This window comes from Dermacentor andersoni, chromosome 8 (assembly GCF_023375885.2).
Source record: "Dermacentor andersoni chromosome 8, qqDerAnde1_hic_scaffold, whole genome shotgun sequence".
In the NCBI taxonomy this organism is placed as follows: Eukaryota; Metazoa; Arthropoda; class Arachnida; order Ixodida; family Ixodidae; genus Dermacentor; species Dermacentor andersoni.
The window spans coordinates 65,271,248-65,415,426 of record NC_092821.1 but is presented as its reverse complement, the minus strand read 5'-3'; the positions used below and the strand labels follow the sequence as shown (position 1 = coordinate 65,415,426).

The 144,179-nt window shown below is 45.6% G+C and overlaps 3 protein-coding genes and 1 pseudogene across 7 annotated transcripts; 1 reads left to right on the top strand and 3 right to left on the bottom strand.

The window, feature by feature from the left end:
- Positions 1-31,550: 31,550 nt before the first annotated feature.
- On the bottom strand, positions 31,551-100,382 carry LOC140212838 (uncharacterized). Of its 5 annotated transcripts, none has more exons than XM_072289708.1 (5): positions 99,698-100,374; positions 90,749-90,955; positions 86,682-86,888; positions 53,372-53,839; positions 31,551-33,520 (listed from the first exon to the last, which is right to left on the bottom strand). In XM_072289708.1, exons 2-5 carry the CDS (start codon positions 90,939-90,941, stop codon positions 32,466-32,468), a joined length of 1,923 nt encoding a protein of 640 aa, XP_072145809.1. In that variant the 5' UTR covers positions 90,942-90,955; positions 99,698-100,374; the 3' UTR covers positions 31,551-32,465. The 5 variants fall into 5 exon arrangements, with proteins under 5 accessions (XP_072145809.1, XP_072145810.1, XP_072145812.1 ...); XM_072289709.1 differs by having other exon boundaries at positions 99,822-100,373; XM_072289711.1 differs by lacking the exon at positions 86,682-86,888 and having other exon boundaries at positions 99,698-100,382.
- Positions 60,565-61,526, bottom strand: LOC140219946 (uncharacterized; annotated as a pseudogene).
- LOC140212885 (tigger transposable element-derived protein 6-like) lies at positions 82,728-84,819 on the top strand. The gene has a single exon (XM_072284014.1). It carries the CDS (start codon positions 83,232-83,234, stop codon positions 84,789-84,791), a length of 1,560 nt encoding a protein of 519 aa, XP_072140115.1. The 5' UTR covers positions 82,728-83,231; the 3' UTR covers positions 84,792-84,819.
- Positions 100,383-140,372: 39,990 nt separating the features above from the next.
- LOC140212884 (uncharacterized) lies at positions 140,373-142,904 on the bottom strand. Its single transcript, XM_072284013.1, has one exon. The coding sequence runs from the start codon at positions 142,590-142,592 to the stop codon at positions 141,360-141,362; it is 1,233 nt and encodes a 410-aa protein (XP_072140114.1). The 5' UTR covers positions 142,593-142,904; the 3' UTR covers positions 140,373-141,359.
- Between the last annotated feature and the right edge of the window lie 1,275 nt (positions 142,905-144,179).

The window sequence follows — 144,179 nt, the reverse complement described above, 5'->3', positions numbered from 1 at the left end:
CGGCCCGCCATTACGCTATCTTCAGGATCGACCCACGTATGGGAAGTGCTTAACGCCTGCTTCACCTCCGCCGCGGGTCGGGCCGGTATTGCACTGCCTTCGGTATAGGCCCACATATGGGGCATGCTTAACGCCTGCTTCACCTCCGCCGCGGGTCAGGCCGGAATTGCACAATCTTCGGGATAGGACAACTTATGGGGAGCGCTTAACGCCTCCTTCACCTCCGCCGCGGGTCGGGCCGGTATTGCACTACCTTCGGCATAGGCCCACGTATGGGGAGTGCTTAACGCCTGCTTCACCTCCGCCGCGGGTCAGGCCGGAATTGCACAATCTTCGGGATAGGACAACTTATGGGGAGCGCTTAACGCCTGCCTCACCTCCGCCGCGGGTGGCGCCGGCATAGCACAAACTTCGTGATCGGCCCACGTATGAGTCCTTAACGCCTGCTTCACCTCCGCTGCGGGTCGGCCCGGCATTGCGCTATCTTCAGGATCGACCCACGTATGGGAAGTGCTTAACGCCTGCTGCACCTCCGCCGCGGGTCGGGCCGGTATTGCACTACCTTCGGTATCGACCCACGCATGGGGAGTCCTTAACGTCTGCTTCACCTCCACCGCGGGTCGGGCCGGTATTGCACTACCTTCAGGATCAAGCCGCGTATGGGCAGTTTTTTGCTTACCACAACGACACGAAAATTTCCTTGGATGGTAGAGGATTCAGCTTCGCTGTAAAACAAGTTCATGGCATAAAATAAAAGCGAAATAAACAGACCGGGAAGCGATCCACGTGTTCAGAAACGCGAAAACCCATGCGTTCAAGAAAGTAATCACTTCTAAATGAATCGACTTGGCAGTCGTAAATCCTGCACAAAAAAACAAACAAGAAAAATACATCAGATTTCAGTGTGCTGTTATTCTCTGTGAATTGAAAGTACCGTTGAATACCAGCTGCTGCCTGCAGCTCGAGGAGGTGTTCGAATAGGTTTCCTGCAGGTACGCAGTAGCGAGTCCGCTTTATTCCATCATCAGTGCCTTTCTTAATGAGCGACGCTCGAATTCTACGGCTGACGTCCATTATCCTTGTCTTGAGCTAATATGACGTCCGTCTCGATGATGTAAGCACTGTCTTTCACATAACCCCAACGAAAGAAATCGAATGGAGAGGTCAGGTGACCTAGCCGCCTAATTTACAGGCCTGTGCCTCCCAATTTATTGCGCATGAACAGTCGTATCCAACCAGTTTCATTCTCGGCTCCTGCTGTGTGCTGGTGCTCCATCATGATGATACCACAGAAGTGGAAGGCGCGACAGCAGGACTTCGGTGAGGAACTCATCTACCACTCTTTCGAGGATTCCGTCCACGTAAGCCTGTCCAGTCAGTGTGTGATCAAAGATGGGACTGATTATAGCTACAGGCGTAAATTACACACCTCATTTTGAACGATCAGTGGTACTGGTGCCGATTGCGCTTTACCCAGTCTGTATTATTGTAGTCACTCCAATAATGTGCATTATGAAAATTTACCTGGGCGTTTCTGTGAAAATTGGCTTCATTTGTGCACATGATGTTGTTCAAAAAGTCCGGTGACTCATCGGCTTTTGTGAGGACCGAATTCGATAAATCTATACGATTCTCCAGGTCACTATCTTCCATGCATTGGTGTTGGTTGGGGTGGTACGGGTGAAAGGCCGTTGTTTAGAATCCTCCAAACGGATGACTTGGAAATTGGTGCCTAGGCGGCCACGTCCCGAACGCTAGCATGAGGGTATGAGGCCATCAATTCTAGAAGATTCGTGCGTAGGCAAGGACTCAAAAGATGGAGTCCTACGCCGCTGTTTCGTGAAGCTGCCGGTTTCTTTCAGGTTTTCATCATTTCTTATGATAGCCGACGGGTTTGGTCTACTTCCACACTCCCATGACTGATATATATTTCCGGCCTTCCTGGTGTTGCCATTTGCAGCTCCCAAGGCAAGAATTATTTTTACCTTCTGCTCATAAGAGAAAGACAAGGCGACTGGAACGAAACAAAACGCTCCTTTGAACATTTGCACTGATGTTGTCCATTCGCATTGGTGGTGCTAGTTTTGTGACAAAAAAACCGTGCACTTTATCTTTGGTTATTGACAACAGCTATCACAGCTTCTGTCCAACTAAAACCAAACGCGACACGTTACTTCGGCCGAGGCGCTGCAGATAAGGCGCTAGCCCGACCACGATGTTTTTCAGCGAAGATGTATATGTCTAGTCGATCCATCCGTTTGTCGCCTGTACGCCAAAACCTCTTCCGGCACAACTCCATGCGAATGCACGATAAAAAAAAAGCAAAAAAGAGGCGCGCGATTGAGTGCACCAGTAGTGACGTCGTTGCTCTCCGTCACAGCCGAGTGGGCGCGCAGCTGTTTCTCTCTCGATACGAAATGGGTAGGCCACTCGTCATACGTACTCCTGAGGAGCAGACAGCTTTCGATCAGCAACGCCGCGAGCAGAATCGGGAACTAGCTCGTCTACGCCGTCGAGATGCTGCAGCCCGGGCTCAAGAACAAGCTCGTAGAGCCCAGCGCAAGCAACAACTGCGCACCGATGATCCGGCAGCCTACCAAGTCGTCGCTTAATGAACCGTAGGGATTAACCTAGTGATAAACAACGGGTCTGCACTTTTCAGCTTCGCTGGTTATCCGTCTGTACGAAGCGCTTGTTGGGCGGCGATTTTCTTTCTTCATTTCCTTCATTTCGTTCCGGCTAACTCAGGCGGAACCTTTAGAGGGCGCTGTTTTATGATGCGGGTGGGAGCGCGTGACGTAGTATTCGCCATATTTCGCAGGCGCTTTAAACGGGCGCTTTAAACGGGCGCTTTAAAACCACGGCGCTGCAATTTTGCTTCAGAGACTTTCCTTCCTTCTGCTCCTCCCTTAAACTGGCTCTCTTAACTACTACACGCAGAGACAAAGCAACAGCGCTCGCATTAGATCCCATAGATGAGATGAATATATATATAGAAAATTATCAGTCATAGCTCTCGTAGTATAGCCATCTGGGCCGTTTCTTTTTTTTTCGAAAGTAGTCCTATTAGGGTTATTATCATTACACGAAAGTATTTCGCCCTCGTCAGCAGCAGTCCTTGAGATAGTTACTCTGGCGGCTAGCCTCCCACGCTATGCGTGCCGCGCTCGCACCTGTTTAAGCTTTCCTAGACACTAGAGTTATACTATGTCCGCGCAACCTTGAGCGATCGGAAAGCACGTGTTCTGCTCTTGGCCGGCGGAGAAGGGAGGCTTTGTTCCGGCTGCGAAGCCCTCCATGTCTCAGTAAGGTGCGTGGTGGTTGTCTCGTGCGGAAGCTGCCCTCTCGGTGAGCGCATATTCCCCCTCATCTTTTAAAAGGTTCAATACTTACAAGCATTTGTCTCGCAAACCATACTTATTTCAAGGGAATTTTCCACGTCTCAATAATTTCTCTCGTCGTATTCGAGTGCTGATTGCCGTGTTATCGTTTGTTAACGAAGCTTTCCCTCAAGTCTAAATATTTTAAGGCAGTTTGTCGGATGCGTATCATGGCCACGCACGCTTATATCGCCTTCCGTTTCTCTACCACGGGTGCGCTTTAAAACCACGGCGCTGCAATTTTGCTTCAGAGACTTTCCTTTCCTTCCTTCTGCTCCTCCCTTAAACTGGCTCTCTTAACTACTACATGCAGAGACAAAGCAACAGCGCTCGCATTCGATCACGCGCTCGCCGTGCACGTGATCAAGCTTTTCCTAGTCTCTAAAGCCGCTCGAGTTCGCTCTTCTTTTCGGGCGGCCATTTTTCCAGGAAAGTATGCCTTCCAACCAATCGACTATCGCGGACAACATCAGTCCCTTTGCACGTAAGTATGAGGCTCGGAGCAGGAGCTATGGCGCTTCAAAGTAACCTGGGGCCTGACGAACCAACCGACTGAGCTATCTTTCCGGGCAACATCCAAGGGTCACGAGTTTAAATCACCTGTTCTCTTCCTTTTTCCCCCTTTTTTTAATGACGTTTCTTTTATTTTATCAGTGTACGGGAACCCTCCTAAAAAAATTATATATATCTTCAATTATGTATGGCCACACATGTGCAGGTCATAAATACCAGGTTCTCTGGCCGAGTGCTATCCGTGCGGTATAACCGAGCTCAGATTGGTCCACCTTGACTGATCAAATTGGGCACCACTGTACGTTAAATGAGGCGTACAACTCCTGCGGGACCCACCGTGGTTACTGAGTGGCTATGGTGTTAGACTGCTGAGCACGAGGTCGCGGGATCGAATCCCGGCCACGGCGGCCGCATTTCGATGGGGGCGAAATGTGAAAACACCCGTGTACTTAGATTTAGGTGCACGTTAAAGAACCCCAGGTGGTCGAAATTTCCGGAGTCCTCCACTACGGCGTGCCTCATAATCAGAAAGTGGTTTTGTCACGTAAAACCCCACAATCTTTAATTTAACTCCTGCGGGGACGGTAGAATATCCGCCTCCCGTGCAAGAAGACCGTGGTTCAAATCCAGGTGCAACGCAATTCTCCACCGGAAAATACCAGAAAAAAAAACCGTGTGTTGAGAAAATTTGCACAAACAGACCTGGAGTGCGGCCTGATCCCGGTGACCAGAACCGGTAACGCACCCTCTCACCAGAACAGGATTGGTCACCCTGGTGCAGTACTTGGCCACAACCTCCTATATGAATACAACAATCAAACCTCGGCCCTCAGTCTCCAGCACCCGCGAAGCAACTGACCAAGGCGGCGGTCAGATCTGTGACGCAGCAGAGAGTGCTAAGAATACCTGGCTCCGGACAGGCCGCCATTGGAATCTGAACCTGGCAACGTTTAACGTTAGAACGTTATCTAGTGAGGCGAGTCTAGCAGTGTTATTGGAGGAATTAGAGGGTAGTAAATGGGATATAATAGGGCTCAGTGAGGTTAGGAGGACAAAAGAAGCATAAACAGTGCTAAAAACCGGGCACGTACTGTGCTACCGGGGCTTAGCGGAGAGACGAGAACTAGGAGTCGGATTCCTGATTAATAAGGAAATAGCTGTTAACATACAGGAATTCTATACCATTAACGAGAGGGTGGCAGGTCTTGTTGTGAAACTTAATAAGAGGTACAAATTGAAGGTAGTACAAGCCTACGCCCCTACATCCAGTCATGATGACCAGGAAGTCGAAAGCTTTTATGAAGACGTGGAATCGGCGATTGGTAAAGTCAAAACAAAATACACTATACTGATGGGCGACTTCAATGCCAGGGTAGGCAAGAAGCAGGCTGGAGACAAGTCAGTGGAGAATATGGCATAGGCTCTAGGAATAGCAGAGGAGAGTTATTAGTAGAGTTTGCAGAACAGAATAATATGCGGATAATGAATACCTTTTTCCGCAAGCGGGTTAGCCGAAAGTGGACGTGGAGGAGCCCGAATGGTGAGACTAGAAATGAAATCGACTTTATACTCTGCGCGAACCCTGGCATCATACAAGATGTAGACGTGCTCGGCAAGGTGCGCTGCAGTGACCATAGGATGGTAAGAACTCGAATTAGCCTTTACTTGAGGAGGGAACGGAAGAAACTGGTACATAAGAAGCCGATCAATGAGTTAGCGGTAAGAGGGAAACTAGAGGAATTCCTGATCAAGCTACAGAACAGGTATTCGGCTTTAACTCAGGAAGAGGACCTTAGTGTTGAAGCAATGAACGACAATCTTATGGGCATCATTAACGAGTGCGCAATAGAAGTCGGTGGTAACGCCGTTAGACAGGAAACAAGTAAGCTATCGCAGGAGACGAAAGATCTCATCAAGAAACGCCAATGTATGAAAGCCTCTAACCCTACAGCTAGAATAGAACTGGCAGAACTTTTGAAGTTAATAAACAAGCGTAAGACAGCGGACATAAGGAACTAGAATATGGATAGAATTGAACAGGCTCTCAGGAACGGAGGAAGCCTAAAAGCAGTGAAGAAGAAACTAGGAATAGGCAAGAATCAGATGTGTGCGTTAAGAGACAAAGCCGGCAATATCGTTACTAATATGGATGAGATAGTTCAAGTGGCTGAACGGTTCTATAGAGACTTATACACTACCAGTAACACCCACGACGATAAGGTGAGAGAGAATAGACTAGACGAACTTGAAATCCCACAAGTAACGCCGGAAGAGGTAAAGAACGCCTTGGGAGCTATGCAAAGGGGCAAGGCAGCTGGGGAGGATCAGGTAACAGCATATTTGTTGAAGGATGGTGGGAACACTGTCCTAGAAAGATTGGCCGCCCTATATACACAATGCCTCATGACCCCGAACGTACCGGAATCTTGGAAGAACGCTAACATAATCCTATTCCATAAGAAAGGGGACGCCAAAGACTTGAAAAATTATAGACCGATCAGCTTACTGTCCGTTGCCTACAAATTATTTACTACGGTAATCGCAAATAGAATCAGGAATACCTTAGACTTCTGTCAACCGAAGGACCAGGCAGGATTCCGTAAAGGCTACTCAACAATAGACCATATTCACACTATCAATAAGGTGATAGAGAAATGTGCGGAATGTAACCAACCCTGATATATAGCCTTCATTGATTACGAAAACGCGTTTGATTCAGTCTAAACCTCAGCATTCATGAAGGCATTACGGAATCAGGGTGTAGATGAGCCATATGTAAAGATACTGGAAGATATCTATAGCGCCTCCACAGCCACCGTAGTCCTCCACACAGAAAGCAACAAAATCCCAATAAAGAAAGGCGTCAGACAGGGAGATACGATCTCTCCAATGCTATTCACAGCATGTTTACAGGAGGTATTCAGAGACCTGGAGTGGGAAGAATTGGGGATAAAAGTTGATGGAGAATACCTTAGCAACTTGCGATTCGCTGATGATATTGCCTTGCTTAGTAACTCGGGAGACCAATTGCAATGCATGCTCACTGACCTGGAGAGGCAAAGCAGAAGGGTGGGTCTGAAAATTATTCTGCAGAAAACTAAAGTAATGTTTAACAGTCTCGGAAGAGAACAGCAGTTTACGATAGGTAGCGAGGCACTGGAAGTGGTAAGGGAATACATCTACTTAGGGCAGGTAGTGACCACGGATCCGGATCATGAGACTGAAATAACCAGAAGAATAAGAATGGGCTGGGGTGCGTTTGGCAGGCATTCTCAAATCATGAACAGCAGGTTGCCACTATCCCTCAAGAGGGACGTGTATAACAGCTGCGTGTTACCAGTACTCACGTATGGGGCAGAAACCTGGAGGCTTACGAAAAGGGTTCTGCTGAAATTGAGGACGACGCAACGAGCTATGGAAAGAAGAATGATAGGTGTAACGTTAAGGGATAAGAAAAGAGCAGATTGGGTGAGGGAACAAACGCGGGTAAATGAGATCTTAGTTGAAATCAAGAAAAAGAAATGGGCATGGGCTGGACATGTAATGAGGGAAGATAACCGAAGGTCATTAAGGGTTACGGACTGGATTCCAAGGGAAGGGAAGCGTAGCAGGGGGCGGCAGAAAGTTAGGTGGGAGGATGAGATTAAGAAGTTTGCAGGGACGACATGGCCACAATTAGTACATGACCGGGGTTGTTGGAGAAGTATGGGAGAGGCCTTTGCCCTGCAGTGGGCGTAACTAGGCTGATGATGATGATGATGATTTATCACTAGAAAAACTATTTGTATACAATTAGTACGTGGCAGAAAATACGGCAGTTCGATGTTCCTTGGCTGTGCGTACAAATGCCTCACTGATAGTTTCCAAAATCAAGAAAGGGGCTGACAGATGGAATAGCACACTGTGGTATAAAGTTTGCAAACAGGGATAAGGTGCCTATATTCGTCAAAGGCGGCCTCGTCATCCTCGGCATGTTAGTTTTAAAGTGTTAGTGCAGTGACGTCACCGGGTGTTGTCGATGGCGGTTGGTTATAAAGGGAGAGACTTCAGACGTAATGAGCGCTGTCGCCTGACGTCTGTGACAGTCGTTCCCAAGGCGAGGGGACAAGAGCGGAAGAGTGGGAAGGCGGGCAGAAAAGAAAAGAAAGCAACGGAGAGAAAAAGACGGGGGGACACCAAGAGGGATAAAAGGAGAAAGAACAAGAAAAAAAAGAAGGGGGCACAGGAGGGCGTTGGGGAAGCCAGAGGTTAAGGAGCATTCACGGGTGTCGTTGGCGACATGTTTTTGTGGCATTAGAAGAGCTGGTCAGGCGGTCAGCGCGCGAGTAACACAAAACACACACAAAAAAACATGAGTTGAAAGAGTGACTTGAGTAGCATAGCAGCAATGCGTCGAGAAATCTTGAAGTAGTTAAGGTGGCGACAAGGAGTCTGCGGTGCAACGTATGGGGTAACTCGGCGGCATTGTCTTTCAAGGGACGTTAGTCCCTGTAGCTCAACGTAGGTGTCGTTACGGCGGTATACAGAAGTGGCGATACCCTGTGTGGCTGAGGCGCCGAAAATGGTATACTGACATCTTGAACTTCGGAATGTGTTGGTGAGGGGGTTTCAAAAAACATTAAAAAAACAGACAAAAAAGAAAAGAGAGGGGGGCACCGAAAATGGAATAGCAAATAGGAGGGTGACCTGTGCAAAAGCGGGCGGGGGCAGGTGTACATGGGAATTACACGGGGGTCGTACAGTTCATTTAAACGTAAAAACATGAAAGAGTATATTAAATTGAGTAGTAGGCAGGCAAACATTTTCAAAATAAAGGAATAGGTGAGGTTAAGAATTAAGGTTGGCTGGTGGCATAATGTGTTTTGTGTCTTGGTTGATGATATGAGGATTTCAGATTTAGGTTAGCGCTTTTAAAGATTCTAAGTTGCCACGTGCCAAATTAATTCCCGTCAGGTGTAGGCAATTAAGCTTGTGTATGAGGTATCATTCCGTATATTTCCTTTCGCGAGGTGAACGGAAATTTGCATTATATAGAGCATTGCTTTGTCAAATATATGACCATGTTCATTAAAGTGGCTGGCTACTGCTTTAGGTAAATTGTGTTTTGTGTCCGCACGGTGACCGTTGCGTCTTGTATGAATTTTTTGTCCAGTCTCACCTATGTATTGTTTGCTACACGCGGCACATTGCCGCGTGTAGCAAACTACGTTGAATCACCTGCAAATCAAGACTACGTTGCTTGATTTGCAGGTGAAAGCCGAAGTTACCTTGTGTGCGTAATTCGACGCTGTAATTTTTACTGTAGTAGTAGATTGAATATGTTTGCATGTAGAGCAGCTGGGGCGGCCACAGGGACCGGTTCCCAACTTCTTCTTTGTCCTTAGTTTGGCATGCACAAGATTACCTTTAAAATTATTGTTGCCTCTCTAGGCTACTCTGGGTGGGTAGGGAAAAATCTTTTTTTTCTTCTGGTTGTTGGTGAGAATTGGGTAGTACTTACTGAGGATGTTATTCACATTTGCGATTGCGTTTGATAATTTAGTAGTAAGAAGAGGCGTTGTTGTGATCCTCGGGCGGTGCTTGAGGACTTCGGCTCGATCAAGTTTGGTTCCAGCGGTGTAGGCTTTGAGAAGGTCACTATTTGGGTGGTTCCTGTTTGATAGGGTTTCTTTAAGGTGATCGCGTCTATCGATGTAGTCTTGGTTTTCAACGCAAATGCGACGTAGTCATGTGTCTTGGCCTTTGAAGATGGCTTGTTTGCAATATCTGGGATGGTGGCTCGTATATTCTAGGTACTGTTGCTTGTCGAAAGGTTTCCTATACAGTGTTGTCTTTAGCGCCCCATTGTCAATGTATATTGTTGTGTCCAGAAAGTTTATGCGCTCAGTTGAGGATTATGATGTGACTTTTATTATTGGATGAAAAGAGTAGAAATGCTACATATTTATCTAGACTGTTTTGACCATGTCGCCATATTATGAATATGTCGTCTATGTATAGGAGGTATGTGTAGGGCTTGTCAGTGCAGCGCGATAGTAAATCTGTTTCTAGAATCCCCATAAATATGTTCCCGTAGGTAGGTGCTAAAGGCATACCCATGCTTGTACCATGTATCCGTAGGTAGTAACTCTCCTCAAATTCGAAGTAATGTGTTAGAACTAATGCAAGGAGACAAGTAGACTTTAGTAGACTGTTGTGCATTGTGTTTAGACAGCGTTTGTTTTAGCGAAGATGAACCATCAGGGATTGGAATGTTGGTTTACAGGGCCGTGACGTCTAGTGTTGCGAGAATTGTGTTGTGGGGTAGTGTGCCTTTAGTATTAATGCCCTCTATAATTCTCAGCAGGTGGGGCGTATCTTGTACAAATGACGGAAGTGCTTTGGCAAGTCACCAAGGTAGTGGTTAAGGAATGTGGAGATGCTCTCTGTCGGGGTGTTGTTGTTTGATACTATCGGGCGACCTGGAGTAATAGCGGTGTATAGTTCATTGGATGGAATTTTATGAATTCTGGGAAGGAGGTAAAAACGCCTGGTAGTTTTGTTGCTTGGTTTAAAAATTTTGTATTCTGATGGTGTTATCAATTCATCAGCCAAAAGTGATTTCAGCCTGTTGGTAATTGTCACTGTATAGGATAATGTCGGATCGTTATATGGCTTACGGTAATGTTCTGGCTTGTTTAGTTGTATGTAAGCCTCGTGCTTGTATCTTTTACCGGCCAAATAAATATACTTCCACCCTTACCTGCTTCCTTGATAACAATGCCATTCGGCAACTAAGATTTGAAATGATATGACTCTCCGATGCAGTTATGTTCTTAGGTCGCTTAGATGGATTGGCTTATAATTTCTTTAGTGACAGTTTTAAGGTATATGTTAAGTTCTATGGCTTGTTCTGGTTCGGGAGTCGAAGTGGATTGGCCTCTAAGTGGTGTAGCCCCGGTGTTTGGTGTGTCTGCGAAAAAGTGTCTGATACGCATTCATCGGGAAAATTCTGAGAGGTCCTTGTGAAGCTCGAATTATATTATTGTGTTGTTGGTGGGATAAAAGTTTAGGCTCTTGCTGAGTACGCCAATTTCTCTTTTACTTAATGTTTTTGAAATGTCTACAACAGTGGTTTAATTTTGTGGAAGTTTCCGTCACGTCTGTTACTTCTAAACACGAGGTCCCTCTTGTCGGCGCGTGCTGGCTGTTTGGCTGGAAGGTTGTTTTTTTACTGTTTGCTTTTTCCCTTTGTTTTTGAACCAATTTTCTAGACTGTTTTTCGTCCCGTAATGCTCTAAATCTCTCTTCTCATCTGGTGTCAGAGCTATGTTCAGTAGTCTGTGGCTATAACTTTCGATTCGTTCTTCGCAGTGTTGCGTGATGATATTCGAAATTGAAAGTGAGGCATTGCGCAATGTTGTCTGCCAGTTTGCACGCTGGTGTGGTGGCAGTGTTCCTAGAGCTGGTACAGCCTTCAGTGTTAGACCTTTAGCGATTATATTTTTCTCTGTGCACATTGTGTTGGTTTTCATATGGGAGATGTAGCTCGAATGTTTTTCGGTAAGTTTTCTAGCCTGCAGGAATTCGGTGCCTTGTGGCAGAGAAGATTTATTGATTTGCGACGTTTGTCATTTATTTGTCTTTTTGCGGGTAGATTTGCGTGGGGTGTTTTTATGTTTGGCCGGTTTATTATCGCATGCCTGGCTTAATTCGAGCTCGGTTTCTGTTTGACTTTGTGCGTGTGCAGGCAGGCGTGTGCTGGTCTGTGTGAAAAATTCGCTAGTGGATTTTCTGTTGTGTGTTGCAGTTGTGTCTGTTTCCACTGTGGTTGATGTCATTTTTGGTGTAGTGTGTGTCTTGTGGCTCTTTTCACATTCCGCTGTCTGCGTTCCAAGTGTTCGTGAGGTGACTGTCGCAGTTGTGTGGTACGCGGTGGCCCGCTCCGCCGAGTCGTTGGGGGTACTTGAGGTGGATTTAAAGAGTGTTTTTCCGTACTTGTGCTTAATAAAGGATTTGATGTGTTGGGAAACTAGCTTTATTCCTCTGCGGTTTAAGTGAAAACCGTCCCAAGCTAGGTGTTCGTGCGGTTCTTCGTGTATTTCTGCGTGGTGCATCGTGTCAACGTTCTTGTGGAAGTGTTTTAAGTTGAAAATTAATGAGTTGAGCTTGTTAATTTCCTCATTGTGCTTCACGAGTGCATTAGTTTGGTTGATTAGTGGGCGGTGTTTGTCTTGTAGGCGGTGATCGGCAGTTGTTACGGTCATATGTGCGTTTGAACGAGCGGCTGGAATAGTTCTTATTACGTCGTTCATGGACTCTATCGTTTCCGCGGCGCTTTGTGTACTGAGGTTGCTTGTGCCTACATTGATAATGAAGTGTGTGGTGTCAACTGGCGTATCACAAACTAGCGGGAGAATATCTGATGGTTGCGCCCCACTCAGGTGTCTTATGTATGGCGCGTGTGGGCCTGGTGGAATGTGTTCCTTCAGGTATCTGTACTGACTGTCTCGAAGGACTGCTACATGGGCAAAGGATAACAAGGGGCACATACCCTGTTCCGTCATCTTCAGCTGGCATGGAAGTCCAAAATCAACAAAGGGGCTGACAGATGGAATAGCACACTGTGGTATAAAGTTTGTAAACAAGGATGATGTGCCTCGGAAAGGCTGGCCACGTTTCGATAGGAGGACCTATCTTCGTCAAAGACGGCCTCGTCATCCTCAGCATGTTAGTTTTAAAGAGTTAGTGCAGTCTCGCCCGATTCTGCGCACGTCACTCTCCTATTTGTTCTAACGGCTTCGGTTTTTCCTCTCTTTTCTTTTTTTGTCGGTTTTTACATGTTTTTTGAAATACCGTCACCAACATTCCGAAGTCCAGTCCCAGACGTCAGTATGCCTTTTCCGGCGCCTCTGCCACACAGGGTATCACCATTTCTATATACCGCCATAACGACACCTTCGTTGAGCGACTGGGGCTGACGTCCCTTGAAAGACCGTGTCGCTGCCTTCCAGTTACACCACCGCAGGCTCCTTGTCGCCATCTTAACTGCTTCAAAATTACTCGACGCATTGCTACTATATTACGCAACTCATGTTCTTTTTATGTGTGTGTTGTGTTACTCGCGCACTGCCTGCCTGACCGGCTCGTCTAATGCCACAAAAACATGCCGCCAATGACACCTCTGCATGCTCCCTAACCTCTCGCTTCCCCAACGCCCTCCCATGCCCCCCTTATTTCTTTCTCTTTTTTGTTCTTTCTCCTTTTTTTCCTCTTGATGTCCCCCCATTTTATTTTCTCCTTTTCTTTCTTTTCTTTTCTCCCCGCCTTTCCACTTTCCCGCTCTTGTCCCCTCGTCTTGGGAACGACGCTAGCAGACGTAAGGCGACAGCGCTCAGTACGTCTGAAGTCTCTCACTTTATAACCAACCGCCACCGACAACACCCGCACGTGACGTCACTGCACTATACCTTTAAGAACTAACATGCCGAGGATGACGAGACCGCCTTTGACGAAGATAGGTCCTCCTATCGAAACGTTGGCCAGCCTTTCTGAGGCACCTTATCCCTGTTTACAAACTTTATACGGACGGATTATGCGAATTTAATGTCATGTCATTCGGTCTATGAAGTGTGTCCGCTACTTTCGAGCACATGATGGACAGCATCTTGTGCGGTCTGAAGTGGCACACGTGTTGGTGCTACTTAGATGATGTTGTTGTGTTCTCACCTGATTTCCCGACTCACCTCCAACGACTAAGAGAGGTATTAAGCTGTTTATACTACGGCTGGCTTGCAGCTTAACGTCAAAAAATGCTTCTTTGCTGCCCGTAGAGCTTACCATCTTAGGGCACGTCGTATCCAAAGACGGTGTGCTTCCGGATCCTGCAAAACTCCGTGCAGTAGCGGAGTTCCCCAAACCCACAAACCTGAAGGTACTACGCAGTTTCGTCGGCTTCTGCTCCTATTTTCGCCGCTTTGTGAAGAACTTCGCTATGATCATCGCCCCTCTAAATCAACTGCTGGCTGGAGACAACGCAATATCCGTCTTATCAAAACCATGCGATGACGCGTTCACGACCCTTCGCCATCTGCTCTCCTCTCCTCCTATTTTGCGACATTTTGACCCCACTGCCTCAACTGAGGTCCATACAGATGCTAGCGGAGTCGGCCTTGGGGCGGTTCTTGCCCAACGCAAACGTGGTCTTGAGGAATACGTCGTTCCTTAAGCTAGCCGTACGCAGACAAAGTCGGAGCTAAACTATTCTGTTACAGAAAAGAAGTGTTTAGCCATACTCTGGGCCCTTACGAAATTTCGACCTTACTTATACGGCCGCCAATTTGATGTAGTAACGTACCACCATGCGCTGTGCTGGCTCTCCTCATTGAAAGAACCCTCTGGCCGCCTCGCACGCTGGGCGCTCCGTCTGCAAGAATACGACATCCGGGTCGTGTACCGCTCTGTACGCAAGCATACCGAAGCTGACGCTCTCTCTCGCTAGCCCATTTCACCTGACGCCAACAGTCTTTGCCCACTCAACTTTGTCCTGTCAGCACTTGCCATCGATGACATGCGCTCTGACCAGCGCAAAGACCCATGGATTTCTTCGCTTTTAGAGTTTCTCGCTGATCCTGCCACTGTTACAGAATCTAGGACGCTACGGCGGTAGGCGCATCGCTTTGTTGTTCGCGACCAACTCCTCTATTATGGCAACTGTCTCCGCGAGGGTCGGCAATGGCTCCTCGTAATACCACGTCATCTTCGGGCTGATTTATGCGCATCGTTCCACACTGATCCCCAATGTGCACACGGTGGCGTGTTAAAGACCTACACCCACCTTAGGCTCCGGTATTACTGGCCTAGCATGTAAAAGTTCGTTCGCAACTACGCCCGCTGCTGCCTCGACTGCCAGCGCCGAACGTGGGTCCCTACTGCCCCTGCCCCACCTTTGCAGCCCCTTCCTTGTCCGTCCCGTCCTTTGATCGCGTCGGAATCGACCTTTACGGTCCACTTCCTTGTGCCGGGGCTGGCAACCGCTGTATTATCGTTGCAGTGGATCATCTCACACGCTGTGCAGAAACCGCTGCACTTCCATCTGCCACTGCCCAAGACTTTCGGTCATTCATACTGCGGCATATTGTTCTTCGTCACGGAGCCGCTCGGGAACGTCTTAGTGATCAAAGCCGCTCTTTTCTATCTGAAGTCGTGACGTCGCTTCTGAAGGAGTGTGTCACATCATCCACAGGACCACTAGCGCACAGCATCCGCAAACGAAGGGGTTGACGGAGCGTTTCAACCGTACTCTTGGCGACATGCTCGTCATGTACATCGCGTCCGACCATTACAACTGGGACGCTGTGGTTCTGTTCGTCACGTTCGCCTATAATACTGCCACTCAAGCCGCCACTGGTTTTTCCCCGTTTTTCTCACTGTACAGCCGCGAACCTTCCTGCACCATCGATACCATTCTGCCCTACCAGCCTGATTCATCACAATGCGTTCCTGTCTCTCAAGCTGCGCAGCATGCTGAAGAATGCAGGCAACTTGGCCGCTGTCTTACCACCGATCACACATACCAGAAGCTTCGACGCGGTGGCTCTGACCCCCAAGCTTCCCTTCCGATGCATTGGTTTGGCTGTGGGTTCCACCTGTAGCTCCCGTCCTTTCTTCTAAGCTGCTCCCACGATATCATGTACCTTACCGTGTTATTGCACAAACTTCCCCCGTGAACTATGTCGTCGAGCCTGTGTCGCCGCCTTCTGATCAGCGCCGTCGCGGTCGCGAAACTGCTCACGTAGATCGGCTCAAGCCCTTCTACGATCTCGCTATGCTACCTTATGCTTAGATAGCCAGGATGGCGCCTATTTCTCCGAAGGACAAATGTAATGAAGAAGAAGCGGCGGTTAGCCCAGCGCATCTCCAGCGTACGAAAGGCAACGGAGAAGTGACGGTTAGTCAGGCGCATCACCAGCGCTTTACACACGCGGCCGGTTCTGACTGCTCGAAGGGTTTTGACTACAGCACCGAGTTCGGTGCTGTAGTCACTTCATGCGTACTCTCACTTCATGCGTACCCTGTCAATAAACACCTCGACACATGGCTTTTTTTTTTAAACTCGGTACATGATAGTTCATAGGGGCACTCTATATATACGTATGACCTTGGCATGCAAGTGACAATATTTCCATCCCTAGTAAATGTTATAAATTATTAGAAGTGTTTTTAATGAGTCGTTAGCTTTGCTTACTGGAAAGAGAAGCGATACTGAGGCACATATCATCCACGTGCACTTCACACGCCGTTGATAAAAGACTCTGCCGAAGGGATCACTAAACTCTGTAGGTTTCTTTTTTCAGGGTCAAAAAAGCACGCGAAGAATTTTGATGTGAGTTGACCAGACAGCAACATATTCATTCTCTAGGCATAAGCTATCCACACCTTTAGAAGTAATTGTTATTTGGCTACCTCCTTCTCGTTAAAGATATAATAAACGTTGTCCTGTGTATATATTGAAATATATTGTGTATGCATGCATGGTGTTTACAGTGGGAATTTAAAAAAATGTTGAAGTGAGAAAATGCGGATGAGGCAGCCACAGCTATCGATATATGCTTATAATGCGCTTGTCCTCCTATTGTCAGAATTAGCAGAAATAAAGCTAAAGTATGAATTAAAATCTGCGTACGACCGCGCCAACAAAGATGCAGTAAGCTATTAGCTACAATAAAAATTTTAAGTGAGAAGGTCGAGAGCCAAAAGGAGCCTCAAATGATGTGGCTGACAAAACTCTGACAATGACATGTTCGGTAGGGAGGGCAGGCATCGTCATCGCCGGGCGGGGGTGAGGATCAGCACCCCCTCTCTCGGAATACTGCGGAGGGGGCCCGTGCCCCGGAGCCCTCTCGTAGTCGGCGCCTATGAAACTGTGGCTAACCAGGTGTCCAGTGCGATTTAGGTTGGTCCAGTTTTGCTGTACGGGAGGCTTCAAGCAAGTTGGCCTTCTACAAGCGCCTGCTGCATATGCATTGCATATGCATCGCCCTCCGGCAATGTGCGTTCGATACAATTAACACTGACGTGTTGTGCCGCTCCTGTGGGCACTCGGATGAAACAATCGAGCATCTGGTGCTTCAGTGTCACGAGCTTGGCGGGTCTGTGTCTGACAAAGCGCTAGCAGTAGCGCCCAGCTTCGATGTCTATGAGGGTGATATGCAGACTGTAGCAGCGTCCTGAACTAAGTGATGCCTTGAAAAGTGGAGGGCAGCAACAATGCAAAGCAGGCTGTTGCGAACAGCGTCAGTGGAGGACCTGGGGAGAAGTGTCCGTGGCTATGTGGGTGTGAGTTGAGGGCACGAAGTCGGCCACACTTCCTGGAAAACACTGTTGTAGTTTTTTGTTGTTTTTTGATTCCATATTGCCCGGCCTTGCGGCCACCCGTTTCAAAGGACAGGCACCACTTCATCATCGCATATCCGCTAGTACTGACGAGCACATAAAAACTGGAATTATTCGCGCTTTCTGCGCATGTGTGCGAAGCAGTGGTTGCGAAAGAGAAATCAGATGGGGACTTTCGGTCCTTGAGTTTCTCATCGCCTAGATACTACGGGGGAAAACGTCGTTTGCTCCGTTCATCCCTAGCCGAGCTGGCAGCACAGAATAGACAGAGCGCGTGGTTGGCACGGCGAACAAGCCATGTCCCAGGCGAGTTTGTTGCGACGGTGGCACATTACATTCTGATAGTCGCAGGGCGATACGTTTGCGCGAGCTGACCTTAGAACAGCTTTGCTACAGATTTTTCAGTGTTGTTGCAGCTCATTTAATTATCACCTGCATTCATTGTAATAAGACAAATGGCAACACTGCGCGGAAGGGCGTCTCTTGAAGTTTCCCAACAAGCAGTGCCGCCGTGCCGACTGCATACACGCTTAGCTACATGCTTTCCTGACGCAGTAAAAATGATTAAGACGCGGCATCAGCTGCTACTGCGTGATGCAGGATCACTATGACAAGAAAATCAAAAAACAAAGGAAATTAATGCAGCAACTGTGGTCAAACGTACGTCACGCGTGATAAGCGGACCTACCACCCCAGGAAGCATGCAGCTAGTTAAGAGGGCCATACCTTCATGCTTGATCTAGCTAAGGCCACAGCAAATAGCCGTCTTTCCTAAGCCGTACTCTAGACCTAGACCCCTACAGGCAAGCTGGTAGCTCAGCTAATGCTCCCTCCACTAACGGCTAGTAGCCACGTTGCGAAGCACTGCTGTAGCTGCTGTGTAGGCATTCAATATCCAGGCTTGTTTCAGCTTCGCATGTGCTATAGTTAGCTCTACTAATTACCATGTTTAGGTTCCTGGAAGGTTGTATTCTTACTTTACACGTTGCTGCAAAAGCACAAGAAAGGCAACGACCGCAGTAAACTTTTCATTTCGACTGTGGTCAGTATCTTTTTTGTTCCAAATCCCTATCATGGGAGTTGTCAAGCCCTTGATTTCATGCCACTGTAATATTGCTCAAAACATCAAATTTACAATCATGTAAAGAAGTAATAAGTAGCGTGCAACAAAATACTTTTTCTCAGTACATAGCACCAGCACTGAAATAGTTATCCCAATGTTCACAATGTATTTGTGCTCTGCGTATTGTTGTCCCACTCCTTGTAAACTCAAACACAAGTCTTCGCTTAAGCTAGCGCAAGTATACGCATTCCTAGTGATCAAATGGCATCAGCATTAACCAACCTTAATTTGTATCAAAGTTGGTAACGAAACATTATTGGAAGTTTTCATACAATGTATGGCATCTTCCTCTACGCGTGAGCAGCAGAACAAGTGATTTTACATGCACAATATTATTGACCTTGCGGTTTACATTTGCTCTTTCTGAACCTCCATAACTTCTCTTTCTGAACCGCAACCAACCCAACCTTTACCCCCGCTCTGTTTTCAGAGCCCAAAAATCTATTATACAGTATGACACGCATGCCCTTATCCCCCCGAGTGTCTGCTTCATTCCCCACAATCTTTCTCCAGCGAAACAAGTCTCTGTCGAGAGACTTCAAGCTAGGGTGATCTTTACACCAGCCATCACTTCCGCCCGGGGTCAGCGATACATACACATTGTCCAGTGCCCGCATGCTCTGGTCCTGCATCTGATGCTCGCCATCTACTTCAGACATTCCCTGTGCCCCTGGAACAAAGACAACTCGCGAAAGTGTACTTAAAGGTGTAAACCGAACACTGATAAAGGAGAAGACAATAAAAAAGGATTATAGACAACACATTAAGTATGTTGCAGTGTCTCAATGAAGCGAGCTTGCATGCATAGGCCGGGTGTTTCAGCTAACACTTTCAAAATTTTTGAAGGGTACCTGTGGAGATAGCACAATTGTAGTTCATGAGCTGCTCTACTCAAAGAGGCGGACATCACTTGCACAAGGAATTGAAATGTGTAACAGAAAAATTAACGAAATTTCATTAACTAGGGTTTTAATTATTTTATGGCCCAGTTACATTTGCGCTTGAATGCATACCACGACGTTTTGTTATGAAAATACCTGGATCGACAATGCATTTCTCCGCAAAGTTTGGGAATTCATCATGATCATCATCAGCCTATTTTATGTCCACTGCAGAACAAAAGCCTCTCCCTGCGATCTCCAATTACTCCTGTCCTCCGCCAACCGATTCCAACTAGCACCCGCAAATTTCTTAATTTCATCGCACCACCTTGTTTTCTGCCGTCTTCTACCGCGCTTCCCTTCTCTTGGTATCCATTCTGTCACCCTAATGGTCCAACGGTTATCTAATCTGCGCAATACATGACCTGCCCAGCGCCATTTTTTAATCTTAATGTCTAATAGAATATTGTCTCTACCCGTTTACTCACTTATCCAAACCGCTCTCTCTCTCTGTCTCTTAAAGTTATGCCTAGCATTCTTCATTCCATCGCTTTTTGCGCGGTCCTTATCTTGTTCTCAGGCTTCTTTGTCAGTTTCGAAGTATCTGCCCCATATGTCAGCACCGGTAAAATGCACTGATTGTATACCTTCCTTTTCAATGATAACGGCAAGCTCCCAGTCAGGAGCTCACGATGTCTGCCGTATGCGATCCAACCCATTTTTATTCCTCTCTGACTTTCCTTCTCATGGTCAGGGTTCTCTGTGATTAGTTGACCAAGGTAAACGTACTCCTTCGCAGACTCTAGAGGCTGACTTGCGATCTTGAACTCTTGTTCCCTTGCCCGGTTATTTATCATTATCTTTGCCTTCTGCATATTAATCTTCAATCCCACTCTTACACTCTCCCTGTTAAGTTCCTCAATCATTTGTTGTAACTCGTCGGCAGCGTTGCTGAATAGAACAATGTCACCGGCAAACCGAAGGTTGCTGAGGTATTCGCCGTCGATCCTTAGTCCTAAACATTCCCAGTTTAATAGCTTGAATACGTCTTCCAAGCACGCGGTGAATAGCAGTGGAGAGATTGTGCCTCCTTGTCTGACCCCTTTACAGTTATCTTCCTACTTGTGCAGAATTAAGGTGGCTGTGGAATCTCTGCAGATATTTTCCAAGGTACTTACGTAAGCGGTCTCTAATCCTTGATTAAGGAATGCCTCTATGACTGCTGGTATCTCTACTGAATCAAATGCTTTTTCGTAATCTATGAAAGCCATATGCAGAGGCTTAATTTACTCAGCGGATTTCTCGATAACCTGAATAATGACATGCATGTGATAAATTGTAGAGTATCCGTTCCTGAAGCCAGCGTGTTCCCTTGTTTGACTAAAGTCGAGTGTTGCCCTCATTTTATTGCAGATTATTTTGGTAAATATGTTATATAATACTGGGATTAAGCTAATGGGCCTGTGATTTCGTTCTTTAACATCTCCCTTTTTGTGGATTAGTTTAATGTTCGCATTCTTCCAATTTTCTGGGACACTTGCAGTCGATAGACACTTCGTGCAGAGAGCCGCCAGTTTTCCTAGCATTATGTCTCTTCCATCTTTGATTAAATCGACTGTTATTCCATCCTCTCCTGCCGCTTTTCCCTGTTTCATGCACTGCAAGGGCCTTCTGACCTCATCTCTAGTTATAGGAAACGTTTCTGTATAGTGTTCATTATTGTTTCGAATAGAATACTTCCGAGTCCTCTGGATACTGTGCAGGTCTGTATAGAATTCTTCCGCTGCTTTTACTATATCTTCCAGATTGCTGATGATATTACCCTGTCTATCTTTCAGTGCATACATCCTGGTTTGTCCGATGCCTAGTTTCCTTCTCACAGATTTCAGGCTTCGTCAATTTTTTAGGCTTCTTCAGTCTTTCTCACGTTATAATTTCGAATATCCCTTATTTTCGCTTTATTGATCAATTTTGACAGTTCCGCGAATTCTTCTTATCTGTTGAGTTGGACACTTTCATACTTTCTCGTTTCTTTATTAGGTCCTTTGTTACTTAGGAGAGCTTGCCTACTGGATGCCATGGTGACTTGCCTCCCACTTCATTTGCTGCCTATGAAGCCAGCCTCTTTACAGTTTCATTCATTACCTCTATATCGTTATCGTCATCTCGCTGTTCTAAGGCTGCGTATTTGTTTGCAAGTGCCAGCCTAAATTTGTCAGCTTTTACCCTTACTGCCTCTAAGTTGACCTGTCCTTTCTTGACCAATTTTTCTCTTTCTCTGTTCAAATTGAGGTGAATCCTAGCCCTCACTAACCTATGATCGCAGCACTTTACCTTACTTATCACTTCTACGTCCTGAACTATGCTGGAATAGGCAGAAAGTATGAAATCAATTTCATTTCTTGTTTCACCATTAGGACTTTTCCGGGTCCACTTTCTGTTGTTACGTTTCCTGAAAAAAGGTGTTCATTATTCTCAGCTTATTGATTTCTGCGAACTCTACCAGCATCTCTCCTCTAGCGTTTCTAGAATCGACGCCGTAGTTGCCAATTGTCTGTTCAATCGTCTGCTTTTTCCCCACTTTTGCATTAAAGTCGCCCGTTACTACTGTATACCGAGTTTGTACTTTTCTCATCGCTAATTGAATACCTTTATAAAACTGATCTACTCCCTCATCGTCGTAAATGGATCTTGGGGGTAGGCTCGTACTATGTTTATTCTATACTTCTTATTAAGTTTGATTACGACTACTGCTACGCTTTCGTTAATGCTGTAGAATTCGTCAATGTTGCCCGCTATGTCCTTATGGATTAGGAATCCTACCCCGGATTGCAGATTGCTTTTTATCAGGGAGACCTCTATAGCAGAGGACATGGCCGTTATTCAGCAATGTGTAAGCCTCACCAGTTCTTCTAACCTCACTAAGGCCAATAATATCCCAAACAATGCATGATAGTTCCTCGAAGAGTCCTGCTCAGCTAGCCTCACTCGAGAGGGTTCGGGTGTTAAACGATGCAAGTGTCAGTTTCCATGGGCGGCCTGTTCGGATCCAGAGATTCTAAGCACCCTCTTCTGCGTTACAAGTTTTACCGCCGCCTTGGTCAGGTTCTCCGCAACTGCTGGGGACTGAGGGCCATTGTTTAATTGAATACATCATGTCAGGGAGGTTGTGGCCGAATACTGCACCAGGGAGGCCAATTCCTGTTCTGGTAAGGGAGTGTCTGTTCAGCTTAGTGGGCCTTCCTAATTTGGTTGTACCTGGATTAGTATAGCCCCTCTCGCTCTCGGTATCTTTCGCCGGTGGCAGGCGTCACTCCAAGCCTGCAGATGTAGTGCAATGGAGAATGTGAAAAAAGAAAAGGACGGGGGGAGGGGAGGGATGGGATCTTCCTAAAGCCCCTGAAACTTCGTAAAGTAGTGCCACTCTCCTCCTCCGCCTTCACTCCTCCTCGTTTCTCCTCTCTTTCGCGCTCCCTCCTCAACCGTGGCGCCACCTACATTGCTCGAGCGCAGCAGACGACCTTTCGCAGAGTGAATGCACGCATAGCAAGGCAGTGCTCTTTAGGCGTTCACGTTGGCTTTCCAGCTCCGCGTAACTTCGTGTACAGCATAGAATTTCTAGTCGGATGTTTATACAAATTCGGTAACGACAGCTTTTGTTTCATTTTTTGATAACTATTTCTTAAAAAAGTATCTGAAGGAGTGTTAACGCTGTGCGCTGACGACTGCGAATGTATCGCGTGCCCTACAATTAGGTACGCAACATTTGTCAAGGGCGTGTCGCAAGATCTTGTTGCGAATGGTTGTAAATAACACGTTTACCATCGAATGACAACCTCTTGGCTTCCAGCAAGCCCTCAGCCTAAAGAATCCGCGCCGCCCTTACCATGTGAATTCGCGGCGCGTATCAGCTATGACGTACAAAGGCTGACGGAGATCACTGCTCTGCAGGTTCGAAAGTGTATTACAAGCTGCAGTGCCTCCAACGTGCGTGCTTGCCAATCTAAGAGCGCGCAAAGCGCCAGAGGTGGGCGCTGGTTCTATTATGCTTCTCGTGTATCAACGCCGACAGAAATACCGCGGCCGATCATCGAGTCGGGACTGTGCGTACACAAGAAAATAAAACGAGTTTTTAGCATTCGTGCGCGAAGCAGGAGCGCGATAACAATGCTTGTCTCAATCTCAAACAAGACCACTGTGGCCTTCAGTAATTTTTTCAGGTTAATGAGTTATCACGAATAACAGTTCATCGTGCGTTGGTTCGTCCGTTTACTAAGTGACGTACTTGTCGCGAACCGAGTTGCACTGAGGTGCATGCATTGAGGACGTTTGCACTCCCTTCGAAGTAACATTTGCGAGACATGAATTTATTAGTGAAGTCATGATCGCGCAAAGAATCCCCCCGCCATGACGCGGCCGAAATTGCGGCAAGTGAAATGTTTTATCCATAGGTTAAAATGATATGAAACGGCATTCTAGTTGCAAGTTAACAGTTTATTTTCACATAGATGCATGACAGATTTGCCTTTGCAGTCACAAGTGCGTGTGCACCATTTATTGTCTCATAGCGTAAATAAACGCACCAGCAAGAGTCCTACAGCAAGCGCGTCTCAATTAGGCATAGTGACTGTAGAAACTATAATAGTGGCATAGACGAGCAAGCGAACGACTATATGAGCGCGCGAACTAAACGAGCGAGCAAACGACTAAACGAGCGTGCGAACGAACGAGCAAACGACTAAGCACGAACGACGACTAAACCAGCCAGGGAACAGGCGGGCGACCGCACGTTTTCTTTGCGAGTGCTCCACCGCCGCATCTTAAGCTTCGCACACTTTAAAGCTCACGCGAATTAGCACATCCGTCTCAATTACCGATGATGCGGTCGCTCGAGGACGATCGCACCGCGTAACACGGTTTCAGGAGAGCACGCACGCTTTTCATCGGTGCCTCTGTATCGCAAATCCACCGGGCGACCGCCAACGAGGAACACGAACAAATGTGGCAAACAAAGCTAGCCTATCTAAAGAAGGCTAGTAATTAAGTAACCACAAAAGGCAGAGAGTTGCTCTCCTGAGGCGCTTTCATGATCGAGACTGAAATTTTATCAAAAGGACTGCGCTGAATCTTAAAAATTTCGTAATCACGTTATCGCACGCAACCTCGCGTGCCCGCGAACTCCAGCCGGTTGGCGTTCAAAACGATTAAGCGCACCAAATATGACCAACACGACCACGTAGTGCACATATAAGCAAAGCAGACGTTGCGTAAAAATCACGTTAAAGCGTGCGTACAAATGACAACATGCACAGTGAACTGTGCAATATCTACTACGTTATTGCCCGCAGCACAATACGCAAGCCTGGCACATACAATACTCTGAGAGAGCCACAACTTACATCACATAGTCGCGCGGAGGAAGTTGGTCGGAAGTTCTCCCTGCCGATTCGGTGAAGCCATGTCTTTCTTCTTAACCCGTTGCGCTTACCGGACGGTATCGCGAACATATTCTTGCCTTTGCTAAAACTACATTGGCATCCAAACGCGCAGCAGGTCATGGTAACAGAAAATGACGTGAAGCGACGTCGCACTTGCCACAAAACATCCATCAAGGTGTTCACAAGATCAAAACAACACAGAATAGGAACGGAAGGAATGCCGCCAACAAGCGCCGCTTCTCGAGCAAAGATGGCACTGAAGCGCGACTGTAAACAAACGAAGCCGGCGCAAGGGGCCACGTGATGCCATTAGGCCAATAGCGACGCGGCGTCGGCTTCGGCCAGAGCGCTGGAGGAGGAAGCGGCATTCTTCAAAGCGTGGCACTACTTTACGAAGTTTAAGGGGCTTTAGATCTTCCGACTACCGCAGCCAAGCATTCGACATAGCTCAGTAAGATAATCCCGCAGGCGGCTAGGCTACGTTAGCGCCGAAAAGTACGGCCCAGAGGGCCCTACATGCCCAAGAGATCCGCTGATTTGTCCGCTCTTTGCGGGTTTTGCTGATCGTCATAGGTTGCACGATCGAAATACAATTCTCGGTCGCTATATAATTCTCGGGAACACAAACGAAAATAAGCAAGAAAGAATAACTACAGATGTAGACGAAAGCAATGGACGCATATACGATGGTTCTGACGTGCTGAAAATATCTGTGTTAACTTTACGGCTAGGTGTTGATGCTACTTGCTGTCCTCTATTCTTTGCGTGAATACTGTAAACAAAAACTTTCACGTCATTTTTCTCTGCACGTTTTGTGCGAAAATTTCGCATCCTCAAAGAAAGTCCGTTTTGGCAGCGCGCCTCGTAAGTTGCTGCGCATAAGTTCTTGGACGTTTGTAGTGTTATGGAATGTGTAGTGCCAACGTCGACTCGCGTATTAGGTTCCCCGAATATGTTTTCAAATTCTGCATAACCTAGCTTCTATGTATTGTGTGCTTATAAAGAGGGAATAGCAGATGGTGCAGTTTTTCGGAATTTGTCTGCGTTATTTTTTTAGTGTTGTCACTAAAAAGCATGTGCAAGGTATGTCGGTAGTGTACTTGCAAAGCCGTTTTCGTTTCGGAATTAATACCGCAAAATTGATGCCATCCTGAGAATTCGTTCCAAGTGCATTCAACTTAGTCAACTCTACGGCTAGAATTTGTAAATTGCAATATGGGCCATAAGGTAATTAGTTTGAAGAGTTAATTAGCGGATTACGCATTTCAATTTTTACCACCTCACGAACTAGAGCTCTGATATCTGCCACAGGTAACATTTAATAATATTCGAAAGTGTTCGCTGAAACACCGTGCATATAGTTTCATACTGACGTTTCGTCGGTTGGCAGCCAACGAGAATAAAAAATAAGCGTCTTGTTGAAGTGAGGGTCACTGCTACATTCCAGGCGACGCGGGAATTTTTGCTTATCACTGCGACTGATACATCGAAGACCGTTCCGGAACAAGAGTGCCACGCAACATTTCTTTGCAAAATACTACTATAGGCTTTTGAGTGCCCGGAACTTCAATTGGTGCGAACATGCCGTGAATGGCACACTGTGCGTAGTGTAAAAACCACATGGTCTGCCTGCGCAGGGCATTATGCAGAGCGGAAAAAGAATTGCTGGTCCATATATCATCGTACATATCTCATCAAGAGAAATTGCTCTTTCAACTGCATATAATGGCGGGCGGATCCCGAGGCTCCCCCCCAACCCCCCCAACCACCCCATCCTTCTCCGCAGACATGCCGGATTCTCTGCGCATTGAGTGTGCAAAAGGGCTCCCTCTTATTGCCATTTTATGCTCCATAAGCATTAATGAGCTCTTATGTTAAGTCTGTGTGTAAGGAAACTAGCCTGAAAAGGAAGGGAGGCGCACTACGGAAAACCTTGTCGGGTATCCCCAAAACCAAGACGTTTGGGAAGCCCTGCCTTCTGTAACTGTGCACCGTTACATCTAAGAAAGGCCTGTATGCTAGCACACATCCCAAGAGAATATGAAGTGACCTACATAGAGCTTGAATGTATCACTTATTATATAGAGATCCGGCACATGACAAATATGATGTACACATAGAACAGAATTGGTAATGTCATCTGCTTCAACACACTTGTAGACAAAAGGGTCAGTTGTTGCAGAATAGGAAGATACCAAGAAAACAAGCAGGTTCATTCACGAGTGCATTTACACTGCTTATGTGCTCAATGTCTCAGAAATCTAGTTTAGCTCTAACTAAACAAGGCATCAACATATTGGTTCTCCTTCAACAAACAGAACTTCCAAACAACTCAGGACATTAAGAGATCAGAAAAACAATATGCCATTAGCTTTTCTTGTGCACACATAATACTCTTTTCATGCACAAGGATGTTCAATTAGGTAGTGGTCTCCTTTGATAACATGTCGTAGGGAAACTTACAGAATTCGCAATGTATCGCTAATTATATTTTGCTGTACACAGGAGTCTCTTGTAGGCATAGCTAATAAACAAGTACTTCGCTTTTGAGCCGTTACATCAAAGGGATTTCACACGATCATGGCCACTAAAACATGTGCTGAAAACTGATTACTAAATATGTATCTGCAACTTGCAACACACCTGGTCTACACTATATCTCAATATAATTAAATAGCTTAATTGTTAATTATTCATATATTTATTTCCATAATGTGTGCCTACATAAATGGTACCACACTTTACTGTGGTGCTCTCAGTGTTGAGTCATGTCACATCAGTGTTCAAAATTGTTTCATTGCACTTTTCAAACACAATGAAACAGCTTGAACATTATGCTGGAACATGTGAATTACTCTAGCAGCTCAACATATCACCGCATATAGTAACGCTTGTCTAACAGAACGCCATGCAGCATACTGCACACATATGTGTTTTCCCAGTTTATTTTACTTTTATTAAGACATAGACACCTACGTGGCTTAACTGTGTGGGTAGACAAATGCTATTTGAGTTCACAAGTTACGAAGAAGTTTTGAAAGAAGAACGTGCACTGAAATGGTCAACTGTTGGCGCAGGTGCCTCTTCACGTGGCTGTAAAGTGCCAAAGTCTGTAGGCGTATGTGTTACCAAGATTTCTGAGTGGGTGTGGAGGTAACATTTAGCAATGGAACTTGCCAGAAAGGAGAAAATTGTTTTGCGTGTTTACTTATTATATGACGGTACTTTGTTGCCTAAATCATATTGAAACTAGTGGTCAGCAAAAGCATAACTTTTCAGACTTAATGTAATGCGTATGGGATAGGGCCAGAAGCGAAACAAGCAAATGTAGCATACATTTCAGATAGTTTTCGAAAAATGAACAGCTATCAAAATAAGTATAAAACAATGTGCACATCCCGGAGTTCATAACATTGGCAAGTTCCTTTTGTTCCGTCGCATGTTATGAAGCACAGTTTACTAAAAGCACAAGTGGAGTATCAGGAACAACTGGGGAATTTGCTTGCACACAAAGGGTTCTTCATTCAGTACAAATGATCTCTGTACAGCTAGGAAAGCCTAGCTCCCCGAGAAATGTACACAGCCCCTACTACACACGTTCTCAAATTTTATCCCTATGTTATGCCCAAGGGGGGAGTTACTAAGCAAGACAATATCATCAGCGAATCGCAAGTTACTAAGGTATTCTCCATTAACTCTATTCCCAATTCTTCCCAATCCAGGTCTCTGAATACCTCCTGGAAACATGCTGTGAATAGCATAGGAAAGATCGCATCTCCCTGCCTGACGCCCTTCTTTATTGTGATTTTGTTGCTTTCTTTACTGTGGACTACGGTGGCTGTGGAGCCGCTATAGATCTTTCAGTATTTTTGCATACGGCTCGTCTACACCCTGATTCCGTAATGCCTGCATGACTGCTGAGGTTTTGATTGAACCAAACGATTTCCCGTAATCAATGAAAGCTATATACAAGGGTTGGTTATATTTTGCACATTTCTCTATCACCAGATTGATAGTGTGAATATGGTCTATTGTTGAGTAGCCTTTAGTAAATCCTGCCTGATCCCTTGGTTGACATAAGTCTAAAGTGTCCCTGATTCTATTTGTGATTACCTTAGTAAATACTTTGTAGGCAACGGAGAGTAAGCTGATCGCTCTATAATTTTTTCAAGTTTTCGGCGTCCCCTTTCTTGTGGATTAAGATTATGTTGGCATTCTTCCAAGATTCCGGTATGCTCGAGGCCATGAGGCATTGTGTATACAGGGTGGCCAGTTTTTCTAGAAGAATCTGCCGACCATCCTTCAACAAATCTGCTTTAACCTTATCCTCCCCAGCCACCTTCCCCGTTTGCAAAGCTCCCAAGGCTTTCTTTACTTCTTCCGGCGTTACTTGTGGGATGTCAAATTCCTCTAGAATTTCCTCTTCCTCTCGCTCGTCTATTATTGTCGTGGGTGCCACTAGTACTGTATAAATATCTATAGAACTCCTTAGCCACTTGAACTATCTTATCCATATTAGTAATGATATTGCCGGCTTTGTCTCTTAATGCACACATCTGATTCTTGCCTATTCCTAGCATCTTCTTCACTGCTTTTAGGCTTCCTCCATTCCTGAGAGGAGGCTCAATTCTATCCATGCTATACTTATATATATATATATATATATATATATATATATATATATATATATATATATTGTAGCGAAGAGAGACGCTAGTAGGTTCAGCGCTACTGGCTCTAAACGCTAGTGGGTCGAGCGCTCCAGCTCAGCAACGGCTCTCGTGCTCGGAAGCTGTGACTGCCCTGCCCGTCGACGTTGCGCTGCTCCGAGCTCTGCCAAATAAACACCTTTAGAATATATATATATATATATATATATATATATATATATATATATATATATATATATATATATATATATATATATATTATAAAACGACTAATGTTTTCAGTGTTCCAAGGTTACTAGAAGATATATTTATTTACGAAGTGCCTATTCAAAGCATAAATATTCGCACTAAATTAATCAAAATAAAAAGTTCATTGTTGGATTTATTATATTAAGAAGATGCCCTGTGCATAACTTTCTTCGTGAAGAAATTACTTAACAGAAATTGGCACAACTGCCATTCACAAAGAAACTTTGGAAGTGTTGAAAAACATTATTGACCCAATTTCCTGCCTTCTGTGCACAAATGTATTATACTGTGCAGGTGTCACTGCATACTCGATCCAATATGTAAATTTTATAGAAATATTTTAGAGATATATATGTCACACCAGTGCTCATACAAATGCTGACACATATCGTGATGTAATAAGTAGGAATGAATTAGGCATGGAGGACTTGACATTTGACTCAAGACGTAAATTACTCATGTATATAAGTTAGAACAAGAGCCTTCTGTGCTAATAATGAACTTCCCAATTGCCACCAATCAACCTCTCTTGCAGCCCTCGATAGGATCAAATACTGACATGACTATATAGCATGCTGTCATTCAAGCACTCAAATACCATGAAGAGACAATGAATTCTGATTAAGCAGCATTTTATTTGGTGCTCTGATGAAACAGACAGTGGAAAGCTAGCTTATTAAACAATCAATTGCTCTAAAAAAGTACCCATTTGCAAAAAAGGAAGTATGAACAGAATAAGGTCATAAGTATCTCCGGAATGAACCACGTAAACCAGAACCTACAGCCAACAAATACATGAATTGGTCCAAAAGAACAAGTTCATATGTACCAAAAGAGAGTACTGGGGTAAAACATACAGAGCTTAGAAAGCAGATAATTGAGACATACGTAATGTAATAATTAAAACAACGAACATACATAGTTTCTAAGGGTATGCAAACAGTAATTTGAGATAGGGATGAACAATCATTACTTTTCGAATAATGAAAAGCCACAATATTACAAAGCAAACTACTGATTTTACCGTCTTCATTCTATTGAGGTTTAACTGTACGTTTATGTTTTTTGTCAGCTGTAAATGCCTTGTGTGGGTCACTTCATAATTTTTAGCTCTATGTTTTATTACCTGCTGAATAAAGATCTAGAGCAAATATGGGGACCTGAAAAAAGTTTCAGGGACCGTATCAGATCACGTGCATTGAGACATTTGTACTACCTGATGCAATAGAACAATATGCAACATGCTACACGCCCATAGACATTTAACTCAAATTCTAGTTCAACATAGTTGTTGACCTACGCTGCAGTATCATGGAGCTGTGCTCTCAACTTATGTCCGCTCAGACTACGATACTCCTTTAAGGACACGGAGCAGACAGTACAAATGTATGGCCGGCCACCTGTATGAATGCGCTGGTGTACCTTCATTGCACTCTTTAACGAGAAGCCCTGAAGGCTTCAAGGGCACCGATATGTTTTCACCTGTGTGGGTGTGCAGGTGTTCATTCAGGCGGTTCTTTCGTGAGAAGCTCTGAGAGCATGAATGGCACTGATATGGCTTCTCGCCTGTGTGGGTGCGCAGGTGGGATTTCATGCTGCGCTTTTGTGAGAAGGTCTGAAGGCATGAAGGGCACTGATATGGCTTCTCGCCTGTGTGGGTGCGCAGGTGGTATTTCAGGCTGCCCTTTAGTGAGTAGCTCTTAAGGCATAAAGGGCACTGAAATGGCTTCTCACCTGTGTGAGTACGCATGTGTTCGTTCAGGTGGTTCTTTTGCGAGTAACTCTGAAAGCATGAAGGGCACTGATATGGCTTCTCGCCTGTGTGGGTGCGCAGGTGGTATTTCAGGCTGACCTTTAGTGAGTAGCTCTTAAGGCATGAAGGGCACTGAAATGGCTTCTCACCCGTGTGGATACGCAGGTGTTCGTTCAGGCGGGTCTTATGCGAGAAGCTGAGAGCATGAAGGGCACTGATATGGCTGCTTCTCGCTTGTGTGGGTGCGCAGGTGGGACTTCATGCTGGCCTTTTGTGCAAAACTCTTAAGGCATGAAGGGCACTGAAATGGCTTCTCACCTATGTGGGTGCTGTAAGATTGGAGCGGTCGTAGTCGTAGCGAGGACCTTGGGACGACAGGACTGGGCAAGCAGGATTTAATGGCAGTCTTTACATTTGAAACATGAGGTACATTGGCAGCGTGGCGCGACTCCCATATGGAGCCCGCAAAAGTAACATACAGCAAACAGTTTACGAGCACACAGCTCACTAGTTCATTTCTAGCATGACAGAGCACTCAGCTCCCGACAACGAGCACGACACGAGCACTCCCTTGCAGCCGGCAAACGCTGCTTATAAGCCCTTGCTCGACGTCATAGTTCGACGTGATTCAAGATGACCCGCCTTTTTGGAGGATGGGGTGTGCCAACTTGGAGGGTGAGGTTTGCCGGCTTGGAGGATGAGGTGTGCCGACTTGGAGGATGGGGTGTGTCGGAGCAGGAATGGTCGGGAAGGTTCGTCCAAGCATTGTAAACTCGCCGCCGCCCCGCACTATGGCTCACACACACAAAGGCACACACATTCGAACCCATACATACAAAGGCTCCGGAGTCGACGACCGAGGGCTTCGTAGAACTGTGCTCCGTCTCGGGTGGCGCGGCCAAGTACCAATTTCCTGAGTTGATCGCGCGCCACGTGGCCGCCGGTCATCCGCAGTTCTCGGTACCGCCCAGCTTTCAGTGCCGACGTCAGAGGGCTTCGTAGAACTGCTTTGTCCCGGGTGACTCGGCCAAGTACCAATTTCCTGTTGATCGCGCGCCACGCGGCTGCCGGCCGTCCGCAGTTCTCAGAAGGGCACGCCGACTGGTGGGCTTGGAACACGTGCAGCGGGCTGAAAGCTGGCACGTTGCCACCCCGTACGGCCGTTCTTAACAGTGCGCTGGTGTTCATTCAGGCAAAACTTTCGCGAGAAGCCCCGAGAGCATGAAGGGCACTTAAAAGGCTTCTCGCCTGTGTGAGTACGCAGGTGGGCTTTCAGGCCGGCCTTTTGTGAGAAGCTCCGAAGGCATGAAGGGCACTGAAATGGCTTCTCACCTGTGTGGGTGCGCAGGTGTTCATTCAGGTGACCCATTCGCAAGAAGCTCTGAGAGCATGAATGACACTGATATGGCTTCTCGCCTGCGTGGATGCGCAGGTGTGATTTCAAGCTGGCATCTTGTGAGAAGCTCTGAAGGCACGAAGGGCACTCAAATGGCTTTTCACTATTGTGGGTTCGCAGGTGTTCGTTCAGGCGTTTCTTTCGCAAGAAGCTCCGAGAGCATGAAGGGCGCTGATATGGTTTCTCGTATGTGTGGGTGCACAGGTGGGATTTTATGCTGGGCTTTCGTGAGAAGCTACGAGGGCATGAAGGGCATTGAAATAGCTTCTCACATGTGTGGGTGCGCAGGCGTATCATGAGGTTGCCCTTTTCTGAGAAGCTCTGTGAGCATGAAGGGCACTGATGTGGCTTCTCATCTGTGTGGGTGCGCAGGTGTTTCGTAAGCTTGCCTTTTTCTGAGAAGTTCCGAGAGCATGACGGGCACTGATATGGCTTCTCGCCTGTGTGGGTGTGCAGGTGTTTCATAACGCTGCCCTTTTCTGAGAAGCTCTGAGAGCATGAAGGGCCCTGATAGGGCTTCCCAGCTGTGTGAGTGCGCAAGTGGATTTTTAGGTGGCTCTTTCGTGAAAAGCTCCGAGAGCATGAAGGGCACTGATATGGCTTCACGTCAGTATCGATGCTGGCATGTGCGTCCAGATGAAACAATTTATCAGCCTCGTGGTCACACAGGTCACATCGGTGAAGGAATCCTTGCTTTGTGTTGTCACATGTGGCAGTTGATGGAGAAATAGGAGGCCTCGATGCTGCACAAATAAAACAAAAGTAATTAAAAATAGCATGATATGCCAAAAAGAAAACAGGTGCTGAATTTAATTACAAGCTTTCTTTTTTTGGAGGGGCGACCTTGAAGGTGATTTCAAGTATGATTAAACAAATAAATTTTGATGGTCCTTTTTAATTTACTCAATAGTTCTGCATTTGAATGCTTGACGATGATGTTTGTGATGTCCGCCTATAATAGAAATTATTTTTTACAAGGACGTAAAATTAGAAAATCAGAGAACGTGGAGTGTTCGACGATTTTCACAGATTTCTAGGAACCTTAACAAACAGTTTAAAAATGTTATGACCCAGCTTGCTCTCTGATCCTCAATGAGCACTTGAGGCTCGGCGGCCGTACTCGGCACTTGCAAAGCTTAGGATTCTCTGGCACAACAAATTTGTCTCATGTAAGCCTTCATCATGCAGTCAGTTTCGGGATGCCGCATCCTCCTTGTCTACCTCTAGATAGAACCCGCCATTTCTTTTTTTTTCTTTTTACTTTCCCACAAGGCATTATCTCCTCATTTTACAAGTCCGTTAGAATTGAAGTATCAGTAATTTTGATAAAACAAATTCCGTCTGCGCAAATAGTTGCTTGCACAAGACGTTTATCTGCTGTGGCAGACAACTTTTCAAACAAACGGCACAGCAAACAGAAAATGTATTTTTTCGCGGTTTATCGTATACACACACACACACACAGACACACACACACACACACACACACATATATATATATATATATATATGTGTGTGTGTGTGTGTGTGTGTGTGTGTGTGTGTGTGTGTGTGTGTGTACTACCCGCCATCAGCTGACATTTCCCCATAATAAGCTACGTCATTTGTGGGGATTTTTGTGGGGACCTGTGTGGGTTTTCGTTTATACCCTCGCTTATGAGCGTGACATTGTCCTATTGTGTTAGATTTCATAATTACCTTGTAACGGAACTGTTCTTGAAGAATCAAGCGCAATTAGTTTTCAATAGGATCAGTCAAAATTCTTATATACTGGAAATGTATTTTTTCGCGATTTCTCGTATATGTATATATATATATATATGTAGTCATATCATCAGAAGCCAACAAATACTGACACCAAGGACAACAAATTTTCCTTGGTGTCAGTGTTTGTTGGCTTCTTATGATATGACTAATAAAGATCGGGCCCCTTGGTTAACCCCTTTCTCCTCGTTTATATATATATATAAGAATTTTGACTGATCCTATTGAAAACTAATTTCGCTTGATTCTTCAAGAACAGTTCTGTTCCAAGGTAATTATGAAATCTAACACAGTAGGACAATTTCATGCTCATAGGCGAGGGTCTAAACGAAAACCAACACTGATCCCCACAAACATCCCCACAATTGACGCAGCTTATTATGGGGAAATGTCAGCTGATGGCGGGCAGTAGTGCAACTGCCAAAACCTCCGCCATAATTCTAGGCTGACGTGCTACATAATCAGCTACCTCACATGGAGGTAGCTGGTTGATGACGGCTCCGACGAACCCATAGAGTATGGACGGGACTCTGCTTCCTTCTATAATGATGATGATAACGTGCTGTTGGTTCTGATTTCAATCTTTCTAGCAACGAAAGGAAGGATTCGCTCTTATGTGCACTTTGGCGCAGGCTCAGTGAAATTTTTTGCTAAAATGCGGTTTTGGCGCAGGATGGCGCAACGGCATGCACTCGGCTCTGTTTGGTGCTATTGGTGTTCCACCACGTGTTAAGCTGGAAATATCGAACAAGACACCATACAGCGTCTGAAACTGATTACCATTTTACATTGGTCATAAGAGGGAGCAGCGCAGAGTTTTCCTAGGCACCAGTGTTATTGCTCACTGCAGTCTGAAAAGCAATGCTGTCCTGTTGCCCATGGAGCCCGCACACGGTGGGGTGGAAGGCATTCAAAATAAAGAACACTCCAAGGATAGAACCATAATACGATCCAGGCTCAATTGGGGAAGCTTCATTTGGTACACTGCAAAGCTATAATACAGCTGCTGGTCTTCGTCATACCACTTTGATGGTGTGCTGAAACTGTGCTTGAGGACCAAGCCTCGTTTTGAAAAAGTCAAGGAACACTTGCAGCTTAGGGTGGGCGTAGATTTCTTATATTTTGCCGAAATATAGCAGGATTCATTGCGATCAGTGGGGCAGTAGCATCACTGTGTTAATACCGAAGTTCAGTAGTTTTCCGTTTTTTTAACCATTGTTTTGGCACCTGCAATGCTCAGTTTATGCCGAGTCAAAATTATTTAGCTGAAAACACACTCTAAGTGTGTAAAAAAAGTTATGTCAGGGTGGACAACATGAATCGTGCAGAAACATCAGCGTTCATGGATCCATCTTTAGTCTTTCGCACCGCTGAATGCCACCATGGTGGTATCGTTCGAAAGATCAGTGTTTCACCTTTTCGTTCCCACACTCCTCACACAAGAGCAAGTGCAAGAACAAAAAGAAAATCAGGCGCTGGTCTGACAAATTTTTCATTGCAAGCGGCCCTGCTAATGGCTCATCACGCCAGCAAGCTGAGAGAGGCCTCATGATTGGCTGTTGCTACGGCAAGAGTGAAACAACGCTCTAGTTGGCATTGACAGGCCTGCTTCCAAGTTGGCCCACCATTTCTTCTTTGATCACACCATGATTTTACAAGCAGCATTTGTTCAACGCTTGTTTGGAGAAATTGAAACCGGACTCACTTACGGAAAGCAAAGCACGATCATTATCTGATTGTACGCAGGGAAAGAGAAAGCGTTTGTCGCAACTATCAGAAGAGCCATTCATCAGATCATGCCGGACAGCAGAAGTCTTAGAAGCATCATGCAATTCCATATCACGTTAGCAGTTTAGCTCTAGCACAGCAAACTGCCCCATGTCATGGAGTCATGGACTACATAATAATGCAGACATAGCACACGTACCGTTTTACTTAGCAAACCATACAGGACCATAGAGGGTGCACTGGCGCTTACCCTTGCAAGTCTTTGCACAGTCACAGGTTCTTGCAGTATAACCCTGTTTAGTGGCTTCATGCACCTATAACGTCACCATTAGTAGATTCAGTGCATTTGCAGCATCTAGAAACGCAAAACGCAGCACAGCGTCTGCTACATGCAATTCGCGTTGGACACAACGTGGATCGTGTGCGCATATTCCCGTGCGGTGTTGTGAGCTTTGGTGTGCGATTAATTTTCACACTTTGAAAATGAATGCTCCTTCATACTAGCAGGAAATTTAACCACCTTTATAAAAAAAAATCTAATTGAGGTTCCTTACGATTGAATGAACTGATTTCAATACAATTCGTTTCTTTCCGTTCAGGAAAAGGTGAGCTTCATTCTAAAGCTTTTCTTTTCGTCAGACACAACAGCTAAATGTCCCAACACTTGCAAAGTTTGAGTTAGATTTTCTCAGCATTTGTGTGTGTGTGTGCGAGGTGCCTCTGCGTTACAGAAATCTTAAGGATGTCTCCATGAACGGATTTAAGCGAACTTGGCATCGTTTTTTTGAACTAAGAACCCAACTACAGGCTACACCTTTCTTACTTTGATGACCTTGGCACATTATTAATCAGGTGATATATAATCTAATTAGAGTAAGGTAACTTATCTCCAATGTCGAAAAGTTTTTTATTAATAGTAAAACTGCATCAATGTTTTATCAGCTTTAATTTCTGTGGTGGGCCTTTGAGAATAACCATATATTTCTCATCATTAATTTTTCGAATAATAAATTACTATAACAACCCGAGAGAAGTCACCGAATTGAAATCTGGCATTTCGTCATATCTACTTATCTAGATTACATACTTGAAATCTGTTTGCACACTTTAAATCTCCATTCAGTGATGTGCCTGCTTACTAAATTTCATCCGACATAAGTTGATAAATTAAACGCAAAGCTTTCCTAGGACCCTCGTCGCAATTTAACAATTGAATAACCTGAAGTCTAATCGCTGGAAAACGGAGAAGGTGGCTGCAGTCCATAAATCGGCTGATCTGCTCTGTCCTGAGGACCACCACCCTATCTCAACTACCATTCCATGCAAACTTTTAAAACACCGAATATATTCTCACCTCATCAATCTTATGGAAAGTAAATCATTCTTTTATTCACGTCAGCAGGGTCTTGAAAGAATATTTTATGTGATACCCAAGTTCTTTGTTTCACTAATGATTGGTTCGTCACCTCAGATCAAGGATTTGATGTTGACTTCTTTCACATTTTCCCAAAGCTCTTTGCTCTGTAGTCGTATTTTACGTGTCCTTAAACTTAAGCAGCTTAGTATTCAAGCAAATGTGTCGTATTGGTAAAGGAGTTTATTTCCAATCAAACTCGGTATGTCGAAGCCATTAACTGCTCATCTACTTATTCACCAGTTGCACCCAAAGAGCCACAAGGATCCATCTTGCTGCTCTTGCCATTCTTGATTTATATTGATGATCTTCCTAACTGTGAAATCATTAATTATTCCGTTTGGAGATGACTGTGTAATCTACAGCAAGATTACTAATCTTGGTGATTCATATACGTGGCAGAGGGATCTCCACAATGTGTCACTCCGGTGTAGCAAATGGATAATCAAACTTAACACTGAGAAGTGTAAATCTATGTGCATATTACATACTGTAAACAATGGCAATCAATATATACTACTGAATGACACTTTGCTATCATAAGTTATCTCCTGACCTTCCCATAATTGATAATATGTCGGGGAAAATGCATCGTTATTTCACTACTAATGGTAATCGCATATTAAAATATCTAGGTTGTAATTTTTCATCCCCTTCTGCAAACACTGACATTCTATAAAAACCTAGTTCTCTCAAAACTAAACACACATCTGCTATTTGGGATAAAAATTAGATATAGCTAAACCTTGCACTTGCCCCCGAAATCAACATTTACTGCATTTCACTCAAAGCCACTGAAGGCCTCATCCTCTCACGTACTGTCAAAAAATGCAGCTGCATCAGCCGGCAGCATTGTTGGGTTACATTCATCAGCTTCCAAATAACCTTGAGGCGAATTTTTAAGCACCTTGAAACCTCTTAAAACTTCTTGTGCGCAAACAAACAGGGACGAAGAATAGGGGCAACACAAGGACGAGCGCTTTCTAACAACTGGTTTTATTTTTGAAGAACTACCTGCTTAGATACCCACAGATCTGCGCGATCTAGTCAACAGAGCACGCCAATAGCACATATGATACCCGCCGATCTGCGCGATCAAGTCAAGAGAGCACGTCAATATTAGATATAACACTTGTGATAAAAAGACGTGGACAAAAGCCACCCGGTCAACCTAAAAAAAGCAAGGTGCATAAAACAACCAATTACAATAAAATGCGTTAAAGCTGTGATGATAGAAGCGAATTTTCTTTATGTAACAATGAAACACAAGGATGGCTGATGCATGTTTCTTTTTGTTTTTCAATCCAGTGTGCTTCCACAATTTCCCTAGCGGTTTGATTCCTATGCCTATACAAAATGTCTGTGCTACTAAGACCAGGGGAGCAATCATGTTCTTGGCCGTGCATTGCCAAATGCGTACTAGGGCGACCTTTCAGACCAGACAAGTGCTCCCTTAGTGTTAATGCATCTCGCAGTCTGCCCTACGTACACATGACCACACGTCATAGGAATCTGATACACAACGTTCTTCGCGCAATCAACAAATTGGTTCTTGCGCGGATGCTTAACACTACATTCTTTCTTTACATCATCCTGACTTTCGAACTTCTTTTTAACCTTAGAACACACACAACCTATTTTGTTTTTTGCCGAAAATACCACTTTTACTGCATAACTACAGCCACCTTTTTTAAGTCTGTGTGAAAGGCCGTGCACATACGGAATCACTGAAACCTTGGAAGCTACAACCTTCTGCCTTTGATTCTTTGTGCATTGTCCTTTATCCTTTTTAAGTTCTTTCATTAGTCTAGCGCACGACGCCAGCATCACAGCGAGCGGGTACCCAGCCTTTCTCAACCTATTAACTTGCTCAAAAAATGCAATCTTTACAGTGTGGTGACATGACTTCAACAACGCTGAGCGGAAACACGAAATGACTGTCCCATTCTTCACAAGCCTGGAATGGTTTGAGGCATAGTTCATTAGGGGTTTTCCAGCTCGGGGTGAGGATGACCAACACACATGTTCCGGTAGGAATTTTAACTTGACATCAAGAAACTGTAGCTTATTATCTACCGGTACTTCCGAAGTAAATGTTAAGCCCTTACCCAGAGAATTGAAGGCTTCTACAACCCTATTCCTGGAAGCACCCTTGTCTACAGGACAGCCTAAAATCAAGTAGTCATCGATATATCTGTATACCTTACTTACTACACCTTCTAAATCTTTGGCCAACTCTCTGTCTATGCTTCCCAAAAAAATGCTACTTAAGATGGGAGCTACCTTTGACCCGATGCACACACCCCTTGCCTGTATATATGTTTCACCACAGAATCCTACATGTGTATTCGCTAAATAAAAATGCAGAAGTTCAATAAAGGATTCAACGGCCATGCCGCACGTATTGCGGAATGACACCTCGTCATTCTCATTTGTTATGCAATCTTTAACACTGCACATTAGGGGCCCATGCGGTAAGGAATAGTAAAGATCTTGAATATCTCTGCTGAATCCCCAGCCGCAGCTTGTACTATCTGATGCCAAACAATTCACAAGGCCTTCACAGTTTTTCAATAAGTACGGATCCTGCACTTCTAGGGAATTCAACATTTTTTGCAGGAGCTCCGCGACCAGAACTTGCCAACACCCTCGCTCGGACACAATTGCCCTAAACGGAATTTCTTGCTTGTGGGTTTTTGCCGTAAAAGATATCTCCAATTTCATTCCTTTTCAGTTCTTTACACGTGACGCAAGCTTATCTTGGTCACATTTTTTCAATAGCTCCACCGCTTTCTTTTTTACGTTACGTTATGGTGTTGTTGGTGACCGGATGGTTGCCCCCGTCTGTAGGACACGGGAGAAGAATGATCAAGATCTTGCGATCAGAGAGCCGGAGACAGGTTAGACATTTCAAAGAATGTCTAAAGGTGGCCTGTTCGTCTGCTTCCGATGGTCTTTTTAACGTGAAGGCTTTTCGAGACTGGTGCAGACAGGTAAATATTGTGACTGAGGCTATATGGAACGATGTTCGTCGAAAATTGCCGAAGAAGAAAAGGGAAGTGCCAGAGGGACGCCTTCTATTACTAGGGGGTGCAACGGTGGAAGAACGGCATCAACAGGTTCTCAAGTTGGGCCCAAAGTTCTGCGTGAAACCAAGGATCGACATCGTCGACAGGTTAGCACTTACAAGGGACATTGCCAGGAGTGTACCAGAGAAAGAAAAAGAACGATGTGGTGGTGGAATGTATGGACGTGGTGGCTAAAGCTTCGGTAAGCGATAGATCCAGACCCAATGTTGATAGGACTGCTAAGTATTTGGTTGAGAATAATCTGCCTGTTGTTCAAGCAGACAAGGAAGGCTTTATGGTGGTTGTACCAAATGATTGTTACTTAGAAAAGGCTTTCCTAGCGGTGAACAAGTGCTTTAAGAAATGTGATGTGAATGCAGAAAACGTAAAAAAAGAAAGCGGTGGAGCTATTGAAAAAATGTGAACAAGATAAGCTTGCGTCACGTGTAAAGAACTCAAAAGGAATGAAATTGGAGATATTTTTTACGGCGAAAACCTACAAGCAAGAAATTCCGTTTAGGCCAATTGCGTCCGAGGAGAGGCTGTTGGCAAGTTCTGGTCGCGGAGCTCCTGCAAAAAGTGTTGCATTCTCTAGAAGTGCAGGATCCGTACTTATTGAAAAACTGAAGGCCTTGTGAATTGTCTGGCATCAGATAGTACAAGGTACAGCTGGGGATTCAGCATAGATGTTCAAGATCTTTACTATTCGTTACCGCATGGGCCCCTAATGCGCAGTGTTAAAGATTGCATAACAAATGAGAATGACGAGGTGTCATTCCGCAATACGTGCGGCATGGCCGTTGAATCCTTTCTTGAACTTCTGCATTTTTATTTAGCGAATACACGTGTAGGATTCTGTGGTGAAACGTATATACAGGCAAGGGGTGTGTGCATCGGGTCAAAGGTAGCTCCCATCCTAAGTAGCATTTTGTTGAGAAGCATTGACAGAGAGGTGGCCAAAGATTTAGAAGGTGTAGTAAGGAAGGTATACAGATATGTCGATGACGACTTGATTTTAGGCTGTCCTGTAAACAAGGGTGCTTTCAGGAATAGGGTTGTAGAAGCCTTCAATTCTCTGGGCAAGGGCTTAACATTTACTTCGCAAGTACCGGTAGATAATAAGCTACAGTTTCTTGATGTCAAGTTAAAATTCCTACCGGAACATGTGTGTTGGTCATTCTCACCCCGAGCTGGAAAACCACTAATGAACTATGCCTCAAACCATTCCAGGCTTGTGAAGAATGGGATAGTCATTTCGTGTTTCCGCTCAGCGTTGTTGATGTCATGTCACCACACTGTAAAGATTGCATTTTTTGAGCAAGTTAATAGGTTGAGAAAGGCTGGGTACCCGCTCGCTGTGATGCTGGCGTCGTGCGCTAGACTAATGAAAGAACTTAAAAAGGATAAAGGACAATGCACAAAGAATCAAAGACAGAAGGATGTAGCTTCCAAGGTTTCAGTGATTCCGTATGTGCACGGCCTTTCAAGCCGACTTAAAAAGGTGGCTAGTAGTTATGCAGTAAAAGTGGTATTTTCGGCAAAAAACAAAATAGGTTGTGTGTGTTCTAAGGTTAAAAAGAAGTTCGAAAGTAAGGATGATGTAAAGAAAGAATGCAGTGTTAAACATCCACGCAAGAACCAATTTGTTGATTGCGCGAAGAACGTTGTGTATCAGATTCCTATGACGTGTGGTCATGTGTACGTAGGGCAGACTGCGAGATGCATTAACGCGAGGTTAAGGGAGCACTTGCCTAGTCTGAAAGGTCGCCCTAGTACGCATTTGGCAATGCATTGCCAAGAACATGATTGCTCCCCTTGTCTTAGTAGCACAGACATTTTGTATAGGCATAGGAATCAAACCGCTAGGGAAAGTGTGGAGGCACATAGGATTGCAAAACCAAAAGAAAAATGCATCAGCCATCCTTCTGTTTCATTGTTAGATAAAGAAAATTCGCTTCTATCATCACATTTTTAACGCATATTTTTGTAATTGGTTGTTTTATGCACCTTGCTGTTTTTAGGTTGAACGGGTGGCTTTTGTCCACGTCTTTTTATCACAAGTGTTATATGTAATATGGACGTGCTCTCTTGACTTGATCGCGCAGATCTTCGGGTATCATATGCGCTATAGGCGTGCTCTGTTGACTAGATCGCGCAGATCTGTGGGTATTTAAGCAGGTAGTTCTCCAAAATTAAAACCAGTTGAGCGCTCGTCCTTGTGTTGCCCCTATTCTTCGTCCCTGTTTGTTTGTGCACAAAAAGTTTTAAGATGAATCTGTTCCAACTAGGCCGACTCGCAGTTATCCTTGAAACCTGTCACTGGCATAGCCTAGGCAGCATGGCGTGCTGAAGATGTACAGGGGTCGCGGCCACTGCTAGCAGGAAAACTGGAGCTCGTGGAAGCCCTCCGCGGAGTGCCACCAACTGCGCCTCATGAAGTTGTGGCAGACAACTCGCCGGGCTTTTCGCAAATCGCTTTGAATATGCATGCGCCGCAACATTCATGAGGCACCGGTGACGAGGCTCTTCGCATAGCCGTGCCTCCCGTATTCCCGCAAGCATTGGTGGCGACTTTACATACACAAATATGATCACATCATGCCTGCTTGAAAACATGCAAAAAAGGTCTAATGGTGACTGGAAGCTCAAGGTACTGAGACTATTGCTGAGCTGCTGAGACTTCCCACATAGGCAACTGATGATGATGATGATGATAACCAAGTGCTACTTGCTTAGTTGGAAGGCGCCAATGCAAAGATCGTACATGCTCAGTATATAGGACGGGTTTGTTGCTGGATCCAACCTTCCTAGCTCTTCGAGACATCTACTGTCTACGAATATTACAGCAAAGGTAGTGCTGATTAACGATTCTGTTTTCTGCAGCAGTGGTTAAAAAGGGTTCGCAGAAGCATTTTCAGGGTTCACAGAGCCCTTGCGCATAAGTTGAATCCAAGAGTACAGTGTGCAGTGCATCACACCTTCTGCACGGCTATGCAAGGTGGTGCTTGCCAACCATGGTAATTAATCAAAGATGAGGCCATATCATCACTGCTACTACATATATGGCGTTTGGCACGTGCCAGGAAACCTTTCTCTTGGCAGGGTTGACAAACTCCATGTTCACAATCTGGTCACACTAGCCTCTAGTGTGAGAGCGGCTAGTTACGAGGGTACAAAAATTCAATGGTAGAAAGTCCGGGTCTATGAAAACAAGCGTCAAGGCAAGCTACAATGCATTTTGTGTGGAGAAATTCTTGTATAAAGCTCCCTTTGATTTAGCCAAGCTAGCCTGCCACCGGACACAGCACCCAGCCTATGGATAATCAAACATAACACTGAGAAATGTAAATCTAAAAGGACCTTGACTTCGTTAAGGCTGCAGAAGAAAAAATGGCTTGAAAATGTAAAATTTTGAGAAGTCAACTATATCACTGTACATCCCCTCACCATAATTTCTCAATTTTTTTGTATTCGAGCGATATGAATTTTTGCATCATCCCAAGAAACTCAGATTCTGCTGTAAATATTCGCACTCCTGAAACGTATTGAAGCTTTGTTAGATTTTATTTTTCCACTTGTTTACAGTCACGGACCAATTTGATATTGCCTCCAGAAAATCGGGCATACCAAAAAAAAACGAGTTCACAGAAAAAAATATCACTTTAGGTATTTACCGAGCGACTTAAACTCGTGAATATGTGAATATGTTTCTATGACGTGCTATGTTGTCGCACCAATAAATCAGTTTGCACATTGACAGGGTGTCATTCTCATTGTAAATGGCCTGAAGCACCGTGCAGGCTTGCGTCAGTTCAGAGCTAGTTGGCAACAGTCATTGGCTCCTCCCCAATGCGGGAGTACAACTCATCTTCTTACAGCACCTGACAAACTATTTTGTCGTTAGCAAGTACAGCACAGAACTAGATCTCGTTTGCAGCATTGGTGAACTGCTCCAGCGTCATTTCCATAAGCAAATGCTTGATGAGGTCAGTAGGTGAAGTCTACAGATCAGGTTGCTAGAGCTGCAATCATTGCATGACAATGGCATATCATGTTGGATCATGAAAGCTGCGTGGCTCCAGACTGTGTTCTCAGTCAGGGCCTCCATGCATACAAAGGCGCATATGCTGACTGCAGAGATAAAGTCAACATTGTAGCGTTTGTCACTGTCCACACATACACCCACGAGATAAAGCACACGCGACCAATGGAGCTCCTTGAGAGTCCAGATAATCCCTTGGTCCATTGACTGCAGGAGTGATGTTGCGTTTGACGGCAAGAATTCCACTAGTATAGTTTTGAGGTCCTTGGCATGGCTATGCGCAATGCAGTTGCCCATTGTTATTAGAACCTTGTGCCCTTGACACTACAACTTCCTCACCAGCTTCCGAATGCGCTTTTTGAATAGATGTTACATTATCCACGCTTTCTTGTTGGCTTCATACAACACTTGAACACGCACTCTCTAAAAACATCTCGAACACTTTGATTTACCGGTAACAAGCATCGGAACCTTTTCAGTTCCCAGAATATTGCTGCCAAGATGAAAGGTCAGCTTGGCAGCAATATTCTGGTTCCTTGTTGTGCTTGTTTGCCACGGTGGCAAGGGTCCCCAGCGAACGCAAGGGGTTCTTCAGGTAGCAAATTATAAAACAAGCCAGTTTCATCGCACTTAAATGTGTCTTTGCACATGAACTGCGGGAAATGACGGTAGCCTATCATGACGATAACTTTCAGCAGCCGACTCATCTACAGCAGCACTTTCACCACACATCTTCTTAAAGCTTAACTTGCTTCTTTGCTTAACATTTCGGACACAGCCATTATTAAATTTAAAACCCTCAATGTCCATCTGAAGGGTCAGGGTTGCTGGCATTTGATTTAAAGCATCACCGGACACCGACACTTGCACAGCGATAGTGGCTTTCAGCCACATCAGAATAGCTTCCCCACATTCTGGGTGGGCACCTTGGCTGACATTCTTATGCCGGGATCAAGCAGACTTCTTGGCAGGTTCCAATACCATCACCTCATTGCTTATGTAGTCTGACATTGTCTGCTTCAAGATTTCTAATGCCTTTGCAACGTCCACATGCGACGGGCCACTTTGCACTTTCCTAATAATGGTGGCTTACTTTCCTGTCGTAAACCTGCTATAATTTCCTCACTTTGATGTTTGTTTAAGTTGTTTTTTTGTCGACTTGGAGGTGGACGACGAAGGCGCTGTCAACGTCATTGTTACCAGCTGTGATGAAAACCACGAAACACTATCAGCTGATGAAGCAGCTAAGCCTGTGTTACAGTACAAAGCTGAAGAGAACCACAATGCGTATGAGGCGATACAAGCAGTACCACTGAATATAAGCACCGATTACATGGGGGGGGAGGGGCTTCAGAACCCTAGACCTCTCGGGAGTATGCCGGGGGGGGGGGCTTAGCCTCCGCCCCCCCCCCGCGATGCCGAAGCCTCCCCCATACCCCTCCCACACCTAAAGTATCACTACTAGAACTTTTTCACCCACATTTTTTAAGGTTTCTTTCGACTTTCCTCGACCTTTTCATTTAAAATTTTATTGTGGCTAATAGCTTACTGCATCTTTGTTGACGCGGACGTGCACAGATTTTAATTGATGCTTTTGCTTTATTTCTGCAAATCCTGACGAGGGCAAGCGCGTGAGAAGCACCAGCAGCGGCTGCCTCATGCATATTTTCGAATTTCAAGATTGTTTTACATTTACACTTTAAACACTATGCATTCGTAATATATCTAAATATATACACAGGACAAATTTCATACCTTTTATAGAGAAGGAAGTAGCCAATTAACAATTATTTCTAAAGGTACGGATAGCCCATGCCTAGAGAATGAATACGTTGCTTTATGCTCACCTCGTTTCAAATTGCTTTGCATGCTTTTTTTTACTCTGAAAGAAAACCTATACATTTCAGACCCCTTCAGCAGAGTCTCTTATCAACTGCGTGTGAAATGCACGTGAATGATATGTCGCAGTATTGCCTCTCTTTCCGGTAAGCAATGCTACGGACTCACGAAAAAAATTTCCAATAATTTATCACATTTATTAGGGATGGAAACATCGTCATTTGCATGTAAAGGTCATAAATGTATAGAGGGTGTCCCAATGAACTATCAATCACCAAGATTTAAAAAGCAGCAATGCGTTACTCGAAGAAAATGTAGTGCAGTGGAGTGGCTGCCAGTAATTTTCTTGTTACTGAGATTTCATTAGGTCATTGTAATGAATTATCTAGCTCGAGACGTACTACCCTAAATATCACTGTCAACGAGGCATTTGTAGGCACAGCCATGGGACATATAGCTACGGTATTTTCAGCGACATACTAATTACACACTAATATTTAACAATTGATAAATACACACTGCAAAATATGGAGAATACCACCTGACTGCGCCCCCATCCGCATCATAAAGCAGCGCCTTCCAACGTGCGACTTATTGTGCGCAATAGGTTGGAAGGCACGGGAATGTAAATTTGCCGGCTAGCTCACCTAACTATTTCTCCACTCGATTTCTTTCTTTGGGGTTATGTGAAAGACCACGCTTATATAATCGAGACAAACATCAGATTAGTTGAAGACAAGGATAACGGAAGCCTGCCGTAGAATTCATGCGTCGGCCATCAAGAAAGCCACTGAAGATGTGATAAAGCGGATTCAGTACTGCGTAGCTACAGAAGGAGCCCTATACGAACACGTCCTCTATAGGCAGCAGCTGGTGTTCAACTGGGCTTACGAATTCATACATAATAAAGGCACACTGAAAGTGATGTTTTTATACATTTTTTGCAGGAATCCCGATCGCAAATTTGGCTCATTTAGAAGTGGAATATTTTCTTTCTTGAACGCATTGGTTTTGCCTCTTCTCTACACGTGGGTCGCATCTCGGTCTGTTTGTTTCGCTTTTATTTTTTGTCACGAACATGTTTTTGCAGTATGCATACACTTTCATTAAAAATAAAACCGTTACTTTAATTCGCTTTAGTCCAAAGCAAGTTTCTGGTGCGAAATATATGGCTGCACGCGCACTCTTTCGATGCGGTGCGAGCAGAGCCGGGATTTTGAAACATTCTATGCCCATTCCATAGCTTTTCGCGTTTTGCGCGTGGTCAGAGTGGTGCTTTGCCCGTGTTATCAAGGGGCTTTTGTTATCAATGTGATCAGTTGGCCTTGAGAGACGGATAATAAGTGTGCCGTAGAAATGAGAGGAAGCAATAGCTGTAAAATAAGAAACCTGCTTTTGGTGCTCCTTCCGTACGATTGTCAAGGTGATGCGCTCTCCGGTTTTGCGACGGGCATGCAGCTGTTTTCGATCAGCTTATTTGAGGGTGCCGCTTTAGAATGTGGGTGAGAGCGCAGTCACATGGAATTTTTCATATTTCGTGAGGTTTCTTTGCCAGGCGGAGAAAATTAAATAGAGCTTGAAACATACGAAATTTTGGCAATTCTTGTACAATGACTACGGAGCGCGTGGCGGTAACACGGCAGAGTCCAAATATTCGGGGAGGCACAAAAAATCAGGTCTCTGAAAAATCGGTAAGGCGAACATATCATTCTGTGAAAAAGAACATGTTCGAATTTCACTTTGTGCCAGTAAACTATCTGTAACCATTTTGCAATTCTTATGCTGCAACCGCATGCACCTGAATTACGAAGGAATGATTGGGCCTAGGTCAGGTGTCGGAAGATACCTTTGGCACATTCCTCTTGTGCTTGCCAAGTGTACTGTGACACAAAATAAACGTTTGTTTGTAGTTGTCAAAAATGGAGACAGCATCATCATTTTTGGCATTACTATGGCGGACACGCCAGCTTTGGAAACATTGCGCAAGCACATGTAAACACTGCACAGAGAGCAAGAATAACATGTCAGGGCTCGACTTTATAACTGCATTTCAAAAGAATGTTATACTATGGGCAGGATTGAAAAAGCAGGATTGTTGCACTGCATTCTGTGAATAGAAAGAAAACAGTGCAACTGTTGACTTTCACTGGAAGCTTTGTTGTGCAATGGCTACCCTTTTGACAGTGAACTTGAAGACACTGTGGTGGAATTTGTTTTGAGCACCACGCATGAGTTCTCCGATCACAGGAGATTCAATTCATTGCAACGGCAATTGAATTGCTCACCCCTGTCTATTCACAAAGGGAAAGGGCTTGACTTTCTCATCTACAAAGGCGCATGTGCTTGTAGCACATTGTAACAAGAGTGCAGCAGAAGAATAACTATCCGCTGGGGCAAACTGGCGGTACAGAAGCGGTCCCGTGAGCCACTGCAGTCTGCAAACGCTCTGCGAAAATCCTGAAGCTGCTATTGAAGGAAGAGGACCAAAACGAGTCTGTGGCCAGCAGTCACCTCAAGATGCCTACAGGTCAAATGAAGTGATTACTGGCGTACGCCTCAGATGCCCAATGCATGCTGCTGATGGCCTGACAACATTGCTGAGAGCTCAGTTCAGCTGAGGCAAGGATGTTTGGACAGCTTGAGATTGAAGAGTCGACTGGTTTTATTCAAGAGTAAAAGTAGGTTTTCCATGTGGCTGTGGTGGCGTCCCTGTTGGGCAGCCACTCCGGTTACAAGAAAAAGCAGGGGGTAATGACCCCCACAGCGAGGCACACTGGACTTCTGGAGCAAGGGGCACTGACACCCACGGCGAGGCACTGCTTAGTGATGTATGGTTGCTAAAAAGGATCCCTTGTAGAATGCCGGAGGCTTAGGTGTGAATGGCTGAAGGAATGAAAAGTTAATGTTCAAGATAGGCTGGTTTTATGTAGTCGAATGACACTGTCTCTGCTGTGAATGTCAATATTCAAGGTTTCCTCTGAACATTAAACCACACAAAAGGGGCCTTCATAGGAAGGAGTCAATGGTGACTTGATAGAGTCGCGCCACAGAAAGACGGGCGCAACTTATCTCTAAAGAGTATTTCACAACTTATCTCTAAAGAGTATTTAGTGTACATAGGACTCTTTTGTAGGCATAGCAAATAAACAAATACTTCACTATTTAGCCGTTACCATCAACGAACGTTATGTGGTCATGGTCACTGAAATATGAGCGGCAAACTGATTCCCAAAAATGTCTCTGCAAGCTTCAACTCACCTGGTCTAAACTATATTGCAATATAACTAAAGAACTTGTAAATTAATGATACATTCAATTCCACACTATGTGCTTACAAAACTGGTACCCTACTTGAATTTGGTATGCTGATGTAAGTATCATGTGTCAGGTCATATCAATGTTTTCAATTGTTTCATTACATTGTTAAAAGACAATGAGATAGTTTGTCACATTATGCTGAAACATGCTATGAGTTACCTCGGCAGCTCAACATATCTGAGCGTACAGTAACGCTTGGGCAAAAGAATGTCATGCAGCATGCTGTACACGTATGTATATTCCCAGTTCAGACTTTACGTAATACAAAGAAACCTACATAGCTGAACTGTTTGGATAGATAAATGCTATTTGGGTTCACAAGTTACAAAGAAACTTTGAAAGAAGAACCGCACTGAAATGGTCATGTGTTGGCTCAGGTGCCTCTTCACGTGGCTGTTAAGTGCCAAAGCATGAAGGAGTACATGTCACCAAAATCGCTGAGCGAATGTAGAGGTAATCCTTTGGAGTGGAACTTGTCAGAGAGAAAGATGTCTCGCATGTTTACCTATTATATGTCGATACATTGTTTCCCAATATACATCTAAACTAGTGGTGTGCAAAATTAATTTTTAAGATTAAATGGAATGCAGATGGAATAGTGTCAGAAGCGAAACAAGTCAAACGTTGAATATGTTTCATATAGTTTCAAAAAATGAACAGCTATTATCAAAATATCTATAAAACAATGTCCACATCCGGCTGTTAATAAGATTGGCAAGTTCCGGTTGTTCCCTGGCATTTTATGAAGCACTGTTTACTAAAAGCACAATTGGAGCATAACGAACAAATCAGAAATTTGCTCACACATAGCAAGAGCAAACAATCCCTGTATAGCCAGGAAAGTGTAGCTTGCTTAGCAACGTATACACCCTCTATTAATCACGTGATCATATCTTAAGCCTACGCTATGGCCACGGGTGTGAACGGAGTTACACACATAATGCTTAAATTTTTTAAAGGCCACTGCAAAATATGTGTTTACAAAGTACCCATTCAAAGCATCAAATATTCACACTAACTTAATGAAAACAAAAAAAATTTATTAATTTATTATCTTAAGAACAGGCCCTGTGAACAATCTTGTTGGTGAGGAGATTCCTCACGAGAGAGTGCCACAACTGAGATTCGTAAAGAATTTTTACAAATGTCAAAAAAACATGATTGGCCCAATTTCTTGCCTTCTGCACATAACCATGATACAGTGCAAGTGTCTCTGTATGCTCGATTTGAAATGTAAATTTTATATAAATATTTCTACAGATTTATGTCTCACCAGTGGTTACATGAATGCTGATACATTTCTTGAAATAAAATGTAAGAATGAATTAGGCATGGGGCACCTGACATTTGACTCAACACGTAAATTGCTTGTGTATATTAGTTATAACAAGTGCCTTTTCTACTAATAATTGACTTCCAACTGCCATCACTCAACTTCTCTTGCAGCCCCTGACAGAATAAATACTACCATCAATATATTGCATGCTGTCATTCAAGTATTCCAATACCAAGAACAGACAATGAATACTCATTAAACAAAGGGTTTTATTTGGTGCTCTGATGAAACAAACAGGCGAAAGCTAACTTACTGAACATTCAATTGCCCTAAGAAAGAACTCAGTTGCAAGAAAGCGAGGAAAAACCAAACAGGCATGAATAGAGTAAGATCAAAACAATCTCCAGGATGAACCACGTAAACCGGAACCAAAAAGCAACACACGAAATGGCCTAGAAGAACAAGTTCACATGTACCAAAAGAGACTACTGGGATAAAAGAAAGGCAAGCGAAGAGCTTGGAAAGCAGATGATTATATCTGTAGTGTAATAATAATTATTACAATGAAAATACATAGTTCGTAGTGGTATGCAAACAGTATTGTTTGAGAAAGGATTGAACGTGGATTACTTTTCGAATAATCAAAAGCCACAACAAAGCAAATTGCTGATTTTACCCTCTTCATTATGTCAAGGTTAACTTTATGTTTACATTTTTTTCTCGGTTATAACGGCTGTGTGGGACACTCCTCAATTTATTCTACTCTATTCTTTCTTACATGCTGAGAAAAGATCTAGAGCAAACATGGCAACCTGAAAAAAGTGTTCCAGGACTCCTTTAAGAGCACAACGAGACATTTGTGCTACCTGATGCAGAAGAACACTAGGCAAGATGCTACACGTCTGTAGATTTGTAATTTGGATTCTAGTTCGACATGGTTGTTGATCTACCCTGCAATATCATAATGCTGTGCTCTCTTATGTCTGCTCAAGTGATGAGACCGTGTGAAAGAGTTGGAGCAGATGGTGCAGCTGTATGGCAGGTCACCTGTATGAATCCACTAGTGTACCTTCATGGCACTCTTCAACAAGAAGCTCTGAAAGCACGAAGGGCAATGAAATGGCTCTTCGTCTGCGTGGGTGCGCAGGTGTCTCATAAGGTTGCTTTCTTCTGATAATCTCCGAGACTATGAAGGGCACTGATGTGGCTTCTCACCGGTGTGGATGCGCAGGTGTTTCATAAGCTTGTCCTTTACTGAGGAGCTCCGAGAGCATGAAGGGTACTGATATGGCTTCTTGCCTGTGTGGGTGCGCAGCTGTCTCATAAGGCTGCACTTTTCTGAGAAGCTCAGAGACCATGAAGGGCACTGATAGGGCTCTTCCCCTGTGTGAGTGCGCAAGTGGTTTTTTAGGTGGCTCTTTCGTGAAAAGCTCCGAGAGCATGAAGGGTACTGATAAGGCTTCTTGCCTGTGTGGGTGCGCAGCTGTCTCATAAGGCTGCACTTTTCTGAGAAGCTCCGAGACCATGAAGGGCACTGATAGGGCTTTTCCCCCGTGTGAGTGCGCAAGTGGATTTTTAGGTGGCTCTTTCGTGAAAAGCTCCGAGAGCATGACGGGGCACTGGTATGGCTTCTCGGCCTGTGTGGGTGGGTGTGCAGGTGTTTCATAAGGCTGGCCTTTTCTGAGAAGCTCCGAAAGCATTAAGGGTACTGAAATGGCTTCTCCTCTGTGTGGGTGCGCAGGTGTTTGTTGAGGTGGTACTTTCGTGTGAAACTCCGAAAGCATGAAGCGCAATTATATGGCTTCTCGCCTGTGTGGGTGCGCAGGTGGGATTTCAAGCTGCTCTTTACCGAGCAGCTCTGAGGGCATAAAGGGCATTGAAATGGCTTCTCACCTGTGTGGGTGCGTAGGTGCTTCATAAGGCTGACCTTTTGTGAGAAGCTCTTCGAGCATGAAGGGCACTGATAAGGCTTCTCACCTGTGTGGATGCGCAGGTGATACGTAAAGCTGGTCCTTTCTGTGAAGCTCCGAGAGCATGTAGGGCACTGAAATGGCTTCTCCCCTGTGTGGGTGCGTAGGTGCCTCACAAGTCTGCCCTTTTCTGAGAAGCTCTTCGAGCATGAAGGGCACTGATATGGCTTCTCACCTGTGTGGACGGGCAGGTGTTGCTTAAGGTTGCACTTTGCTGAGAAGCTCCGAGAGCATGAAGGGCACTGAAATGGCTTCTCCTGTGTGTGGGTGCGCAGGTGTCTCTTGAGGCTCTTCTCAACTGAGTAGCTCCGAGAACATGAAGAGCACTGAAATGGCTTCTCTGTGTGGGTGTGCAGGTGTGTCATAAGGTGTCTCTCTTGTGAGAAGCTCTGAGAGCATGAAGAGCACTGATATGGCTCCTCGCCTATGGGGGTGGGCAGGTGCTCTTTCAGGTAGGTATTTTGCGACAAACTCAGAGAGCATGAAGGGCACTGAAATGGCTTCTTGCCAGTATGGACGCTGGCATGTGTTTCCAGGCGAGACAGTTCATCAGTCTCACAGCCACATAACCGACATTGGTGCAGGCGTCCTTGCTTCAAGTTGTCACATCTGGCAGTTGACGGAGGAATAGAAAGCCTCGATGCTGCAAAAATAAAATAAAAGTAAAGGTTGTCAAATGCCAAAGAAAGAACAGAGATGCTAAATTTAATTACAAGTTTTGCTTTTTTTATTTCTGGAATCTTGAGGGTGATTTCAAGTATGATTAAACAAAGAACTCCTAATGACCCTTCTTAATTTAGCCAATATTTTTGCATCTGAATGCTTCACGACCGTCTGTGAAGTGCACCAATAAAAATTATTTTTTGGAAAGCCAAAAGATTACAGTGACAGAATGTGGGGTGTTTGAAGGCTTTTGTAGGTTTCTACAACCCTTAGAGAAATGTTTAAAAATGCTTTGACCCAGCTTGCTCTGTCATCCTCAATAAGCAAGTATGCCCTACTGAACAAGACAGTCAAAGGTCAAGAAAAAGCATGGGACCTTGTGGGATTTTATAGGTGGTTTGTAGGGGAGCTAAACATTCTTTAATAGCTGGCAGAATTGTGCCAGCCTGACCTTCCACTTTAGATGTAGTAGCCAGTGCATTTGTTGGAACACTTTCAACAATGGTCACAGGGACCATGGAATAAGGCAGCACAGAATCAGTTCTGAATCATTTCCTTCTTAATGTTTGCCCAGATGCTGCAGCAATGGCAGATTTTGCTTCTCTCTGCCCTCAACTCGATAATTTCTACCTTCACAGTCAGCAGCAGCCTCTGCCACTTCGCCTAGACATCATAAAACAATGAAGAAAACACGCACGAAAACAACATAACGAAACAACCACAATAACTGTGGAAGGAAGCATAGCAGTGCAGGCCTGGATAACTTTTTGTAAGGAAGTGCCAACCCGCGGCTTGATTGTGCGGAATTAAAGTGAGCTACTTTGACCCTATCTATCTCTTTGTGGCGGTAGAGCTGCGCCGATGGGCTAAACCATTTTTTTTGGGTGGTGTTGGCAGGTCGCCCGGTCCCCGCGCATGAGGAACTTCTGGGGCATTCTTATGCTTCTTGAAATTCAGTATATCAGTAGTGGCCATATTTGTTTTATGTAACCACATTTTTTGTGATAATTTCTAGTTGTAACAGCGTTTTAAGAAATTGTTCGATATAAGGAATAATTCGATGCAACATGTTTGACATTTAGACAGGTTTGACTTTACACATCACAGATAGGTCAGATTCTTCATCCTTGCAAATATTGTGCCCCTTTGCAAAGAACACGTAGAAACACATTGGCCCCAGAGGACTCCTAAACCATCACTCAGGACAGAACCAAGAAGTATAAATAAATGGATTGGGGCAAGGAAAAGTGTTAAATATACAAACCATGACATTGTTATCTTTATTTTCCAAGAACACGGTTATATGCCTTTACTAAAGATGCTGTTTTTGTATGTGTATAACCTGTGAGAACAAATGTTCGTGGGATGTTCATTTCTGCAGCAATTAATGATAGAAGAAGAAAACCCTTTAAGAAAGAAGACTCCGCATTGTAGTTGTAAGCCTTAACCGGGTTGTTACAAACTTGTTTTCTGTACCTGGGTTATAAAGTACATAGCATAGATCTATGCTTCTTAGCTGGAACACAAAGGAATGTCAAAAACTTAGCGTGTAAGTAAAATCCTACGGCATCATGGCTAATCATTTGCCTGGTTTAAGCTGTTTCTTGCATCCGTCATCGCCACTACTTTCTCCTTTCCCCTGCAGCCAAGAGGGCAACTGCTATCTCTTTGCGTGAGTGCATGTCCCGGGTGGCAACTGAGGGGGCCCTCAAGCTGCTCACTTCTACCGTTCATCACCGACTGTGTGCGCCTCCATTCCTCTGTGTGGTTCGGCATCCACATAGCCGACATTCTCGTTGTCTTCGTACACTTTGTTAAATGTCTTGATTCTTGCCATTTTTCTTCCCGGGGAATACTTTGTATCCACATTGCACGCTAGTGCTGTGAATTTGACGTTGTTTCATATCTGCAACGATATTCCTTCCTTGCCCGTCTTGTCTCTGTTTGTTCTTCCTGTCAGTATCCCAGGCTTCTAAAGGTGTCGTTTTCTGGCTTGGTCAGCTTGAGTCTCTCGAGTTGGCTAATTCTATAGGCCTTCACCAGCTATTCTGACGTGTTGTGGACTGTGTTGGTACTGGCACATGCTATTTTGGAGCAGCTAGAAATGCATTTTATAGCAGTAAACCTGACAATCACAGCAGGTCTGAAAGCAACTGGAAACTATAATAATCAGAGTATTTACATTGGGCAAGCTACGAGAAAGCAGTGAGTTGTCACTCGTTCATAAACTCAATCAAAACACTAAAAATAACCCACCCCTTCATCGCAGTGCTTACAATAGACTGTGACGAAGCGCTGGTGCCCAAGGTGAGCCTAAAAACCACTTAAAGTGGCTTAGAAAAGCATGGAAGCATGGTACGACCAGACTTCAGAGAAGATTTGAGAACATTCAGCGTGATCTTGCCGCTATGAGTGTATTAAGATGGACCACTCTGAAAAACAACTACGCTAATAATGCAGCCAGCCTGATATAGGCAAACCTTCTGTTCTACCTCTCTAAATACATTTGGCTATTTTTATTCTTTCTTTTCTATTTTTGCATTCCCACAAGCCTTTCTTCTTCACATTATACAAGTCCTCTAAAGTTGAAGTATTGGTAATTTTGAGAAAACAAATGCTGTCTATACAAATAGTTGCTTGCATAGGTAGTTTATCTCCTCTGGCAAACAACCTCTGAACAAACAGAATGGCAAACAAAAATGTTGTTTTTCCTTATTTTATGACTTACGGTATATATATATATATCTGTATTAAATATTTGAGTGATCCTATTGAAGAAAACTAATTTTGTTTTATTCTTCAAAAACAGTTATGTTCCAAGATAAATATTAAATTTGACACCCAGTAGGATAATTTCACGTTCATAGGAGGGGGTCTAAACGAAAACTCACACCGGTCCCGACAAACATCTCTACAATTGACATAGTTTATTATAGGGAAATGTCAGCTGATGGAGGGCAGTAGTGCAATTACCATAATCTCTGCCAGAGTTCTAGGAAGGCATGCTACATGATGACCTACATCACATGGAGGGTTTGTCTGTCTCGGGACTTTCACCTTTCAATGCTACATTAGCATTATGAATCACCAACCAGAATTATAATTTCTCGCAAGAACATCAGAGTAATTGCACGGGAAGTCTGAAACTGGCAACTTTAATGGCAAAAATAATTTAACTGTTATTACAGCACCAGCGGTATGAAAAATTTACTTAATTTTGCCCAGTGCTGTGCTTGAGTGATATACTGCATACTTGAAATACCATGATGATGAACACCAAGGAGGTGGTTAGCTTTTGCTTGTCTTCCAGCTCGATGAAAATCACACACAGTCGGAAAATGTAGATACAGCAGAGCCTCGTTCATGTTTTGGAAGAAACCACAAGAAAAAACAGACTAACTGGGAAAATGTACAATCCTAAGTAACTAAAAAAATTTGAGACAACTTTTGTTGACATCTATGTAATACAAAGCGTCGTGCTGATCATTGCGGCATGAGATGCTGATGCATTTTGTTGTTTTCCTAGTGCATGGTGTTTTCAGAGGGGGACTGGAAACCGAAACGAAATCTAGCTGGTAGGCGACGCCTGATGCCACCGAAGCGAAATGTGGTGCTCACATCACACCACCTGCAGCAGGAAACGATGCCACATTTGCATTATCGCCTACTAAAGGTGTGCAGTTTGCTAGCAAAGGCACTACGCACCATGCGCTGTAAAACAGATAGGTGAAGATGCTAGTTGCAATCGGTTTGGTGGTGATAGCTACGAGTGTAGGGTGCAACAACCCAAGCGGGGATTTGAAGGGTACCAGAGAAATAAACTGTGTGCGCCATGATTATCACTTGAGACCAGGCAGCTATATACTGTTCTCGATCTTGCGCGCGTTGCACCTTCTCTTGTTCACATGGAATGTTGCAGCCGGAAGACCTACAGACCCTTTTCACAGCGATCCCGTGGGTGCTGCCATGTTTGATCACATGGTGGAACGTCCATTACTTGCCTCAGCTGCCTCCGTTGCCTCTGCATTTACAAAGGGTGTGTATGGCGCCAGTGCAGCTTAGCAAACCTCTGTTTCGGGAGATATCACAGATAGTGGCTGGATGGATGACACAAAGCTCTGGCGAGAGCTTCAGAAAACATGCAAAAGAACTGTGGAAGCTGATTAAGTTATGTCCAAATGGGGCGAGCGACATATATGCTGCTTTTTCTAACAGCGAGGCTCAATACGTATTCCAAGCTAGCCAATCTTTCTGCTCATGAATTGAATCAGGATTAGCATAATTTTCTTTTCGTTCTTGGCAAATATTTTTGAAACAGCGGCTCGTAAATTTCCTTAGTGGGGTTACTATCCGATTATTTCTGCTAATTGCTCGGAGGGGTATATGTGCTGATAGATTTGTTGCTGCTGCATGCAAGGCTTGAAACGTAGCCATTTCGTACATTGTAATACCTTGTAGCAAAGATCACTAGTAACTCGCGTACTCTTGTGGACCGTCATAAAACATTCAGCTTCGACCATTCGTGTGCTATTGTGTAGTCGGTCATTTATTGTGCATATATGGTGCGCATATATTCAAATGTGCGCCCATTCACTTACTGACACGTTGGCAATACAGTGGGCGTTAAGGTTCTGTGCAAGTTGGGGTAGATGTGTGTAGGTACTGCGTGCAAAAGATACTATTACAAGAAGCGGCGCTGCTCCATTTGCCATTGTTTAACAAGCGGTACTTATTCTCACTGAAGGTTCGGGGGCAAAGCCTTTTCTTTGGTTTTGGTTATCCCCTATCTTAAGTAGAGCCCCTAACTTTCTGCGGTGGAAAATTTGAAATTCTGCAAATCAAGACAGAGGAATCTGCAAAATTCCTCAGCAACTTTGAACAGACATAAGGTACAGTCGTGGTAAAAAAACTTGAAGCCGCTGTGAACAGTCGGGGAGCGTCTGCGCTCCGCTATCGCGGCGCTGCCACTGCCTGCGCGCGCCGCTGCTCGCTTGCCCTGAGGATAAAGAGAGCGAGGGAAGCATGCCTCTTAGTCTCAAGCATGCTTTGATAACAAGGCTCGTGAAAAACTAGTGCAGCGTTCACTTTGCCAGCTGCGAGGTCGTCTTGCAGCCGCCGTGGTACGGCGCTTCGTGCGAGCAAATGCGCTCGTCTGGGCAAAACTGCCTGGCTTCCATGCAGCGCATTATAGTACAAAATCTTCCTAATTATCAAAATTTATTACAATTTTATCCTACACATTCAAAGGCAAGAGCCCTCGCATTATGCTTTTAGATGAACATTTTGAATGTGTTTCTAAGTGCGATGAAAACAAAAGATAAAAAAATAGACCAACATCTCTCAGTGCTGCCTAGCGTTGTTCCAGGTTTTATTATAATATGCGGGGAATTCAATCATCGATCGTTTAGAAAAGACCAGAAGCAGCAATATCGACTACAAAGGCTCTCTTGGGGAAGGGCGTGTAACCACCGTTGTAATATTTGAAATACGTTGACTGCACTTCTCCGTTAAGGAATGACCAAACGAGTGTTTGGCGTTCAAGTTTTTTAATTAAACCCACAGGGAAGTTATGAAAACTTTTCGGGACTAATGTTTGCCCTGCATCGGTAGCCAATTGAGTTAGACCAATTCCCTGGGCACTTTGGAAAGTGCCCACTACCTCGCCTTTTTTCATATCTTCATGCATACTGCCTCATTGTCGTTAGGGCCCACTTTCATGCACACGAGGCCAGTGTAGCTTCATCCCCTTTGCATTAGGCATCACGCGTTTGAATCGCCTAAAGTAGACCAGGGCCACAAGATTATAGGATTCTCACAGTGAAGGCGTTACACTGGCGGTGCTGTCGCTGTCACGCGTTCACTGGAAGGAGTATTTTAGATATAGTTTACTGAGGTATTGTTCGTCTCTACTGGAGAGGGTTTCACAGGCAGTTTAAAAGAAAGGGCTATACGTAGCGTCCTTTCAACCAGAGACCTTGGCTAGTTTACAGTCAAGCACATGGGTAAGCTGCAATTGTTCGGGGCAACCACAGACCAAGCCACACACAATGCCTTGAAGGCATGCTACCCCCTGTGATTTCGTCGAGAGACAGTGGTGCCACCCTGAAGCTTATGTTTTCTTGATTCATTTGCTACTTGTGACATTCATGATTACAAATTCGAGATGCCATTGTGGCACGTTATTTAATATATCATTAAGCTGCTGAAGTCAGATCTCAGGTACGATCTTCGCAAGGTGCCCTTGTTCGAGCATGCGCAGGGCTATTCACAGTGCTGTCCCTTTAATTTGGTCCCTGAAAACAGTAACTAATGATTACGATACTTGGAATTGTGAAATTTGAGCCTATCACGTTTGACAGCGGTCGCCAGAGACCCCCGCCTGCTCATCCAGCATACGCTGCAAACAGCATGCTAGCCAGTCGTGTGGCTTCCGCTTCGCCACCGTCGCGTTTGCACCGCGCTCGTCGTACTAGTTTTTCACGAGTGCTGTTATCAAACGACGCTTGAGAGTGAGAGACATGCTTCCCTCGCCCTCGTTATCCTCGGTGCAAGCAAACAGCGGCGTGCGCTGACGGTGGCAGCGCCGCGATAGCGGAGCGCAGCTGCTTCCCGGCCGTTCACAGCGGGTTCAAGTTTTTTTACCAAGACTGTACATGTAACAGTTTATTTATTAAGAACTTCCAGACTCCAAACATACCTGCATATTTAAAACTGAAGGAAGCTGTTGTGGTTGAACATCAGGTGATGCTTTGTACTCTCTTGTAGAATGGCACTTGTGGGATACAATGTCACCATAGCGACTGAATGATCTTTCTGCATCAACAAAGTTGATCGGCATTGACAGATATTTAAGGGCAATGGAAGAAAGAGTAGGAGTGAGCTGTTCCATCCCTGCACAGAAAGCCAGAAGATCCAAAATCCACACCTGGATTTTCTTCTTTAGAAACAAACGGCACTAAGTCCCGGTCACTAGACTGGAGTTCTTCGACAGACTTGAGGTACACTTGCCATTCAGCAGCTAGCGCTGGTGACTCTTTCCCAAGTCCAGGCACACCTGCAAACTGTGACCTCTTCTCTGAGACTCCCGACTTGCAGAGGATGCAAGCACTTCACACTGTTGAACTTCCAAGCGTCAGATTTCTCCAAATATACTAGCACTTTGCTAGCTGCTTAACTCATGGTAGCCTTTATTTTATTTGCAATTTGATGGGTCTCATCATGTGCAATGTTTTATTTCTTCAGTTGTGTTTCAATGTCTTCCTGTGCAGCTGCTTCCAAATATCCCCAGAGCACAAATAAAGCAATGTACACTTTATGACAGGCTACACGCTGACCCTCAGCTGCTTTCAGCAGGCTGGCAACTTTTTTACCAAATACTGCAATGCATCGCATGTTGTACTTAAGCTGAGTTGAGGACTCTTTCAAAAGTTCCAAAAGAGAATCAATGCATGCAGTTTCGCCACACCACAACTTGCCTTAGCAAAGAAGGATAGTACTCAAAGTATGCAGAATGCTGCTCAATCCACGAATTCCACCTACTGTTGAAAGGTGCTGGAGGTGTTTTCGCACACTGAATCCCGTACTTTAAAAGATGAGATTTATAGAAAGCTCTTTCTACTCAACAGCCGAAACGCCTTCTTCATACAGGCAACAAATTTGTCCACTAAGGGAAAGAATCAGAGCAACTCCGAATCAGAGCAACACCTTTGATCAGAGTCGGATGACGAGTGCTTTTCGCTGTCCAGTCCATAGGCGCGTGCGATCTCTACCGCTTTCAAACGAATGCATTCGACAACAGGCAGCGATCTTACACGCAGCTCTCGGACGGACTCCGCAACCTTGCCTTACAGTTCTGCAGTCCGCTGCGATCCGGCCACGAAATGACGTTTTCTTTTGGTTGCTGCAAGTTGTAATACGTTGCTTTTGCCTCCGCCACTACCGAATGCTCTTTTCGGATACTCCAAGTTAGCGCTGTGCCGCCAGGTTGCCGTGGGCTTCCGCGTACTCAATCGCCTTTTTCTTGAAGGCGACGGTGAATTGATGTCGGCTTCCACTCATTTTGAAACAAAATGAAAATGCAGCCTTTAATTAATATAACTTTGCGACAGTGGAAACGCAAAGTGCCGGTGCCACAATGTCGCCACGCCGCGCTGCTGCTGATGGCGATGGCGGCTGTTTACTTCATCCGCCCATTGTAGCAAGACTTCCGTAGTTTTTCCGCCAATGTCCGGTATATAAGTCGAGGGTCGACTTTTCGCGATGGCTTTTTGAAAAAAAGTTCGACCTATATTCCGGTTTTTACGGTAGTTAGCCACTTGTCGTCTTGATCGGCAGCATAGCGTCCAGCAGTGTCTGAACTTCGTGGCCATAATGTCCTGGCGCAGCAAAAAAGCCAAGTTGGTGCAGCAGCAAGCACTTTTGGCAGACGGCCCAGCGCACTTGTGCTTATATTATACCATGCAAATTTTAACTTATATAGTCAATACGACGTGGAAATGGGTTTGTGAGAGGCCTACCTTATAAGCGTGGTCAGGAAAGGACACAATGCTCCTCCACACTGCAACACACAAAGGGCGCTACAGACGGGTTTGTTGTTATGGTGCAGAAAAGGCACCGCAGACAGATTGTCAACAAAAGAGTGTTTGTTAACCCAGCATGCAATACAGCACAACAGCCACAACAGCTTATGTGCAAAGCCTCACTGCAAGACCAATCAGTACATGCACCTGCACTTAACATGGCATCATGCAGTGTACCCATGTCATGCCATGCACATTAGGGAGTTTTCGAATAGAGGACATTAAGGTTTCGTGGCTGCAAGAAAAATAAAACAGCGTCAGAGCCACTCCGCATGCACGAGATGCAATCAGGGTTTTGCATTTGTGTCGGCAGCTATTTCGATGAAATAGCACAGCCACCCAAGGTCGACGCAAAACTTTTGCATCAACAAACATGTTGTCAAACATTGAAGTGGCAGCTCTCGCTGTGTACCACATTTGACCTCATTCACTAAGAAGATTTTAAAATATGCACCACATGCGAATCTGATGACAGTGACTGTTTAAAAAAGCCTTGTTATCACCCATCAACACATAAAAAGCTCAACTTTAATCCTAAAATGTGACATCCTCCTTCGGCAAACTCTGTGGTACCATGCAAGTTCAATGAACACCGAAACAAAGTGGCAGCAAGGCAGTATAGTAGCACTACACTGTACTTCCATCAGAGAAAAATGTGGCAACGACCAAACGGACGGCTCTGACGGGCCCATAGAGTATGGATGGGACTCTGCTTCCTTCTATGATGATGATGATAGCATACTGTTGAATTTGATTTCAGTTTTTGTAGCTGCTAAACACAGCTGAAAGGAGGGATTCGCTCTTGTACATGTTTTGGTGCAGGCTCGGTGCAATATTTTGCTAAAATGCCGTTTTGGTGCAGCATCGGACAAAGCCATCTTTTCGACACAGTTTGGCACAATTGGCACAGCTGTTGCACCAATGCATTATGCTGGAAATATCCAACAAGACACTATACAGCATCTGAAACTTTGATTACTATATTAAATTGGTCATGCAAGGGAGGAGGGCAGGGTTTGCTCAGCGTCAGTGCACTTGCTCGCTGCAGCCTGAAAAGCGATGATGTCCTGTTGCCTAAGCAGCCCGCACACAGTGTAGTGGAAGGAATTCAAAATAGACAACAGTCCAAGGATAAAACAGTGGTACGTTAGTTAGTTAGCTAGTTAAATGAGATTTAATGGCGCAAAAGCAGCTAAGGCTATGCTGCGCCAAACACGAGGTGTTTTAAAATCCAGTTTGTGAAGGAAAAGGCTGTGTTAGTAAGCTATATTTTATGTAAAAATCCAGTGTCGTGTAGAAATTTACGGATGTCACATAATGGGACTAGCGGATTATCACCTAAAATTAGAGCAGGGTGTAAAGGTATGTGTAGTTGATATAACTTGTGCAAAAGTGTTCGTCTGTGTTTCAGTCTGCGTACATGTGAGTAATATGTGCATAACTGTTAGTGGCTGTTGACATTTCTCGCATTTTGGTGTCTTCTTTGGTAAGTAAGTAATTGTGTGTGAGGTGTGTGTGCCCAATGCGTAGCCGGCATAAAACAACTTCGATGAACTGCTCTTGATGATAACACGACTTCCACTCGCCAACTATGGGTTTCGTGAGATGTAGCTTGTTGTCAGCACAACGGTCCCATTCGCGTTGCCATTTTACCGTGAAGGCTTTTCTAATTGCACGGATGCTATCATTGTATGGGAGCGTCGTGTTTGTAATATCTTTGTGCGCTGCCATCAATGCACATCTATCAGCTGCTTCGTTACCTGGTATCCCAACATGGCCTTGGACCCAGCAGAAACAAATTGACCTCCCGTATTCGTTAAGCACCAACATGTTTAAGATGTCTCCTATCAGGGGTTCACACTCAGATTTCAGATGTAGAGCCTTCAGTGTACTTAAGGAATCAGCGTATATGACTGTGTTTTTGTGCTTGCCAGTGATAAACTTTTTAACTGCAACCCATCCAGCATAAACTTCAGCAGTGAAAACAGAAGCATGTATTGGTAGACGGACACTTGTTTCCCAATTTTCTGTTACGGCCCCTATACCCACGTGTTCTTTTGTTTTGGAGCCATCCGTGTAGAATTTTATGCGATTTTGATACTTGTCTTGAAGAGCACGGAATTCTTGCATGATGTGTTCGTGTGGAGTGTTTCTTTTCTTTAAATGTGTTAATGTCCAGTCGCACAACTGCGTGAAATTGTACCATGGGGCCAACCGTTGTGGTTTCTTGGCGACCTGGAGGACTTCGTGGGGGATGTCATAATCCTGACGGTATTTCTCATACCGCAGGACAAGTGGCTTAATCATGTTCGGTTTATTTGTGTAGTGTAAGCGTGTGTTGCATTGTGTGAGGATGTTGTAGCATATGTGTTGCGGTGATGACTGAATTCTGAGTAGGTAAGAGAATGTTAATAATGCTCTGCGCTGCTGTTATGAGGGTTCATTACACTCAACATATAAACTTTGAATGGGTGACATTCTGTAGGCACCACTTGCCAGTCGCAATCCAAGGTTATGTACTGGATCAAGGAGTTGGACGCAGGACTGCCTGGCTGAGCAGCAAACCACGGAGCCGTAGTCTAAAAGGCTATGCACAAGAGACCGGTAAATATGTAAAAGAAAGGTTCGGTCGGAACCCCAGTGCTTATTAGATAAAACTTTCAGGGTATTCAATGTTTTATTTGCCTTAATCTTTAGTGTTTTAATGTGGGCTTGGAAGTTTAGTTTTTTGTCAGATTACTCCCAAGAATTTATGTTCTTGTTTTACCGGCAGTGCGACCTCATTAAATTTTAGAACCGGGTCTAAGTACAATCCTCGTTTTTGCGAGAATAGCACTGTAATGGTTTTTTGAGTAGAGAAGCGGAAGCCATTTTTCTCAGCCCACTCGGTTAGTTTATTAATTGTTATCTGGAGCTGTCTTTCACATGTTTGTAAGTTTGAGGCGCGGCACGCTATTTGCAGATCGACATATATGGAGTGCATAACAGAGGGGGGAATGACTTTGTTAACAGAGTTCATTTTTACTATAAAGAGTGTTGTACTTAGTACGCATCCTTGTGGCACTCCATTTTCCTGGATGAATACACGTGACAGCGCCGTTCCTAAACGCACCTGGAATGTTCGGTCTGACATGAAATCGGCTAGACATTTGAGCATTCACCTCGGATTCCTAAATCTGCTAAGTCCCTTAAGATACCAAACCTCCATGTTGTGTCGTAGGCCTTTTCTAAATCAAAGAAAACAGTGAGACAATATTGTTTGTGTAGAAAGGCCGCACGTGTCTCGTCTTCTAGCCGGACTAGGTGATCTGTTGTGGAGCAACCTTTTTTGTATCCACACTGATGGTTATCTAGCATGTTCTCTGTTTCAAGGATGTATGTCAGTCTTATGTTGATGATGGCTTCATAGGACTTTGCAAGACAACTTGTGAGTGCTATGGGTCTATAACTGGTTGCTGTTGTGGGAGGTTTTCCAGCTTTGAAGAACGGGATTATGATAGCTTTCTTCCACTCTTTCAGCATTTTTCCCGTTTCCCAGATTTTATTAAAAAACGAAGCAAGGTTTCAACTGCATTAGGAGACAGATGAGCGAGCATCGCGTAATGTACTCTGTCCGGACCAGGTGCTGTTTTTTTGTCAGTTGTTAGTACTCTATTGATTTCTGGTACTGTTAAAGCGGTATTATACGGTCTTTCTGAACTTCCTGTGGTCTGAAGCTTTAGTTTTTCTGGTAATTGCTTATGTTTTAGAAATGCAGCTGAATAGTTTACCGAGCTTGATATATTATGGAAGTGTTGTCCTAATATGTCTGCTTGTTCTTCTATATTTGTTTGCGTGCCTGGAGGTGATAGTATGGGGATAGTGTAAGAAGCGTAGTCGCCTCTAAACTTACGAACCTGATCCCACATTCGTTTGGATGTTATTGAACTATTTATAGACGAGACAATTTTTCCAGGACTATCTTTCGGCTTGTCTGCATGTACCTGGCTTTCACTTTTGCTTTTTTGAAGGAGAGTAGATTGTCTTGTGTTGGGTATCGCCGAAAGATACCCCATGCTTTGTTTTGTAGTTTTTTTTGTTTGTGTACATTCCTTCGTCCACCAGGGTTTCAGGTGTTTTCTTAATAAGCCAGAGGATTGTGGGATTGTTTCTGCTGCTGCAGCAAGTATACAGGCATATTTCATCTATGGTTAGCTCATCTGATATGTTATCCAGAGTGGCCTTTTCAGTAAAGAGAGGCCAGTCTGCTAGGTGGAGTTTCCAACAGGGTGGTCTTAATGGTATGGTAGGAGAAGGAGATTTTCTTTTAATAATAGCAGGCATATGGTCACTACCATAGGGGTTGTCAATAACACTCCATTGAAAATCGTCAAAGAGAGATGGAGAGCACAGTGCCAGATCTAAGCAACTCATAGCTCCTGTGCTTGGGGAGCAGTAAGTTGCCGCACCGGTGTTTAAAAGGCATATGTTATTTGTTAGGATAAAATCTTCAAGCGTTTGACCCCTGGTGTCAGTTGTTTCACTACCCCACAACGTGTTATGTGAATTAAAATCACCGGCTAATAAAAATGGTTCGGGTAGCTGGTTTAAAATTAACTCTAGGTCTCTTACGGTAAAATGTAAATGCGGCGGAATGTATACTGAACAAATGGTGATGGTTTTGTGAGCTAAAACGGTGACAGCAACGGCTTCTATGTGAGTGTTAATGAGAACTTCTCTGGCTGCTATACCACCTGGCAGGACAATGGCTACACCACCTGACAGCCGGTTCGCCTGAGTACGGTCGCGCTGTACAGCAGTGAAACTTTTCAAAATGTTTTTGTGTTTTTCGCCTAGGTTTGTTTCTTGTAAGCACAGGGCTACAGGAGAAAAGTTTATTAATATGTCTTTAATGTCACCTAAGTTGTGTAAAAGCCCTCTACAATTCCAGTGGATAATAAAAGCCATTTTAAAATGAAAAGAAATGGCACTACGGAAAAATTAAGAGGTGTGGTATAGGTGATATGGATTTGAGAAGGCTAATACAAATGAGCGATAACCTTTAGGTTAACGCTTTCTTATTTTGAGTTGTTATTGGGATTTTGTCCCGCTTACCGCGCTCAAGAGAGCGCTTATCCTTCGGTGTCAATGACACCGGGGTTTTTGTGTTGACCTCCATCGCTCTCTCTGAGGCGCTGGAGGACCGAGAGTTAGGCGCCGAGACACGTGCCTCGGGCCTTGGGGTTCGTTTGATTTTAGGGCCCTGCGGGGCTGGCGTCTGCAGGGCCGTCGAAGAGGGTGGAGCAGTACTGACTGCTTCCATCACGGGGGCGGGAGGAGTCACTGCAGCACCACTGCGCGTGGGCTCGGAGGACTCCGGAGGCCTCTGTGACGCTGCCCCGCCTGCGTCACTTCGGCATAACTTCGTCGGGATAGGTATGAGTCTTTTTCTGGCTTCGAAGAATGAGATTTTTTCTTTAACAGTTAGTGCAATGACTTTTTCTTTTTTCCAGCACGGGCAGGACCGCGAATAAGCTGGGTGATCTCCCTTGCAGTTAACACAATGTGGCGAAGAGGTGATATTCTCTGATTGGTGGTCGTTGGAGCTGCATTTAGCACAAGTTGTTTGTCCTCGGCATGCATGTGAAGCATGTCCAAATCTTTGGCACTTGAAACATCGTCTGGGATTCGGGATATATGGTCTCACATTGACTTTGACATAACCTGCATCGAGTGAAGTAGGCGTTACGCTTGTTCCGAAGGTGAGTATAACATGTTTGGTGGGGATTTCTTGATCGTTTCTTCGAATTACAATTCTTTGTACTTTGGCGACATTTTGTTCCTGGAAACCTTCCAGCAGTTCCTCGTCGCTTAAACCAATAAAGTCTTCTTCAGATATTACTCCCCTGCTTGTATTAAGTGTTCTGTGGGCTGACACAGTCACTGTCGCCTCGCCAATACTGGTAAGTTCAGAGAGCCTATCTGCTTGATCTTTGTTATTCAGTTCTAGGAGGAGGTCCCCGCTAGACATTTTGGATGCTTTGTATGTTGGTCCGATTTTGCCTTTCAGACACTTCGCTACCAGGAATGGAGAGAGTTTCCTTACCAAAATGTTGCTTTCACTATGCGCTACATAGTACTTTGGAAATGTTGGGGCGTTGCTTTGAAAGGAAAATTGAAATGGTACTTCGGTGCGGCATCTCTTCAGTCGCCGATCATAAACAACAGAGGCTTGCGCTACCATAGGAAAATGTCTATGTTCGGCAACAGCGCCGACCGCCCACCACGCAGCCCAACGAGGGGACGCGGCACAGCTTGTGTACAAGCCTGCACAACGCCAGCCGTACGCCATCACTATAACTCAATATGGTGTACCCAAGGTAGGATATCCACACAAGGTTAACCCTTGCCGCCGTGGAGAAAGGAAGTAAATGGAAGAGAGAAGAAGACAGGAAGATATAAAGTGAGAGATAAAGACGAAGGTTTGAGAAGAGAGAGACAGGAAAAGGCGACTACTGATTTCCCCCGGGTGGGTCAGTCCGGGGGTGCCGTCTACGTGAAGCAGAGGCCAAAGAGGTGTGTTGCCTCCGCCGGGGGGCCTTAAAGGTCCGAACACTCGGCATCGGCTCAACCCCCAGGATCCCCCTTTCCCTGGACACGGCTACACGCGGCAGGGTCCAACCCTCGTGTGCTCGGGTACGTGGTGTCTTAACACACCAAACACCAGCTGATGCAGACGCCCCTGCGGGGAAAACAGTGGTACGATCCAGGCTCAATAGGGGAGGCCTCATTAGGTCCACCGCAAAGTTATAACACAGCTGCTGCTATTTGCCATGCTCCTTTCCATGGAGCACAGGAACAGTGCTTGAGGACAAACTTCAGTTTTGAAAACTCAAGGAACACTTGCGGTGCAGGATCGGTGCAGATTTCTCATATTTTGCTAAAATGTAGCAGGATTCGGTGCAATTGATGGGGCATCAGCAACACTGTGCCAAGCATCACCCAAGCTAAGCAGCTCTTCTGTTCTTTTTTTTAACCATCGTTTCGGCATCTGGAATGCTCAAATGATGCTGTATCAAAATGATTAAGCTGAAAACACACTCCAAGTGTTTAAAAAAGAGTTATATCAGTGTGGACAACACGAAAGGAGTCCACAATCATGCAGAAACATCAGAGTTCACGGATCAGTCCTTTGTCTTTCCCACCACTGAACACCACCGTCATGGTATTGTTCAAAAGCTCAAGATTCCGCCTTTTCTGTCATGCACTCCTCGAACAAGAGCAATGCAACAAGAAATATCAGGGGCCGGTCTGACAAATTTTTCATTGCAAGCAGCCCTGCTGATGGCTCATCATGCCACCAAGCCGAGAGAAGCCTCATGATTGGCTGTTGCTATGGCAACAGTGCAAAAACACTCTAGTTGGCATTGATAGGCTTGCTTCCAAGTTGACCCACCATTTCTTTTTTGATCACACCATGATTACAAGTAGCATTTGTTCTAAACTTGTTTTAAGAAGTTCGAAACCAGACTCGCTTACAGAAAGCAAAGCACGAAGATTATATGATAGTACGCCTAGAAAGAAAAAGCGTTCATCGCAACTATCACAAAGGCCATTGATCAGATCGTGCCGAACCACCAGATTCTTTGAAGCATCATGCTATTCCATATCACGTTGGTAGTTTAGCTCTAGCAAAGCAAACTGCACCATGTCATGGCGTCATGGACTACACAACAATGCAGACATTGCACACGAGCCGTATCACTTAGCAAACCACACAGGACCGCAGAGGGCACACCAGCACTTATTCTTCCAACTCTTTGCAGATTCACGGGTTCTTGCAGTCTAATTCTGCTTACTGACTAGGTGCACCTATAACGTCACCAATAGTGGACACAGTGCATTTGCAGCACCAAGAAATGCAAACAATGCAGCACAGTGTCTGCTACGTGCAATTCGTGTTGAACACGATGTGCGTCTTGTGCGCTTATTCCCATGCGGTCACGTGGAGAGTTTTGCCGTGCAAGTTGTTTCCACACTTTGAAAATGAATGATGCTTCATACAAGCAGGGGATACAACCAGATATATTAAAATGAATCTAATGGAAGATGATTTACAATTCACTGAGCCGATTTCAATATGTTTTGTTCTCTATGTTCAGCAAAAGCTGAGCTTCATTCTAAAGCCTTTCTTTTCATCATAGGTGCAAAGATAAAATTCCATACACTTACAAAACTTTAATGAAATCTTCTCAGCATTGTTTCTGTGAGGTACCTAAGCTTTACAGAAATTTTAAGGATGTCTCCATGAAGGTATTTAAAGACTTGGTATCATTCTTTTTACTAAGAACTCAACTATAGGCTAAGGTTTTCCTTTTTTGATAACCTTGATACATTATTAACTAGATGATATGTAATCTAATTAGAGTAAGGTAATTTCTTACCTGCAATGTCGAAAGTATTTTTGATCAATAGAATAACTATAGCTATGTTCTATCAGCTTTAGGCTCTGTGGCAACCGTTCAGAATGACAACATATTTCAGAGAAGTAATTTTTCTAAAAAAAAAACTTACATAACAACCCGTCAGAAATGACCTAATTGCAATCTGGCATTTTGTCATATCTACTTATCTAAATGAGGTAAATGAAATCTGTTCGCACACTTTAAATCTCCATTCAGTGATGTGCCTGCTTACCAGATTTCATCTAACATAAGTTGATAAACAAAATTTGAACCTTTCCTAGGACCCTCGTCGCTATTTAACAGCAATTGAATAACCAGAAGTCTAATGGCTGGAAAACGGAGAAGGTGGCTGCAGTCCATCGATCGGCTGATGTGCACTGTCATGAGGATCACCACCCTACGTTGACTAGCATTCCATGAAAACTTTAAAACACCCAATATACTCTAACCCCATCAATTTTCTGGAAAGTAACTCATTCTTTCATTCAAGTCAGCAGGGTCTTGAAAGATTATTTTATGGGATACCCAAGCTCTTTGTTTCACTAATGATTGGTCCATCACCTTAAATCAAGGGCTTGATGTTGACTTATTTTTTTGAGATGTTGCCAAAGCGCTTATGTGACTCAGTATGACTCAGTATGACTGAGTAGTCATATTCTGTGTCCTTAAACTTAAGCAGCATAATATTCAAGCAAATGGCTCAACTTGGTGAAGGACTTTATTTGCAATGAAAGTCGGTATGTCGCAGCCAACAACTGTTCATCTACTTATTCACCAGTTGCACCCAAAGTGCCACAAGGATCCATCTTGAGGCTCGTGCCATTCTTGGTTTACATTAATAATCTTCATAACTGTGCAATCATTTTTCTGCATGCAGATGACCGTGTAATCTACCACAAGATTAGTAAGCCAGGCGATTCATATTTGAGGCAAGGGGATCACCACAATGTGTCACTCTGGTGTAGCAAGTGAATAATTAAACTTAACACTGACAAGTGTAAACAGATGTGCATATCACATATCATTAACAATGGCAATCAATATACTACTGAATGACCTTATGTTATCATCAGTTAACACCCACAAATACCTTGATCTTCCCATAGCTAATGATTTGTCAGGGAATATGCAACTAAATTATTTCACTAAAACACTAATCGCACAATAAATAGCTTGGGCATAATTTTCCCTCTTCATCTACAAGCACCAACTCTCTACGAAAACCTAGTTTGCTAAAAACTAGAAAACACATTTGCCATTTGGAATAAAATTAAACATCACTAACCCTTGCACTTAAGAGATTCAAAAGCAAGCAATTCACTTTATCTAGCTACTCCCGATATTCCAGTGCAACATGCATGAAAAAGTGAATCTGCCATATACTGCAAATGTGCTCGCCTTCGCCTATTCCACAAGGTTTGCACCTCCAACCATGTAGTGAAGAAATAACAGATAACACAATCTTTCAATGTTTCCTTGAGATTTGACCAGAGATATAAAATTGGCATACCAGCCACCAAACAAACAGGCGCCATCATTATTTTTTGCCCCGCACAAGTATTGATTGGAACGACTTTCCTACATCCACCATTCGAACCCCAGACACATCTTCATTCAAAATGTCAATCTGTGACAGTATTGCTTAACATATTTTTTCTGTATAATTGTCTGTGCATACTTTTTAAAGCTTTGTTACCAGTTCTGTATTGCCTACAGGCTTTGAAAGTACGAATAAATAAAGTAAAAATTAAAGCTATATATAAGGTGCACCAATATATAAGGCCCAACTACTTAAACTCAATTGACTTCTGAAAACGTGATTAAGCGTGCTCGTACACTCATTGTGAAATGTCATACTTACACATCTTGGGCTGCAAAATTTAATAATATACCAAAATTAACAGGAGCTCAAAATTCTGACAGCATAAAACTTGTGCAGGAAACTAACATTTATTGCACTACCCTCAAAGCCAATGAAGGCCACATCTTCGAACACACGTGTCAAAAAATGCAGCTACTTCAGCCGGCAGCATTGCTGAGTTAGTCATCAGTGTCCAAATAACATTGAGGCAAATTTTTAAGCACTATCACTGGCATTGCCTCAGTGGTGTGGCATGCTCAGGTTGTACATATATAATGATCACTTCATGCCTGCTTGGAAACACAAGTAAAATGGTGAATGGAAGCTGAAAGTACTGAGACTATTGCTGAACTGCTGAGCCTCCCGACACGGGCAACTGATGATAATTATGATAATGAGGTGCCGCTTGCTTAGTTGGAACAAAGGCTCGACGCAAAGAGCGTACGTGCTCACAATTTAGGAGGAGTTTGTTGCCGGACGCAGCCTTCCTGGCTCTTCGAGAGATGTGCTGCCTACGAATATTAAAGCAAAAGTAGTGCTGATTAACAATTTACTTCTGTGCAGTTGTGGTTCTCAAATATGGCTTCACAAAACCATTTGCAGGGTCCACACGCCCTTGCGCGCAAGTTCAATTCAAGAGTACAGTGTGCAGTGCATCACACCTTTCACAGGGTTTTGCAAGGTAGTGCTTGCCACCATGCTAAATAATCAGAGGAAGCCATATCATCACTGCTATTACATATACAGCACTTTGCACATACCAGGAAACCTTTCTCTCGGTAGGGTGAATAAAGTCCATGTTGACAACCTGGCAGCACTAGCATCTGGTGCGACACAGGCTAGTTAAGAGGGTACAAAAGTTTGAAGGTAGAAAGCCCGAGTCTATGAAAATCAGAGGAAAGAAAGCTGCAATGCATAGTCTCCTCAAGTTTTCGGTGGCCACCTTGGATGACATTCTTCTGGCGGGATCCAGCAGATTTCTAGGCAGCTTCCAAAACCTCCAACTCGTTTACGTAGTCTGATATTGCCTACTTCAAGATTTCCAATTCCGCAACATAATGGTGGCCTTATTTTCCATCGTCAGCCTGCTATAATTTCCTCGCTTTGAAGCATTTGTCGAGTAGGAGGTGGACAACGAAGGCGCTATTAGGCGCTATTGTTAGCAGCTGGTGATGAAACCACTGAAGACTATCAGTTGCTGAAGTGGCTAAGCCTCGTGTCACGTTATGCAGCTGAAGTGAACCACAATTGCAGAAGAGGCGATACAAACGGTACCGCTGACCATATGAGACTTACGAGTGCCGACAGCAATGACAGCACAAGGGCTCGCATGGAAGTGCAGCAAGTGACGTCTGCTATTGAGGCTGTGTCGGAAATGGAAGCTCTGAAATGACATGCGAAATGTGTGCCACACTGGTTTGTAGCTGCAGGAAAACAAAATGACAGAAATGTTCTTTGCATTCTCGCTAGCTCTTGACTTGTGATCATGAGAAAAAGCTCAAAAAATCAAACGAAGAGAGCTTGGAACATGTGAAATTTTGGTAGTTATACGATGACTCTACGAAGCGTATGGCAGTATCATGGCAGAGTCCAAATATTCAGGGAGGCCCACAAATTCAGGTGTCTCAAAAATCAGTCCATGAACACATCATTATTATACTGTGAAAAAGAACATATTCGAATTCCATTTTGTTACAGTAAACATTTGATAAGCTCTTATGCAAATCTTATGCTGGAACCGCATGCGTCTGAATTATCAAGGAGAGTATGGGGCTTGGTCAGGTGTCACAAAACACCTTTAGCATAATCTTTCCGTGTTTGCGATGCGTATTGTGAAAGAAAATAAAGTTTTCTTGTTTGAAGTTGTCAAAATGGCCAAAGCGTCATTGTTTTTGTTATTACTGTGGCAAACAACCCAGCTTTGAAAAATTTGTGCAAACAGCCGTCAATATTGCTGAGGGTGCAAAAATTACATGTCAGGGCTAGACATTATAATTGCATTTCAAAAGAATGTGAAGAATGTGATAAAATGGGTAGAATCGTAAAGCACGATTATGGCAGTACATTCTGTGAATAGAAAGCAAAACAGCGCAACTGGCGATTTTCACTGGAAGCTTTGTTGTGCAATGGCTACCCTGTTGACAGTGAACTTGAAGACATTGTGGTGGAATTTCTTTTGTGAGAAGCGTGCCCGGTTTCTCCCGATGGCAGGAGATTCAATTCACTGGAAATGCAATTTAATTGCTCACTACTATTTCATTTCTCTAAGGGAAGAGGCTTGACTTTTCACCTCAGAAAACATAGATGAGCTGTAGCACATTGTAACAATAGCGCTGCAAAAGAATAACTATCTGCTGGGACAAACATCAGTACAGCAAAGGTCCAGTCGGCAACTGCAGTCTGCAAACATTGTGCAAAAAATCCTGAAGCCGCTAAAGGCGAGAGAGGATCAGAACGACTGTGCAGCCAGCAGTTACTTCAAGATGCCTACAGGTCGACTGAAATTATTGCTGGCGTGCACCTCAGGTGCCCAGTGCATGCGGCTCATTGCCCGATGACATTGTTAAGAGCTCGGTTTAGCGGAGGCAAGGAATACATGTTTTGACAGCTTGAGAACAAAGAGTCGACTGGCTTTATTTAAGAGTAAAAGTAGGTTTGCCTGATTGGCTGCATGCTTGGTTCCAAGAAACAGTAGGGGGCAATGACGCCAACAGCAAGGCATACTGGATTTCTGAAGCAGGGGGCAACGACACCTATGGTGAGGTACAGCTTAGTGACGGATGGTCGATACATGGGCTCAACCACTAGAATGCCGCAGGCTTAGGTGTGAATTGCGGAAGGAATGAAGAGTTCATGTTTAAGACAGGCTGGTTTCATGCAGTCGCACGACTGTCTCTTCTTTGGCGTAAATGTCAATCTTTAAGGTTTTCTCTCAACGCAAAACCACACAAAATGGGCCTTCATAGGACGGAATCAATGATGGCTTGATGGAGTCGCGCCACATGAAGACATGCGCGGTTGAGTCCACTGTCGGGAAACTTAACATAGGCTGCCCATGTGCAATATGTTAGGGTGTAGGTTAGGTTAGGTTAGGTTATGACAGCTTGGGGTCGTTTTTTTAACAAAGGTTAACGGCTTGTGGTCGGCCAGAATGTAAAAGCCTTCAAGAAAAGCACGGAAATGCTCGGCAGTGTAATAGATGGCCAACATCTCTCACCCGAAGGTGCTGTAGCGAGCTTCTGTAGGTTTGAGGTACTTTGAAAAGAAGCCCAGCAGCGTCCAGTCTATGCCATCATGCTGCTGCAGTACTGCAGCCACTGCTGTGGCCGACTCGTTTACCATAAGGCGTGTTGGCGCATCAGCGAACGAATGAATCAGCATCACTTCCCCGATAACTACTCCCTACTGAATCCTTCCGGACAGCCCTGCCCAATCATCTGTGCATGTACGTCATCAACGGTGACGTCAACCTCTAGTGTTAACATAAACTCCCGGCGTTCGACACTATCTTCAGTGGGCGCGGGAGTAGCAACAGCAATGTGGCTCACCTTTTGCCTTTTGGTACTTCGCAAGTGCGTAAGCGTTTTTCCTTGTACGCTAGAAAAAGAGACTATCACTGATTGTTACTACTTCCATGCGCACATGTGCTTTGTGATATTATTTGCGAGTGTTTCCATATGTCTGTGTTATTACATTGTTGTGGTGGCATCCAAACTAATCCTGGGCCTACCACACGTACAGAGTCTTTTCTTGAAACACAGACGCTACCCGATGAAGCCTCGGAACAAGTGGCGGTCCTCTTCAAGCTTATGAAGGACGTTCAGTTTCATTCGGCCCAAAGAATCAGAGAGAAATAGTTGTTGATGTTAAAGCAATCAAAGCCAGCCAAAATGAATATAGAAAGCAAGATTGGCTGCATCCAAGAAAGACTGGACGCTCTTGAAGAAAAAGCAAACTCACTTGATCAGCTTAAGGAACACGTCGCAGGTCTCCAGAAATCTGCAGAGACTTGCAACACTCAGCTTGTTTCTTTTGTTAGATACGGGACCGTTTCCTGAGCCTACTTCGAATTCACCAGACCACATCGAATTACGCCACATCTAATTAAGGAGCGCAGAAGCGCGTATACCACATTCCCAAGGCGTGGCACGTGCAAACGGGTTGTCGTCCCCCACCTCGAATGCCGCATCTGGAGCTATTCACTGCTCGACTCTTCCCGAAAGCGTAGCAAGAGCCTGGCACTGTTCCAGGTCAAGTGGGTCCCCAAGCACGACGGCTGTAATGCACCGTGAAACCCTGGCAGCGTCCGCCCCTTCCGCCAATTTGTGACGGCGCTTGCAAGTCAGCAAGGCATAACCGCAGGGAGAAGGCTCTCGGACAATTGGGCCCCAAGGAGCGACCCTCTCCGCCTTGGTGACTGTAGTTGCAGACCAGGACGGCAAGATCGCAGAGAGAACTAAGCACTCGGACAATTGGGGACCAAGGAGCGACCCTCTCCGCCGGGTGTGACACAATCACACGGGCACCTACCATTGGCCGAAAATGACACCTGAGCGGGCTCGCCGATTGGCCGAAAATGGCGTCACCTGAGCGGGCTCGCCGATTGGCCCAATCCCCAATTGTCCGAGTGCTTAGTTCTCTCTGCGATCTTGCCGTCCTGGTCTGCAACTACCGTCACCAAGGCGGAGAGGGTCGCTCCTTGGGGCCCAATTGTCCGAGGGCCTTCTCCCTGCGGTTATGCCTTGCTGACGAGTCTTTGAGACACCGAAGGGCTTAAAAGACACAGACCGGGAGCAGCAAGAGAGCATTCCTTGATTCATCTCTTTCGAGCTTCTTGCCACGGGCCGCAGCGTCCGAGTTGCTGCCGGCCCGTAATGACTTTAAGACTGTTAATTGACTCTCACTGTAAATAATGAAATAAACCTCCAAGATTAACCTCCAAGATAAACCTCCAAGAGGACAGATCGCAAAGAAACAATGTAACTTTTCATAGCATCCCTGATTGTCACGAATCATGGGAAGAATCTGAGGCCCACATCATTAACGCGCTAACAACTATCATCAGCAATCTACCCGACATGGCATTCGAACAAGCTCATCGTCTTGGTTCGTATTCACCTGATAAATGCTGCCCCATTTATAGCCAAATTCAGCAACCGCAAAGTAAAGAAAAAGGCGCTTTCCGCGCATGAGCTCCTAAAAAATAAAGGCATTACGATCCGTGATCACTGCTCACCTGCCACCCGCCATATTCGAAGTACACTGATTGCCTTTGCAAAGAAGGGCAAACCCCTGTTTCATCACCGATACAACAAATTAATCGCAAACAAGCAGCAGTACATGTACGATCCTATTACAGACAGTGTGACAGAGAGCACGTCATACCACACCCGTCACGTGTTAACACAAAAGCGTGTACTGCACCACCTAATCGTCCATAGGGAAGTGCGAGGGGCAGTGGAAGACACTTATACGCCGTGTCTGTCCTTTTCACTAACATTTGAACCATCAAAAACAAACACGACTTGTTCACTTCCACAGTCGAGACGTTCAACCCAGATATGATTGTATTTACAAAAACTTGGCTGCATCCACATATTAGAGACCATGAAATCTTCTCTGCCGCACATGGCTTCTCAGTTTATCGCTGCGACAGTATGTTGCATCAAGGTGGTGGTGCTTTTCTGGCAATTAATAAACACCTACATTCTCAGCACATTAATATTACTACTAACTTGGAGATACTCTGGGCAATTATTGAAATTACGAAAAAATTATAATGGGCATATGTTATCGTGATCCTACTGACGCTGGTTACTTTCCTAACGATTACAAGAGCCAATCAATATTGTCGTAACACGCTTTCCTTCCTTACGCTTGTTTCTACTGGGTGACTTCAACATTCCAAACATAGCCTGGCATAGCCAACCTATTGTGATACACCCTTTCTCCGCATAATCAAAAGATTTTCTTCACTTGTGCGCACTGTTCTCTTTCAGTCAACTGATAACACAGTCCACCAGAATCACACCAAAAGTTGCTAACACCCTTGACCTTCTGCTAACAACACGACCCAATTTTATTTCGGACATTACTTACTTACTGTCCTTAAGCGCTCACTCTCTTATCCATTTCAACATCAACATTTCACGTCCTAAATCGGAAAAAAAAAGAACAGGACAATTCACGATATAAGAAAGTTGACTTTGAAACAATTAACAACGAGCTCGGTATCTTTCTTGACACTTTTTTGACTGATTTCTATAACCCCAGTGTGCAATCAAACTGGAATGTGTTTATTACAAAAATTAGTGAATGAACGGAAGAATTTATCCCTATCTACAATCTTTCCTATAATGATAATGCGCTTGCTGGTATAACACCCACATGAGGCGCCTTTCTAACAAAAAGAAATGTTTGTACAGATCAGCTAAAACATCTGCAAGCACTGAAAGATGGGCAGCTTACAAACGCGCTACATATAACTACATGACAGCGCTTAAGCAAGCTAAAGCTAACTTTTTAAAGAACACATTTTTATCCATGCTAACTACTCATACGAAAAAGTTCTAGCGCACTATTAACCCAAAACATGACGCCATGCTAACTACTGATACGAAAAAGTTCTAGCACACTATTAACCCAAAACATGACGCCATAACCCTTGTTGATAGCACTGATAACGCAATTCCCCCTGCCGATCGTGCATCCGTATTAAATTAAGTTTATATGCGCAATTTTTCTAAACACGCTCATGAAACACGCCCAAGTACACTATCTTAAGACTACGCCGCAATGTACCCTTTAATAGAAAAAATATCGCATCACTGAAACTCTCATCTGCTCCTGGTTGCGACTTAGTGCAAAGTTTCTAAAGAACACTAGGACATATTGTTCCATCATTCTTACAAAGATTTTCCAGCAATCACTTGACAAAGGTTAAGTGTCTGCTGATTGGAAGGTGAGCAACATGATCCCACTCTACGAAACAGGTACTAAACATTCCCCACTGAACCATCGGCCTATTTTTTTTACCAGTATGCCATGCAAAATTATCGAGCATATTTTGTTTTTTCATATTGCCCACTTCTTTAAGAAAACTCCTTTTTTTCCGAGTTTCAACACAGCCTCCGCAAAGCATATTCATGTGACGCCCAACTAGTATCATTCATGCATAACCTGAACCTATTGCTTGACCACCTGTTGCAGACCTAACTGTTTTAGACTTCGCAAAAGCGTTCAATAAAGTATGCCACAGCTTATTAATCTACAAATTGCACCAACTAAACCTTCATCCTAAACTTTTGTACTGGCTTGAGGTTTTCCTCACTAACCGTTCACAGTTTGTTTCAGCTAATGAAGTAACCTCTAATCTGAGTCATGCTGATTCAAGTGTACCACAGGGCTCTGTGCTTGGACCCCTCCCATTTCTCATACATATTAATAACTTACCTTTCTGTGTTTCATCTCAAATTCACCCATTTGCTGACGACTGTGTAATTTACGCCGAAATAACTAGCGATGAGGATGTAACCAGCCTTGAAGCTGTCCTTAATGCCGTTATGGCATTGGTGCAATTCATGGTTAATGGAACTAAATGCTAACAAATGTAAATTCATGCGTGTATGTAGAACTACCAGTGAACCACTTGTGTACTCCCTTAACCCTTTCGCTGTCGGACCTTTCTGGCCGTGACGCACCCCCAGTGTCGGCTTGGTTTCAGGGAACGAGCATAACAGGGAATGAACATAGCAATTTATTTTTGATTATGATTGCTATACAAATAACATAGTCAATGCAATATGCACATTTCAGTGTTCTGCAGCTGTTGTTAGTAAACATCATCATCATCATCAGCCTGACTATAAAATCCGTTCAACATCCGAATCTGACGATGCGGAACCCTCTTCCTCGCATGCGACTCTGTCCGAGTCCGAATTCGAGCTCGGCTCGTATTCTGAATCGGAATTGAGCCGCCGCTCCAATGAGCAGACGAAGGTCCCGCGCGCCGAGCCATCCGAAAGTAACCGCGCGCAGGGAGGATGCGCTTTCAGTCGCCCGCACAATGGAGACAAATGGGATGTTGCGTGATCAAGAAGACAGAGGGAAATGGAAAAAGGCTAAACAAAGTTCGAAGGGCTTTACGTTTACGGCTGCAAGTCGGAAGCGAGGGTGTGGCGAGAGAGCGAAAGCAGCAATCGAACCACCCTTTTTGGAGAGGCAACGGCACGTGCGCCTGAACTTGGCGCGCCGTAGCAGACACACCAACAGAAGAAAAAGAAAAACCTTTAAACCAGCGGAGATTGCAGAACAACCCTTGAACCCATAACCACACGCGCGCGACGCATGATCCAGCGAACGCGGAGCCACCGCGCCACTCAGCAAAGAGAAAGTGGGGAGTGGCAGTCGCACCGTACTCTTCAATACATGGACTAACACAGGTCAGGGCGAATATACGAACTTGTAGAAAGAGTCAACAGATGGCGCGGCCAATCCAAGAGCGCCAGCTTTGCGCTCAGGCGCGAAATTTTGAACGCACGATAGAGAACGTACCGGTACGTCAGTGACACTGTGGGGGGGAAGCGCGATGACGTACCAGTACGTCCGTGACAGCGAAAGGGTTAATAACGTTCCATTAGATTTGGTAACAACTTACAAGTACACTGGCCTTCACATAACGTACGATCTCACTTAGAATACCCACACCTCCCATATAATAAGTAACGCTAGCCGAATGCTAGGTTACTTACGACGCAACTTTTCCAAAGCACCTCCTTCCTTAAAATTAATCCCCTATAAAACTCAATAGGACCCAAACTTCAGTATGATGCTTCAATCTGGGATTCGGGCCAAATAAACCTAATGCGCTCACTAGAAATGTTACAGAATAAGTCTACTCGTTTCATTCTTTCTAACTAAAATAGAACTGCAAGTATCAGTGCCATGAAATCTAGCCTTAACTTACCGTCCTTATCATCACATCACAAAATATTCCGTCTGTGCCTTTTTCATAAGTTATTTCATCACCTGCTGTTACGCAACAAACTGATTTCCCTGCCTTCGTATGTGTTGCCCAGACCAGATCACATTCATAAGGTCGGCATTCCATTATGCAGATCGAATGCTTTTTGCAGTCATTTGTACGATGTACTTCCAATGAGTGGAATCGCCTTCCCGCCTCGATGGCCACTATCGCATATCACCAATTATTCAAGAATGTAATAGCTACCACTGTATAACTAGAAACCTTTTTCTTCCCATTGTTCAACCTATACTCACGAACGCCATGCTAACTGTCTATAAATCTAGGTGCCATTTGTTTTTGTAATTAGGATGGTTAGGGAGGTCCAGGATTGTTCTCAATTTGAAGAGATAAAGATATAATTAGTTAAGAGGAAACAGGCTAGCCAGCCTAGTCATAGTAAAGGTAAAAGTAGATGACAAGACAAGGATAATATACTTATATCTATCTATATATATATATATATAACCTTCAGCTTTATTAATTCCTGTTTGCTGAATTTACCCGTTTTGCTTGTAACCACTCCCCTCTATAATGCCGTACTGGCCTTGAGGGTACGATAAATAAATAAATGAACACTGCAGTCGTCAACCATGTTCTGGCTTTCTGAAAGGAGTGGTCTTGCTCCAAGTACCAATGGAAGGAAGGCATGTTTTTTTTTTGAGTCACAATGCAGCACATCAGTAAGTGGCTGAAGAACTTTCGCACAGGATGTGTTTCAAGCACCTGCGAAAATTCACGAGCCCCAAAAACTCAAGCAACCTTCGGAAGTAGGTTGGAGAGGGGAAGTCCTCAATTGCCCGCACCCGTTATTCCAGTGCCTTGATGCCTTGGGGTCAGGCTGACGTCGGCAATAACAAACACCTGCCAATACAAGCGCCCGAGTCCGATGGCTAGCGTTATTGACCACAGCCCATACGACACGATGGCTTTGTTGTTCCCTGTGTGGAGAATGGGTGTGGATTTGGCATACAGTCTAACCCCGCTACAACGAACGTCGCTTCAACGAAATTTTCGCTTCAACGAAATATTTCCAATTCCCCGTCAGCTCGCTATACAAAGTAATGGAACAAATTTCTCATCACAACGAACCATTTTTGGGGCGCGTTTCCGCTTCAACGAAATTTTTGCTATGCGAAGCTCGATTTAAAAATATATCTTACAATAAAACAAGCATATCGCCGCCCATCTATGTACTTCCATAGGCCCACGCTGCTTTGTTTCGCTAAACATTCGCTGGACCAAACTAATCCACTCACTGAAACGCACATGATCACCGCCATAGCTTGGTGTTGATGACTATCGGGCTGGCTGCCTTGCGACAAGGCGCGGGGGCAAGCTCCCGTTTTCTTCCAATCCAATTCAGAGCCGCAACCAATCCGTTGCCAAAGGACGCAGCAGCCTGGCAACAGCAGCGCGTTTGCCCTAGTTTTTTTCACTCGTGCTTGTGCTGCTAGTGCGCTGTAATGAATGCGAGCATGGCGACTTCATCTAGAAAGCGGAAGTTCCTCTCGCTTGAAGAGAAGGCACGGATTATCAGCGCGGCATCCAGTGGCAGGAAAAAGGGAGATGTTGCAGCGGACTTCGGCATCTCACAGAGCACGCTGTCAACGATCTTGAAGTCGAAAGACGCGATAGCGCAAGCTCTTTCTTCGGGGACATCCGCGAAGCGGAAAAAGCTGACGCAAGCGGCTCATGAGGACCTTGAGAAGGCTCTGTACACGTGGTTCCTCGACGTGCGCGCAAAGAAGATGCCGGTCAGCGGAAACATGTTGCAGCAAAAGGCACTTGGCTATGCCTGTATGCTGGGCATCAATGATTTCAAAGCCAGCTCAGGGTGGCTGACCCGTTTTAAGGCCAGGCATGAAATCGTCGCTAAAGTGCTGTGTGGGGAGTCGGCCTCATCAGACGCCGACGCTGCATCTGCTTGGGCATCAGCTACTGTGCCGGAATTAATGGAGAAATATGCCACATCAGACATATACAATGCCGATGAAACGGGACTTTTCTTCGAGCTCCTCCCCTCCAAGACGCTTCACATGAAGGGCCAGCCATGCAGCGGAGGGAAGCATAGCAAAAAGCGTGTGACTGTGCTCCTGTGCTGCAACATGGACGGGTCTGACAAGCGCTGCCCACTGGTGATAGGCAAAAGTGCGAAGCCGCGGTGCTTCAAAGGTGGCAAGAGCCTGCCCGTCAAATATGTTGCCAATAAGAAGTCTTGGATGACACGGGCCGTTTTCAAAGAGTGGCTAACCGCTTTCGACCGTGACATGACGGCAAAGAAACGTAAGGTTTGTTTGCTCATCGACAATTGCTCAGCGCATAACGTTGAAGACGTTCAGCTTCAAAGCGTGGAAGTAAGATTCTTCCCGCCGAATTGCACGGCTTTAATCCAGCCGCTGGATCAAGGTATCATCAATAGCGTTAAAAGCGCTTATCGACAGCGACTGATTCAGCGGCTGGTGTTAAACATCGACACCGGTCGGGCAATCGAAGTGGATTTGTACATGGCTGTACAGATGGTCTCAGCAGCGTGGACGGCAACCAGTCGCAGTATCATCTACAACTGTTTTGTGCACGCCGGCTTTCACTCCGATGCTCAACTGGCAGCGAACTCCACGTCGGACGAGGAAGGCTGCAGTACAATTGCTCCACCCTCCACAGAGGCCAATGCGGCATGGGCAGCCCTTCAGGACTCCGGAGATGTGCCGGCCGATGTTCACATCGGCGACTACATCGCTGTTGACAGTGAAGTGCTAGCTCACGAGGAGCTGAGTGACGAAGCTATAATTGAGGGCGTTCGCCACAACGACGCATCATCGGATGATGACAGCGACGCGGAGGACTTAGCGCCACCACCTGCAATAAAAGTGATGGATGCTTTTGATGTGATCCGCAGATTTTTCGGTGCTCACGATGACGACGTCGCGATGCAACTGTTCACCGAGTGCGAAAGCCGCGCCACTGCACTCGTGGCAAAAAAAAAGAAGCAGAAGAAGCTGACCGACTTCTTTGGAAATAAATGATGTTTTGGGACTATGTGGTCCAACCTGACAGTGTTTTTGGGCTGTTTTCGCCTCAACGAAATTTCGCTTTAACGAAATTTTTCGCGCGCCCCGTTAGTTTCGTTGTAGCGAGGTTCAACTGTACTGGCGATCTGCGGCCGTGGCAGGAACGATAGACAGCTCAGCTCCAATCTCCACGAGGAGGCGGGTGACGGTGACGTGGTTGACAACCATGAAAAAGTGACTCGTTTGAGGGCCGATGTCGCATGCCGTCGTTAGCGACTGGCCGGTGCATTTCCCGACCACGAACAGGGCTGAGCGCAACGACTTGCTTGTTTGCGAAAGTGACGGTGGTAACAGCCCAACTGCCACGGCGAGTCTAGGTGCACTGTGAGACTGTGAAGCCGAATGGTTGTGCTGACGTTGGTCATCAGTGTTGCTGCCAGTCGCCAGCTTCTCCAGTGCACTGGTAAAGTGGTCGACAGTTTCCTCTAGGCATGAGAGCCAGTCTCTTGGCTCCAAGACTCTCAGAATAGCGATAGGTAGCTGTGCACAGACGAGCAGTCACATGCAGCCAGCAAATGTAGCTAACCAATCGAGACTCATCTCACCGGAACCCAACAGCACCATGCTAAGGATTGTGGGAGGTGTAAGAAAATCTTGTGCAAAATTGGAAGCTGGTTCTTGTTTGCAGAGTGCTTGCCCAGTAATTAATGCAGCCAGTTCAGCAGTTGTAATGCTTGTTGGTCGCCGAGTTCCTCGAAGAGGAGCTCTTGGCGCCTACTCTGTTGTCATGGCTCGAGGTACTGCAGGACCATGTGTTTCAAGTCATCATATGCAGTGACCGAAGGCGTACCCACTAGCACGTCACCTACGGCATCAGCGATGTCGGAGCGTAACGTGGCAATGACACGTGGGAACGTGGCAAAGCTGGGAAGCTGAAGCTCTGCGGCAATAACAGCAGATGTAATCATGTCACCGTCTTTGTCAGCAGCTGTAGGAGTAACATCGTCCATGGCTAGTGTTCGAAAATAAAATGTAATGTCCTGCATCACCACTTGTTGGGAGCTCTCTTCAGGGTAGGTAAGGAATACATACTATGACAGCTTGTGAATGCACACTCGAATGGCTTTGTTCAATTGTAAAGGCACATTTGCCAAGTGGCTGTCGTGGTGCCCCAGTCGGGCAGCCGCCTAGGTTCCAAGAAAGACCAGCAGGCAATGACCTCCCCTGCGAGGTAAACTGGATTTCCGGAGCAAGGAGCCCCATGGCAAGGAAAACTGGATTTCCGAGAAGAGGGGACAACAAACTGACGGATGGTCGCCACAACATTGTTGCACATTCCTAGTCCTGCTTAGTCATTACTGATGATGTGCTTCGGGATGTCGTAACTCAAAGCTTTCCTAGAAAAGATTCCTGACAATGCATATGTGGTTTCCGCCTCCCTCAATGAATGAGCATATCGATAAAACAAAGTATATTTTGTTTGTAGTATGCTTAACTACAGTAATGAATTTTGTTTTAATTTTGTTCAGCCTAAACACAGGGGTCGACTGACATGCTGCATGGATCTCTATTCCCGTTCTTAGACAAGTACACCGCTTTAAGCATAACTAAGGGACTCAAGGATGTAACATTAGAACAGAGCAATTTCAGGCCTACAAGAACGTCAAGTCATGAGGTATCTGGATTAAACTCTGCCATCTTAGTTGCTTCAATGTGATCAGTACAGCATTATTTCTGCATTTTGCTTGAATCAGTATGCAGACAAGGCTCGCAAACCTGCTAATTTGTCCTCAACAGCAGAATGTCGCACGCACTTTAGCAAGTGATACCAAGCTACTCAGACTTGGCCATTCACAATGCTCCCACACGCAAGCAAATGTAAGAGAAGTGCCAGTCACTGCCCACCTGAGGCGGAGCTTAACTGCTCCATAGTCTTCGTAGTCTGCACGCTCCTAGACTCGCTCCATCCTTTGAAGCAGCACCCAACAGACTTGTCGGCCTGAGGCAAGCTGCACTGCATGCCAACCTCGACCTGACCGACGACCTTGGAAAGGGTGTGACATTCCATTTTGGCAGGGACGCTTTCGGCTAGGCTCATCGCATTTGTGAAGCCTGCAGAAAATATTTGGGGTGATTACAGTCCTGTTATGGTATCAAAAAGAGGTAAATACAACAACAGAATAAATGCAGGGGCACTTTACAATGCATAGCCATGGAATACAATACAGTCGCCGACTGATTTTCCGGACTCCAAAAATTCGGACATGCTCGATTATTCGGTCTGCTTCGCGGCACCGCCATTCTCCCCATGGACCATAATGTATAACAACTGCCAAAAGTTCGGACACCTCGCAACCTCTCATCTGATTTCTCGATCGAGATCACGATCGAGAATCAACTCGATCGAGAGCACCATGTACCGACTCTGACCGGTACATGGTTTGATTTGCTGAACGCCATTTTTGTTTTGAACAGGGCCTTCTTGCTGCCGCTACTGCAAATCCCCGCTCATCATCATCGTTTCTGCCTGGTTCGATAGAGCGGTTCTACAGCAATTCCAGTTTCAGCTTAGTAAGCCATGTAAAGACAATCCAGCAGCGGATTTGTTTCTTCGCCCACGACACTGCGAGTAGGCCACGTTTTTCGTTTGTGCAACTGGTGTCGGCATGGTGGTGTTTGCTTTGTGTGCTGTGTCGAGGTTCCGGTGATGCAACGCGGCATACGGAAACATCGCATCTAGTGTTAAATGGCGCCGCCAGTGCCCGCGCAGACTGCGCTGGGGAATGCCGGCAAGCGGGTGCCGGGAGGCCTAGGATTTGTCGCCTTCCGATGTGCCCCTATTGATGCTGAAAATGTTCTGCCGAGACCTGAGCAGTGGTTGCATTGCGATTCCGGACACCGTTTCATTTGACAGTTTCACAGGTGCTGACACTGTTGCACTGACATGCGCTGAACTTGACGACGGCGAGATCATTCCTCAGGTTTCCACTGCACCGCCGGACGATGACTGAGTCGGAAGATGACACACCATGTGCTATGCTGCCGTCGCATGCGGAGCGTGTACCAGCAGTGACTGTGCTTTCAGCCACCTATAGTGACCATACGACCCTCTCCAAGATTCACGCTTATCTGATTGCGCGTAAACAGAACAGCGTGCAATGGCGCATTCACGATTTCTTCAAGCCTACTGCCGAGCCCGAATAAGTGCGTGAAAATAAAGGATTTCATTTTTTTCCTTTAATCTGCTTTTTCGGACAGATATTCAGATATTTTTGCAGTCCTCGTGAGGTCCGAATAAATGGTCGGCGACTGTATAACCCTTCCGGTTCAGTATTCCTAAAAGGCTACAGGTGGTAATCTACATTGATTACTCCAAAGCAAAGCAACCTCTTTTCTGTGAAAGGATTATGACAGTTGAACATATGTCAGACACTTTTTCCTAGGATATATTCTAAAGCTATCGGTGTAGTCCAAATAATGAAAATAGACTGCAAGATACTAGGGTCATCATGATCGGCCTGTTTAATGTCCACTCTATGATCCCCATGTCTTGTGAGAACTGATACCATTCTGTGCTTGCAAAATTTCTATTTCATCACACTACCTAGTTGTCTGCCGTCCACAATGACACATCAGTTCAGCTGGTACCCATTCTGTAACCCTGATAGACTGTCAGTTACGTACCCTACCCATTACAGCGCTTGCCAAAATGTTTTTTTAAATAAAACAGCATTGTTTAGGTATTTCATCCAGTTAGGGGTAGCTCCGTGTGTGTGTGCATTCATGCAAGCAAGAATGAATGTATGTATGTATGTATGTATGTATGTATGTATGTATGTACATACATATGTACAGTCGAGTCCACTTATAACAATGTTCAAGTGCCATGAAAATTTCATTGTTATAACCGATAATTGTTATAAACGGATTGCACGAAAAAAAAGCATAACAACTGCAAGGAGGGGTCACACACGGCAAGTGACATGCCAGCTCTGCCGAGGCATCGTTTTGGTGGTCCCGAAAGGGGCCTTGTACAATATACGAGAAGGTTGCTGCGGCTGCCTCTCAGCTTGAAAATCCCTTAGCGCCCCCCACCCAAAAAAAAGAAAAAAAAAACATGAATACCTAAGAGCATTTAATGAGGGCAAAATAGCTTGCACTTCTCACTTCTTTGCTGAAACAAAACCGTAATCGGCGAGTTTCGACTGCTTCGCGGCAATCTTGCCGATGTCTTTCTGGAGGGTATCCAAATGTTGAACATGTCCGAGCGAAAGGTTTTTTGCAGAAATGAAGTCCCGCAGGGAATCGATCATTCTTGAAGCCTCCTGTTGAGACACAACTTGTACTGGTTCCGGTTCATCTTCGTCAACGCTGCTGTCATCGTCTTCCGCGCCGGTGACTGCTGCAACGATAGCCTCATCAGTCAATTCTTCGTTTGTCGCGACTGCATCGTCGGCGTGCAAGAATTCTTGAAGCCCCTCCGCGTCGCCGTCATCACCACGCACCGTAGACCAAAGTTCTGTAATGGCTCCATTGGCAGTAGCTTCGCGATAAAGATGGGGCAGCCCACACTCAACTGCCGTGACACGTTTTCAACGAGCGGCACACCCTCAGAATTGACTGCTCCCCGCGCGCCAATACAAAAGCAACAAAAGAAATGCCTTCCTTCCCTCTCCTACTCTGTCCAGAGGAAAGCGTCCGTCTTTTCTCCTGCTCACCCCATTCTCCTCGCATGCGTAGTCACGTGAGCTTTTCGCCGCCCCTGTGCGGGCGGCTCCGCATACACGCGCGCGCTTTTGGCGTAGTTTGGCCAGCGTGGTCGCTGCGTTTGCGCGTTTCTTTTTCTGTGAGGGTTGGCTCAAAATGACTACATTTAATTGTTATAACCGACAATCTAGTATGATAGCATTGTTATAAGCGGTTTATTTTACCATAGAACACACTGCAAAGGTGACGGTGCCGCGGCTGTCCATTGCTATATCCGATATATTGTTAAAAGTAGTATTGTTATAAGTGGGTTTGACTGTATGTATATATGTATGTATGTATATATGTATGTACGTATATAGTGATGGTGAAACCAGCCCAACTGCCGTGGCGAGTCTAGGTACACTGTGAGACTGTTTTCATTTTTGATGAATAAATACATTGCACTTCCTGCTGTACCTACATGCAAGACGACAAGCATACTTTCGCATCAGGTACGCAGTCGAGATCGGGGAGCCCGACCAGCCCATCGGAGACATAGAAAGCCTGGCCCGGGCCCGGCCCAAGCCCGAATGAGAAAATCTCCAAATGGCCCGAGACCGGCCTGCGGGCTGGGCCGGGTCCGGGCTTTCGGGCTGGCCCGAGCCCGTGCACAGCTCTACAACGAAGTGACGGATGGTCGCTACCAAACTGATGCACATGCCTAGTCCTGCTTAGTCATTACCGATGATGTGCTGTTGGATGTCGTGACTCAAAGCTGTCCTAGAAAAGATTCCTGACAGTTCACATGTGGTTTCTGCCTCCCTTAATGAATTACCACATTGATAAAACAAAGTATATTTTCTTTGTAGTATCCTTAACTGCATTAAAGATTTTTAATTTTGTTCAGCCTAAACAAAAGGTCGACTGACATTCTGCATTGGATTTCTATTCCCGTTCTTACACAAATACACCGCTTTAAGCATAAATGAGACACCCAAGGATGTAACATTATCACAGAGCAATTTCAGGCCTACAAGAACATCAAGTCATGAGGGCTCTGAATTGAACTCTGCCATCTTAGTTGCTTCAATCTGATCAGCACAGCATTATTTCTGCATTTTGCTCCAATCAGTATGCAAACAAGGCTCGCAAACCTGCTAATTTGTCCTCGGCAGCAGAATGTCACACACACTTTAGCAAGTGATACCAAGCTACTCAGACTTGGCCATTCACAACGCTCACACACGCAAGCAAATGTAAGAGAAGTGCCAGTCACTGCCCACCTGAGGTGGAGGTTAACTGCTCCAGAGTCTCTGTAGTCTGCACGCTCCTAGACTCACTCCATGCTTTGAAGCAGCACCCAACAGACTTGACAGCCAGAGGCAAGCTGTACTGCATGCCAACCTCGACCTGACCCATGACCTTGGAAGGGGTGTGGCATTCCATTTTGGCAGGAATGCTTTCAGCAAGGCTCATTGAATTTGTGAAGCCTGCAGAAAATAATTGGGGTGATTGCAGTGCTGTTACGGCATTGAAATGAGGTAAATACAACAACAGAATAAATGCAGGGGCACTTTACAATGCATAGCCATGGAATATAATATAACCCTTTGGGTTCAGTATTCCTAAAAGGCTACAGGTGGTAAACCACAGTGATTACTCCAAAGCAAAGCAACCTCTTTTCTGTGAAAGGATTATGACAGTTGAACATATGTCAGACACTTTTTCAGAGGATATATTCTAAAGCTATCGGTGTAGTCCAAATAATGAAAATAGACTGCAAGATACTAGGGTCATCATGATCGGCCTGTTTAATGTCCACTCTAAGATCCCCATGTCTTGTGCCAGCTGATACTATTATGTGCTTGCAAAATTTCTATTTCATCACACTACCTAGTTGTCTGCTGTCCACAATGACACATCAGTTCAGCTGGTACTTATTCTATAACCCTGATAGACCGTCGGTTACGTACCCTACACATTACATTGCTTGCCAAAATATTTGTTTTAAATAAAACAGCATTGTTTAGGAATTTCATCCAGTTAGGGGTAGCTCCCCGTGTGTGTGCATAAATGCAAGCAAGAATGTATGTATGTATGTATGTATGTATGTATGTATGTATGTATGTATGTATGTATGTATGTATGCATGCACCTAAGCTCTTTGCTGCCAACTTTGGCCACTGGGTAGTCTATGGCCAAATGGGTAGAGCACCTGGCTGCTGTGCTGAGGGAGCATGTAACATTGTCTACGTGCTGATCTTCAACAAACCTTTTTGATGCCATGCTGGTTCACTGGGTATGTGCCACTCTTCAACGGCCCTGGACGGCATCTACCACTTATCTCCAATTACCCTTGTCTTGTCGTCTACTTTTACCCTGACTATGACTAGGTTGGCTCGCCTGTTTCCTCTTAACTAATTATATCTTAATCTCTTCAAATTGAGAACAATCCTGGACCTCCATAACCTACACTCACAGCCATTTACCGTACCTAACACCTAAAAAACCTAAAACTAAAACCTAACCTAACACCTAAAAAGGTATTGCTGATGATGCCTTCAATTTACTCCTTTGTAAGAACTGTACTTTGGTTAATGATATTATCACGAAATGCAAGCGTGTTGAGCAAGTGAAAAGTCAACGCATCAGCCATTTGCATGGCTTCCCAATATGGCTGCAACATCCTCTTGTGATGACCGACAGGACTCTCCTTCGCCGGCAGCATCCTTCAAAGCAGCTGACGAAGGTTGTGCAGAGGAAGTTGAAAGCCATGTGTCCTGCAGCTCGATACCCACCTGTAATTGATACATGCACTCCTATGGTTCACACTGTTCAGGCTATTGTGTGTCAAGAACTCGCTAGTATCGGCTTGCATTCAGTATGTACCATGATCAGTTCCAGGCTATCCGCACGTCCTTCGCTCGTGCATACCAAAAATCAGTAGATCCCTCGAGGCTCTCGCAACATGACAGGGTGGCGAACACTGTTGAACGAACCTTTGTGCTTCACTTGTCATGTTGGGCACATTGCCCGATACTGTCGCAACTGTTGGTCATCGATGCCGTTCTTGAACAGGCCTCGTCCAGATAGCGTTTTTTGCTATCTCCAGCTGCAAGTTGAGATGAACCTGCACGACACTTGACGGTACAACCACACGGTGTGGTCGACCACTGTCGCCGAGCAGTCACCAGTCCCGTTTGCCTGAAAGTCTATGCCCGTCCAGGTCACCCGAGCCCTGGCACCTGTGGGCGTGATTCTGACCTGGGCATATACCTTCGGAAAACTAAAGATGGAGCTCCCGGAGGTGGATGCTGCATTGTCAACCTCACCGCCAATGCCTCTCACCCTGTTGACCAGACACAATATGGTCAATGTAGAAGTCGATGGTTTGTTTGTTCCAGTGCTTGTTGATACTGGAGCCCATATCTCAGTGATGAGCAACCACCTTCTTTGCCATCTGAAGTCCTTACACCTGCCGCATGTCATGCTATCTGGGTCGCTGACGGAGCAACGCCCATTATCCTTGCTATGTCCAGCGCCCAAGTAACTGTTGCTCGTTTCAACACTTCTGTTTAATTCGCTGTTCTTGAACAGCGTTCCCGTGACTTGATCTTCAGCCTCGACTATTTCTCGGACTATTCAGCACTGATTGACTGCAGTGCTGGCCTCCTCCAACTCAAGCGGCCTATTCAGTGGTGTCCTCCAAAATCAGTTAAGCCTTGTTTATGTTTTGTAGACTTCGTATGGTTGCCATCCCCAGCTCCCATGTATATGCCTTTGACATGCTTCCCATCTGTTCCTGACAATGACTAAATGCCGACTCCTTATCTCAATGTTCTCCTGCTAAGCAGAGTTGTCATACCTCATACCATTTTGACTATTGCCAATACCTGCATATTTCTTCCCGTTAAAAATTTTGGTTAAAGTACACAAGTTGTCCAGAAAGGCATGTCGCTCGGCAACGCTTCTCCCATTGCCAATACGGCTATCTCTGTATTAGAAGGTCCGTACTTGTCTTCATTAACCTGCTGTCCGATAAGTTCCGCAACGTCGGATCCTGGCATATTTTCAAAGATGATTGCTGAAGACCTGCTTACCAAACAGGCTACAGGCCTTTGTCACATGCTGGTGTCTTATTGTGATGTCTGACTTGGAGAACCGCCCACTGGGACAGACTTCCGTTGTAACTTATAAGAATGACACTGGTGACACTGGTGAATGACATCTTATCCCATGTCTCACAAAGAATGAAACGTTATCCATGTTGAAGTAGACAAGAAACTTAAGAAAAGTGCAGTTGAGCCGTCTTTGTGTCCTTGGGCATTGCTGGTTATCCTGGTCAAAAAAAATGGCAGCTGGCGATCATGTGTCAACTATTGTCAACTGAACCAGATCATGAAAAAGGATATGTACCCTGTCCTGTGGACTGATGATGCCCTCAACTGCGTTCACAGATGGAAATACTTCTCTTCGCCTCCAATCTGGCTTTTGGCAGATTTCCATTGATGAACTTGACCATGAGAAGACTGCTTTCACCATATTGAGAAAAAACCAGCCAAGAAAAGATCCACACAGGAAACATACAAGAGGACAGGAAAGAGACAGGTTTTTCTTAACTGAATGCACCAACTATCCCAAAGTGTTTTACAATACTGCTTTTGTTACACCGGACGGAATTTACATTTTAAGGTTATGCCTTTGTAATGATCTTTGTAATGCCTCAGCAACTTTTGAAAGAATGATGGACTCTATCTTTCAGGGCTATAAGTGATCCAACTGTTTCTTATCCGGACAATGTCACTGTATATTCCCCTACATTTCAACAGCCACCTCAGTCGCTTGGTCGCTATTCTTGATGCTGTTAGGGAGGCTAGCCTTTAACTTAGCTCTTCCAAGTGCCAGTATACATCCTGATCCTGATAAGATTAATGTTAAGAAGTTTCCTGCACCCTGCTCAGCAAAAGATTTGTGCAGCTTCGTGGGCTTCTGCTCCTATTTTCGTCAGTTTGCTAAACTTTTTGCTGATATCACCCATCCACTGACTGACCTTCTCAAGAAAGACCCTACATTCTTTTGGGGCTGCGAACAAGTCGATGCCTTTTTGCTGATAAGTGATTGCACGCTGTTATTGAGCATGAGTTGCATTATGCTGCTGCACCTTCTATATCTGTGCCCCCGAAAGCCACTGGGCGCTGACCTCACACGGTTACATATACAGCTGAGAATAAACATTGCTCGCTCTTTCGTGTGCCTTCAGATCTCCCTGTGCTTCTTAGAAGTGGTTACACGGCGAGATACATCACAAAGTAAGGAAAAATAAGTTTTCGGACCCTTTGGTTGCATGAATGTTTTCTGGCATTCTTGCGTGCTTACATACAAAGCAAGCCTGCGCCAAAGCACTTCTATGCTAGCCGGCACTCACTTTATCTTTAAGCGTGAGAAGCGGGTGATCTATTGAAAGCCCAGTGCAAAAAGCACGCACACACCAATCTGTGCTCGGAAATGGAAGCGCAAGCATGTAGCGAGCCGTGCCAATTTAATCCACAGGAAAGAGAAGGAGCGATGAGCGAAGGTGCACGCAAGCACATAGCAAGCCATGTCAACCCAATCCAGAACACAGAGGATAAGGGAAAGCGCGGCGCTGCCAACTTCTGACACTAAGCTCAGCGATACCTGACAGGGTGTCTTGCAGTCACATGTTCCTTCACACATGGTGCTTCGTGTACTATGCCTGCTGCCATGCATTGTTTTCCCCAACCTAACCTGTACCACTTGCTCATTAGTAAATGTAGTTTAGCTGCCCACTCAAATTTTTATACGGAGGTTAATGTGAAAAAGAAAACTTCCCTGTACTGACCTCGACATACACATGTAGTTGGCACCTCAAGCCTGAAGCTGTACGATGCAAATCAGCGGTCAGGCTTGGCGATTCTGCTTTCCAACTAATCTAGTTAAAAGCACCACATTTGCATACTCAGTGTTTTTTCTGGCAGCATATTCATAACATGTGTAATAAAGACGAGCTCCTGTACATAATCCGCCATATGACGAACATATTGCATGCTGCTCAAGATCATAAGGTGGCCAAATGCTACTCCTTTATTACTAAGCTAACCACCTCTCATTACTTTTAATGCATAAGCATTCTTTGGCGAGTACCCTAGCAAAATCTGCCTGTCTTGCGAAGAGTGTAATGCCTTGTATCTGCAGAAAAATGCGTAATTTGTGCAGTAATGCATTTAATCATTTTAATTGTGTAAATGTAGATGATTGGTAGCTTTATAAGCGACAAGGAACGACGGAAGAAAAGAACTGTTCCGAGAGAAAACCCATATGATCAGACTTATGCATATCCATTGGGATACATAGTGCTCCATAGAAGATACCTGGAGAAACCTATTTAGGGGTGGGCTAACATGAAATTTGGGCGTGGGCAAACAAATTTAGGGTTATACGCTTACGCACACTATAGTATGCATACTTAGACAACTGCAGTGGAGTTCCTGCAAACTTACTGCTACAAACTAAACACCTGTCTGGAAAGTGAAACTAATGAGCCAACACATCTGTTCTGCGTCTAATAAACCTAATTTGTACATGCAATTTTTACATGTCACTCGTGTATAAAAAAGACGAATGTTCAATGTGATCGGCAGGAAGTGGCAACAACCGATTCGACAATAGAACATTCAAGGTTCAAAGGATTTTCTTTTCTATGAACAAAATTGGCAATGAACATTGTGACGTGTTTCATTTGCTTGCGCAACCCTTTTTCAAAGTAATTTTTTTTTTATTTTCTGGTGGTTCAAATGCACATGGTCTATAAACCGTCATCTTATTTTTTTTTTTTTAGTCAAGTGCATGTGCTTGATCATATAAAGCTTTATTAGACATGTCAACAGTTCAAATCATCACATCCAAATCAACAGTTCAAATCATCACATCCAAATGCATACACTCGCAGATGGTCTCTCCAGTCTGACTGGGGTTTTCCAGATTAAATCACAGGAAACTAGATTCTCAAGTGTGTAACGAATTAATGTTTAATTCTGTACGCATTCAATAATGGTGAATATCCCAGGATGGTTTTCAACAACATCATATCTTTGTAAAGATGCTTGTGGGGCTCGAGAATCACGTACATTTGAAGCCGCAGGCATTTTTCTTCATTTTACCCATACATGTTTCTGTATTTGCTTGAAGGTTGCGTACGGCGGCTTGGTCAAACAAAGTTGCCTCTGCAGCCAAAGATGACATTCTTTTGTATATACTTTGCACCACAGTTTGTAGTGCACATATGATTTTATATGTCACTGTCTTACTTTGGCTTGATATGTTATGCACACTGTCCGTGCTTAATTTTCTCTAAGGACAATTTCAGTTATGGTTTTGAGGGTAGTATAGCCGCTCGAAATATCATTTTGTGGATTTTGTTGTAGCTTTTCATGAAGCTAATCAGGTGCGCTACTCTTCATGGACAACAGTTTACATAACTCAAGAGATTCCACCTACGAGTTGCCTCCTTAAAACGATCCCCATATCGCTGCTATGTGGTGTCGTCTTGAATAAGTGGTGTCGTCTTGAAAGGCATAACCACGGTCACGAGCTTGATGATGAGAGTCAGTAGCGCATATTTTGCAAGCAAGCACTACAATATTCGAAGCACATTTGCTTTAAAACCTACATAAAGCGCATCTCTACAAGCTTCCGCCGGAGTGCCTGCCAACACTTGAGCTCTGTCTCTTGATCAGCTTCGCTTTGGCATCACATTTCTTGCCTTCGAGTTGTGTACGTGAAAGCAGAGAATAATTAAGTCATCCATTGTGCTGTAAACCACCGTCCATTTTTTCCAAGAGGAATAAATATAGATTTGTTCTCAAGAATGAAAATGTACTCAACATGGCGTTCACACACGTTAGACTTCTGTCTGTCTGTGAGACATTCTTTCAGCGCAGCATGGGTTTCCATATACTGACCCTTTCGCAGAGCACTTTGTTCTAGAGAAACAACAATGATGATGATGATTGGGGTTTATTGGCGCCAAGGCTATAATAGGAAACTGCCGTTGCTGAATAATGATCATCGAGAAGTGGATGAAACACGGCAGTATAGAGGCCTAAAAATATTCTTTGGAAAGTGCATATATTCTTAACTAGACACTGATACATATATGCTGTGGAAAAGGGTGTACCATGAAGAAGTGATATACTAAAATATGTCGCTACAAGTAGCACTACTGCCAGTCCAAGGCCCTTAAGCACAGTGGCCCGGAGGAATTGTGCCACACACATTGCTACTCTCACAGCATGAGCCCCTCGTGAAAGCATGTGCTAATAATATTGTGGGCTTATAATGCGCAGTTAATTGACATCTTGTAAAAAATTTAGAACTTGGTTCTGCTCCAAGAAACATTACCAGATGAAGGGGAATGTGGCATCAGTATGCTATAGGAAAGTGCTTTTTTTGTTCAGCTTCTGCTTCCCATCACTCCACTAAGATGCCAGCCAGCCTCTCACCACACCTATCACAGAGGGGAGGTTCACTACCAGTCAGCAGGTAAGAACGAGTACCGTATGTGTATCCTATTCTCAGTCATCAGAACATGACATCAGTTTCTCGCGTTTTTGTTACTGAAGGCCAATTTCGTATGTGCAGCTTAATTAAAGAAATGAGATGGCACTTTCGGCAGCAAGCCGCATGTGGCCTCAGCAACAGCACACAAATACAAAGCCATTACCATTTCTACCTTTCTTCTGTGCAATCAGCTGTCAGAAATGCAACTAAGTTTTTGCAAATGCACTGCGCTCCAATCGTGTTGGATTGAAGACGTGTGCAATAGTTGGCTGCAAAAATAGTGACGGGCATATTAAGGAATGGAATGAATCTGTGTGGCCAATTGGGTGGACCGCTGCTGCAACTGTAGGTATGTGTTACTCGCGCTTTGAAATGTATGGCTTTCCTCGAGGATACAGGTATTTGCTCATTCGCCACTGCTGTATCTCTAACCTTCAAAGAAAGGTCCTCAGTCCTGGAATGTCAGCAAGAGTGAGTACCGCTTGTTAAAAAATGATAAAGGAGGTAGTGCCACTTCCTGTCATGGCAAGTTTCACATGCAGTATCTACACACATCTACCCTAACTGGCATGGAATCTTACGCCCACTCTATCGCCAACATGTCAATAAGTGAATGGGTGCACACTTCAATATACGTGAACCATATACTTACAATAAATGACAGACTACACCGACAGCACACAAATGGTCAAAGCTGAATGATTTTTGTGAAAGTCCACAAGAGTAACTAGAGATATCTTTGCTACAAGATATTTAAATGTACAAAACGGCTACGTTTCAAGCAGCGTGTGCAGCAATAATAAATATACCGCAATTGAGCACACCCACGTGCAATGAGGCAGAAAGTAATCAGATAGTGACTGCACCGACAGACTTTGCCGAATCAGAAATGTGAAAGCCGGTGCTTCAAAATATTTTTCAAAGAAAGTACGATGAGTGAAACACACTAACCCTGATTCAATTCATGAGCGGAAAGTTTGGATACAATGGAATACATATTTAGCCCCACTTTCAGAAGAAGCACCATATACGCTGCTCGCGCCGTTTGGACAACTTAATCAGCTCCGAACGCTCTTTTTCACGTTCTCTCTGTGGCCAAAGCTACGTGTCTTTCACCCAGTCGCCGCCTACGACGTCTCCCGAAACAGAGGTTTGTTAGGCCGCACCGGCGTCATACGCATCCATTGTAAACACGGAGGCAGTTGAGGCAAGCAATGGACGCATCAACATGTGATTAAACATGGCAGCGTCCACCGGATCACAGTGAAAATGGTGACTGTCACTCTCTGCCGTCGTCCCGCTGCGAAAAAACATATTGAGCACCAACATCACGTTGCATCTGGCCACTGAAGGAGCCTTGGAAACTTCTCCCTATTGTGAGACGTCGACGCAGCACTTCTGCGCTGAACTTTTCCGCGGCAAAAAAACCGCCGCACATGACACCAACAACATAACCACAGTAGCAACAGACAAAGCAGCACCACCGATATGTATACAGACGAGGAAGCAAAAGCGATACCAGAAGCGACAGAAGTGACGAATGACGCGATTGCAGCACAAGTAGTTCGCGTGATCACCAATTTCGGCAGTGCACACTCTTGCGGGTGACACCGTCACTCCACTCGCGACGTTTAGATTTCTCAAAGAGCACTTACCGAGTGAAGCTCTCCTTAGTGCACTTAACTTGACCGCTTGGCAGAGGTATTGCTTTATGGTTGTTCCTACAATTAAGTGTCGGCAGACGAACGGGTAATCGTGCGAAACTCCGAGTACTCTCACCTTTGTTCCAGATGCGGTGCGGAAGTACCGGCGCTTGCGAAACGTGGACTATAGGACCTGACAATGGAACAGACCGCGGGGTGCCTGACGATGGTCTGAGGTATCCTTCGAATGAAGTAATTTATTCTATGAAAGCACTGTGGCATTGTGACCAAAGTCGCCCTCCTGCTGCTGCCGCCTGCCCTAGAGTGTACTAGAAAACGGATGAGTGCGGCCAGCGGATGGGGTGGCGCATGCTTGCCAGTCGGGCGCGCGACGACGAAAAATACTGTGGCGGCGCTGCCATCGACGTGGTAGCAAGAGCTTGGTGGCGCAAGCCACCGCCCCGTTCCAAAGGGGACGCTCATAACATCCATCCATCCATCCATGGATTGCGCTGCTTCAAGGTCACACCGTTGGAAACTGCTGGTGATACTTCTGGGTATGGTGATTGGTACTACTGTGAACGCTGGTATATGCGTTAAGACTGTTCAAACGGTCTTTATAATTGCATATGGAATGTATTTATCCCTTATAAATACGCGCCTTTCTTTCCCTTCTTTATTTCGTTTTATTATTTTTTCAATGCCGCTCGGTAATTGCACGTGCGGCCGCAGTGTCGGCTTTCATCCTACTGTTTTTGTACGGTTTCCTTTCGAGAAATATTTTTCTTGTTCTTCAAGCAGCATGTATCTCTCGTGGCCCCCTGGAGGAGGCAACACACCCCTTTGGCCTCTGCTTCACATAGACGGCACCCCTGGACTGGCCCACCCGGGGGGAATCGGTTGTTGCCTTTTCCTGTCTCTCTCTCTCCCTCCACCCTTCGTCTTTCTCTTACTTTTCATCTTTCCTGTCTTCTCCTAGCTTCCGCTTACTTCCACTTTTTCCAGGCAGCATGGGTTAACCTTGTGTGAATAGCTAACCTAGATTATCTCATATTTGGTTATAGTGATAACGTACAGCCGGCGTTTGCGGGACCTGTTTTTTACAGTCCCTGCAGCGTCCCCTTGTAGGGCTCCACGTTATTGCCGTGGCGTTATTGCCGAAAATTAAATTATTCTATGGCAAACTCCTTCCCACCCCTCCCTGATCGCCCTCAGAAAAGAGGGCGCACCGAAGACGTATTTAAGTTCTTTGGTCGTGAAAGACCCAACTTCCCACGATTTCACGTCATTCACTCGGAAAAGTCAGATACACAAGTACGCACAATCTCCCCATTTCTAGTTTCAAAGTCTTTAACTGAGGCTCTTGGTCCAGGTTACAAGGCAACAAGGATGGCAAGTGGAGATCTCCTCTTGGAGGTCCAGGATCTGAAACAGTTCGAAAAGTTACCCAGTCTCGCGTCATTTGGGGACGTTCAAGTGACAGTGACTCCACAACGCACTGTGAACACTACCCGTGGCGTTGTCTCAGAAGACGATTTGCTTCAGCTGACGGAGGCACAGCTCTTGGAGGGCCTTAGTAGCAGAATGTTGTCAATGTGAAAAGAATAAAGATGAGACGGGATGGTAAATAAATTGCGACCAAACACATAATACTCACTTTCAATTCAAGTGTACTGCCCGAGTCAATCGAGGCCGGGTACATCAAGCTCCGTGTTAGGCCATACGTGCGAAATCCACTCCGATGTTTCAAATGCCAGCGCTTCGGCCACAGCTCGCAGAGCTGCCGAGGCCGCCAAACTTTTGCAAAATGCAGTGCCCAAGAACACACCTCTGAAGCTTGTGAGTACGCTCTCCACTGTGTAAACTGTGACGGGGAGCACGCCGCGTACTCGCGGTCGTGCTCCTCCTGGAAGACGGAAAAAGAAATTGTAACGATCAAAGTAAAAGAGAATATAACATTCAAGGAGGCACGCAGGCGGGTTTCATACCTGCCCAAGAAAAGGTTTGCCGATGTGACGCGTCAAGGGGCAGCGACACAACGGCCTCCGGCGGCTGTCCGACCGACAAGCAGTGAGTCGGCAGTTACGCCATCTGCCCCCGCGGCGATTGCAGCTAGTGCTGCTCCGTCAACCCAGCAGAAGAGACCATCGACCACGAAGGTGGGCGCAGCCGAGGCTGCCCCAACCTTCCCGGCCCCTTCCAGCGCTGGCAACAGCCTGGAATCCTCAGGGAGCCCCATCGACCTCCGGGCTGGTGGGCGCAGGGGTCTTGCCCTCTAAGGCGGGACTCTGGTAACTTCTCGCTCGCAAGAGCACGTGTCCGGCGCCTCACAAGAGGCAATGGACACTACACCTATATCCTTAAGGCGCACCAAGCGCCTAAGGAGAGGCGAGGCTCCCTCGAACGCTTCAGAAGGGGCAAAACCCCCGTTACAGGGCCTCGAAAGAGCTCTGTAATCTAAGGCATCAATTCCGTTTCGGTACACACAGCACCAATTTACTTTAAACATGGATACACAAATTATTCAATGGAATGTCAGAGGTCTTCTTAGAAACCCTGATGACATGTGCAAGAACTTATCCACGAACACAATCCAATTAAAAGTGCTGTGTTTACAGGAAACTCACTTAAAATCGAAACACACAAACTTTCTCCTACAGTATGTTACGCTTCGCAAAGATCGCGATGATGCTATCGCATCATCGGGCGGCGTTGCCATTGTTATTCATAAAAGTATGGCCTGTCAACGTTTGCAGCTACAAACGTCCCTCGAAGCAGTGGCGGTTCGAGTTGTTCTCCTAAACAAACTCATCACCATTTGCACGCTTTACATACCCCCGCATTACCAATTAAACAAACATGAATTTCAGTCCATTATAGATCAATTGCCAGAACCTTATATGGTGTTCTTGGCGATTTCAATGCACACAGCAGCTTGGGGGGAGACTCTCGTATCGATGCGCGAGGTCGTCTCGTTCAACAGTTCCTTTTTTCGTCCGGTGCGTGTCTGCTTAATGAGAAGGAACCCACATATTACTGTCTTGCAAACAACCTTTTCTTCAATTGATCTTAGCCTTGTTTCCCCGTCTGTACTGCCTGAACTCGAATGGAAAGTTACCAACAATCCTTACGGAAGTGACCACTTTCCCATACTGCTAAGAACACCTAAAGAAAATGAATATCTACCACAGGCTCCTAAGTGGAAGATTGATGCAGCCGACTGGGAGAAATTCCGAACTCTCACTAGTATCTCATCGGATGACTTGTCCTCGTTAGGAATTGATGCTGCTGTTGAGTATTTTCCAGCCTTCATAATAGATGCCGCATCTGAATGCATATCAGAAGTAAATGGTTTGGCATGCAAACGGCGTGCCCCATGGTGGAACGACGATTGTATGGCCAGAAAAGAGAGTTGGCAGAAGTTTTTATCGGGCATCAACTCCTATACAGATGAGGCCAAAGTCTGGAACAAGGTTAATAGGATAAGAGGGCGACTAACATATTCAATCCCTTTGGTAAATACACAGGGCGATACACTGAAAGTTCAGGCAGACTAACTTGGGGAGCACTTTGAGAGCGTGTTGAGCTCAACCCACTATTCCCAATCCTTTTTAGAAATAGAAGAACGTAAGCCAATCATATGAAAATCCAGACAGAATGAACCGTATAACCGGCCTTTCAGTATTGCCGAGTTGAGAGCTGCATTGAACACATGCAAAAGCACTGCACCGGGACCTGACAGAGTCATGTACGACATGATCAGAAACTTACATACTGACACACAAGTTATACTACTTACACTTTTCAACACTATTTAGGCTGCGGGATACCTCCCATCTGCGTGCGTCTATTTGTCGTACAAAAATCCCTCACGTGACCTGATCCTAGGTGCCTAGGGACAGCATCGTTTAGGGATTTTTGAGAAAGCGCGATGCTGGCGCCGAGCGACGCCGTAGCGTGTTCGTCCTCGGCGAGATCGTTATCTGGACCGCGCGTTGTTCAACATTGCTCATGTGATCGTGCGTGCGTTGCTTGTGCGTTGGTTGTAGATTCTGTGTTAGCGGGAGACACATGGTGCGATTTTCCGTGCGATCTGTCGTACGGCGCGTCGTGTGCGACTTGCCGCATGCGGCGATTCGGGACACATGGTACGAATGACCGAGCGGCGGGTAGCTTTGCCCAGAACCGGCGCCCCTGCGTGGAAGTTCGGAATGCTGCATAACTTCGAACAGAAAGTGAAAGCAAACGTATTTGCAGAGCTCTCTTGTTTGAAACAAACGATGACAATATAAACGCGCCTATGGAAGCACTGTAGACGTGTTTCCGCAAGGCCGCGTTAGCAGTTAGACAGCGGGAAGCATAGCTCGCTCGGCCGTCGAATCCGACACCGGTGGCGCTTGTGACACGATCGCTTGCAGCTCGTATAACGAAGCGCCTATGTTAGTCGGCACAACATGTACACAGTTATCTCACGCTTAAATTGCAGCACATTTGATTTCATTGGCGCCGACGGAAGCGAACGAGCATGCCAGGCGAGCTTGCGATCGCTGGGAAACTGTGTAGGCCTAGCTCGCCGGCCGTCTATCCGAGGCCGGGGGCCCATGCCGATGCGTCCGCAGCTCGTAATAAAGCGCCTAAATTCATCAGCACAATCAATGTCTGAACATTTATGTTTATCTTAAGTGAAAATACGGTTCGTTTTCTCGGTGCCGTTAGTAGCGATGAGTAAACACGCCAGTCAGGCGAGCCGCTTCGTATAGACGATTGCTGGCGCGTCTGCGCTGACCGCGTCCGATTAGAAATCACGCCAACGATTTACTATATCGCACAACGTTTTATGACATGCACGCTTTCGAGGCCACTTTATTCTATAAGTTATTTCGGGTCAGAAACAAATTGCAGCTTATTTATGTGCCGCCGTCAGCGGCGAAAGAGGCCTTCGTTTTGAACAGGGAGAAAAAAAACAGACATGATCGGAGCGGCGAGGCGCTCGCTCGCTGGCTCCGCCCCGTCGGGTCTACGACGTGGCCGTGACGTTCGCGCTACCGGCGCTGTCATTGGCTGCGGTCGCCCGACCGATGCGGCAGTCGCACAATATTCAACAAGTTGGTCGCATGCGTGGCGTGCGATTCGGGGCCGCGTGCGGCGGATTTGGTTGAGAACCTCTTGAGTGCGGTTGCCGATGCGAACGGTCGTACCAGGCACGTACCCAGGATTTCTTTTCGGGGGGGGCCCACCACCTCCATCATCATCATCATCATCAGCCTGTTTTATGTCCACTGCAGGAAGAAGGCCTCTCCCTGTGATCTTCAATTACCCCTGCCCTGCGCCAACCGATTCCAACTAGCGCCCGCGAATTTCCTAATTTCATCGCTCCGCCTAGTGTTTTGTCGTCCTCGATTGCGTTTCCCTTCTCTTGGTACCCATTCTGTAACCCTAATGGTCCAACGGTTATCTAACCGGCGCATTACATGTCCTGCCCAGCTACATTTCTTCCTCTTGATGTCAATTAGAATATCGTCTGTACCCGTTCGCTCTCTGATCCAAACCGCTCTCTTTCTCTCTTAACGTTATGCCTAGCAATCTTCGTTCACTCGCTCTTTGCGCGGCCCTTAACTTGCTCTCAAGTCTCTGCCCCATATGTCAGCACTGGCAAAATGCACTGATTGCACACCTTACTTTCCAATAATAATGGTAAGCTTCCTGTCAGGAGCTGGCAATGTCTGCCGTATGCGATCCAACCTATTTTTATTCTTCTGTGAGTTTCCTTCTCATGATTAGGGTTCCCTGTGATTAATTGACCTAGGTAAACGTACTCCTTCACAGTCTCTAGTGGCCGACTGGCGATCCTGATCTCTTGTTCCTTTGCCCGGCTATTTATCATTATCTTCAACTTCTGCATATTAATATTCAACCCCACTCTTACACTCTCTCTGTTAAGGTCTCCAATCATTTGTTGTAACTCGTCTGCATTGTTATTGAATAGAACAATGTCATCGGCAAACCGAAGGTTGCTGAGATATTTGCCGTCGATCATTACTCCTAAGCCTTCCCAGATTAATAGCTTGAATTCTTCTAAGCACGCAGTGAATAGCTTTGGAGAAATTGTGTCTCCCTGTCTGACCCCTTTCTCTATAGGTATCTCCCTGCTTTTCTTGTGTAGAATTAAGGTGGCTGTAGAACCTCTGTAGATATTCTTACGCGAAGGACGAGTCAGTAAGACGAGAAACTATTTACAGATTATATTTACAACAACGGTTGCAGCTCTTACCGGTTAGATTCACAGCGCGAGCCCAGTTCGGTCTTCCTCCTCTTTTCTGGAGTGATGGCGCCTACGCGCCTCGTTCAAACAAACAAATACCACACGCATGTAGCAATATTTTCCAAGCTTTTTACGTAAGCGTTCTGTACTCCTTGATTACGTAGTGCCTCTACGATTGCTGGTATCTCTACTGAATCAAATGCCTTTTCGTAATCTATATAAGCCACATAGAGAGGCTTATTGTACTCTGCAGATTTCGCGATAACCTGATTGATGACATGGATGTGATCCATTGTAGAGTATCCCTTCCTGAAGCCAGCCTGTTCCTTTGGTTGACTAAAGTCCCGTGTTTGGAGATTATTTTGGTAAATATTTTATATAACACTGGGAGTAAGCTAATGGTCCCATAATTTGTCAATTCTTTAACGTCTCCTTTTTTGTGGATTAGTATAATGTCTGCATTCTTCCAGTTTTCTGGGACCCTTGCAGTCGATAGACACTTCGTATAAAGAGCAGCCAGTTTTCCAAGCATTATGTCTCCTCCATCTTTGATTAAATCGACTGTTATTCCACCTTCTCCTCCCGCTCTTCATCGTTTCATGTGTTGCAGGGCCCTCCTGACCTCATCGCTAGTTATAGGAGAGTTTCTGTATCCTGTTCATAACTGTTTCTAAGTGAGGTATCGTGACTCCTCTGGGTACTGTATACAGGTCAGCTAAGAATTTTTCCGCTGCTTTTACTATAACTTCGAGATTGCTGATGATATTATCCTTCTTATCTTTTAGTGCATACATCATGGTTTGTCCTATGCCAGGTTTGTTTTTTACTGATTTCAGGCTGCGTTCATTTTTTACGGCTTCTTCGGTCTTTCTCATGTTATAGTTTCGAATATCAGTTATTTTCGCCTTGTTGATCAGTTTTGACAGTTCCGCGAATTGCATAACGCTGTGCGGCCGCCAGTCCCATACAACCGCGCAGAGTGCAGGACTCTGCGATTCTAGACGTACTGCGCTCAGCGCGAAAGGTTAGAAAAACACCCACATAAGCACAGCAGAGAAGTGGCTACATGAGACGGTTCGACCGATAACTGTAGAAGCGTCATTCAAAACAAGTAATTGTTCTCCACTTCCGGCGGCGTTTTCCCTACTTCCTTTTTAAATAAAAAGATGTTGATCCATAAATATTCTCATAAACAACGGCTAACCTTTTTATCATTCGCTTTTGCTTGCAGTTTGGTTGTTGCCTTGGCTCTCTCCCTTAGTAGATTGCTTAATTTCTCAACTCCTTGCGATTTTTGTTTCCAGTTGCCAATTTTGCACGAAAAGTGCTATACAATTAGGGAAAAACAGACGAGGTAACGGGCGACATTCATCTTGCTTATGGGCTTAAGGGTTATTGCAGGGCTTCATGATGGACGCTCTTTCACATTATTTTATTTCCCACCTTGTCTAACCCATATCACGTGTATATGGTTCCGGGCATCTGCCAGCGTCGCGGCGAGCCGTAACTCAAGGAAATAATGAAGCAAAGGGATAAGTTAAACGCAATTGGCGTTTTCTCCCGCCGCAACTCGTTCCATGAGAGTACAGACCAGCTGAGTAACAGCCGCATCCCTCTCGTGGTCCCAGGATCAGCCTAAACAAAGAAGGTTGAACTAACAAAAGCAACAGCTATGCGCGCGACGGTTGAATAGGTGGTGACAACTGAACGCAACTCGAGTTAATCGCGCGGGTGCGGAATCTATGAGAAAACTGTCCTTCACATTACAAGAGATGCCGATAACTACCGCCATCTAAAAGGAGTGAAAAAGGCAGCATAATGCTGACCGATGAACAGCTGCCAAGTCTCAACATTGATCTGGCGGCGCTTTAGGAATGTGTGAGGAGTGGTGGCGTGGGTGGGGAGGGGGGGGGGTATGCCACTTGACTTCGGGGGGGGGGGGGGGGGGCCCGGACACCCCGGGCCCCCCCTTGGGTACGTGCCTGGGTCTTACGACCGATCGCACCCAAAATCGCACCATGTGTCTCCCGCTTTGGCGGAAAGCCGTGAGTAGTGACAGTGCGGCTTTGGCCTCGGTGAGCACTGGCACTACAGAATCTGCGTTGTGTGACCCGTGCTTTCTTGAGAACCCGGCGGTGGTGACAATTGAAATGTCGAAGTGCCTAGCGCCTCGGCAGCGAAGTTCTACGAACCGCGATGTGGTGTCGCCGTGTCCGACTTTGCTTAACGGATATCGAGGGATGTGCTGCTCTCTGCAAGTCATGTAAATGCAACTGCGTTGACCGCCCACTGTTCAGCGCTGAATGTGTGTTTGGTGTGCTGTGCTTGAAACGAGTGGGGCAGCCGTGCAGCGCAAAGTAGCGGTGGTGCAGCGGGGGTAGTGGAGGAGCAGAATGGCTTAAAGGTGCTCCATTGGCGCGTTCACAGACGTGCTCCCGTTTTGGTCTCATTAGCGGCTGTCGCGGGATTGTGGTGTGCTCCTTGGCTAGTATGAAGTTTACGATGCTAACACACAGCATGTTCACGTTTTTCCGTGCTATATGTCATTTGCATGACGACCGAGTTGAAAACGAGGCATATGTCTGTGTTCTTTGCGTTTGTGTGTTGTAAATTACTTTCTATTGTGGAACTTCTGGCAGTCTTATTACGCAAGGAGTACGAACGTAAACATATAAACATATTTCTGTGTCTGAAATTTTGAATTACCCATAATACCATTTACGATTGGTAAGCGTGATACACGGCCTGTGTAAATTAGCTACCTTTTGTTGTGACGCTCTTCCGTGTGGTAGACTGATGCATGGTGCGCGTTTATTTCTGTACTGTTGTAAAAACCATTTGTTTATTCACTCAACACAAATGTACTGCTTCTTCGCTGCCGTACATTTTAGTTACGCGGTGAAGCATACTAAAAGTGGGAGGGGGCCGCTATTACCCAGCATAGTATGTCCCCTTAGGAGACCTAACAGGCGGCAGGTGCGCGAGTGTATAATTAAACCACTCTCATTAGGACCTGTGACAGTGGCCCCTTTCCACTTTTAGTATGCTTCACCGCAGTGCATTGCTTAGGCTTCACCGCGAAATATTAGCGTATTGCGAGATGCGTAATATTAGAAAGTCCAATTCGGCAACGTTTCTTTTGTAGCTTATACACCGCACTATAGGGGTGGAAATAAGCATCGTGCAGTAAAGCATACTAAGAGCGGAAAGGGCACATAGGTTTACACTGTGCTCATTATTTTCAATTGTGATATAATTTGCAAGTGCATCTGTGATCGTGGTAAGCTGTATCGACAATTCTTTGTACATTACAAATTGATATTGCAGGGAAGGTTACTAAAGCACATTTGACATTATGGAACGCGTTAGTCACCTTCAATGCAGGAGCACAATGCGGATTCATGCCCATGCTTTTCGCTGGACTGCACATGCTCTTTAAGAAATGATTCGTTGTTCATAAGTGCACTGCTACTTTACTCTAAACTGGAGGGCTGAAGTAGATATGGAAGCACAATTTTTATTAAGGGGACAAGACGTTGCCAAGATGGTTGCAGCACAGCTTTATTTTTTCTTCCAGGCACCTTTTCTACTAGAAGCATCCATTGCAGTGTTTCAAGCCTCTTTGAGCCAGCACATTGTGCATATAAAAATCGGACACTTATTGGGAACTTCACCTATGTTCTCTGCAGTAAGCTGTGCACGGGAGAAGTTCATGCCTATCTATTGTAGAAAAATGTAACACAACCAGACAAAATAAAAGAAGGAGATGGGCTGCAGTAATTATCATCATCATCATCAGCCTAGTTACGCCCACTGCAGGGCAAAGGCCTCTCCCATACTTCTCCAACTATCCCGGTCATGTACTAATTGTGGCCATGTCCCTGCAAACGTCTTAATGTCATCAGCCCACCTAACTTTCTGCCGCCCCCTGCTACGCTTCCCTTCCCTTGGAATCCAGTCCGTAACTCTTAGTGACCATCGGTTATCTTCCCTCCTCTTTACATGTCCGGCTCATGCCCATTTCTTTTTCTTGATTTCAACTAAGATGTCGTTTACCCGCGTTTGTTGCCTCACCCAATCTGCTCTTTTCTTATCCCTTAACGTTACACCCATCATTCTTCTTTCCATAGCTCGTTGCGTCGTCCTCAATTTCAGCAGAACCCTTTTCGTAAGCCTCCAGGTTTCTGCCCTATATGTGAGTACTGGTAACACACAGCTGTTGTACACTTTCCTTTTGAGGGATAGTGGCAACCTGCTGTTCATGATTTGAGAATGCCTGCCAAACGCACCCCAACCCATTCTTATTCTTCTGGTTATTTCAGTCTCATGATCCGGATCCGTGGTCACTACCTACCCTAAGTAGATGTATTCCCTTACCACTTCCAGTGCTTCGCTACCTATCGTAAACTGCTGTTCTCTTCCGAGACTGTTAAACAATACTTTAGTTTTCTGCAGATTAATTTTCAGACCCACCCTTCTGCTTTGCCTCTCCAGGTCAGTGAGCATGCATTGCAATTGGTCTCCTGAGTTACTAAGCAAGGCAATATCATCAGCGAATCGCAAGTTGCTAAGGTATTCTCCATCAACTTTTATCCCCAATTCTTCCCACTCCAGGCCTCTGAATACCTCCTGTAAACATGCTGTGAATAGCATTGGAGATATCGTATCTCCCTGTCTGACGCCTTTCTTTATAGGGATTTTGTTGCTTTCTTTGTGGAGGACTACGGTGGGTGTGGAGCCGCTATAGATATCTTCCAGTATTTTTACATATGGCTCATCTACACCCTGATTCCGTAATGCCTCCATGACTGCCGAGGTTTCGACTGAATCAAACGCTTTCTCGTAATGAATGAAAGCTATATATAAGGGTTGGTTATATTCTGCACATTTCTCTATCACTTGATTGATAGTGTGAATATGGTCTATTGTTGAGTAGCCCTTACGGAATCCTGCCTGGTCCTTTGGTTGACAGAAGTCTAAGGTGTTCCTGATTCTATTTGCGATTACCTTAGTAAATACTTTGTAGGCAACGGACAGTAAGCTGATCGGTCTATAATTTTTCAAGTCTTTGGCGTCCCCTTTCTTATGGATTAGGATTATGTTAGCGTTCTTCCAAGATTCCGGTACGCTCGAGGTTATGAGGCATTGCGTATACAGGGTGGCCAGTTTCTCTAGAACAATCTGACCACCATCCTTCAACAAATCTGCTGTTACCTGATCCTCCCCAGCTGCCTTCCCCCTTTACATAGCTCCTAAGGCTTTCTTTACTTCTTCTGGCGTTACCTGTGGGATTTCGAATTCCTCTAGGCTATTCTCTCTTCCACTATCGTCGTGGGTGCCACTGGTACTGTATAAATCTCTATAGAACTCCTCAGCCACTAGAACTATCTCATCCATATTAGTAACGATATTGCCGGCTTTGTCTCTTAACGCACACATCTGATTCTTGCCTATTCCTAGTTTCTTCTTCACTGTTCTTAGGCTTCCTCCGTTCCTGAGAGCCTGTTCAATTCTATCCATATTATAGTTCCTGATGTCCGCTGTCTTACGCTTGTTGATTAACTTAGAAAGTTCTGCCAGTTCTATTCTAGCTGTAGGATTAGAGACTTTCATACATTGGCGTTTCTTGATCAGATCTTTCGTCTCCTGCGATAGCTTACTGGTTTCCTGTCTAACGGCGTTACCACCGACTTCTATTGCGCACTCCTTAATGATGCCCATGAGATTGTCGTTCATTGCTTCAACACTAAGGTCCTCTTCCTGAGTTAAAGCCGAATACCTGTTCTGTAGTTTGATCCGGAATTCCTCTAGTTTCCCTCTTACCGCTGACTCATTGATTGGCTTCTTGTGTACCAGTTTCTTTCGTTCCCTCCTCAAGTCTAGGCTAATTCGAGTTCTTACCATCCTGTGGTCACTGCAGCGTACCTTGCCGAGCACGTCTACATCTTGAATGATGCCAGGGTTCGCGCAGAGTATGAAGTCGATTTCATTTCTAGTCTCACCATTCGGGCTCCTCCACGTCCACTTTCGTCTAACCCGCTTGCGGAAAAAGGTATTCATTATCCGCATATTATTCTGTTCTGCAAACTCTACTAATAATTCTCCTCTGCTATTCCTAGAGCCTATGCCATATTCCCCCACTGACTCGTCTCCAGCCTGCTTCTTGCCTACCCTGGCATTGAAGTCGCCCATCAGTATAGTGTATTTTGTTTTGACTTTACCCATCGCCGATTCTACGTCTTCATAAATGCTTTCGTCTTCCTGGTCATCATGACTAGATGTAGAAGCGTAGACCTGTACAACCTTCATTTTGTACCTCTTATTAAGTTTCACAACAAGACATGCCACCCTCTCGTTAATGCTATAGAATTCCTGTATGTTACCAGCTATTTCCTTATTAATCAGGAATCCGACTCCTAGTTCTCGTCTCTCCGCTAAGCCCCGGTAACACAGTACATGCCCGCTTTTTAGCACTGTATATGCTTCTTTTGTCCTCCTAACCTCACTGAGCCCTATTATATCCCATTTACTACCCTCTAATTCCTCCAATAACACTGCTAGACTCGCCTCACTAGATAGCGTTCTAACGTTAAACGTTGCCAGGTTAAAGTGTGGATACAAAGTGGATACTAAGTGTTAAATGGTGCTTTATCCTTTCATTTGTGTTTTGGTTTCGAGCTTTTTATTATGGATGCTCCACAGTAACCGCGCGAGTGCCGAACTTGAGCTTGTTGACGATTTCGTTTAGAGAAGAAGCTTTTGTTCAGTTAATATAACATTGGCTGCTCAATTCCCTAATCGCAAAGTTTCCTCTATAATTCCTAATTAAACAGTTATTTAATAAATCCTATTTTATTATAGCGGGGACTTCGGATAGCTACGCATGAGCACACTGCACTTGAAACGTTCCGCTAAGGCGATAGTTTAACGACCACTTTAAAATTATTTTGCCCGCACATTCGTCCAGTTATTACGTAAGATGGTGATAAAGTTGCAGCTGACAATTCTGCGGCACTACACATCTGGTACATCGGGTACATGAGCTCTGGCTGCTGGTTACCGGAGCATTCTTTACCATTTACGCCCAGTCAAGCTGGCGGAAAGAGGGGGTCTTCAGACATATATGACACCCCCCCCCCCCCCCCCCCCCCAGCTGACACCCGTAGCGCGCGGCCCCGGGTGTCAGCGGAGAATGCGGAGGGCCTGGGGGAGACCATACCGGTTTGGTAGGCCTTAATGGCTGCCTTGGAATCCCTATATATTGCCTCTCTGCGACCGTCGAGCACAGCCAGCGCGATTGCAACCTGTTCGGCTACCACGGGCCTCGAAGTGCGTACCGTAGCGCAGCAAGTGAGCCTTGAATTGGAGTCTACGATGGAGACGGCGAATGCCTCTTGTTGGACATATGCCGCGGCATCCACGAAGCTTGCCTCAATGTGGTTATTGCGGACATGCTCGAGTAGAGCTGTACCCCTGGCCCGACGTCTGCCGACGTTGTGTGCGGGGTACATATTGCGGGGAAGGGGCGCGATGTGCAGTTGAGACCTGATGTAGCTGGGAATCCGCACGGCGTCGGGGCACTGGTATCTTGCGGCCCGTCGGGATGCCGGATAGGCTAAGCAGCTGTGAGTGGTCTTGTGCCTCGATAATTGCTTCTAGCGTGTTGTGCACTCCGAGCTTCAACACGTTTTCGATGTAGGTGCTTACAGGTAAGCCGAGGGCAAGCTTAAAGACCTTTCTGATGAGTGAATTGAGCATGTTCCTTTCTGCAACATGCCAATTATGCATAGCCGCCGAGTATGAAAGGTGGCAGAGAACAAAACCATGTATAATGCGGATGAGATTGTCTTCCTTGATTCCCCGGTGCCTGTTGGCGATCCTCCGAATGAGGCGGGTCCACTCTGGGAACCGGAGACCCGTCACCAGTGAAAAGCCGTATTTCGCTTTCGGACGCCGGTTTCCAATCACGATGGCCGCCGCCTCTGGATCTTTTCTTGTAGAGAAGTAGCTCAGATTTCGATGGAGAACATCTGAGCCCAGTGGGGCGGAGGAAGCGCTCGGTCGCATCGATGGCGCTCATGGCGGCTTCAACTTGGCCGTCGGTCCCGCCGATGCACCAGATGGTGATGCCACTGTCTGTTCACTGTTTTCATTGAATACCATAACACCTGCTTTTCTAAAATTAAATTTCAAACCTAAATTGGTCCCTTCCTGTCCATAACGATCTTTTTATGCGAACACCGCCTGGCACGCCTTGGCCTACGCGGCACACAACCCACGGGCCGCCCTCCTTCCAGCTTTGATCCTCCCACTACCCCTTGGGTGACCTCATAGAGTTTCTAAATAAATATTATATTATACTAATATGAAACTATGGGTGAACTGGATATCCTGCGCCGCCTGCTTTATTATAACCTCAGGTGCTCTCCTGAGGACTCTTCCGGTTACATGCGCCCTTCTGGAGCAGAGCTTGTAAAAATCCAATCTATCGTCGCGACGAAAACAAGTTGTACAAGTCGCGACCCGCGACTTGCACAACACCAGTTAGAACCTTGCCCCTTCAGAGACAGCGATCACCAAATGGGGCGTCCGTGCCCACTCCCTGACCGCGCGGGCAGCCAGCGGCGGAGCGCTAACCGCACTCCGCAACGCCGGCATGTCTAGGGGACAACCGCATACAACACGCGCTAAAGAAACTTTCTCCGTAGTTCCTAGGCAGAGTCATATTCTAGGAGCAAAAGCCCCAGATTTTCTCTCTCGCGCCCGCTCTTACTCGCGCCTGCGCACACACGACTGGCGATCCCTCAAATGAACGTCTCGAGTGCCCTGTCCCAACGTTACTAGACTAGCTTCAGTTTTAAAACTAGGCGCCGTTGCGCGGAACCGCCACCCGCCCGCGCCTTCGTGGCGCTGCAGTCGCGCCCGGCTTCACTTCCTCACTAGCCGGCTACGCGGGCGGGCCCGACAAAGCACGCGGTGCAGCATTGGTGTATTCTGTGCTTCGTTGTTGACAGCGAATTTCAGCAAAGAATTTCATCCGTGGAACTGTAGCCTTCGCCGAGTTTCTTAAGGATATCAGCAGACGCAGCCGACGTGCTGCGTACCTGGCTGCATAGGCCGCTATCGGAACGATGTCAACAGTTCGGCACACCACTTTTTCTGTGCTCCCAGCAATGCGACGCTTCGCTCGGCGTGAAACAGAGCGATTCCTCGTGCCGACCGGGAACTTTCTGCGAAATCAACGGATCGCGCTCGTGCCACTGCTCCCGCGTTCGTCGTCGTCTTCCACAGCTGGCTGCGTGGCCGTTCATCTTTCCAGCATAGAATTTCACTTCACTTCTGTCGTCGTAAAGGAGGAGGACGCGTTTACGGGGGTATGAGCCATTGCTTACGGGAGTATGAGGCACTCACGGTCTTACGTAACGGAAAGTTTTAATTTTGAAGAAATTTAATTTCGAAGAATCACAAGCGGCAAATCGCAGGCGAAGGCTGCTAACCACGCCGCCGAGCAAACTCGAGACATCGAACGCAAGCGACAACTGCGGACTGCGGGCATACCGTCAGACGTCGTTCTCTCCGTCGCAGCCGATTGTGTGTTTAACCTCATGACTGAGAAATATTTTTATGAAATCTAGGGATTAACCCAGTGATAAACACAGGGGCCGCACGTTTCAGCTCGCTTATTAAGCATCTTCGCGGAACGAAAAATCCGACTTCTTTCTTTCTCTCTCTCTCTCTTTTTTTTTTTTGTGGCTTGTGTGTACAAAGACCGACCTCATCATTCTTTTTGTAGCGCTTCTTTGGCGTGGTGAGATGCTTCGGTGGGGATGAAGATCATCCTACAATCACGCACATTCGCCAGATATTCAGGCTCGTGAGCCTAAACTGCGCGAAACGTGAAGACGACAGGAAGAAATGGACAAGAACGGCACCGAGAGCGGCGCTGCTGCGCCGGCGTTGAGAGCGCCGCATGCGAAGCAAAATTCTATTAGCGGGTGGTACCCTTCTCTCATCTCTCGTTCGCGCCGCCTTGATTGCCTCCTGCACTGCGCGTGTTTGGGCACGTTTGGTGCCGCGCGCGGTGTGTGCCTACGTGTGTGCGCGTGGACATTTCCTTCAAAGGGCGGTGTACAATCTGTTTCACATTTAGGGGAAAACTCGGAGCGCATTGCGTCGCGATGCGGCGAGCGCTTGAGTCAGGCGGCGGCAGCAGCTCGCGGGTGCTCGAGAGGCGGGATCTTGAACGGCGTCGTCTGCTACGCCGGCGCGCGCTGGCCGCATTGTCGGGAAACGTTCTACTGGCAGGTGCAGGGCGCCGATCTCATCGTTACTGCGTGAAATTAGCCGGTATTCTTTACTAAGCGCTGCAGGGCAGCCATAGACGACGTACTAATTCCATACATTCTTGACGGCCCGTTTCTGGAAGGCGACTATATATTCTAACGCGATAGGTCGCCGATCCACACTGCTCGTGTTGTGCAACAACTGCTAGAAGAGCGCGCAGTCGCTCTCTTGGAGTGGCCGCCTCAATCCCCGTGCGCCAACATTTAAAACGCCTGGCGCTCGTTGAAAGTATCGCTGGCGCACCACCCCCTCTATCAGTCGCCCGAGGATAGGCTTCGATCCACCATCGTCAGCGACTGAGACGTGCTGCGAATGAACTCATCCCTGATCAAGTCATTGTGCACTTCACTGCCTTCCAGGATGAGCGCTGTCATCGCTGCCGCTGGGGACATGACGAGACACTAACTGAAGTTCCGAGCGTGACGTGTCCAATTCCCCGCCGGCGGGCAGAGTCTGTCTGGTGTAGCGAATGATTGTCGAGAAAAATCATTTCCAGCTCATTGTCTGAACCTAAAACATTCATTTAATCGTATCCGTTTGTTTCATCGTGTTCGACTCCCGTAGTTATTGTTGAGTGCTTTGTTTTCCTTTCGAGTGAAACAGACTGAACACGTTGCGCGCACATCTTGATGCGTCTTGTCGCTGCTCATTACGGTAGCACACACAGTGAAGAAATATACGTGCACTGCCCCTGACAGTAGCATGCTTCCCGACAATGCGGCCAGCGCGCGCCGCCGTAGCAGACGACGCAGATCACGACTCCGCCCCTCGAGCTTCTGCGCCGGCTCGAGCTGCTGCCACCGCACGACTCCATTGCTTGCCGCATCGCGATGCAATACGTTCCGAGTTTTCCCCTAAGTGTCAAACAGACTGTACACGCTTCTATTTGCCTTTAAGAAGGTCGGTACGCTTCACGATTATTTTGAATGGCTGCAATGCGGCGAAAGGGCAGCGTCTGCTTAACCATGTAAGTGACGCTGAGCAGGTGATTGGAAACGACATCGTATGTACCGCCGGAAAAATCGTCACCACATACGATGCGGCACATACATACAGCACATATGAGCTAAAGTCATTTTTTGCAGTTTCTCACAATATGTTTGCTACAAATCCGTGTTGTCTCTGATGGCGACAACGGACTTCCATCGACACTGTGCGGAAATAAACAAAACATATCGCTGCATAGCACAAGTACGAAATGCGCACACAACCTTAACTAGTGCGTCCCCTACAATATGGAACAGAAGCAGCAATGTAGACAGCTTGGCCATTTTTTAACAGTGGAGCTCAAGAGACGGAAGTTGAAAGTATTAGTAATCATTCCTGCTTCAGTAATGCCGGCGCGACCAAGACGCCGGCGTGTATCGTCCAGTAATCAATCGATAGGTGCAGTGGAGATGCATGAATGAACTCCGGTCATGTTCAATGCATCGCGCACATATTCAATTTCTCGGCACGCGTGAACTTTGGCCACTGCTAGCGCATACAACAGAAGTGGTTTCCATTCTTGGCCGCGCACACATAAACGAAACACGAGAAAGAAGACAGGACAAGCGCTCGTCGAACAACTTAAAGTTTTTATATGAATAAAAGGATTATGTACCGAGTAATTATTAAATTCATGTGGGTTACATATAAAAACCGTCATACACTCCGGAGTGATCAATGAACGAGCTCGCTTCGTTTGCCAGTTGTTTACTTCGCTCGACGCACCGCAGTAATCCATGTGTGTCGTCTGCTTTTTTCGTAGCTTTTTCCTGTGTATCGGCAGAATTTCACTGGTGGCATCAACCCTTTCGTGTTTACATTGCTGTCGTGACAGTTAACAACACCATAATAATTTCCGGTCATCCGAAGAGACGCCGTCGCAAACAAGAGACGTTTCGCGCGCAGCGCGAACTGAACGCAGGCGCGACCGCTAAGGGAAGCGGCGGCGGAAACCTACACCCGTTGGAGATGAAATCGTTCCGCCAGGGGAGAAACGAGCGCTGGCGTCTAGGATGAAACTTGGCGTGCGGTCGTCTATACACGACATTTAGAAACGCAGCTTCTGCGCTTCGCTGTATGCGTTTCTTCCTTTCGTGCAGTTTACCCTTCTTTCAGTATTAACGAACTGGCACGATAAATCTTATTGCTGTAGGTGGATACCGCTTTCTCGTAGTATCACTAATTCGGACAAGGGAGAACGCTAGCGAGCGTGAAACACGCGCAAACTGTCCGTCTGCACGAGCTCAAGGCTGTGACGAGGCGTCTGCAGTGGAGCCCGATGGAACAGCGTTGCCCTCTGGCGGCTGTCACAGAAGTGGCGACAGCGGCTGTAAGCGCGCGGGCGGGGAGTTTTACAACTGAAGCTAGTCTAGTAACGTTGCCCTGTCCCTAGGAACCTAGAATCAGGTCACGTGAGGGATTTTTGTACGACATGTAGACGCACGCCCCATACCCCCGCACCGATGAATGGATGGATGTTGTGCGCGTCCCCTCTGGAACGGGGCGGCGGATTGCGCCACCAAGCTCTTGCTATTATAGTGCCTAATCTTCTACCAAAGTTAAAAAAAAAAAAAAACATGATGACCTCCCACAACAAAATTTTCTGACCACGTATTGTGAACTTTGTTTTTGTACGTCTCCGTTTTTTGTCGTTTCTATATTTCCACCAATCTTCCAACCGCCTCTTACTAATCTCTATTGCAGACATGTTTACTTTTGCCCTGCTCTCGCTGAACCCAAGGGCTTCAAGGAGCCCAGTGGAGCGTAAATCGACCGCTGGGAAGATGTCTTCACATTCTAATAAAACATGCTCCATCGTTTCCCTAGCTTTACCGCAGCCAAGCACATGCTTCCTCTTCCTTATATCTCGCTTTATAGATGCCTGTTCTAAGGAATTCTGATCTCGCTTCGAAAAGTAATGAGCTTGCCTTTGAATTATCATAAATTGTTTCTTTCCTGATTTCGTTTCTTCTTCTTAAGTAGTTCCTCATGATACGTTTTATTTTTTCCATTGCCGCCACCCATGAGAATATTTCAGTCTCTCTAATTTTCCGCTTGACGTGTTTTGTTGCTGTGTTGCCCACCCTACAGGCCGCGTATACTTGCTGGCAAGCTCCCTAGTTCTTTTCCTCCACTGTGGAACCTCTTTCCGCGCCCGCTCTCGGTGGCGACATGCAACACGTCAGGCCACGCCCTCCCCTGGGCCCACTACAAAGTCTTCTAGTACACTAAAGGTGAACCAATCGACTTTCCGAGAAAGGGAATCGAAGCAATTTGGACGTTAATATGAACAACAGTGTTAAGGAAAAGACATTGCCTATGTACTCACACTGAATCGGGGAGACCGGAGTCAGAGACCACTCAACGTGCCAGCAGGCGAAATTAAGTAGAATCATGTAAAGTCTGATGGAATAGTATTTGCTATTCAGATCGAATTCGAGTTGAGAATTCACTATTTAAAATGAGCGAAAAGCCGTTTCTGTTCCAATAAAACGCATAACAGCTCTTTCGAAGTCCCGAAGGTGAGGGGCCGATGCAAGTGCAGAACACTTATTCCGAATCATTGTGCTGCTGGAGAGTCGTGGCTGTTGCGCGTAATGATCGAAGCAATTAAAGGAACCGGCATGCCTCATATACACTATCTAACCTACTAGCCTCTATACATACACGTAGGGATATTTGTAGATCTGCTGTGTTCGCTGAAGAGAAGTGTGGTACCACAGTGGGCACCCTGTTTTAATGGGTTAATTGCAGACATGGCGAGGCTGCGAAACAAAAAATTTTCCTTGCCTGAATCAAGTTAGCAGACTTACAGGCTGCCCGATAATGGGGCGTTTATATTGTATGAGCGCTAGGAACTTGTTCCAGCAGAACCGATTAGCACTCGTGCGTTAATTCTCTCAGGAACCAAATGGGGCACGCGCGCCCCATTTGGTGATCGGTGTGTCTGAAGGGGCAAGTTTATCAGTGGTATTGTACAAGTCGAGGGTCGCTTTTTCATCGCTCCAGGAGGGCACATGTAACTGGCAAACGGATGCCTCAGGAGAGCACCTGAGGTTATAAAACAGGTGGCGCAGGATATTCAGGCCACCCACGGGGTAGCGGAGGTATCAAAAGCTGGATCAAAAGCTGGACAGAAGGATCTCAACCACCAATACCCGAACATAACTTGAGCAGCCTAAAGTCGCGACCAGCCTGTTCTTACCCTATCGCAGTGGCGTACTTATCACACGTACTGGTGCCACTGAAGAGTCTCGTCTACTACAGAGGTACGTAATCACAATCGCCGCTAGCCTTATGGTTCCTATTCACAACGCGTATTAGCGTCGTACGCAAGCGTTTCATAACGCTTGTTCTCATTTCTTTCTCTAGTCCATACAGGACACGTACATTAAACGAACAACTAAACTTGCGTAACCTATGCACTCCGCAGAACCCTTAAAAAATGCGTCTTCTAATAATTAGTTCCACGCACGCTTACTAGAAAAGTCAGAACGCGGCCGCCCTCACACACACGAACGACCCAGTCATAAACATTCCGCTTCCGTTCACACAGGAAACGCGCTAATGGAACTAAGAACGTTCCTTAGTGCAAATTATGCACTAACTGAAAACCTATGCGCTTAACCTTAGAAACTTCGAAAACAATTATAAAAAAAGAAGGTTAACTAATACACACGCGCGTTATACCATAGCCCTCTCACCGATACCTTGACACTTCAGGTTAGTCACACACAAAAAAAGCCTGTCTACTCATTAATTAACACCTCGCGAAAGTAAAGATTTACATAAAACACACCTTTCAAAGCTCGGAGCTTCTCAAACGAAAGCATAAACAAAGCAGTGACTGTAAACGAGTTCAGAAGGTGAAAATCCTGTTGACTCGTGCGGTGTAGCTCGAAGCGCAAACATTTCTGCAGGCAAGCAAACCTCCCAATCGGCATTGTGCTCATAACAAAGGGCTCGCAAAAGCCGTGTCACGACTGAGTGGACTTTCTCTACCGCGTTTTACTGCGGGTGGTACACTGAGTTATGAATGATTTTAATACTGCATGTTTCCAGAAACGTCGAGGTCAGTGTGCTGGTATAGACGGATCCTTGATCTGACTGGATTTCTGCGGGAAACCCCCCTCGCGTGAAGATAAACAAATACGCGTTGGCGATCTCCATCGAGCTTAGTTCTTTAAGGGGCACCGCCTCTGGGATTTTCGTTGCGGGGCATAGTACAGTGAGAATATGCCGATAGCCAGACTATGTTGCAGGAAGTTGTCCCACTATGTCTATTATGAGACGACGAAACGGCTCCCTGATATCGGGAACAAGCTTCATTGGGGCTTCAGCCTCATCTGCGGCCTTGCCTATGCGTTGACACATGTCGCAGCTTCTTACGAATTCTTTCACCTCCCGAAAGCAGCCGGGCCAGTAAAATTCCTGCAGTAAGCGGTCCTTTGTTTCCGAATGTCCAGATGCACTGTCCGAAAGCCCCCGTAGACCAGGTGCAGGAGCTGCTCACAATGGGGTGCGGCACCACGAATTGGTCGAATTGCACTCCCTTTAGATTGGCGTACTTTCTACAGAGGACACCTGCCCACTTGAGGAACATTACGTTCTGTTTGGCCACACCTTCTTTCGCGTCCGGCGTTAGGTTACGCAGGGTGGAATCTTTTTTCTGATCAGCAATGAATGTGGCAGGGCTTACATTCAATAACGTCTTTCTGCATTCTGCCTTTCGAGACATTTCATGGCTCCGGTGCCTTCCTGACCTCTCCATTACCTAGTGTACTTTCCGCAGTATCCCCTATAGCGCTGTCCTGTTTGATGCTGGTTGACGAAACCTCCGTCAAACCTGTTTCCTCCACCACTGGACCTTCGTACACTGCCTTGGCCGCGAGTTCCCTTGCCTTGGAACGAGTTAGGGCTTGCACTATTCCCTCAATAAAACCGGTTCCCCTACGTCGCAGCAAATCCTCAGATTTGTTAGAAAAGAAATATGGATACTGTGGCGAGAGATGTGCCGAGACGGCGGCTTCAGTGTCCAGTACTCCAAAAGGGCCTTCAGCGCGAATCTTTTCCACAGGGAGACAAACATTGGAGGCCTATACGGCTTGCCTTATCCAAGCACATTCTCCCGTGAACTGGCATTCATCTACCTACGACGGGTGCACCACGTCCATTGTGGCTGCCCAGTCGTGAATCACTCGACACGGTTTGCCGTTTACCATGAGGTCTCGAATGTACGGTTCTAGCAATTTCAGATTTTCCTCGTTACTAGTTAGTGTCATCAAGACTCGTTTGAGATTTTTGCACCCACGGAGATATGTTCTGTTTGCTGGCAGTTGTAGCAAACTACTGGTTTCTTTGCCTCGAAAGCTTTTTTATTTTGCCTTTCCGCCATCCCTTCGGGTGACTCCTCCATTTCCTTGCTGTTCTCGCCACTAATTTTCACCGAATCTGACCTTTCCTTCGATTTATACTGACTCGACTTTGACCATCGCTCTGGCTTTCCGGGTCTGTATTTATTCATCTCCTTCTTAGGAGCTTCGTCGCCTTCGAACGCACAGCGACTTACGTACTCCTCAGCGAGATCGGCCGCTCTCGTGATAGTGTCCACGCCTGGCCTATCCTGAACCCAATACTTGATGTTTTCTGGCAGCTGGCGGTAGAACTGTTCTAATGCAACCCACTGCATTGTATTTCGGGGTCGCTGAGTGCACCCTCTTCTCTAAGCCATTCGTTCACGTTTACCTACAAGGTGTATGCGAAATCTGAGTATGACTCACTTTTGGTCTTCTCGACCTCCCTGAATTTTCGCCTGAATGCTTCTGCTGATAATCTATACTTTTTAAGCAGATTCGCTTTGACTTTATCGAAGTCCTCTGCTTCTTCTTTCCCTATGCGGGCAATGATATTAGCTACCTCACGTGGCAGTAACGTAAGCAAGCGTTGTGGCCACGTTTGTCTTGCGAAGTTTGCCTTCTCACACACGCGCTCATACTGCACCAGGAAAAGACCTGTGTCCCGTCCTCCTGCGCAGGGTACCATCAAGTCTGTCACTCTGCGCTCGCTTTCTCGTGCCTCTGCACTAAGAATCGCATTTTGAGCCTTCAGCAACTCAATATCGAGGCGCCTCATTTCGAGGCGGCGCTCTTCATTGGCCTCACGTGCTGCCCGCTCGCGCTCTTCTTTTTCTTCTAGGCGCGTACGCTCTTCCTCTTTATCCACAATGCTCTCTAGGCATTCCTTCAATTCATTGTTGTCGCCCCGCTCGCTTCGATCACCTCCATGATCTCCGCCTTTCTCTCTGATTCGGCAATTTTGAGGCCCACTTCTCTGGCTAAGCTAAACAATTCTGGCTTCTTTAGTGCCTTCAAGTTCATGGCTGCCCTTAGTGCTACTAACTCCTCGCTCCATATCAACTTCGACGTGCTCCAAACTTCCGTCAACGGTTAAAAAAAGAACACGGCTCTGTACTTCCCAAAATATGTAAACCAATTGGTGATATCTTAGTGAAGAAAAGCCGTGCACTCACCATATGCACTCATGAATCCTGAAAAATTTGTTCCAAACGTTGTCACCAGGACGAAGGGGAGACGATCTCTTAGATGTAGTCAAAAGTTGGGGTCTCCAGGGTAGCGTATCCCACCGTTGCCAACCAGTTGTTGCGACGCCGTTTTTCGAAGATCGACCAGCATTACTATTTGGTAGCGTGGCGTTGTTGGCGGTCTGCAGGCGTACGGTAGACCATGGCTACCAGACAAGGACGAGACGATTTCTAGTGCGAAACTTGCACTGCTTATTCAATGGTTGGTGAATAAGAAGAGAATGAATGAAGTTCAGAGTACATTGCGGGGCCCGTTAAATAGGCCCAGTAAAATTGTAGGCGGGATCTTGCTCACGTCAACGTCACGTGACATGCACTGAGACCCACGGCGCTTGGCGGTGGCTCCCACTTTCCCAGGTGAATTTTCACTAGCTTGCCTCTGCTGGTGGCAACCCGCGCGTCCGGGATCGTAGGCAGCTGATCCTTGTTTAGGCGACGTTGGTTTGCGGAAAGCGTTCCCTCCTATAGGTGGACTGTTCCTGTAAAGGGTTCTCTCACACGCACACTCACAAACAGGCCTGTAAACACTTCGGGGCGTCCGCCAGACCGGCGACCACTCGAGACAACTATAACAAATTAGGAATCCACCCTCCGTTTAGATGAGGCATGGTGGTTGAGCATGCTCTGTACCCGGCGAATTACACGCCAACCGTAACACCCGGCATTGCAATATCTTCGGAATAGGCCCACGTATGGTGAGTGCGCAACGCCTGCTTCAACTCCACCGTGGTTCGCGTCGGCATTGCACTGTAGCGCCGCGAAACGGCGCTTCCGTGCGCAATGCAAAGAGCGCATGCGCGAGGAACCACGTGACTTTTCTTCGTGAGCTTCGGAGTGAATAAAGGTTCAGTTGTTGTCTGGGACGCTTGTTCTCTTATACTTACTTAGCTCAACCTAGCAGCACGTTCCAACATTGGTGACTCAGACGTGATCAGCAACCACAGGGGTTTAGAAGCAACGTCCCTGTGACTTCGACGTCGACAGCGGACTCCGCGACTATGACTTCGACATGCACGACGGACCCTACGCCGACAGTCTCTTCAGTCGACGGTAAGCTACCTCCCCCCCCCCCCCCCCCACTTTTAGACCGCGGACCCCGCACTCTGGTTTATTCAAGTAGAAGCGCAGTTCGCAGCACGACGCATCATAGCAGACCTTGCCAAATACCACTACGTCGTAAGCAGTCTCCCGCCGCCTATAGCCAGTGGAATACGGGATCTGTTACTCGACCCGCCTGCTGAAAAAGCACGTGCAACGCTAAAAGACACCGTTATCCACCGTGTCACGCGCCCCGCGTCGCAGCGACTACAGCAATTGCTTATCGACACATACCTCGGCGACCGTACTCCCAGTCAGCTGTTCCGGCACATGCAACTATTGCGCGGCGAAACAACAAACACTGTAGACGGAGCATTATTCCGAGAACTCTTTTTGCAAAAGCTGACGTCAAGTGTCCGCTTGGTTGTCGCTGCGTCAGAGCAGAAAGAATTATCTGTGGTCGCCGAGCGTGCCGATCGGCTCATGGCGATCACCACGCCTACATCACTGGCTGCCGTGCGAGCACAACAGGCTCAGGACGAACTTCAGCAAATGCGTGAAGATATTTCTCGACTCACCGAGACGTTATCAGCTTTGCGCACAAACAGGAAAGCACAAAATTTCAGCGAGCCAGAAACGTTGCTATCACAACCTCAGCGGGACAATATATGCTGGCATACTTTCCGGTTCGAAAATGTTGCGCGCAACTGTGTTTCACCCTGCGCGCGCTCAGGAAACGACCGCGGCAAGCACTGAGGGCGACCAGTGCTTCTACGTTGCCTTCAAGCCGTCCCTCGGTATTTTTTGTTACCGGCTACAACAACGGGGCTCCTTTCTTAGTCGACACAGGAACCGAGGTGAGCATGATACCGGCGTCTCAAACCGAAAACAAGAACCCGAGTACATCGCCACTCCAAGCCGTCAATGACACGGTGATAAGAACATACGGACATCGTTCGCTCACGCTGAACTTCCGTTTCAACAGAACGTTCAAATGGGTGTGATGTCATATTCGCCATATTGGGCGCTGAATTTCTGCAATAATTCGGTCTGTTGGTGATGTTCGGAACAAATGCCTTCAGGATCGTGTATGTCGTGCAATGGTACAAGGCAAGCCGTGTTTGCGTCCTCCTCTCAGCCCGAAATTACTCTGTCCGTCCGAAGAATCACGCTTCACCATCATAGTACCAGAGTTCCCAGAGCTGACGCGACAGCAATAGGCATTCGCTGAAGTGAAACACGATGTTCAGCATCACATAGCAATCACAGGACAGCCGGTCTACGCGCGTCCACGGCGTCTTTCACCCGAAAAGCTACGGCTAGCCCGACAGGTGTTTTCGCATATCATGGAACTCGTCATAGTACGCCCTTCATCCAACACATATGCGTCGCCTCTGCACGTGGTCCCCAAATCAAAAGGAAGCGATTGGCGTCCTTGTGGGGATTATAGGGCACTAAACCATCTGACTGTAACGGACCGTTACACAGTGCGGCACGTCCACGACCTCACCTCTTGCCTGCATGGCGCTAACACCTTCTAAAAAATACATCTGGTGAGGGCATATCATCAGCCACCTCTAGCACCACAGGATGTGCCCAAGATTGCAATGACTCCATTTGGATTGTTCGAATTTCTACGGATGCCTTTCGCCTTAAGGAATGCAGGCCAAACTTTTTAACGGTTCATGGAAGGCGCTGTCCGAGGCCTCGACTTCTGCAAGGTTTACCTGGATGACATGCTGATTGCTAGCCACACGCCCGAAGAGCACGAGAGTCACCTACGCTGCGTGCTGCAGCGACTGGCAGAGCAAGGCATCGTTATCAATACAGTCAAGTGCGTGTTTGGGGTGCCGTCGCTACCATTCATTTTTGTGCCACAGCATTTCAAGCACGGGAATGCAACCACATCAGCACAAGGTCGAAGCAGTAGGACGGGTTCCACAGCCAAAACCCATCTGCCAGTTCTGATAGTTTTTGAGGCTCGTAAACTTTTACCATAGGTTCGTTCTGAAGTGCGCCCACATCCTTCACCCGCTGCACAGCCTACCAGCTGCATCAGGAACTAATGCAAGCGCCATTCAATGGAACGACCAAGCCGTAGAAGCGTTCCTGCGTATTAAGGAGGCTCTCGCAAGTGCTGCTCTGCTCGCATACCCGCACCCCGGTGTTCCGCAATGCGTCATGGTAGACGCCTCCGACGCAGCTATTGGAGCCGTATTGCAGCAGAAGTAGAGCGGAAGGTGGCGACCGATTTCCTTCTTCACTAGAAAATTGAGTCTGTCCGAACGACGGTTCAGCACCTATGGTTGGGAGCTCCTGGCCATATACGCTACTATACGACATTTCCGCCACTATGTAGAAGGGCGAGAATTATTTGTACTCACGGATCACAAGCCGCTGACCTAAGCATTGCGCGAAATCAACTCATATACGGGTGCACACGTAGCACAAGAGCTCCGCCAAATGTCGTACATTGTACAATTCACGACGGATATGCGCCATGTCAGCGGGAAGGAGAATGCACCGGCAGATGCTCTTTGGCGCAGCCCAGTGAACGCCATCAGCCTATCAAGCGGCATTGACTTCACAGCACTAACGACGGCTCAACGTAGCGACAGGGAGTTTAAACACCTACTGAAGTCCACAACCAGCGCCTTGATGCTGCACTGGGTGGATGGATCGACAGGATCTGTATGCTGTGACATGTCCACAGGTAGGGCCGGGCCGTTCGTGCCCTCAGATCTTCAACGCAACGTTTATGAATTGCTGCACGGCCTCTCGCATCCGGGGATTCGAGCCACTCAACGGCTGTGCACAGCTAGGCTCGCGTCATCAACATCATCATCAGCCTGGTTACGCCCACTGCAGGGCAAAGGCATCTACCATACTTCTCCAACTACCCCGGTCATGTACTAATTGTGGCCATGTCGTCCCTGCAAACTTCTTAATCTCATCCGCCCACCTCACTTTCTGCCGCCCTCTGCTACGGTTCCCTTCCCTTGGAATCCATTCCGTAACTCTTTATGACCATCGGTTATCTTCCCTCCTCATTACGTGTCCTGCCCATGCCCAATTTCTTTTTGTTAATTTCAACTAAGATATCATTAACTCGCCTTTGTTCCCTCACCCAATCTGCTCTTTTCTTATCCCTTAACGTTACACCTATCATTCTTTCCATAGCTCGTTGCGTTGTCCTAAATTTAAGTAGAACCCTTTTCGTAAGCCTCCAGGTTTCTGCCCCGTACGTGAGAACTGGTAAGACACAGCTGTTATAAACTTTTCTCTTGAAGGATAATGACAACCTGCTGTTCATGATCTGAGAATGCCTGCCAAACGCACCCCAGCCCATTCTTATTCTTCTGATTATTTCAGTCTCGTGATCCGGATCCGAAGCCACTACCTGTCCTAAGTAGATGTATTCCCTTACCACTTCCAGTACCTCACTGAAAGTGGTAATAACAAACCGGGACGTCCAAAGTTGGACACGGGAGTGCCTATCATGTCAGAGCTCCAAAGTGCCGCGCCATACTGCAACCCGCTTAGGATCCTTCCCCGAGCCGGCCACTGGATTTTCCCATGTGCATTTGGCCCTTGGGGGACAATTGCCTTATTGCCAAGGGTAAAACTACTTACTAACTTGCGTCGGCCGGTACACGCGGTGGCCGGAGGCCGTCCCCATCCCAGATATGACTGCCGATACTGTGGCCCGCGCTTTGATCTACCATTGGGTAGGGCGATCCGAAGTTCCATCAACAGTGACAACAGATCACAGAACGCAATTCGAGTCTGCCCTATTCGGGAACATCATGCGGCTTCTAGTAATCATGTGCATCAGGACATCGGCCTACCATCCCATCAGTAACGGTATGGTGGAAAGGTCCCATCGCCAGCTGAAGACTAGCCTGACGGCAACGTCAAATCACAGTTGGGTAGAGGCGCTAGCCCTCGTATTATTGGGAATTAGGACGGTTCTGAACGCGGACATTGTCTGCTGTTCGGCTGAACTCGTATATGGCACAACACTTCGCCTTCCGGGGTAGTTTGTCGTTGACAGTAAAAACACACACGCCCAGGCCAACAACGATTAGGCCCTGCGACTGCGGTACATTATGAGCAAGCTACGCGCTGTCCCTCCACGTTTGCCGGCACCACGGCTTGTCCACGTCCGCAATGATCTCTCCTCCTGCTCTCACGTGTTTGTAAGGCACGACGCCATACAGCGTCTACTCCAGCCCCCGTATGATGGGCCGTTAAACGTGGTGAAACGAGGAGAAAAACACATCACGATCGAGTGAGGGGGCCGTCACGACGTGGTTTCGCTTGACCGCGTAAAACCAGCGCACGTGGACAGCAACAATGAAGTGCGTGCATCATATCGAGTTCCACAGCCACAAGGACTACCAGCAGACCAGACTGAACCGGCCCAACCAGTCGTCGAAAGGTTCACACGGAGTGGACGGTGCATAAGACCGCCGTTACGAATGAACTTATGAACCGCAGCTCATTGTTGACCCATTCATTGGTGGTGTGTGTGGGGGGGGGGGGGGGGGGGGGGCTGTTGAAGCGCAGCGAAACGGCGCTTCCGTGCGCAATGCCACGAACACATGCGCGAGGAACCACGTGACTTTTCTTCGTGTGCTTCAGAGTGAATAAAAGTTCAGTTCTTGTTTGGGACGCTTGCTGCCTTATACTTACTTAGCTCAGTCTAGCAGCGCGTTCCAACAGCACTATCTTCCGAATAGGCCCCCGTATGTGGAGTGCTCAACGCCTGCTTCACCTCCACCGCGGGTCGGCCCGGCATTGCACTATCTTCGAGATACGCCCACGTATGGGGAGTGCTCAACGCCTGCTTCACCTCCGCCGCGGGTCGGCCCGGCATTGCACTATCTTCGGTATAGGCCCACGTATGGGGAGTGCTTAACGCCTGCTTCACCTCCGCCACGGGTCGGGCCGGCATTGCACAATCTTCGGGATAGGTCCACGTATGGGGAGTGCTTAACGCCTGCTTCACCTTCGCCGCGGGTCAGCCGGGCATTGCACTATCTTCGGTATACGCCAACTTATGGGGAGCGCTTAACGCCTGCCTCACCTCCGCCGCGGGTCGGGCCGGCATAACAGAAACTTCGTGACCGGCCCACGTATTAGGATTTCTTAACGCCTGCTTCACCTCCGCCGCGGGTCGGGCCGGCATTGCACAATCTTCGGGATCGGCCGACGTATGGGGAGTGTTTAAAGGGACACTAAAGGGAAACAATAAATCAGTTTAGATTAATGAAGCATTGCTTCAGAACTCTGCAGGCAGTCATTTCAAAAAGATAGTTTGAATATTAGATGAGAAAATGAAGGTCCAAGTATCAGTATTTGAATTTCGCGCCGGTACGTCAGCGTGACGTCAGGGATTCCAAAGTATGTTTTCGCATTTGGGTCGCGTTGGCGTAGTAAAGGTTCCGGAAACTTGCCATGTTTAATATCTGGTTCCTTTAGAACACAATGTAGTCAATCTGTACCGCTATATGTAATTAGTAGGCCCTAGAACATGCCATCAAAATCCAAGACGTCACAGCCCCCATGTGCGGGAACTTAAGTAGGCGTCGCCACCCGTATTTCGTTCTTGCGCTTTTTCTGGCTTACCAAAACGTCTTATCGTTGTAAGAGTGGTGTTTTTTGTGTTGTAGAAAGGTAATTTACTGATGCAGAAGAAATCATTTTTCACTTTAGTGTCCCTTTAACACCTGCTTCTCCTCCGCTGCGAGTCGGCCCGGCATTGCTCTATTTTCGGGATCGACCCACGTATGGGAATTGCTTAACACCTGCTTCTCCTCCACCGCGGGTCGGGCCGGTATTGCACTACTTTGGTATCTTTGTCTAGCCGATTCATCCGTCTGTCGCCTGTGCGCCAAAACCTCTTACGGCACAACTCCATGCGAATGCAGGATAAAAGAAGCAAAACAGAGGCGCGCGATTGAGTGCACCAGTAGTGACGTCATTGCTCTCCGTCACAGCCGAGTGGGTGCGCAGCTGTTTCTCTCTGGATACGAAATGGGTAGGCCACTCGTCATACGTACTCCTGAGGCACAGACAGCGCTTTGGATCTGCAACGCCGCAAGCAGAATCGGGAACTAGCTCGTCTACGCCGTCGAGATGCTGCAGCCCGGGCTCAAGAACAAGCTCGTAGAGCCCAGCGCAAGCAGCAACTGCGCACCGATGATCCGGCAGCCTACCAAGTCGTCGCTTAATGAACCGTAGGCATTAACCCAGTGATAAACACCGGAGCCGCACTTTTCAGCTTCGCTGGTTAACCATCTGTACGAAGTGCTTGTTGGGCGGTGATTATCTTTCTTTATTTCCTTCATTTCATTCCGGCTAACGCAGATGGAGCCTTTAGAGGGCGCTGCTTTATGATGCGGGTGGGAGCGCATGACGTAGTATTCGCCATATTTCGCATGGTCTATTTATCAGTCGAAAAATATTAGTATGCAACTAGTACTTGGCTTAAAATACCACAGTTCGATGTTCCTTGGCTGTGCGTACAAATGCCTCACTGATACTTTCCAAAATCAAGAAAGGTCCTGACAGATGGAATAGCGCACTGTGGTATAAAGTTTGTAAACAGGGATAAGGTACCTATATTCGTCAAAGGCGGCCTCGTCATCCTCGGCATATTAGTTTTTAATGGTTAGTGCAGTGACGTCACCGGGTGTTGTCGGTGGTGATTGGTTATAAAGGGAGGGACTTCAGAGGTAAAGAGCAGTGTCGCCTGAAGTCTGTGAGCGTCGTTCCCAAAACGAAGGGACAAGAGCGGGAGAGTGGGAAGGCGGGCAGAAAAGAAAAGAAAAAAAAAGAGAGAAAAAAGTGGGGGGACACCAAGAGGAAAAATGATGAGAAAGAACAAAAAAATAAATAAATAAGAGGGGCATGGGGAGAGTGTTGGGGAAGCGAGAGGTTAGGGAGCATTCAGAGGTGTCATTGGCGGCATGTTTTTGTGGCATTAGAAGCGCCGGTCAGGCGGTCAATGCGCGAGTAACACAAAACACACAAAAAAACATGAGTTGAAAGAGTGACTTGAGTAGCATAGCAGCAATGCGTCGAGAAATCTTGAAGTAGTTAAGGTGGCGACAAGGAGTTTGCGGTGCAATGTATGGGGTAACTGGAAGGCAGTGGCATGGTCTTTCAAAGGACGTTAGCCCCAGTAGCTCAACGTAGCTAGGTGTCGTTACGGCGGTATACAGAAATGGCGATACCCTGTGTGGCTGAGGCGCCGAAAAATGTATGCTGACTTCTGGAACTTCAGAATGTGTTGGTGAGGGTGTTTCAAAAAACATATTAAAAAGCATACAAGAAAGAAAACAGAGGGGGGGCACCGAAACCGGAATAGCAAATAGGAAGGTGACCTGTGCAAAAGCGGGCGGGGGCAGGTGTACATGGGAAAAGGGTGTCGTATGTTGATATAAACGTAAAAACATGAAAGAGTATAATAAATTGAGTAGTAGGCAGGCAAAAATTTTCGAAATGGAGGAATAGGTGAGGTTGGGAATTAAGGTTGGCTGCTGGCATAATGTGTTTTGTGTCTTCGTTGATGAAATGAGAATTTCATATTTGTCACCGCTTTTAAACATTCTAAGTTGTCACGTGCCAAATTAATTCCCGTATAGTGTAGACAATTAAACTTGTGTATGACGTATGGTTCCGTACATTTCCTTGTGCGATGTGACCGGAAATTTGGATTATATAGAGCCTTGCTTTGTCGAATATATGACCATGTTCATTGAAGTGTCTGGCTACTGCATTGGATAAATTGTGTTTTGTGTCCGCGCGGTGACCGTTGAGTCTTGTATGAATTTGTTGTCCAGTCTCACCTATGTATTGTCTGCTATAAGCGGCACATTCTAGACAGTAGACTAGGTTGCTTGATATGCAGGTGAAAGCCGAAGTTACCTTGTGTGCGTAATTCGACGATGTAATTTTTACTGTAGTAGTAGATTGAATATGTTTGCATGTAGAGCACCTGGGGCGGCCACAAGCACCGGTTCCTAACTTCCTCTTTGTCCTTAGTTTGGCATGCACAAGAATATCTTTAAAATTAATGTTGCGTCTGTAGGCTAATCTGGGCGGGTCGGGAAAAATCTTTTTTTCTGGTTGCTGGTGAGAATTGGGTAGTATTTACTCAGGATGTTATACAGGTTTGCGAGTGCGTTTGAGAATTTAGCAGCAAGAAGAGCCGTTGTTGTGATCCTCGGGCGGGGCTTTAGGACTTCGGCTCGATCAAGTTTGGTTGCAGTGGTGTAGGCTTTTTGAAGGTCACTATTTGGGTGGTTCCTGTCTGATAGGGTTTCTTTAAGGTGATTGAGTCTATCTATGTAGTCTTGGTTTTCAACGCAAATGCGACGTAGTCGTGTGTCTTGGCCTTTGAAGATGCCTTGTTTGAATATCTGGGATGGTGGCTTGTATATTCTAGGTACTGTTGCTTGTCGAAAGGTTTCCTATACAGCTTTGTCTTTAGCGCCCCATTGTCAATGTACATTGCTGTGTCCAGAAAGTTTATGCGCTCAGTTGAGGATTCTGATGTGAATTTTATTGTTGGATGAAAAGAGTTTAGAAACGCTACATATTTATCTAGAATGTCTTGACTATGTCGCCATATTATGAATATGTCGTCTATGTATAAAAGGTATGTGTGGGGCTTGTCAGTGCAGCGCGATAGGAAATCTGTTTCTAGAATCCCGATAAATATGTTCCTGTAGGTAGGTGCGAAAGGCGTACCCATGCTTGTACCATGTATCTGTAGGTAGTCTCTCCTCAAATTCGAAGTAATGTGTTAGAACTAATTCAAGGAGACAAGTACTTCAGTAGAGTGTTGTGCATTGTGCTTAGACAGCGTTTGTTTTATCGAAGATAAACCATCAGGGATTGGAATGTTGGTTTACAGGGCCTTGACGTCTAGTGTTGCGAGAATTGTGTTGTGGGGTAGTGTGCCTTTAGTATTAATGTCCTCTATAATTCTCAGCAGGTGAGGCGTATCTTGTACAAATAACGGAAATGCTTTTGGCAAGTCACCAAGGTAGTGGTTTAAGGAATGTGGAGATGCTCTGTGTCGGGGTGTTGTTGTTTGATACTATCGGGCGACCTGGAATAATAGCGGTGTATGGTTCAGTGGATGGAATTTTATTAATTTTGGGGAGGTAAAAACGCCCGGTAGTTTTGTTACTTGGTTTAAGAATATTCTATTCTGACGGTGTTATCAATTCATCAGCCAAAAGTGATTTCAGCCTGTTGGTAATTGTCACTGTAGAGGATAATGTCGGATCGTTATATAGATTACGGTAATGTTGTGGGTTGTTTAGTTGTCTGTAAGCCTCGTGCTTGTATTTTCTACTGGGCAAATAACTATACTTCCACCCTTATCTGCTTCCTTTATAACAATGTCATTCTGGCAACTAAGATTTGAAATGATGACTCTCCAACGCAGTTATGTTCTTAGGCCGCTTAGATGTCTTGGATTGGCTTATAATTTCTTTAGTGACAATTTTAAGATATATGTCAAGTTCTATGGCTTGTTCTGGTTCGGGAGTCCGAGTGGATTGGGGTATCGCCCCGATTTCTGGTGTCTGCGAAAAAGTGTCTGATACGCATTCGTCGGGAAAATTCTGAGAGCTCCTTGTGAAGCTCGAATTTTATTATTGTGCTGTTCGTGGGTCAAAAGTTTAGGCCCTTGCTGAGTACGCTTATTTCTCTTTTACTTAATGTTTTCGAAATGCCTACAACATTGGAGTGGTTTACTTTTGTGGAAGTTTCCGTCACGTCTGTTACTTCTAAACTCGAAGCCCCTCTTATCGGCGTGTGCTGGTGGTCGTTTGGCTGGAAGGTTGTTTTTTTATTGTTTCCTTTTTCCCTTTGTTCTTGAGCCAATTTCCTAGACTGTTTTTCGTCGTAATACTCTAAATCTCTCTTCTCATCTGGTGTCAGAGCTATGTTCAGTAGTCTGTAGCTAAAACTTTCGATTTGTTCTTCGCAGTGTTCCTTGAGGATATTCGAAAATGAAAGTGAGGCATTGTGCAATGTTTGCCAGTTTGCACGATGGTGTGGTGGGAGTGTTCCTAGTGCTGGTACAGTCTTCAGTGTTAGACCTTTAGGAATTATATTTTTTCTCTGTGCAGATTGTGTTGGTTTTTATATGGGAGGTGTAGCTCGCATGTTTTTCGGTAGGTTTTCTAGCCTGCAGGAATTCGGTGCTTCGTGGCAGAGAAGATTTATTGATTTGCGATGTCTGTCATTTATTTGTCTTCTTGCGGGCAGATTTGCGTGTGGTGTTTTTATGTTTGGCCGGTTTATTACCGCATGCCTGGCTTAATTCGAGCTCGGTTTCTGTTTGACTTTGTGCGTGTGCAGGCAGGCGTGTGGGGGTCTGTGTGAAAAATTCGCTATTGGATTTTCTGTTCTCTGTTGCAGTTGTGTCTGTTTGCACTGTGGTTAATGTCATTTTTGGTGTAGTGTGTGTCTTGTGGCTCTTTTCACATTCCGCTGTCTGCATTCCAAGTGTTCGTGAGGTGACTGTTGCACTTGTGCAGTGGCTTGTTTCACATTCCGCTGTCTGTGCTCCCAGTGTTCTTGAGGTGATTGTCGCAGTTGTGTTGTACGCGGTGGCACACTCCGCAGAGTCGGTGGGGGTATTTGAGGTGGATTTAAAGAGTGCTTTTCTGTACTTGTCCTTAGTAAAGGATTTGATGTGTTGGGAAACTAACTTTATTCCTGTGCGGTTTAAGTGGAAACCGTCCCTAGCTAGGTGTTCGTGCGGTGCTTCGTGTATTACACTCTTACACTCTCCCTGTTAAGGTCCTCAATCATTTGTTCTAACTCGTCCGCAGTGTTGCTGAATACAACAATGTGATCGGCAAACCGAAAGTTGCTGAGGTATTCGCCGTTGATCCTTATTCCTAAACCTTCCCAGTTTAATAGCTTGAATACGTCTTCCAAGTACGCGGTGGATAGCAGTGGAGAGATTGTGCCTCCTTCTCTGACCCCTTTACAGGTATGTTCCACATAAAAGCCACATGGTCTGCCTGCGCAGGGCATTACGCAGAGCGGAAAAAGAATTGCTGGTCCCTATATCATCGTACATATCTCATCAAGAGAAATCACTCTTTGAGCTGCATATAATGGCAGGCGGATCCAGATGCTCCCCCCCCAACCCCCCCATCACCCCGTCCTTCTCCCCAGACATGCCGGATTCTCTGCGCTTTGAGTGTGCAAAAGGGCTCCCTCTGATTTCATGCTCCATAAGCATTAATGAGCTGTTATGTTAAGTCTGTGTGTAAGCAAACTAGCGTGAAAAGGAACAGAGGGGCACTACGGAAAAGCTGGTCAGGTATCCCCAATACCAAGAAGTTTGGGAACCCCTGCCTTGTGTAACTGTGCACCGCTATATCTAAGAAGGGCCTATATGTTAGCGCACATTCTAAGAGAATATGAAGTGACCTACATAGGGCTTCAATGTATCATTTATTGTGAAGAGGCCCTGCACATGACAGAAATGATGTATACATATAGAACAGAATTGCTAATGTCATTTTGCTTCCACACACTTGTAGACAAAAGGGTCAGTTGTTGCAGAATAAGAAGATACCAACAAAACAAGTAGGTTCATTCACGAGTGCATTCACACTGCTTATGTTATCAATATCTCAGAAATCTAGTTTAGCTCTAACTAAACAAGGCATCAACATATTGGTTCTACGTCAACAAACAGAACTTCCAAACAACTCAGGACATTAAGAGATTAGAAAAACAATATGCCATTAGCTTTTCTTGTGCACACATAATACTCTTTTCATGCACAAGAATGTTCAATTAGGTAGCGGTGTACTTTGGCAACATGTCGTAGGGAGACTTAAAAAATTCGCAAGTTATCGCTAATGAATATTTTGCTGTACACAGGAGTCTCTTGTAGGCATAGCGAATAAACAAGTACTTCGCTGTTGAGCCGTTACATCAAAGGGATTTCACACGATCATGGCCACTGAAACATGTGCTGAAAACTGATTACTAAAAATGTCTCTGCAACCTTCAACACACCTGGTATAAACTATATCCTAATATAACTAAATAACTTAATTGTTAATTATTTTTTATTTATTTCCACAATGTGTGCCTACATAACTGGCACCAGACTTTACGGTGGTGCTTTCAGTGTTGAGTCATGTCACATCAGTGTTCAAAATTTCATTGCACTTTTCAAACACAATGAAACAGCTTGTAACATTATGCTGAAACATGTGAATTACTCTAGTAGCTCAACATATCCCCGCCTTTAGTAACGCTTGTCTAACAGAACGCCATGCAGCACACTGCTCACATATGCATTTTCCCAGCTTATTTTACTTTTATTAAGACATAGACACCTACATGGCTTAACGGTGTGGGTAGACAAATGCTATTTGAGTTCACAAGTTACGAAGAAGTTTTGAAAGAAGAACGTGCACTGAAATGGTCACGTGTTGGCGAGGTGCCTTTGTTCACGTGGCTGTAAAGTGTCAAAGCCTGGAGGCGTATGTGTTACCAAGATGGCTGAGTGGGTGTGAAGGTAATCCTTAGCAGTGGAACTTGTCAGAAAGGTGAAAATTGTTTTGCATGTTTACTTATTATATGTCGGTACTTTGTTGCCTAATGCAGATTTAATGTAATGCCGATGGGATAGGGCCAGAAGTGAAACAAGTCAATGTAGAATACATTTCAGATAGTTTCCGAAAAATGAACAGCTATCATCAAAATAAGTATAAAACAATGTGCACATCCCGGTGTTCATAACATTGGCAAGTTCCTGTTGTACCGTCGTATGTTATTAAGCACTGTTTACTAAAAGGACAAATGGAGTATAAGGAACAAATGCGGAATCTGCTTGCACACAACTGGTTCATTCAGCACAAATTATCTCTGTATTGATTGGAAAGCCTAGCACCGCGAGAAACGTATACAGCCCCTACTACACACGTTCTCATATTTTATCCCTATGTTATTTATGCCCAAGGGGGAGTTACTAAGCATGGCAATATCATTACCAAATCGCAAGTTACTAAAGTATTCTCCATTAACTCTATTCCCAATTCTTCCCAATCCAGGTCTCCGAGTACCTCCTGGAAACACGCTGTGAATAGCATTGGAAAGATCGCATCTCCCTGCATGACGCCCTTTTTTATTGTGATTTTGTTGCTTTCTTTACAGGGGACTAAGGTGGCTGTGGAGCCGCTATAGATATCTTCCAGTATTTTTACATACGGCTCGTCTACACCCAGATTCCGTAATGCCTGCATGACTGCTGAGGTTTCGACTGAATCAAACGATTTCTCTTAATCAGTGAAACCTGTATACAAGGGTTGGTTATATCCCGCACATTTCTCTAACACCTTATTGATAGTGTGAATATGGTCTATTGTTGAGTAGCCATTACGGAATCCTGCCTGGTCCTTTGGTTGACAGAAGTCTAAGGTGTTCCTGATTCTATTTGCGATTACCTTAGTAAATACTTTGTAGGCAACGGACATTCAGCTGATCGGTATATAATATTTTCATGTTTTTGGCGTCCCCTTGCTTATGGATTAAGATTATGTTGGCGTTCTTCCAAGATTCCGGTACGATCGAGGTCATGAGGCATTGCGTATACAGCGTGGCCAGTTTCTGTAGAACAATCTGCCGACCATCCTTCAACAAATGTGCTGTCACCTGATCCTCCCCAGCTGCCTTCGCCCTTTGCATAGCGCCCAAGGCTTTCTTTACTTTTCCCGGCGTTACTTGTGGGATGTCAAATTCCTCTAGAATTTCCTCTTCCATCATCGTCGTGGGTGCCACTGGTACTGTATATATCTCTATAGAACTCCTCAGCCACTTGAACTATCTTATCCATATTAGTAATGATATTGCCGGCTTTGTCTCTTAATGGCATACATCTAATTCTTGCCTATTCCTAGTATCTTCCTCACTGCTTTTAGGCTTCCGCCGTTCCTGAGAGCAGGCTCAATATATATATATATATATATATATATATATATATATATATATATATATATATATATATATATATATATATATATATATATATATATATATATATATATATATATATATTATAAAACAACTGATGTTTCAAGTCTTCCTTTGTTACTAGAAGATATATACATTTACGAAGTCCCTATTCAAAGCATGAAATATTCGGACTACCTTAATGAAAGTAACAACAGCTAATTCTTGGATTTATTATATTAAGAACATGCTCTGTGCATAACTTTCTTCGTGACGAAATTACTTAAGAGGAAGCTTTAGCTCGGGCCCAACTCCGACGCGGCCTATTCAAATACATGTAAAAACGCAAAAACGTTTTTCTGAGATAACCCCTGGACCGATTTTAATGAAATTTGTTGCATTTGAGAGAGAAAGTTGAATTCTAGTGACTGCTGGAAGCGGAATTTTGATTTAGGGCTTGCATTTTGTTAAAAAGATTTTCAATAATTCAGAAGTTTGAAAAAAAAATAGAAGCACGAAGGTTACAAACTAATAGCTCTGCATCAAAAACAGATATCGCGATTCTGTAAACGTCATCCATTAGACCATTCAAAGCGGACAAATTTGATGTGTCATTTTACATCTTACGTGAATTTGTTACCTTATTTACGAGGGTTTTGCAAAAGTTGTAATAACGCATCGACACATTTTTTGAGGTTCATGTGTAACATATCAATTTTGTCCGCTTTAGATGTGCTATCAGATAAAATTCACAGAATTGCTATATCATTTTTTCTTGCTGGGTTACGGAGTTGTAAACTTGATAGTTTCGTTTTCAGAAAATTTGCGATTTTTGCCAATTTTTTATAAAAAAATGACAACCTAAATCGAAAATTCGAAACCAACAGTCACTAGATTTTAAGTTTTTCTTTTAAATGCAGCAAACCCCGTGAAATTTGGTGCAGTGGTTGCCGAGAAAAACGAATTCTCCATTTACATGTATTTAGATAGGAGCACCCGAGCTAAAGCTTCCTCTTAAGAGAGACTGGCACAATTGCAATTCACAAAGAATATTTGCAAGCGATGAAAAACATTATTGCCCAGATTTCCTGCCTTCTGTGCACAAATGTAGTATACTGTGAGTGTGTCACTGTATACTCGATTCAATATGTAAATTTTATAGAAATATTTTTAGAGGTATATATGTCGCACCAGTGCTTATACAAATGCTGACACATATCTTGATGTAATATGTAGGAATGAATTAGGCTTGGAGGATTTGACATTTGACTCAAGACGTAAATTACTCATATACATAAGTTACAACAAGAGCTTTCTGTGGTTAAAATGAACTTCCCTATTGCCACCAATCGACCTCTCTTGCAGCTCTCGATAGAATAAAATGCTGAAACCACTATATAGCATGCTGTCATTCAGGTACTCAAATACCAAGAACCGACAATGAATTCTCATTAAATACAGGACTTTATTTGGTGCTCCGATAAAACAGACAGTGCAAAGCCAACTTAGTAAACAATCAATTGATCTAAAGAAGTAACCATTTGCAAAAAAAGAAGTATAAATAGAATAAGATCATAAGTATCTCCGGGATGGAACCACGTAAACCAGAACATTGAGCCAACAAATACATGAATTGGTCCAAAAGAAGGTTCATATGTACCAAAAGAGAATACTGGGGAAAAAACACACAGAGCTCAGAAAGCATATCATTCAGATATCTGTAGTGTAATAATTATTACAACATACATAGTTTCTGGGGGCATGAGAACAGTAATTCTTGAGATAGGGATGAACAATGATTACTTTTCGAATAATGAAAAACATATTACAAAGCAAACTGCTGATTTTACCGTCCTCATTCTATTGAGGTCTAACTATAGGTTTTTTTCTCAGCTGTAAAGGCCTTGTGTGGGTAACTTTTCATAATTTCTTTAGCTCTGTTTTATTACCTGCTGAAAAAAGATTTAGAGCAAATACGGGGACCTGAACAAAGTGTTTCAGCGACCGTATCAGACTACATCCAGACTTTTGTACTACCTGATGCAGTAGAACACTATGCAACATGCTACACGCCCATCGACATTTAACTCAAACTCTAGTTCAACGTAGTTTTTGACCTACCCTGCAGTGTCATGGTGCTATGCTCTTCACTTATGTCTGCTCAAACTACGAGACTGCTCAAAGGACACGGAGCAGACAGTAGAACTGCATGGCCGGTCACCTGTATGAATGCGCTGGTGTACCTTCATGGCACACTTCAACGAGAAGCCTTGAAGGTATAAAGGGCATTGATATGTTTTCACCTGTGTGGGTGTGCAGGTGTTGATTCAGGCGGCTCTTTCGTGAGGAGCTCTGAGAGCATGAAGGGCACTGATATGGCTTCTCGCCTGTGGGTGGGATTTCATGCTGCCCTTTTGTGAGAAGATCTGAAGTCATGAAGGGCACTGACACAGCTTCTCGCCTGTGTGGGTGCGCAGGTGGTATTTCAGGCTGGCCTTTAGTGAGTAGCTCTTAAGGCATAAAGGGCACTGAAATGGCTTCCCTCCTGTGTGGGTACGCAGGTGTTGATTCAGGTGGTTCTTTCGCGTGAAAGTCTGAAAGCATGAATGGCACTGATATGGCTTCTCGCCTGTGTGGCTGCGCAGGTGGGATTTCATGCTGCCCTTTTGTGAGAAGCTCTGAAGGCATGAAGGACACCGAAATGGCTTCTCACCTGTGTGGGTGCGCAGGTGTTCATTCAGGTGACTCATTCGCCAGAAGCTCCGAGAGCATGAAGGGCACTCATATCGCTTCTGACCTGTGTCGGCGCACAGGTGGGATTTCAGGCTGGCCTTTTGTGAGAAGCTCTGAAGGCACGAAGGGCAATCAAATGGCTTCTGATTTGTGTGGGTGCACAGGTGTTCGTTCAGGCGGGTCTTATGCGAGAAGCTCTGAGAGCATGAAGGGCACTGATATGGCTGCTTCTCCCCTGTGTGGGTGCGCAGGTGGGACTTCAAGCTGGCCTTTTGTGAAAAGCTCTTAAGGCATGAAGGGCATTGAAATGGCTTCTCACCTGTGTGGTTGCGGAGGTGTTCATTCAGCCGAAACTTTCGCGAGAAGCCCCGAGAGCATGAAGGGCACTCATAAGGCTTCTCGTCTGTGTGGGTACGCAGGTGGGATTTCAGGCCGGCCTTTTGTGCGAAGCTCCGAAGGCATGAAGGACACCGAAATGGCTTCTCACCTGTGTGGGTGCGCAGGTGTTCATTCAGGTGACTCATTCGCAAGAAGCTCCGAGAGCATGAAGGGCACTCATATCGCTTCTGACCTGTGTCGGCGCACAGGTGGGATTTCAGGCTGGCCTTTTGTGAGAAGCTCTGAAGGCACGAAGGGCAATCAAATGGCTTCTGACTTGTGTGGGTGCACAGGTGTTCGTTCAGGCGGTTCTTTCGTGAGAAGCTATGAGGGCATGAAGGGCATTGAAATGGCTTTTCACCTGTGTGGGTGCGCAGGTGTATCATGAGGTTGCCCTTTTCTGAGAAGCTCTGTGAGCATGAAGGGCACTGATGTGGCTTCTCATCTGTGTGGGAGCGCAGGTTTTTCGTAAGCTTGCCTTTTTCTGAGAAGTTCCGAGAGGATGAAGGGCACTGACTTGGCTTCTCGCCTGTGTGGGTGTGCAGGTGTTTCATGACGTTGTCCTTTACTGAGAAGCTCCGAGAGCATGAAGGGCCCCGGTAGGGCTTCTCACCTGTGTGAGTGCGCAAGTAGATTTTTAGGTGGCTTTTTCGTGAAAGGCTCCGAGAGCATGAAGGGCACTGATATGGCTTTTCGTCAGTATGGATGCTAGCATGTGCGTCCAGATGAAACAATTTATCAGCCTCGTGGTCACATAGGTCACATCGGTGCAGGAATCCTTGCTTTGAGTTGTCACACGTGGCAGTTGATGGAGAAATAGGAGACCTCAATGCTGCACAAAAAAGTAATTAAAGATAGCATGAAATACAAAAAAGAAAACAGGTGCGGAATCTAATTACAAGCTTTATTTTTTTTATAGGGGCGGGAGACCTTGAGGGTGATTTCAAGTATGATTAAACAAAGAAATTTTGATGGTCCTTTTCAATTTACTCAATAGTTCTGCATTTGAATGCTTGACGATGCTGTTTGTGATGTCCGCCTATAATAGAAATTATTTTTTAGAAAGGTGTAAAATTAGAAAGTTAGAGAACGTGGAGTGTTCGAAGATTTTCACGGGTTTCTAGGAACCTTAACAAACTGTTTAAAAATGTTTTGACTCAGCATGCTCTCTGATTCTTAATGAGCACTTGAGGCACGGATGCCGTACTCGGCACTTGCAAAGCTTAGGATTCTCTGGCACAACAAATTTGTCTAATGTAAGACTTCATCAGTCGGTTTATTTATCCCACACTAAACTTTGGCAATGTTTTCATATGTTGAGATTGCAAAGAGCCAGCGCGGAACACTATTATAACGCGATAACATGAAGAGCCCCGTGTTGATGTCCTGCTATGGCGTCACGGTGAGTGAAAATTCTCATATATATTAAGTATGTGTATATGCCATACCTGGCTATACTACATACGGTATATGTTGGTTATATTGTCACAGCATTCAATCACCAAAGTTGCTCATATGCGATCTCGGGAACCCTGCACGGCACACCGCAGCGAGGTAGAGTTAATGCAAAGCCTGGGCGTGACCCCCGCGATTGCTGCGGAGGAAGTCTCCGAGGCCCCGCCCAGCTGTGCCTGCCTGCGCGGCAAGCTACAGAGAAAAGACTGCACTAATCTTTTGCTCCGCCGTGCATAACCGTGCAGCCAAGCTCCCGCAAGAGAGGGAGAGGTCAGTGGAGAAGTGCAATAGTGAACTGCTGCTTGTGCGCAGGTGCGCAGCTACGCGTGGCGCTGAAATAGACCAATGTTGATCGAATACGTATTCAACATGGAGATGTGGGAATTTTAAACTGCGGCGGTGAATGAGTGTAGAACCCTGGGGAAAGTGATGCACTCGGCACGCAACGGTTGGGTATATTTTGGTTTAGTGGACAAATCTAGTTCATGATATGCATTGGTAGGACAATTTCACTTCCTTAAAATGGCGTTTTAAATTCGAGAATCTTTAAGGGGATTTCAGAATTTCATCTATTGCGTTATATCCATTATTTTGTTATATCCCGTTTCGTTATAAGGGGGCTTGAGTATTCGTTAACTACTAAACGCAACATAGCGACTCGTACAGAGGAGGAAAGAATGACAATG

What these genes read in the sequence shown, in the direction of transcription:
- LOC140212838 (XM_072289708.1), bottom strand. Translation starts at nt 90,941, where the DNA reads ATGAGCCTTGCTGAAAGCATTCCTGCCAAAATGGAATGCCACACCCCT. An exon ending in GCAGTTAAGCTCCGCCTCAG is followed by an intron (nt 53,840 to 86,681) that starts GTGGGCAGTGAC and finishes TTATTTTTGCAG; the next exon opens with CATCGAGGCTTTCTATTCCT. An exon ending in ACACCTGCCCGTCCACACAG is followed by an intron (nt 33,521 to 53,371) that starts GTGAGAAGCCAT and finishes TTATTTGTGCAG; the next exon opens with CATCGAGGCCTCCTATTTCT.
- LOC140212885 (XM_072284014.1), top strand. Translation starts at nt 83,232, where the DNA reads ATGAATGCGAGCATGGCGACTTCATCTAGAAAGCGGAAGTTCCTCTCG.
- LOC140212884 (XM_072284013.1), bottom strand. Translation starts at nt 142,592, where the DNA reads ATGAAACACCTGCACACCCACACAGGCGAGAAGCCAAGTCAGTGCCCT.